This window comes from Phodopus roborovskii, unplaced genomic scaffold (genome assembly GCF_943737965.1).
Source record: "Phodopus roborovskii unplaced genomic scaffold, PHOROB, whole genome shotgun sequence".
Classification (NCBI taxonomy): Eukaryota; Metazoa; Chordata; class Mammalia; order Rodentia; family Cricetidae; genus Phodopus; species Phodopus roborovskii.
In genome coordinates, this window is record NW_026126051.1 from 73,177 (window position 1) to 217,355 (window position 144,179).

At 37.8% G+C, this 144,179-nt stretch overlaps 1 protein-coding gene across 1 annotated transcript; it reads left to right on the forward strand.

Moving 5' to 3' along the window:
• The first annotated feature begins 18,735 nt into the window (after positions 1-18,735).
• Positions 18,736-69,871, forward strand: Ptchd1 (patched domain containing 1). The gene is made up of 3 exons (XM_051179354.1): positions 18,736-19,383; positions 55,194-55,854; positions 68,142-69,871. Exons 1-3 carry the CDS (start codon positions 19,033-19,035, stop codon positions 69,794-69,796), a joined length of 2,667 nt encoding a protein of 888 aa, XP_051035311.1. The 5' UTR covers positions 18,736-19,032; the 3' UTR covers positions 69,797-69,871.
• Positions 69,872-144,179: the final 74,308 nt, after the last annotated feature.

Sequence of the window (144,179 nt, forward strand, 5' to 3'; positions counted from 1 at the left end):
GACTTTAGTCTTTTATCACCTTAAAATCACCAGCTGGTATCCACAGTGAATTTCTAACATTTAATGATTTGTATCAATAATAAAATATTTACTTCAAAAATTCCAACCAGAATTAAGGAGCATGAATTTCATATATATATATATATATATATATATATATATATATGTGTGTGTGTGTGTGTGTGTGTGTGTGTGTGTGTGTGTGTGTGTGTGTGTGTGTGTGTGTGTGTGTGTGAATACCTAAGCATAAATCAAATACCCATGTATAAATGAATCCAATATTAAATCAAGTGGTGTCAAATAAAAGAGTGGCCTGACAAATTTTCTTCATCAAACTTTCAGGTAGGAATTCACCACTCTGATTGTTCCTGAATCATGCAGACATACTTTGAATTGCTTTCCTATGAACATTTTCTAGAAAGAGATGATTGACAATTAAAAGAATATCAAAAGAGATGGTTCAGCAGTTAAAAGCACTTTCTGTTCTTCTAGAAGACCTGGGTTCTATTCCAGCACCCACATGACAAGTTACAGGGTTCTGTATCTCCAGTCCCAGAGTATGTGACTCTCTCTTCTGGCCTCCACAGACACTGCATAGACATGGTATACAGACATGCATACAAATAAAATACCCATGCACATAAAACAAAATAAAGCAATTTTTAAAAACTAAAGAAAAGAAGTCAGGCTGGTGAGATGGCTTAGCATGTAAATGCATTTAACCTGAAAGATAAGTTCAATTTCTGAACCCCCATAAAAGCAAGCGTAGATAACTAGCTAACCAACTCAAAAAGTTGTCCTGTAACTTCGACACACGTGCATGGCACAGACAATTCAACACACACACACACACACACACACACACAGAGAGAGAGAGAGAGAGAGAGAGAGAGAGAGAGAGAGGTGGGGGAGAGAGAGAATAAATGAATATTTTTCAAAGAAGCCACTTCTGAAGACACTATTGGTTTAATCAGAGAACGGTGGAAAGGCCTTATCACAATAATCAGCAAATTGTCTACAAAAATCAGGTGTATTCTGATAAACGGATACTATGATGTTCTGCACAAAAAAGCCTATATCCAAAAAGACACTGCTAGCACTGATGCTTAAGACAGAGATAGGGGGGTTAGAGAGATGGCTCAGTGATTAAGAGCACGGCAGCTCCTGACAAGAATTTGGTTCCAGTTCTCAGCACCTGTATGGTGGCTCAAAATCCGTTGCCCTCTTCTGGCCCTTGTGAGGTCTACAAGAATATTGTATACGTATAGATACATGCAGGCAAAGTACCCATACATATTTATTAAATGATATTTTAAAAAATGGGAATAGGCTTGCAAAGCACAATTCATTATTTACAACAGGATGATGTTACAAGACAAGTATTCAAGACATAATTAAGAGGACATCACTCTTCTTTCTTCCAGATAAAATATGGTAGCTACATATAACTCTTAAACCCAAGGAGGAAGTGATATAATGGGGAAGATAGGGTGGAAATGACTGGAACACATGGGAGAAGATACAGCAAATAAGCCAGACAACTAAAAGACTTCAATCAAGTCAGAAAGGATGACTCTGAAAGGGCTTCTGAAAAGCCTTAGATGTGATTGGCATAGTGCCTTGTGAAACAATAGAGTGAGAAGGAGAAGGAGAGTGAGAGGAAGGAGGAGGAGGAGAAGGAAGAGAAGCTTCATGGACAGACTGAGAACCACAAAAATGAAAAAAGACAATTTTCAAATTATAATCTTCAAGCCAAAAGAGACCCAAAGCATCATATATATATGTGTTCATCCAGGAATGGTGGTACACACTTGAAATTGAAGCCTTCTGGAGGCTGCAAGGATGACAAGGCTGAGGGAATTAGAGGCCAGCTTGGGCTTCATAATGAGACCCTGTACCTCTCCTTCTCAAAAAACAAAACAGTTTTGTTTGTTTTGTTTTTACCACAACTCAAGGTCCCTCTTTAACCCCAAATTGTAAAGCAATTTTTAGTATCTGTCCTCCAAAATGTTAAAGGAAGTGTGAATCAAAATGACATTAACTTTTTAAAAATATGATTATATGTTCCTAGCATCCAGTTGACAATGAATTTATAAAAACTGTCTTATTCTTTTGACTTTAATGTATCTCTGCCCACAAACACCAAGTCCAAAGTGCTTTTTACCCTAGCTTCCAGACTATGGTAGGCCATAAAGATCTCTTTCTAGATTTCATAGGTTGAATTATATCCCCATAACATTCATATATTAAAGACTGAACTTCCTATATTTCATAATGAGATATTTGTAAATAGGATCAAAGTAGACATAATTAGATAAGATGAGGTCATACTATAGTTTTGTATGCTCTAGTCCAGTATGACTTGTGTCCTAAAATGGAAAATTTGGATATGGATATATATGTGCACATGTTTATTCTCATGTAGAAAGAAAACACAATATAAACATCAAAGCTGAGGTCAGCATGGCACACCACTTATCAGCCAAAGAAAGCCAAAGATTGAAGTTAGTTCAAAGTTCAGAAAGATAGACCCTCTCTGAGCCCTTAGAAGAAGCAACTGACCCTATCCATATTCCCCCTCACATCTCAGACTTGTAACCTGTAACCCTGTGGATGGATGCTTCTAAAGCTGCCTAGGTTGGGGCTTTGTTATGGAAAGCCTTAGGTTTTCAGCACACTAGGTGGATACGAAAAACTTGAAGAAGGACTGGTCTCTGACTCTTCTGCTTGTCCTTAGAATCCTCCTCCTATTCGGTTGCCTTGTACAGGTACAATATTAGGGTTGTGCCTAGTCTTATTGTAACATGTTACACAGTGTTGGGTTAATATCCCCGGGAGTCTGCTCTTTTCTGAAGGGAAATGGAAGAGCAGTGGATCTGGGGAAGAGGGCAGTGTGGAGGGACTAGGAGAAGAGGATGGAGAGGAAATTGCATTCTGGATGTAATATATGAGAGAACAATAAATAAAAATTTTAAAACAAAAAACCTCTGATACATATATTTTCAAGTGCTATCTCTTTCACAGGTAGTCTTAACACCAATAATGAATTACCACTGCCTCAGTTTTCAGAGTTTTTTATATAGGTTGCCTTTTGCATTTGGTCCCTTCTTATGTATTTACTTTCCACAGTTAGAAAAAATCTGCGTTTACTAATTTCTAAGATGATATTGATGTAAAGCCATCTGTTCAATGAAAAATATTACTGCTTATATGAGATAATCAGCAAACATGGTTCCAATTAATGACTTTAAATTACTATTTAAATGTTGACTTGGATGCCCATACAATGTGAAAATGACTGATTTGGATGTTAATATTTCAAACAACTCTCTGTTTTGGTGGTATGATGATAAATGTAATATTGTAATCGATTATTGTTCTATGAGGGGACTGACTGGCTTGACCACTAGGTTTTGGCATCATAAAGCATAGCTTGGATTCCTTTATGATTATCAGGAGAGCAAGCCAGAGAAATAAAAAGGTCTTTCCTTTCTTTAAGCTCTCATGGCTTATTAATAATAAAATATTATAGTGCCCGAAATGTTCCATTTAGGCAGTATCACTTAATAATATTAGTTAATAGTCCTTCCTGTGGGAATTTGTGGCCACCTTATTTCATCTTTATTGTTCTTTTTGGAAGTTCATTATTGTGACTTAGGTGATGCTCTTTTAAAGAATTCAAAATACTAGTACTACTATTTGAGGTGAAGCAAACTAACCAATACACTTATGGAGCTAAAAATAAGTAGGGGAGGGTAGGCAAGAAATAGGGGAAGGGGAATGAATACGTATATATGATCTCATTTCTCACTTTTCCCTATACCCTAATTTTGTTTACCACCTACTAGTCAATTTGATGGAAACTGAATGAAGAAATGTAGGGTAGAATAAGATGAAGTAAGATGAAGAGGATAGCTTGAACTGAGGAAAAGGGAAAATGTGAATTTGATATGTTAATTAGCTGCCACTATAATGAAATACTTTAAGTAAGTTACAAGAGACAAAGTTAATCTGGGATCACCACTTTGGAGATTCTCGTCCAAGGTTGGGTAGATATATGCTTTGGACTCTGTTGTGCATGCTAGATTGCAACAGCATAGAATACAGAGCATAGCACAATGCCAACCTTTTGACAAGAAAGGAAAAGATAGTGGGAAAGAGGATAGAGCACCACAATCCACCTCAACAACACACTCCTGTGGTTCCCTAAGGACTTCCCAATAGACCTGGCATCTGGGTTTTTCTTAGTTTGCTTGCTTGTTCATTTTGGGTTTTTTTTTTTTTTTTTTTTTTTTTTTTTTTTTGTTTTTTTTTTTTTTTGTTTTTTGTTTTTTTGAGACAGGGTTTCTCTGTGTGCATTCTTGAATGTATTGGAACTCACTCTTCAGACCAGGCTGGCCTCAAATGCCAAGAAAATCCACTTGCCTTTGCCTTCCAAGTTCTGGGATAAAAAGTGTGTACCAGCACCACCAGGTTTAGACCTAGACTCTCAAAGATCCACCACCTTCTAAAGGCATATTTTGAGGACCAAATTTTTGTTTTTAATTAATTTTATTTTGTGTGCCTGTGGTTTTTGCCTGCATGCATATCTAAATACAATGGACCAAGATTCTGAAAGTGTAAGGAAACCCTAAATTAAATGCTTTCTTGTATAAGATTTGCCTTGGTCATGGTCTGCCTTCACAGAAATAGAACACTGACTAAGACAGAGAGCATCTGATCTCCCTGCAACTGGAGTTACAGATGGTTGTGAGTCACCATGTCTGTGCTGGGAATCAACCCTAGGTCCTGTGGAAGACCAGCCAGTGCTCCTCACTATTGAGCTATCTCTCTAGCCTTAGGAGCAAATAATTAATACATAGGCCTTTTGAGGGCATTTGTCATCCAAACAACAACATTGGACAGGCCTCCAATTGAGTCCAAATCACACCTACTACTGCTTCACAAGCACTGGGTTTCTGATTGATATCAAAACTTATAAATAATGGTTGTCACCTTCTCACAGATTTCTCTGGTTCTTCCCTTTTCTTATGACCATATCCCCCTTCTTGATGTAAAATGAGATAGTGTCATCATGGTCCCTACCTTCCATCATTGATGCTCCATGGCCTAAAATAATATTTCCAAATTGGAGATAATGTAGAAGGTTTGGGCAGCCACAGCAAGATGTGGATACAGCAATCTGAAATTTAGGAATCCTAAGTAAAGTTCTTCATACATCTATATAAGTAATAGATTTTTAAAATTTAGTAGAGTTTCTAGATACGCTCCTTTATTTTATGACATTATGAGATTTTCAACTATATTTTAAGTTATTAAAAATTCCTTTCCATCACTAAAGAGAATTTAGAATACTACATATCAAGAATCAGACTGTAAACCAGGTGTGGTGGCAAAAACCTGAAATCTCAGTATTTGAAAGGCTGAAGGATTATTTCTCTTATGATTTCCAGGCCATCCAGAGCCATAATGTGACCTCATCTCCTAAAATAAAAAAGGAACAAACAACAGACAGGCCTGGTGTCATGTGCCTTTAATGCCAGCACTTAGAAAGTTAAGACAGGATGGCCATGAGTTCCAGAATATCCTAGAGAATATACCATGATTCTTTTAATATAAAATGGTTCAAGCCCTTTATGGAGTTGCTATATGAACCAAAAACTAAAATGAAAACTTACATCTGCTCAAAAATTAGTACAAAAATACTAACAACAATGATGGGACATGTCATTCTGTAAACATGTTTCTCATATTAGTTAATGAATAAAGCACCGTTGGCCATTAGGAAGGCAAGATAGGCGAGATTAAGAGATTAGGTGGAGAGAGGAAGTAGTAGGGAGGCGTCAACATGTATAGACTTGAAAGAGCAGCGGTCTGGGCCCTCTCTCCGGTAAGATGAGACCACGTGGAAATAATTAGATTAATATAAATAGGTTAATATTTAAGACAGAGTAAGCCAATAAGTAACATTAGTAACAGGCCAACAGAATTATATCTAATACAGTGTCTCTGTGTGTTATTTGGGGCTGGTGTGGCTGTGGGACCATACCGGCACGGAAAAAACTACTCATAAAAACAATGGCACCAAACGTGGACCTGAGAACTGCCATTTAAACTTAATGAAAGCTTAAAAAAAGGGTTTTAGAAACAAAAGAACAGAGATAAGCAAGGCTTCTTAGTAACAGCATTTTTTTGTTTTGCTAGAGACAAGCAGAGACTTGCACCGCTCCTTTAAGGGAGGTTTCCTGACTCAGCATAAGTGGCAAAAAAACCGCAGGGATTTTAAAGAGCTCTGCTAACAACTTACTGATGTGTATGAGAGCTTGTAAAGGCAGTGATCACATCTCCAAGCTGGCAACATGCTGCTGGATGGCAGTGTAGACCAAGGCAATGAACAAAGCTCTCAATTCTGGCGGTAAAAGTACCTACCACCATCTTGGATAGACCGCAGCTAAAACAACTGTGGCTTTCATTTTATCAGTGTTGTTGTTTACCAGATAAATGACTCCTGGCTACAAAAAGACAAAGATTTACATTAAAGACAGATTCATATTAAGAAAAACCTCTAAAGGTTTACAGTATGTTTTAAAATATATGTAGGCTTGGGAGAGAAAAAGAAACAGGATAAAATTTTAAACAGTATAATAAAATGAAAGAGAGTAGCTGGGTGTGGTGGCACATGCCTTTATTTCCAGCACTCAGGAGACAGAGGCAAGCAGATCTCTGTGATTTCAAAGTAAACCTGGTATACAGAGTTAATTACAAAGCAGATAAAAGTTACACAGAGAAACACTGTCTCAAAAAATGAAAAAAAAATGGAAGTAGAAGAAGTAGAGTAATAAAAAAGCCAGGTAAAGATGAAAAGCACAGACAGAATCTGGATACTGTACGGTATTATATTGTCTTTGTATTATTTGACTACTGAGGAAATAATAATAACTCTTAAAAGAAATGCTGCTGGATCAATCCAATTTATACATTTTAAAAATGCTTTGACTCCAAAATTTAAGTTTAAAAACAGGTTACTGTGGTAAAGAAATTTTATTTTTTTTTAACAGAAAATAAAAGGCTGTGGATTCCTTCCAGACTAACATGGTTTGATCAAGCCAGACCCCCTGAAACAGTATACCAGGTGATCCAACATTCAAAACAGTTGGGATAAGGCAGCCATGCAGACCACTACAGCCAGGATTTCTGTATCCTATTAGGATCCCCATGACAGTGCCCCCTACCAGCAAGAAGAAGTTTGGAAAGAACAACACCCAACTTCCCAAATATTGTTTATAAATGTATATTTTCATTTAAATAGTGATGGTTATAAATGGTTAATGACCACAACCAATATCTTTTTAAAGGTAAAATGGGGATTATGGTATTAGAAATGAATACTTTGTTTTGGAATAGATTTTCATTTATTAATACAAATTTAAGGTTAATTTTGTGATATGTATATTTCTCGCTTATTTTGGTATGATGTTTATATAGCTCATTTAGAAATATAATTTATCAGAGATTGACCTATGATAGTCAAAACTTAAAGTTAAGTTAATTAGATTTTCAAGATACACAGACATATATTTGAGATGGGTAGGCATTTTTCAAACCTTTCAAAGACCTACGGAATATGGCATTTAAAATGGTTTAGAGTTTTTCTTAACAGTGATACATAACTGCTCCTGGCAACACCACCTACACCAGAAAGGAAGATGGACCTTGAAGAAACGTGTTATGGAGTTTGCTTTCAAAATGGCAAGACTAACCATTTGGACAAGATACTGCTCTTGTCTGGACTGTTCGACTTTATGCTATCTAAACTGGACATGCAGGACCCACAGGAAAGTGACTGCTGATACAAAATGGACATTGCTACAGGGTTCCTGCTTCATGCAAGAGTCTGACAGACAGTCTGTAGGACACAGAAAAAAGTGACTGACAAACTGCCAATGCAGGTGGACAGTTAAAAGTTTCCTGCTTTGCTGAGGAGTCTGCCAGACACACTATGGCCTTTAGGCTGAAGATGGAACATTGCAGAAGAACTTCGGGTGACTGATCAGGCAAGATGTCTCTGTTATTTCCACAGTTTATATGTTATCTTTCTGTAGTCTTTGAAGGAGTTGAAGAAAAATAGTTATGGTTATACTTTTCCTTAGTTAGGATTAAAGAAAAGTTACATAAGGACTTTAGACTCACAAAGATAGGATAGATGATGGAATATTTTCTTTAAATCTTGCTAAATGTTAATGAACTAAATATTATTGACTGTGGTTCTTGTTTGATAACTGTTTTGTTATATATTTTACTATGTTAAAGTTAAAACCCTTCTTTTTATTTTAGGCAGAAAAGAGGAAATTATGTGGGATATCATTCTGTAAACATGTTTCTCGTATTGCTTAATGAATAAAGCACTGTTGGCCATTAAGAAAGAAAGATAGGTGGGACTAAGAGACTAGGTGGAAAGAGGAAGTAGTAGGGAGGAGTCAACATGGAGAGAATTGAAAGAACAGTGGTCTGTGCCCTCTCTCCAGTAAGATGAGATCACATGGAAATACTTAGATTAATAGAAATGGGTTAATACTTAAGACAGAGCTAACCAATAAAAAACTAATAACAGACCAATAGCTTTATATATAATACAGCATCTCTGTGTGTTATTTGGGGCTGGTGAGGCAGTGGGCCAGGCTGCAGGAAAAAAAAAAAACATACTCATAATACAACAGTGCTTTACAATAGGAATAATATTACTTCATTAATATGGTCTTATATTTACAGTGTTCCATACAGGTGTCAACAAACCTGTCTCACACTGTAAAATGTTGCTTTTATTTTCTTTGATTTGATTTCTAGATAAATCTAAGTGTGTGTGTGTGTGTGTGTGTGTGTGTGTGTGTGTGTGTGTGTGTTTCCCAACAGAAATAAAAGCTGCCATTAAGGAATGCAGCTTTATGGGTCTTGTATAGAAAGTATAGTCTTTGTTCACTTTAGGAATATATTGTTTCAAGTGAACAAAATGAACATTATCAGGAATGAAGGAAGTTGAGATGAATCAAAAGTAGGACATATATTCTCCCTCTTTCTCTTCTTTGTTTTATTCATTTGTGATTCCCCACACTATGAATTTGACCTGATAGATGTTAGCACTGAAACATTGTGGGATCCATCAAGCCATTAGCCCCTATGGCTCCTTCTCATGCCCACAACATTCCACTCACATGTGTCAAGCCACTGGTTCATCTTAACACAGGGAATCTTGCTTCCTCATCATAACAAAAAATTCAAGAGAGAAATGTTGTAAGGATAAATTAGTACAATGGGGTTAGCTGTCATATGGTATGTGTACCTAAAACGATAATGTATCTTCAGAAACTACAATGCAGTGGTTTACCTTCTTTTTTGATCATGTAAGTCCTACCAGTTCCACGTACCCCAAAAAATGTATGTATTCATCTTTTTTCTCTACATCCCACTGACTTCTACCTTGCTACAATCCCAAACACTTTTCTCATAATTATTGTATTTTCTATACTTGTTTACTGAGGTGTAACTTACATTGCATTAAGTTCACTAGAGTTGACTAACCACTAACATTTGAAACTCTATTTCGATGCCATTATTTATTTTTAGTTGGGTACCCCCAAGGCAGTTCCCAAACCAAAGAGGACGATGTAGGTAGGTTTCTTTTCTTCTCTTTGTTATTTTAGATGTATAATTCCAAGAAGAGAGAGTGGTAAAGAAAACAGAAAAGCCAATAAAGACAGTGAATGTGATAAATATGTGTCTTAACGATATAGGAAGCTAGAAAGCTAGAGGTTCACTCTGCTGAGAATTATTTAAAGACTTGTAGGAAATACATCTTTAGATAGTTGCATGCTCTCTATGCAACAGGTGATTAACACTGGCTCTTTATTTGATTTTTTTCATCTTTCATTGAGAATTGATCATCAGGGTAATAGGTTTCTGGCATTTCCTGCATGTTCCACAGCTAAAAATATTTCAGACAGAGAGAGGCAGGAATCCACCAGCATATGTGAAAATTATCACAAGTAAACATCTCATGATAGTCCATGAAAATGACAGTGCAAACCAGACAGAATCTTTTCACACCCTCTTTAAGGCCTTCTCAATCCCCTCTCTGGTTTTTCAGGTAGAACTAAAAGAACACTCTTTAAAGTCCCATAGCACACTGAAGCCTAAGCTTTGTATGCCCCAGAGTTTTATTGTTCCACTTGGCCTCACTATACTAGTGAATGGACACCTTGAGAGCAAAGTTATTCTTCATATTTAATAAAGTGACTTGGATCCATCAGATCTAGAAATACAATCATCAATTTAACATCAAAACTCTGAAATATTGTGATGTAGCAGTTAGAAGAACCACATGGGTGGATTATCCAGGCTACTTTATTCCCTGCTGGTTAGCACACTATAGGGTGTAGTGGTATTCACCTAATGATAAACTTTCAATGTATAGGAGGACAATATTTTCCACATCTAGTTTAATCAGGGGATGCCTGAAGATAGAAGCTAAGTAGATCTGGAATGCCAAGTCTTGTACTTTGTCTGGAGAGGAACCTTAGATCTAGTTTTTCTTCCCAAACCTCACCTATCCTGGTAGCTGAATCCTGATGTAGCTTTTCTACAATTCTAATATTTTAATATGCAAATCAGATTTTACCATAATTAATTCAGTGACATAATGCCACTCACTATAAAGAAGTGATCAGCCACTGGGAACAGGATGCTTTGTAACTTTGTCTTTTTTTATATTAAAGCAAGAAGCAGCACAGTTCTGATACAGAAGGGATGAAGTGCTTTGTTCTTAGGTTGTGCTCTAGAGTACAATTTTTGAAAGGATTAAATATATAGACATGAAAGGAAGACCGCCCTGAAGTTAAGAGTTGGACCAAAAAGTCCCCTGCTTTGTTATGTCCCCATGTTCAAATGTAAGACAATGTATCTAGTGATTAGAATAGTCCATGTTTACTGTGTGCAATAAATCAAAGAAAGAAATGAAGAAACTTCCCTTAGCAATATAATGACTACCAGTGAATCACCAAGCAAAGGAAGCATTTCAACATGTATAAGGTCATAGTCTATTTGGCTGCTGTTTCTGTTATGTATTTTAGAACTACTTAACAGTTTTCCATTTTACCATTTTAAGGGATTTTTTTCCTTGGTAGACTACAGACAAGAGCTGCAGAAGTTTTGCCATCTGCAAACACTTTAGGTTCCATAACAATATTTTTGTTGGTCCACAGATCTCCTCTAAGGAATAGCAACAACAGAAATTAATCCAAACACTGAAAAATTAATGGAAATGCGACAATACTTCTACTTTGCAATGCTATTACCTGATTAGTAAATATACAAATAACATTAAATTCTTTATGATGGTCAGAAAATATTATGTTATCCGACTAAGATGTTTTTGACATATGGGTGTTTGCCAATCAAGGCATTTTAAAAAGGTGTCAGAATTTTCTACTTAAAAACAGAATTACAAAACAGAAAAAATGCATGAATTTTAATATCAAGATAGTTCTGGATTCTATTAATACTTCTATTAGTGTATAACCCTGGAAAAGATAGTTAATTTACTTAATCCTCAATTTTCTCATTCCAAAATGTGTTTGACAATTATCAGTAATGCACAGAATAATTTTGCAAATTATATAGGCTGAGAAGATACTTGAAAGCATGTGGGGCTACATTCAGCATATAAGATATCACTTCTCTCCTTTTCTTTCACTCTCATAAATTTTCTGCACATTTATTCCTAAAACACAACAGATTATACTTTAGTCATTTCAAATTTCTTCTTTAACTGTTTTCTTTCTGAGATAAATGCATCCCCAAAGTATGAAGTATGAGAATAATTTGAAATAATATATAGAAAATGAAATAATTTAAATTCACTTACAATTTAGTTGACCTAGCTTACAAAAAGTGATCAACTCCTGGGTTTAAGTAATCTATAGAGAATCTTCAGCTCTAAGGATTCTATGAAAGAAGCTTGGATGTGTTGGAAGGCAAAAAGGGTACAAGATAGCCAGATAAGTAGCTCACTTAGATTCAATGAAAGAAAACAAGGTTGTCATACTAAAAATCCTGAATTATACTTTTTCTGTTATTAAGAAAGTGATATTATTCTGGTACCCCCAAGAATAAGGGATGCTCAAAAATTTACAATTATTACATAAATGAGGGAGACTTCAAATAGTTCAATCCAATGACCAAAAGGTATGTGCACTAAATTCAATTTCTTTCTCACTCACTTGAGTTCAAGAATAGTTTTGAAATGTGTGTACACTTTTCTGTTTTCAATATGCTTAGTGCTTCAGACTGTTCTTTGCAAAACATCTCTAAATTATTGTTCCATTCACTCATTCACTATAGAATATTCACCCTTCAACTATAATTAGGGAAAAGATGCTCATTTGATTGACAACATTTATTTTCATATTAAAATGTGTTCATCCAATTTAAGGTGTGTCTTTTATATCAGTACCCCCCATTCATCTTATTTAAAGCCAAAATTTCTCATGCAGATTAAAATATATTTTGAACACATAAAGTCAGAATTGTTAACTGTCCTTTTAAAAGATCATCTATCACTGGATCTAGTAAAGAAAGTTCAGAAAACATTTGTTTAAATGTGACAATATGCTCAATCTACATGGTCAATTCATGTATTTCTCTGTAATAGGCCACCAACATGTATTTACTCAAACCTCTCTGCCAAGTCCTTCTACTGAGGATATGAAAGTAGAATTTAAATGTTCAAAGTAAGATTCTGGGACGTTAGGAAATTAAAACAATGTTAAGGGGACAGGAATAGTATATAAAAACATTTGTGTCACATTAAATATGCAAGAAATTCAAAATAGCAAGCAAGATGCTAACTCTGGGCTAAAGATATTCTAATGCCAGAAACAAACCAAGTATCATATATACCTACATGTGTGCAACTGTGCTGAGCTATATATTCAGTCCTGCCTATACGTCCACACACATTAGTGGAGTAGAAATTCTTCTCTGGCATTACTTTATGGCAGTTTATATTTTTAATTCTCTGTATTTACTCAACCCAATTAAACTACAAACTCAAGAGAAAAAAGTTCTCTCTGTTCTCCCAATTGCCAATCATAGTAATGACTTTCTTGCTGACATAATTTGCATAAAATTATTCAAGAGTTAAGTTAATCTTGGTATGGTGCTAAGAGAAAGATTATTAGATATATGCGCCTAGATTTTAGGAGAATCTTGAAAAAATAGGTGAGTTTGGAAGGTAGGAAGCATGTAAGACTATATTCTCTATTAGAACATAAAAGCTAAAGGTTTTAGCCTAGCCATCTGAAACAACTAGTTGAAATTTAGGCACAGATATAGAATCAAATATTTTTATCAATGAACCAATACAGGAAAGAGACCCCTCTTAACACTGAGTTCTATGTTTATCCAGGAAAAGTATATGATATGAAAGTTTTCCTTATGTCATAATGGGTCACTCTTAAAGACTCATGGTGACACTGGAGATCCTGCTAAGTTGGCAGAACATCTTTAAAACCTGGATGTATAATCATCAAACCTTTTTACAAGAATCATACACATATAAAAAATGTGTCTCTTTTGTTATACCAATAGACCTCACTCAGCTTGGTGGGGTTGCTATGTATTTCTTAAATTTATTGTTTTTCATTCAGAAAATGGCAATGCATCTGAAGGCTGATAGTAATAGTTCACATGACATGAGTACACCTTTCTTTCTAATTTAACCAAGCCAAGAAACATCTCTTTTAGAAAACCAACTTCACACTATAATCAATTATTCTGGACATCCCTGAACAAGCCTGACTTTAGAGACTGATTTCAACAGATGACAGAATTCTCTGTAATGTTTGATTAATTCAGTATTGTATTAAAGACAATTCTAAACATGTAAAGGAATGTCATTGCCTATAGAAAGGTATCTGTTTGGCAAGATATGGTAGTACAGTCCTTTAATCCCAGCATGCAGGAAGCAGAGTCAGGAGGATCTCTGTGAATTTGACATCAACCTGGTCTACAGAGTGAGTCCCAGAACAGTCAGAACTACACAGTGAGAGCCTGTCTGAGAAAGAAAGGAAAGGAGGAAGGGAGGGAGGAAAAGAGGGAGGGAGATTTAATCCTGAAAAACGAATAGAGGCCAGTCAGAGAGTATAGATTATACACATAAACTTCAGATATTCAGTTCAGTATTATTTATAATATGAGACTATTTTTTAAAAAAAATCTGATAAAGGTTTAGTCACATGAAGGCATACTATAGAGCTGTTAAAATCTTTCTCAATACTAACCGACATGAGAAAATGTTAATGATTTTAATGAAAAAAACATGGGGACTCATACCCTCAATTTTTGAAAAGGAAAATATAAACATATGCATATATGTGAATGCCAAATGTCATCACTAGTACTAGCTACATTTTACCGTGGAGATCTAAGCGACATTTCAATAAAACATTATTGCGTAGAAAATGGATTTGTATTCTGCGGTTTGACAGTTTAAGTCAGTCAGCAAGCAGGGATAGTTTTATGAGTGGATGTCTTAATAAGTCTTTATCTTAAAAGTGTTTTTGTTGTTGTTGTTGTTGTTGTTGGGTTTTTTTTTTGAAAGGTCACAATAGTCAATTTGATTAGCTAGGGTAGTGACATATTTGGTCACTTATTTTGAGTTTGACAAGATTCATGTTTTGTCTTGTGTTCAGAAATGATTATGGAGTTGTCCTCATTTGGTCTTAGTCCATTACAATTACACGATGCTCTTATTTAGCATTAGCGTTTTGGAAAATGGTTTATGTTCTCAAAAAGAACACCACAGCTTAGCTGGTAGGTAGCACCAGGCCAGCTCCTAGCAACCCCAAGGCCAGCTGACAACACTAGAACAGATCCTGGATGTTAGAGACTGACTCTCTTCTCCCTCTCACACAATAGACTATAATTATTATCATTTCTTGGGTGTTTGTTAGACTCTAAATACTATTTTAAGTGTTTTATATCATTCCAAACTATTTAAATTATTGAAGGAACTCCATGGAGAAGATACTATTATTATTCCCATTTCCCAGAAAAACTGAAATAAAAAGTAAATTTATTCACTTGATAAATGATAGGTAGTGAAGCAGGATTCAGCTCCATAGTTATAAATGTTACAGCCTTAGTTCACGACAGTGTTTACACATCCAAGTAATTTTTAACAGAGGTTACATTTATAAGGTAGTGGGCAAAAGGAGATACAGGCATCTTCCCTTCTTTTCTAAATTTTACAGTATTAATATGCATTCATATTTAATCAGATAAGGAAATCATAAATGGACTGACAGAATCTCTGTTTCCAGTATTACTGTCCCAAATCCAAACTAAAGTCTTTGGAGGAATTAGTGCTTCCCTAGAAGTGTAAAAGGAGGAAAATGCTGTATAAAACACACACACACACACACACACACACACACACTTTTCTCTCTCTCCTTTCCTGTTTCCCTTTTGCATCTCTTTTTGCTTGACTTAGGGAATACTAACTCTATTGTATATAATAAAAGGTTGTTGAAGTTTTCATTATCAGGCTTTGATTCTGCATCAAAGTGAGCAAAGGTAGATGTCCGTGTCCCATCCCCTCCCAGAGATACACAAGAATAGAGTTGGAAGAATGGGAATGCAGTGCATTGGTCTCAAAGAAACTGATCTGTGTGGGAGAGCTACACTCCTACCCAGAACAGCTGGGCAATGCAGTGTCTCTTGCTCTAAGTTTCAGTTCAGCCCTGGAACTGGGGAGAGAGAGAGAGAGAGAGAGAGAGAGAGAGAGAGAGAGAGAGAGAGAGAGAGAGAGAGAGAGAGAGAGAGAGAGAGAGAGAGAGAGAGGATATTTAGTCTGCATAAAGGCTGACATAAAAAAGCAAGGAATTCTAGGAAGCTAACCAAGGTTGTGAGGGAACTATTTGGAAAGACAGAGATTTCAGAATGAAAAGAGCTTAGCCCAATATTAAAAGGTTCCCAAGTCGACCTGCTTGTTGATTTCTGTTCTTTTACTTTTGTTCCAGGGTTTGTGAAACCGAGACAGATGTTAGACCTCCTGACAGATGCCCACCCACCACCTGCGAGTAGCTTAGTGGAAATGAGCTGAGTTCGCAATTTACCACTGCCACCCCCACCCAGCGCCCTTCTCTTTTTTGTGGGACTGAGTACTCTAGGCAGCCTCTCTGCCTTCTAGCACCTTGACTGCTCAGTGTATGTGTATGTGTGGGTGGGTGTGTTGGGGGGGGGGTCCCAACCCTGGTGCCCTTGCTGCAACTCGTGCTACCTCAGCGCTTGCAGGAACACAAGTCAATGAGGCTTTTCCCTCCGTGATCATCGTGAATCAGCAAAGCGCTGCAGAGCAGCAGCATCTCAGGGAGCAGAAATTAAGATGCGGGGGAAGGGCACAAAGGGACTGTAGCAGGGGAATTTCTAGCCAGGCTCTGTATGTCCTTCCTAAGAAGGGCAATATAGTATACTGAGGGGGATGTGGGTTGGTTACTGCGGGACTCGGAGGAGCCTTTGAAAAGAGAGCTGCATGGCGAAAAAAACGGAGATCAGCAAAAAAAAAACAAAACAAAACAAAACAAAACAAACAAACAAAAAAAAAAAAAAAAAAAACACCAGCAATAGACAGGTGGAAGGACCTAGGAATCAAGCTCAGGCTGAACTGGACAAGTGTGTCCCCAGCGTGGACAGGTCAGCCTTTGCAGTCATTGGTGAAGGATTGTAGATGTGTTGTAGGGAAAGGAACGGAAAATTTTTAAAAAGGTTTTCAGGTCCACGACTTCCTGTCTTCAACATTCCAAGTTCTCAAGTTCAGTTTGAGAAGTAGAGGGGCCTATTGATGTTGGAGAATCTAGGAGGATGAGAATATTAGGGAAATGCCTTTCAGTCGCATTCTCCCACTCCTGCACAGCTTGCTCCCATGTCTGTCTCAACCTCTCTGTCTCTCTCCCTCTCTCCCTCTCCCTCTCTCTCTCTCTCTCTCTCTCTCTCTCTCTCTCTCTCTCTCTCTCTCTCTCTCTCTTACACACACACACACACCTCCTTCCCTCACCCAAGCTCCCTCCTCCTCCCTCACTATTCCCTCTTCCCTTGGCTTTGATTAATATGCATGCCATGCTTAGTAGTACACGCCATACTCAAGGGACCAACCGTGCCTCCTGCCACCAACACTTCCCATTCGACCCTTGGCACTTAGAGGTCGAATAGACCGACTAGAGGTGTGGAGTGGGCAGACCAAGCAGTGGGAGCTGTGAACCTGAAGACCCCTCTTTGTGCTCTGGTTTGCACCCCCAACCTGGCGGGACAGGGAGCCTCAGTGACCAAGAGTCAGATCCCACTCGGTTTGTACCTACAGACCCGGGGGCTCAGAGCGCGCAAAGAAATGCGCTAATTGTACCTGTGCGTGGCCGCTCCTGCCGCCGCCGCAGGTCTATCCCAGGCCAAAGCTGGCGCCCGCCTTCTCGGGGAAATCTCCCGAGGGGAAGTACGAAGGGAACCACGGTGACTGCCAGCTAGCTCATGGCTGGCGCGCACAAGCACAAGCCCAACTTTGCCAAGCCTTCAGAGCCCCTCAGGCTCCCCCGCGCCCCTTGTGGCTCGACATACTCAGAGACCAGTACATCTCCTAGTCAGAGAAAAGGGTCCCCCTACTCACATGGTTTTTTTGTGGAGGAGGTGGAGTGAGGGAGAGAAGAGGGTTCATTACTGACTCCTGACCAGCTTTTCCTAAACAATCAACACCCCCAGGAGCGCCGGCACCAGCTCTACCACACCAGATCCCCCAGACCTGCCAGTGACAACAGAGAGAGGAGGAGGAGAAATAACAGGCAGATCAGGATAAGGGAGCCTGGCGACAGACTACAGGGACTGACTGAGCTTCATTATCAGCTCTTTTTTTTTTTTAATTGGGGAACGGTATGGGGAGGGTGGTGGAGGGATGTGCAGCAGAACTGTCCAGTTCAATCCACTCTGGAACGACCCAATTTGGGGCTCGGGAGAAAGATTGTCTTCGGCCACATTTGGGGTGGACCGGCTCCAAAGGCAAACCGGTCCCCTGTGGTGTCCTAGGAGCTGCAGTGTTGGGGCGATCTTAAATGGCTCTTACTTGGGAGGAGGCGTGATTTCCATGGTCGAGCGTCTCGGTTCCCCACCCCCTCTGGGCAACAGCCAGTGCGCGCCACCACCTGAGCCTGGTAAGAGCTGGGGCGCACGCAGTCCTCAGCCTGCTTCTTTCCTGGTCTGGAGAGACTTGGCTCGAAGCGGGTCTGTCCGACGCCCCCATCCTACCCCCTAACGGGAGAACTCTTACTTTTTTTGTTTGAAAAATTCGGGCCATCTCTTTATTTATCTCTGAGTCTCCCAGGAGGAGGCGTGGAGGGGGGGTGCGCTTGGCACGCCAAGCCGGGGGAGGGGGAGTGCGCTGAGAGGAGGGGATTGGGTGTAGCCTGGAATTCTCCGTCCTCGTGTTCCAGGCTGGCGCACAGAGTCTACTGGCACTAGCGCCACTGCCAACGCCGCTCCCCGCGCCATCCCATCGTTGGCTTCGGGGATCGGGTGAGTGGGGTCATGACGCGCGGCGGGGGCCGCTCCCAGCCCCGCCTGTGCTGAGCGGGGACACAGCAGTGTCGCGCGTTGCCCCTCGGGCCGGGAGGCGGCGGGGGGTGGGGAGGGCGCCCCGGGTAGGGAGGGGTGGGGGCGGTGCAGAGACCGCCAAGCTGGGGGGCTCTCCGGGCAGGCGCGGCTGCGGGCAGGAGGGCGTGTCTCCAGCTGGAGGGGACCCTCCCGAGGCGAGGCGCGGGACTCCCCGATGGTGGTGCCGTGGCTCCAGGAGAGCTCAGGGTCTTGCCTCCGCCGCCGCCGCCGTCGTCGCCGCCGCCGCGGGCGCCACCACCACCACCGCCGCCGCCGCCGCCGCCGTCGCCCTAGCCCGCGCCGAGCGTGCGCCTCGCCCTCCTCCCGCGCCCGCTCTGCTCTAGGATGCTGCGGCAGGTTCTGCACAGGGGCTTGAGGACGTGTTTCTCCCGGCTTGGCCACTTCATTGCCAGTCACCCGGTCTTCTTCGCTTCGGCGCCGGTGCTCATCTCCATCCTACTCGGCGCCAGCTTCAGCCGCTACCAGGTCGAAGAGAGCGTGGAGCACCTGCTGGCGCCCCAACACAGCCTAGCCAAGATAGAGCGCAACCTAGTCAACAGCCTCTTTCCGGTCAACCGCTCCAAGCACCGGCTCTACTCGGATCTGCAGACCCCTGGACGCTACGGCCGGGTCATCGTCACCTCCTTCCAGAAAGCCAACATGCTGGACCAGCATCACACGGACCTGATCTTAAAGGTGAGAGTAGGGCGGGTGCGGGCAGCCCAGGGCGGCTAGGCTGCTTTGGCCAGGCTGGCTCCGCGCGGGGTCCTGGCTGAGAAAGCTGCCTCTGCTATCCCAGGAGGTGGCTGCCGCAGGGGTTCCCCTGCACTGCGCGCCCCTGAGCGGCAGCCCCGAGTCTCTCAGGCTCCGAAGCAGGGAGCGTCCAGTCAGGGTCCTGGCCGGGCCCTTGCCCTTACTGCCTCTGCTGTCACCCCACAGCTGCTGCAACAGTTGGGGCGGCGGCAGCCACGTTGCTTTAGACTGTGCGCTTGTTTTGGTCGCAGTGGGCTTGGGGGGCAGGGAAGCTTTGGGATAACTGGGCCAAGAAGAAGCGGAACAAGAGAATACATTCAAGAAACTCCCACTACTTGAGAGCAAAATACTATGCAGGAGGAGGGAAGTGAGGTTCAGAGACACCATTCCTCTCTCCCCATTTTTCACATCCCTTCCTCTAAGTCCCCTTCCCAAAGTGTTTTGGGAAAGGTTGGTGTAGGCTGTAGGTAAGGGTCAGAGGACTGTAAGTTGGCATGGTAAGGAAAATAACAGCCACTCACACCCAACCAAAAGAGCAGTCCCTGGGGAGGAACTGGCAGCCCCCAGCCCACTCCTCCCAGAGCAAGGTAGCCATGTCTGTATTTGAGAGTAGAAAATGGTGCTTGCAATTCAGTTATTTCATCTTTCCTAGTACTTTCATTCCACTCAAATACAACTTCTTTGGGGAAAGAGAGAACTGGTGGATATACTTTTATAGGGGTTTATTAGAATGCGTGGGTGAGGGGCAGATCCAGAGACAGATCAGGAGCCAGAATATGGCTCTGAGAATATCACAGGAACACAGAACAGAAACTGGATGTGCCATCAGCCTGAGGTGGGAATTTGATGTGAAAAGTGGGTTTAATGGTGATAACTTTCAAGAAGTTCCTAGCGAAAGCTGAGGAGTGATGATTAGACATGGAAGAGTGGAGAGACCATGAGAGGAAAAAATAAAATAAAACAAAAGTGAGAATGTTCCATCTGAATCTAGGTGGAGGCTATGAGGTTTGTTTACTTCAGCTTCTGCTCTGGGGAGGGCAGACAGGAACCAGTCCTAGCTGAGATGCCAGAGAGATGATGGAAAGAGCTGGTTTGCTGTGGGGTCTCTGGGAACAGTGGAAGGTTAGATTCCTCCTTCTACCAAAGGGAGTCTGCTAGTGAGCTTTAGGGACACTGTCTCTTCCTCTCCAGGTAACCATGTGTCCCTAGAGACAAGCTCATTTTCCTCCATAATTTCCCTCTCTGTTTGTTGACACACTATCCACAAGCAATTAGTAAAGAGGGGAATCTGGCTGGCGACTGACTGGAATTAGAAGATTCTCACATCAAGTGGCTTGTGGTATTGCTAATGGCACACAAATCACCACACATACTATTATTGCAGAACCTTATTAACATTAGTCCTGAGATTTTTTTCCCCCTCTGAGGTTGTTTTTCAACATCAAAGTGGGCTTTCCTTTTCTCAGTACTTCAGAGCATATATTGTGATACAGATAAATACTATTAGGAATGCTTTCTCAAGAATGTAATAGATCTATGACAGGCTTAAGGAAACTAGAATGTAGCAAGCCTTGCCAGTTGGAAATGCTTTGTTTTTTGTAGATGATCTACTTTGTTATGTTTCTCCTTGGATTTTACACACACACACACACACACACACACACACACACACACACACACTCTGAGATATTTCCACTGGCATGTTTCTCCCTCTCTAACAAACCACCAATGCCACTGTGATAGGCAGTCACCAGTTTCATTCACTGTCAAGGTTAATGAGACATCATCAACAGGCACATCAGATATTTTGTAAGTATATTCCTTCTGTTTGCTTTCAATCAATTCAAAACAACAACGACAAAAGCATATTATAAGAAGATTGGGACTGGAGAGAAAAGGCTGGCTTTGCCTACATGTCAAAGGATGGTCTTGAAATCAGTGGACTGTTTCTAAAACTTGGAATGATTTTTCATGTTTTAGGTGTCCCGGTAAAAACAAATCAAAGCCAAATAGTGGTCAGACACTCATTTCCAGATGATGGCTCTCTAGTCAAATCAGTTCAAACAGCATATAGCAATTTGTACTTATGAAACATAGGGAATTGCCTTTGATTTTAAATTGGATATCCATTTTATTTTTTATACACTCAACTCAACCCTTACTTTTGGTAGTTATGGAGCAGGGGGATAGGAAATGGCTCCTCAGTAGTAATGGCAATATAAAAGTGTGGGAGTGAGCACTCCCCCCACCCTCTTTTTCCACTTAGAGATATGATGACTTGTCCTTCCCAAAAGATATTGGGAGTCAAAGTGTTGTTGTTACTGTCACTGCTACTGTAATCCTCATATTTTGTTATTAGCATCAAGGAGAGCACCACAGACATTTAACACTCTTCACTACACATAACAGCTCCTGTACATTTTAGCATCTCATTTGAAATAAAATGAGTGGACAGAGCTTGAGCAGGGCTTGAGTTTTCTGGGTACTGCCAAACTGCAGGAAGCAACTTGTAGGGCTGCGTAAGGCACTCCAGGCATAATGTTTTTCTCACATAATACTATTCCATGAAAGATATTGTTCTTCATGTATTAGAACACCTAGTTGCTGAACAAAAAGTGAGAGAAAAGGAAAGAATGAAAATAAACAGACTGGAGGTAGTTATGACAAAAAAAGTTGACTTTTTAAAATGTAATTAGGAGAATAACAAGGAAAAGCCTGTTTGAAATCTCACTGATCCTGGATCTAAGGTTCTTTCTCAAATTTGTGCAAACTATATGATTATGTTACTCTGACACTGTAGTAAATAATTCGACCCTGCACTGTGTAGGAGGTGACTTTCCCCAGCAATAGTTTCCACTGAAGGCTCCAAGGCAGGGGAATGATTTTAGGTATCAGTGGATAGGGTCCAATGATATACTTTTAACAGAAAAATAATGATGCTAATATCAGCTGCTTTCAAAGTGGGGCCTCACAGGCTTTAGGATAAATGTTTTCATGATTATATAAGAAGAAATTTAAGAATTCCCCACTGTTAATTAATGCATGCTATAATCAAGACAATACTGGATTTATCCTGGAATCATCCATGTAAAGAGATGAATTGGTATACCTGAGTCCTTAGGATGTTCCTATCATCTTTGTCACTCTTACAAAGGTATAAGCATATCCTGTGTTTAGATATATTGAGATAGAGCTGCTACCCTATCTGACAGGCAGACAGGGCACTCTTTAGACATGAAACACACACACACACACACACACACACACACACACACACACACACACACACACACACACACAAAGAAATGGAACACAGATTTGAACATATATCCTAATGTTCTTTTCATGATATTGCCTTCCATTCAACTGTCTTTCATATGATAAATTGCTTAAATGATTTTAAATGAACATTTTAAAATTATCCAAATGAAGTATAATTGACCAAAGTCTTATTTATGTCCTAATTGAATAATAAGGTTATTTTCTTGGCTAATTTTCTATGATAATTATATGTGTGTATATATATATATTGGGTATATATATATATATATATATATATATATATATATATATATATATATTTGGGTATATTGATACCCAAAGCAAAATATTATTTTTAATTATCTATATATTTAAAAGTGAAAGATAAACATGGATATTTTCCTGATAAAGTGTTTGTTCTCTGGTAGAGTCCAAGCACATTCTATCCTAGGTCACCAAAAGCTTCTGGCAAATACTTGATACTAAATAAATACTTGGTGAATAGACCCTTCCTCACTTAGTAAAACAATTATGCAATAGGTAAAGAAGAATCCATAGAGTCTACCTTAAAATGTAATTTCAAAACAATGTTTCAGTATTTTATTTCTTTATAGGCAGTTCACAAGCAAACAGCAAGTTTCCCTTCCTTACTAATCTCTGCAGTCATATCCAAACATATTTTGGCTTTCAAGTTGATAGGAGAATTTCCTTTGTATTACATATTACGTCCACATCTTCAAAGAACCTCATAGGATATTTAATTCCATAGCAGAAAAAAAGATATATTTTCACTAAGGATGTGGTTTTTCATTTACTAGGGAATCTCATTTGGCTCAGATATTGAGTTTCTGTTTTATTTAAGCTGTTCGTGTTTAACTACAGTAGATAGAATTAAATTGCAAACAAGATTAATAGAATTTTACTTAGAGGTATTTGTTTCAGGCATTCTGAGAAAGGCAACACAACTGTTAGCTTAAAGTAATACAAACTCAGTAGCTAGATGAAGAATCCAATTTATAGAAATTGCCAGAAGAAATTATAATAATCTATTTTTAGCTAAACATTTTTTACACTTATAAATGTTTTCAACAAAAGAAAAATAAAATATCCACTAGGGACTGTGTGCAGCCTGTTATGCTTAAAATATTTACCATCTGATTCTTTACATAAAAAGTTTCTACATAGTATTCTAAAAGTCCAACTGCAGATGACTGTGACCCCATTAGTGGACAACAAAATCTAGTGATATTATTATCATCATCATCATCATCATCATTATTGTCATAATGATGGTGAAGACAGTGTGCTACTGATAGTGAGAAGAGACCAGAGACACTGCTGAACATTCTAAAATGTTCCATGTAATAGTCCTCCAAACATGGTATTATCTGGCTCCAAATGACAATCATGCTAAGTTAGAAAAAATCCTCTTTACATCTTTGTTTTTATTGTGACTTTTTTTTCAGCTATTCTGCTTAATGTGGAAAAAAGATCAAAGGGAAGTCCATGTCCAAAAGTCTTACTTAACATTGCAGACCAATGTTTTGATGAGTGAGATGAGCCAGACACCAGATTTTCCTGTGTAATCTTCCTAAGATGTAGCTATCCTGCTCTCTCCTATAACTTTATCCTTTAGAGTCTAACTATATCTGCTGAAGAACAGAGAAACTGAATGTAGTCTAACTTTTTGAATGGCAAAGCAGCTGACTTGATACCAGCCTTTGAGACTTGGCAGATAGTAAAGTACCCATTATCAGTGTGCCCGAAGCTTCAATCTATAGCATTTGCCCACTTAGAACAGGATTTTTCTGACTGTGTATAAGACCCCACTGTGAGTGTTAATCTGTCGAGAAGAAGGCAGCACTTTGCTGCCTATTCCAGCTGTTCTGCAAAAACTACAAAGGCAGAGCTTCATCTACGGAGCACATAATCAAAGAACCTTGAGTTTGGAAAGCACTGTAAAGGTCATCTCAACAGCATGATTCGGGGATCTGCTCTTAGCATCTCTGGGGGTCTTGTTTGTGTGGCAGGTACTGTGACACAGTTCCTACTGTGAGTTATCCAGGTGGCAGACATTCTAAGAAAAATAAATGAGCCAAAGCCTAAAAGAGCAGCATTTTTGCATATTCTAAGGAAAAAACTGAGTCCAAGCCTGAAAGAGCAGCGTTTGTGCATTTGTCCAGTCAGTAAATTGCCTTCTACATGTTATTTTTGTACTAGGTGAAATTAAGAGACAGAAGACACTTGATTCTTATTTCATGGGAGGTACATTCAAAGAGCCTGAGTACATTCTCATTCTGTGTTGTCTGACTTTTTATTAAACTGAATTTGAATAGTGAGTACGTCAAGTACCCACCTTACTTTTTTCATTTAAATTTGAGGAACATAAGAAGACAAGGTGATGCATGCCTACAATTCTAATATGTGGGAGGTGGATGCTGGATGTTAAGGAATTGAAGGTCATTCTCAGCCTTATGGTAAGTTAGTTAAAGGCCAGTCCATTGTACATGAGATCCTGTCTCTAGAAACCAACAGAGATTTTAAGAACAATCATTTGTTCTACTGTTGCAGATAATCATTTTGAACCAACTTCAGTTATTATATGAACATGACATGTCAATATAAATCTCTAACAGAAAACCTAATTTTTTAAATGACTCCTAGAATCTTAGTAAATTCCACAAGGAAGGATGAATATTTTTTTCAATAACTCCCTAAATTGAACCTTTAAGGATTCACAAGGTGACTACAATGTTTACAGAACTATCAAGCACTTAACTTGTGAGCCCTTATGAAAAATAAGAAAGTAGTCAAATGAAAAAATTTATTTTCTTCTTGAGGTTGCAGCATCTCTTGCAACAGAAGCTAGGGAAATCTGAGCTGATAAAGTTTGACTTGGTGGGATTGCCATGTGGTACCTGATTTGGGGGCTCAGTATGAGCCCTGACTGAGAACTGAGATAGGCTTAAAGTAGACCGTTGATGCCACGTTTTTGGTAGTATATCACAGGCAGCAGGCCTGTCTGCAGCATTGCCTGTGTCTCTGCACATATACCCGGAAGGCCACAGAACTACGGCGGTATCCTGCCAGACTGATTTAATGACCAGCAGGGGAGGTGAGTAATTTCTAACCTTTAAAAACCAAAACAAAACAAAACAAAATGGAAACCAACACAATTGTTATTTCATGTGAGATTCCCTGAATAATGTATCATAAATGTTGTGCCTTTGAGTCCACAATTCATATTTTGAACAAAAGGGGACAATGAGGGACTAAGGAAGCTAATTTGTGTATTAGTGTTCTCTACTAAATCATCTAGCAAAGATTGTTTGCTGGTATTATTAAAAATCCAATTGCTCATCCAGGTGTGTTGACCCATGCCTTTAACCCCAACATGCAGAGGCAGCTTCATCCCTGTGAGTTCAAGTACAGCCTGGCCTACATATTGAGTTCCAGGATATCTAAGGCTACATAGAGAAACTCTGTCTCAAACAAAACAAAAACCTAATTTTTCAGTAGTCTACTTTAGATTTAAACTGTGGGCTCTAACAATAGTCAAGATGAAAATTTATTTTAGTTTAAAGCTACTTATCTTGGGAAGCAAATGTAGAAAATATCCTGGGGGGAATAATGCCAAAGTGTAGGGAGTAGCAGGAAGCTAGCCAGGAGGACATTATAAAACAAGTGGCCACTGTGGGTACCCAGATCAAATTCTCACTAGCAAAGTCAGGGAGACACTGGAAAATAAGTGTGTGAGGAACAGGCTCTATATCCTCCAGTTACAACTGATGTACCTGTGTACAGGAATAATAAATTATAGGCATTTCTACATTCAGAATTCATCCCCACTTGTTTTAAAGCCTCAATAAAGCACCACAGGTGATTACACTTATTGACTTTGACAGGTGGAAACACGTATAAACCTAGAGAACATGGCTGGGGCCATAAGAACATCTGCCCTAAGGTCTTATATCTAGCCAGAGTTATGCATTTAGGGATTTAGGGTTCAGTTACTATGTGATATCTGTCCTTTCTCTCAACTAGATGGCTGTGATGTCATCTTCATGAAGCTTATAGTCTTGATACAGCATATCAGTTTATTCTTCAGTTTTCCAAGAACCACTAGATTTTTGAATAGATGATTCCAGACAAGCAGAGACACAACCAGATAATGTGCTTTTAGTGGCTAAGCCTCCACTTCTAAGTGGCTCATCTTCAGCCACTCCTTATGAACTCTAAAGTCTGCAGGCCTCCATCTCATATCCAGCATCTTAACACATCTATTATGCTTCTCCCTAGAATTGTCCATCTCCCTTAAAGATCCAGTTCCCATGCCTTCTACTTATAAGGCTTTCTCAGGTTCATGGCTTCTTCTTCTTTTTTTTTTTTTTTTTTCATTTTTTATTTTATTTTATATAACCAAGTCCATTTAAATGAAAACAAATATTTATAGACAATATTTGGGAATTTGGGCATTGTTCTTTCCAAACTACTTCCTGCTGGTAAGGGGCGCTATCATGGGGGATTCTAAGAAGATGCAGAAATCCTGGCTGTAGTCTGTCAGGCTGCTTTGTCCAGCTGTTTTGAATGTAGGATCACCTGGTACTCTATTTCAGGCAGTCTGACTTGATCAAATCACATTAATTTGGAAGGAATCCACGGCTTTTCATTTTCTGTGGAAACAAAAATAGAAATCCTTTTCCCCAGGAACCTGTCCTTGGACTTAAATTTTGATGTCAAAGCATTTTTTTTATTTAATTTATTATTTTACATGTCGATCCCAGATCCCCCTCCCTCCCTCCCAACCTCCCTCACTCACTCCCTTCCTCCCTCTCTCCTTCCCTCCCTTTTACCCTCTCTACCTTCTCACATGCACTCTAACCACCCTCCCATCACCCCACCCCAATTCCATATGTAGGGGAATGTCATCCAGTAGGGGTCATATAGATCTGACAGGTCATGTGAAGTAGGGACTAGGGATTCTCTCCTGTCTCTAGATTAAGGCAGTTATCCCTCCATGGGGGATGTGTTCACAAAGTCCTTTTGTGCAACAGGGATACATCCTGGCTCCACTATCTGAGGTCCCTTAGACTGCTCAGTCCTTCTGGCTGAGACCCATATTCAGGGGGGCCTGATTCAGTCCCATGCTGGCTTCCCAGCTATCAGTCTGGTGGCCCGTTAGCTCCTCCTTGTTCAGGTAAGCTGTCTCTATGTGTTTCTGCCGCCTGGTCTTGTCCTCTCCCTCTGCATCTGAGTTCTACTTCGACTCAGTGTTTCTGTATGGGTGTTTGCTCCTGTTTCCAACAGGCATTAGTTGAGGGCTCCATGGATAAATTAGTTGTTGATCTCACTCTCCGGGAAAGGCATTTATGATAGCCTTTCCACGGAAGCTCAAATTGTTAGTTGGCAGCAGTCTTGTAGTTCTCTAGACCTTTCTTTGTGTTCAATTTTATCTTCAAACCAATACTGGTTCCCTCTTTTATGTTCTCTCTCTGTCTCTCTCTGTCTCTCTCTCTCTCACTCTCTCTCTCTTTCCTGTCTTCTGTTCATGGCTCCTTCTTGTCCTTAAATCTGCTTGATTTGTACTGGCATCCACATGTCATCAATGCTAAGTAGAGAACATTACATTTTTTTTTGTATTTTCATGATACTTTCTCTAGGATTCTGATATCCTCTAGACCCTAGCAAAATGTGTCATGTCAATCAAGTGTTTAATAATTAAGTTATTGGCAATTGTTGAATTAGAGGATGGAAAATGTACACTTCTTCCCTCTTGATTTGTTAGGTCATGGAGTTTTCTGGGGGTTTTTTGTTTTGTTTTGTTTTTTGTTCTTTTTTTAACCGCATGATTTCTTTACATGCCTCTTCATTTTTCATCTTTGACAGAATTTGATGATAAGCTTCCATTCCACTTCCTGAATGGTGAGGAGAAATTCTTACAAAATCAAACACCATACAAACCTCGTCTGCTTTTGTTCAGTTTAGAAAGGTATTAATTTCAACACTGAACAATTTATTTCCATGGAGGAGATAGAACACTCTGCAGTTCTCATCAAGTATCCTGGAAGTCAACTCTCCACTCTACACATGTCTTTGTTTGTTTGTTTGTTTGGAGTAAGTCTCAAAGTACTGGCCACTCTTGTACTCAAATCCAAACATGAGATACTTTTTCCCCAAAATATATGGGACAAGTGATTTTCCTAGTGGTAGCATTGCTGTTACAGAGATCTGCATTTCTATCTTCCTTCTTCCTACTCCTCTTAAAAGTGAATCAGGACAACAAAAAATATTTGTCACAGAGATGAACTTTAAAGAAATGATACAGTTATAAAAATCAACATGTATTCTGTGAATTGAATAAAATCTGTAGGATTTTAATTTTTCATATTTTGGAAGTAAATACTTTTTGCCTAATCCTTGACGCTGTCTTGCCTTCACTACTGCCAAAGCTTTGTCAATTCTCTCTGGATGTCTCAAGAAAACAAACAAACAAACAAAAACATTCTCTGTTCGATGGCTATCAATTTAAGCATTCAAATGAACTGACATTTATTCCCTTAATTTAGCAAGGTTTGAGCTATTGGCCGTTGGTTTTGCTCTTGTGGTTGTATTGCTTATGGGTAAATTATACACTGAGTAAAGTTTACTTGATTACACTTGAACTTTTTAATGGGTATACAAACATTACCTAGGACTATTGTTAAACTATGGGTTTAAACTATTCTAATTCCGTGATTTCTGAAGTTCAACTTGACAATCTGCATTTCTTTTCTTGTTTTCTTTCTTCTGTGTGGATTTTATTTTTTAGAGAATATCTCTCACTTTATTCTTGGTTACTTCAGACAATAGGCAACGATTCTATCTCAGCCTCATACATGCTGCTATTACAGGACTGAGCCACCATGGCCAGCTAGCTTACTCAACATCTCCATTAAGCTCTCAGGCAATGTTAATGCAGTTGGTCAACAGACCATATTTTGAGGAACAAGGCTTAGATTTAGCTTTTGAATCAAGAAAACCAAGGTCAAGCTCCCAGTCTTCTAACAAATTGTGTGTGTGTATGTGTGTGTGTGTGTGTGTGTGTGTGTGTGTGTGTGTGTGAGTGAGAGAGAGAGAGAGAGAGAGAGAGAGAGAGGGAGAGAGAGAGAGAGAGAGGCAGGCAGGCAGGCAGACAGACAGACAGACAGACTTTGGACAAGTTGCTGAACTTCCTTTCATTTGCACAGGATGCAATGGTATCTTTTTGACCCATTTCAGGTAAGGCTACAATGAAGCAAATATGTGAAAACATTGTGTAACCATATCCCCCTATAGGTTGTGTGACTTTATTACTATTTGCTTTTAAAATGACTGTTATTTCCTCATATGTGCCAGCTCTTTGACCATCATTATTGCCTGTTGAGTAAATACAAATTGCATAGTTTTTCTTTGATCCAACAAACAATAATTGGGGCTCAATCTACATCCTCAATACTCTGACAATGTATTGGTCTTTTATGACTCCCTCTTGGTCATTACCGATGACTGTATTTATACTGTTGCCTAGCTTGCAGCAATTTCTGCCCAGTGTCCTCAAGTAGGCAGGGATATAGATGGGGTTGGGTGTTTGAAATTCCAATTCATCCAGGTAGTTTCTCTGGGCTCAGAATCCCCATCTTAGAATCCACAAAGGAAACCTTCAGTTCCTACCCAGGGAGATAACATTGACTTTACAGTCTCTGGGAGGCAGTGGGTTCTGTTTTCAAGCCTGGCATTCCAATTCTGGGTGACCTGCCAAGAAAAGGGATTTTCCAATAATTTCTATAAGAGAATCCTGAAATTTTCTCTCTTGCTTAATTTACACAACTACAGTGTTTCCCTGGGAAATCTTGCCCACATAACTGGGTCTGCAAACACTTCAAAAGAAAGAGTGTTTTCAGAATTGCCCTAGATCAGGAGAATCAGGCAAATAATGATTGAAAATTCTTTTGAAACTAAACTGTTGGAAAATGTTGCTGACTGGACACTTTAATCATTTAGGTCAATATATTTCTCCACCCACTCCTTTTTAAGATTCATTTTTATAGGTTCTAAAAGAAATAAATAATTAGGTTCAAAAACGAATCCAACAGTGAAGATTCATCTGCTTACCTGATTTTCTCTGCCTAATGCTCTGAAACAAAACCATCTTCATTGTTAAGTGAGGGTTAATGGAGCTTCCCAAGTTTGAATGTGCTTCTCAAGTTCTTGGGAATCTATGGTTGCATAAACTCCCAGGGATGCTAATGCTGATCTACTGGCAACATGGTGAGCCAGAGGCACCTTGCTGTGTCTTTGTGTGTGCTTTTAAATGCTTCTATATGCTAAAGTGTTAGCTCTCTGATTTGTGCCTAGAAGGCTTGTCCACCATGATTTTCTGAGTCTGTATGACTGAAGTAGAACCTAAGACTATATTTCTACCAGTTCTCAAAAGTGGTACTATGTCTCTTAGGCCAAGGAACTTCTGATATAAAGCATCCCAGCTGTTAACAGCCATAATAAATTCCAAAATTATATTTTTCTTATAGAAACTTGGTAATAATACAAGCAGGGTGCAAGTGTTATTGTTCGTTAGTAAATTCTGAATGAATAGCTATTGTACAAAGGGTTTTACCTGAATCTAAATATTTGAGTATTGTAGCATACACCAAGACATTTCCTCATTTGCCTGTCTACAGGTTATATAACTTGAGTGAAGGGGCTGAACAGTATAAATAAAACAACAAGACAGAGACAGAGAATCGTATTACTACCAGCATCACATTTACAGTTATCAAAGCTTCCTTTCTACCAGAGAGAGAGAGAGAGAGAGAGAGAGAGAGAGATAGAATTTTATTACTACCAGAATCACATTTACAGTTACCAAAGCTTCCTATCTACCAGAGACTTTGGATGCTGTATTAGAAGACATTGGCCTTTATAGAAAGTTCCATCACAGCATATCAGTCCACAGTAGGGACAGATAGATGCTATGTTTCTGAGACAGGACCATAGCTATGTAGTTGTGCTGAACAAATATTACTCATAGTATTTGTTAAAGAATATTAAAGCAGATAAAGACAAATGAAATTATTTCATTTGCAGGAAAGTGGATAGAACTTGAAATAATCATGTTATGTGAAACAAATGAACTGGGAATGATAAAATTGCATATTTTCACTCAGAATCTTTATATAAACTACATGAAACTAGACTGGGAACCACCATTTGATGCAAAGAAAGGAGACCATGAGAAGGTGGCAGTAAGATGGGTGTTATACAGGGTATGACAAAAATGCATTTGATATATGAATATATCATGAAACTGATCATTTTGTTTGCAAACAAAGAAACATTTTCTAGTTTAAATAAATGATACAACAGACCTTACTCAGTCAGAACCACTGAAATAGGTATACGGTAAGTATAGTATTCTGTGGCAGATGAGAGAGATCAGGATCAATTATTAATACAAAGAAAAGTTATAATTTATAGTCAAAGAACAGGGTGGGGAATGGTGGATGGAAACTTTTTTTTAATATATAACCAAGTCCATTTAAATGAAAACAAACATTTATAGACAATATTTGGGAATTTGGGCATCATTCTTTCCAAACTACTTCCTGCTGGTAAGGGGTGCTGTCATGGGGGATTCTAAGAAGATGCAGAAATCCTGGCTGTAGTCTGCAAGGCTGCTTTGTCCAGCTGTTTTGAATGTAGGATCACCTTGTACTCTTTTTCAGGCAGTCTGGCTTGATCAAACCACATTAGTCTGGAAGGAATCCACAGCTTTTCATTTTCTGTGGAAGCAGAAATAGAAATCCTTTTCCCCAGTAACTTATCCTTGAACTTAAATTTTGAGTCAAAGCATTTTTTAATTTAATTTATTATTTTCCATGTCGATCCCAGTTCCCTCTCCCTCTCTCCCTCTCTCCCTCCCTCCCTCCTTCCCTTTTACCCTCTCTGCCCTCTCAATGGACCCTAAACACCCTCCCCTCTCATCCCCCCACCCTGATACCATATGTAGGGGAATGCCATCCAGTTGGGGTCATGTAGATCTGACAGGTCATGGGAAGTAGGGACTAGGGTTTCTCTCCTGTCTCTAGATTAAGGCAGTTTTCCCTCCATGGGGTATGTGTTAGCAAGGTCCTTTTGTGCAACAGGGATACATCCTGGCTCCACTGTCTGAGGTCCCTTAGACAGCTCAGTCCTTCATGCTGAGACCCATATTCAGGGGGGCCTGATTCAGTCCCATGCTGGCTTCCCAGCTATCAGTCTGGTGGCCCGTTAGCTCCTCCTTGTTCAGGTAAGCTGTCTCTATGTGTTTCTGCTGCCTGGTCTTGTCCTCTCCCTCTGCATCTGGGTTCTACTTCGACTCAGTGTTTGTGTATAGGTGTTTGCTCCTGTTTCCAACAGGCATTAGTTGAGGGCTCCATGGATAAGTTAGTTGTTGATCTCACTATCATGGAAGTGCATTTATGGTAGCCTTTCCATGGAAGCTCAAATTGTTAGTTGGCGGCAGTCTTGTAATTCTCTAGACCTTTCTTTGTGTTCAATTTTATATTCAAACCAATATTGGCTCCCTCTTTTATGATCTCTCTCTGTCTCTCTCTGTCTCTCTCTCTCTCTCTCTCTCTCTCTTTCTCTCTCTTTCCTGTCTTCTATTCCTAACCAGGCTCAATCTTCCTGGTCACATGTGTTTTCCTTTCCTCTCCCTCATTTTCTCCTACTTCTCTCTCCATTTGCTGCCCCCCCACATCCCCTGTGCTCTGGGGGACTTGTCCCTTCCAGGTTCTGTGAGGGACTTTATATGAATCTCTTAGAATACACTTTGTATCCTAGTTCCTCTGGTGGTGTGAATTATAGGCTGGTGATCTTTTGCTCTAGGTCTAAAATCCATATATGAGTAAGTACATACTATGTTCTTCTTTTTTGTGACTGGGTTACCTCATTCAGGATGGTGGATGGAAACTTAACAAAGAAGTTTCAGGGAAGAAGGGGAGATCCTGGCTACATCAATCTGACCTGATTCACTTGATAGAGGCAGACCAGAATGAATAGACATTACCTGGGACATTCAAACAATGAAGAATTTAGTCAGATGACTAGTGTGACACAGAAGAGGGGAGAGGGCTCTGGTTAGGCAGGACTCTTGCTCAAATTATCTGATGCACATGCAGATGATGTCTCAAAGTCATAGCCTAGTTGGGAAGAAATTTCAAGATCTTGGCTGGAGTTCAGTCTTCATCAGTTTCCAGAAGTAAGTTGTCCACATGGAGAGCCATAACAATGAATGTTCAGTCTTAACTGCTATTGATGTTTGGTGTTATTGGAGACAAATGGGCGGAGTAGAATAAGCAGTGCTTCAAACCCCTATAGGTCTGTGTTTTAAGGCTGTGAAGTGTTGAAGGGTCCTTGATCAAGTTGCTTAAAATCTCTGGGAGTCTCCATTTTGTTCCCTATAAAATTGGATCAAGACATACATTTACTCTTGGCCTTAGCAAAGGACTCTTCTCCAGGGCAAAAATTGAGAAAGCACATTTCCCTTGGAAAGCCTTCCCTTAGGTTACTTAACAGAGTGATGAAAATCAACATGAGTCAGGAATTCATAAAGTCATCTATACCACTGTGACCTGTTATGGTCACAGGCACAATACCACTGGAAGAATGAGATCTCCTTGGAATATTATAAAGCATTTCCCCTTCTCAATATCTTACCAGTATATGACAATGCCACAGTATCATCACAGTATATCATTGTTAAAATAGCAACAAAACACAAACTATCTTGGGTCATGTATGCACAAAAGATGAAAGTCAACAGAGAGACAAAAACAAAGACAGTCAGCAGAGTATTTAAGACTTTAGGGGCCCAATAATGAACATTAAAATGACTCCCTCCTGGCAACTAGGCCTATTATCTCAGATGTTATTAGTTGACAATGTCCAGCATATACATACATACACACACACACACACACACACACACACACACACACACATATATATATATATATATATATATATATATATACATATACATATACATATGGAAAGAATCAGTCAAGCGGGAAACAGTACTATCAGTGAATTATGAAAAAGAAAGAACCAACCAATTCTATGTGGTTTATAGTATGCCTGTCTCAAATATAAAGATTCATAGAGGTTAGAACAGGTGGAAAAAGATACATGATGTCAATACTAATCTAAAGAGAGCTCAAGGAGGTTTATGAATTTCAGACAAAAGTAACTTCAGAACTAGAAAAATTACCAAGGATAAAAAGGGGCATTGCATAGTGAACAAGGGATCAGTTCTAAAGAAAATGCAAAATCCCTACTTATGTATACACCTAACAATAGGGCATCAAAATATATAACACAAGAAATGACAGAACTGAAAATAGTAGATGAATTCATTCTTATACTTAGAAATCACAACTTCATACTGTCAGTGATATATAGAATAAGCAGGTAGAAAATATGGATATAAATGACCTAGACAAAGTAAGGGGCAGTATGTTTACAGGTCTGGGAGTACACGATCAGACTTTTATAAATACAGCTTTTATATAGGGGTATGGGCTAAACTAGATAATCAAAATATTGGACATAAGGAGACCCATTTTCTATCCAGAGAACCATTATAAATCTCTAAACCAAGAGCCTTAGACTAGGGGAGGCATACAAGGAAGAAATAAGATTACAGTAGCATTTTCTAAAATGTGCTCTAGGAAAGTTTCCTTTGGTGTTGTAATAAAATCAATCTCTGCAGCCCAGTAACTTAGGAAAACAACAGGCAGTACCTCCCTAATAAAAACACATGGCCATATTAAAGACTCTGGAATAAAAAGTTCTTCTGTTAAAAAAAACAATAAGAAATACAACAATAACATCAACAACAATAAAACCATTAAATCTGTTCAGCTGAGCATTTCTAAAACTTGTTTCATATGGACACTTTCTGGGTTCTTTTTTTTTTTTTTTGAAGTTTTGTTTTTGCTTTTTTGTGCCCCTTTCTGTGACACTATTGACATCACTGGGAACTAATGACATTCACAATAGACTCTACATTCTACATATACTAGGTACATAATAGGCCGATAGAATTAATGAGTCTTTCAGATCACTGGACCTTGGGGTACATCAAGAGATAGAGATGATTTGAGTTGGCAAGTATCCTGCTACGGTGGAAAGAAAGATGGAAAGAGCCTGTCTATAATGGCAAAATCTTTTAATCCCAGCACTCAGGAGGCAAGATCTGGTGTGCTGGATCTCTGTGAATTGGAGGCCAGCCTGTTCTACAGAGCTAGTTTCAAGACAGCCAGGACCACATAGAGAAACCCTGTCTCAAAGAAAAAAGAAAAGAAAGGAAGACAGAAAGAAAGAAAGAAAGAAAGAAAGAAAGAAAGAAAGGAAGGAAGGAAGGAAGAAAGGAAGGAAAGAGGGAAAGGAAGCTGTGCCACTAATCATAACACAACAACTGTTATGAGGGAAAGATGCAGCTGCTGGGTATGGTCTAGTTAAAACACTGACATAGTCTGTACCTACAAATTTTCAAGAGATTAATGGAAATTTAGGTTGAGATCAGAATGCATACTGTTACTGTTATGAACTGGAGGTTGGTTAGCCTAAATGTGAGAAGTCAAACTGTGGAAATCAAATTTACTGTCATGAAGAAGTGTTTTCAATAAAACCAAATTTGTTATCAACAAATGTGGATTTACTTAAAGGGAAACAAAAAGCTAGGTGGACAGGTAAGAAAAAGGGGAAGTACTGAGTCAGGGAGTTCATTATAGAAGTAAGGGAGTTTCAGCGACATCTAAGAGAAGTCTGCAGAATGCAGTTGTTGGCCTAGAACATAATAGGAAGTATGGCAGTGAATAAACAATGACTAGACCTTGACAGAACCTACAGAAACTCTATGGAGATTTCTATATGCTCAATCATTTTAGATATTTGAAGTCCTTTTTTACTTTGAATTAATAATATTAAACTAGAGATGTATGCTAAGAGTTTAAGAAGATGAAGACTGAAAATTATCCATGAATTTGTGTCTTTAGAAATCATAGTTGAGTTTTAGATAAGTACATGAATAGAGTATACCCTGGAGTGACTTTATAAGGGAGTGGGAAGGGCAAAGGCAATGGTAGCAAGCATCAATTACTTTTTGGGGTCCACCTGATTTCATTTGCTATATAGTCCGAACTGGCGTCAAACTCATAGCCTCCCCCAGGAAACATGAGTTACTTTTACGTGTTTTGCTTGGGGAAAAGAAATATAAAGAACTGTTTATAGATGGAAGATGTGGCTGAAGTTAAAAAGCACATGGAGTTAATGTGGCTTTTTTTATGCATGGGAAAGACATCAGCCTATTTCAAAGCTCATGAGAAGGAATTTGTAGAACTTGAGAATGTAGTAGAGGAGAGAATAAACTACTCTAAGAAAGAAAAAAGAAAAATGTAAACCATTGAAGGAAAATGTCCTTATAGAGAGGGTAGGTCATGACTTTGATTTTCACAAGCGCGAATGCTGGGTGCAAATGCAGCTATCGTTACAGATTTAGTATCAGCATGTTGATAATAATCAAACAATCAAACTACCAGAATGGGAGCTGAAGTGAATCTTGTCAAGTGCCAAAGAAAGAACATTATAGTGCATGTGGTCTTGGCAAACAAATGACAATGGAATGAGAAGAAACTAAATACCAAACAGAAGGAATCTCTTTCAGAGTTTGAGCACAAAAGCAATAGTCTCCTTATTTAGTCTCATAGTGTGCTGTTATATATAGAACAGAAATTGAAGTGGCAGAGGCAAGTTAAGAGAGTTCACACAGGATATGTTTAATTTTCAGGAGAATATGATTTACAGATAGAGAACGGTTTATTTAAGACTTTTTTGTAGTTAAAGCTCATCAGAAAGACTGCAATGATGGAGAACAATTTAAATAGAAGATGCAATGATGACCTTCCAATTCTATCACATGTCTAACTAGTTGTTAACCATGGACTCATGTTAGAATCATCAGAGTAATGGAAATATAGTACATAAGACCTAACACCCACTATTTTCATCCCAGTGCCCTAAAACTAGGGTGACCTACTAGAAATATGGCCCACAGACTGGCAGCATCTCCACCATGTGAAACCTTGTTTGTAATGAAAACTCTCAGATCCAATTTACACTACTAAATCAGAGTAGGCATGTTTTGTTTGTTTGTTTTTTGAGAAAGGGTGTCTATGTATTGCTTTGGAGCCTTTCCTGGCACTTGCTCTGTAGACAAGGTTGGCTTCAAAATAATTATCTGCCTGCCTCTGCTTCCCAAGTGCTGGGATTAAAGGCACGTACCACCAATGCCCCTAGTACACATTGAGTTGTGCATACACTAAAGCCTAAAGTAATGAACTAAAAAAAGCATAGTCTAAATTGGGGCCACACCTGCCCATTTTTTGAAGTACACCTGTAAGATTCTAATGTGCAATCAGAACTGAGAGCATTACTGTTAGGGAGAAAAGATCATTTAAAATTTCCTTAAATTCTTGTCATCACAGTTCATCATTTCACATACATGCCAAAAAAGGTGTATGTAAAAACTGGTAACACCCAAATGATGCCTGGAATTAATACCGTCATAACAAAAAAGTGTCATTGTTTTGATAGTGCACTGTAGTTATAGAAGATATTATCATTACAGAAATCTGTGTGGGCTATATGTAGGAACACTGACCTCTTTTTGTAACTCTTGTTAGTTTCTCCTTGTTTGAAATGAAAAAAGGGTATTTTATGCGAGGGGGGATCACGTCTTGCATGAGACAAACTGTTATCATTATCTAAGATGTGAATATGCTCCATCATTCATTGGAGGGAAGACAATGGAGGACTTCCAGCTCATAGATTTTCTAAGCATCCACCCAGTACAGGAGGATGCAGCAGCAAAGATAAAACCAAGAAAAGTTAGGAGGACTATTCTTGCATATTTATCAAAAGAGTAAAATCATTTTTGGAGGGGGGAATGGGTAGACAAGTGCTCCACCACTGGACTATATCTTCAATTGTATATTCATTTTTATATTTAACCATGGTCTCATTGTGTGGTACCAAGCTGACCTTGAAATTTCTCTGTGGCACATGTTGCCTTGCATTTCTGGTCCTCTTGCTTCAACTTCCCTAGCAGTTGTTATTACAATTCTGCACCACCAGTCTCACAAAAGAAAAATGGTAAAACTTTGAGCTAGAATGGGGAGATGGCTCAGTGGGTAACAGCACTTGCTGTGCAACAATGAATGGCTAAGTTGAAATTACCCAACACTCTTGTGAATAGCTGATTATGACCACATACACATCTATCAGCCCAGAACCATAAGGGTCAGCATCAGCCCAGAATCATAAGGGGCAGCAACAGGAGGGTCACTGGTTCTTTCTGACTGCCAGTCTAGTTTCAAGTTCAGAGAGAAACCCTGTATCAAAGGGATAAGGCAGGGAATGATAGGGCATGACACCTGATATCTTCACTTCTCACTGGGAGTCTTCCTTTCTAAAGTTATTTGCAAAATATGTGAAAATGTTTCCGTTCCAGAATGGTCTGATCTTTAGCATTTCAGTTTTCTTATCTTGTTTCCTAAAAAGAAAAAGTTACAAAGCCTGCTACTACTTACTATAACAATACAGAAGTACCCTGTAATATGTACTAAACACTAGTACTAAACTACGAAACTAAACACTAAAGTACAGAGTTTAGCAGCTGTTGAAGTGGTTAACTTGACATTGAAAACAATTTGTGAGAATACTATGCTGTGTTCTCAGTTCTTCTATTACATGATGTCTCAGCATTAGCAAGAGTAACACCTAAACTCACACACATCTTATATGAACTGAAATCTTATTTGAGGTTTGTAGGCTGTTTTACATTGATTCTGGGACAATTACTTCTACCTGGAAAGAAAAACATTACAATGTTTCAACTTCTTTGTTCTTCATTCTGTGCTATTATATCTAGAAATGCATGTACTAATATTTTCCTGTATAGTCTCTTGAGTTCTGGGCTACAAAAGTAGTAGTATACTTGTTTATTTCTTTTTAAACTACTACAATATCTTGTACAAACATATGAGAACATGTACTCAATTTAATTTATGCTCTGGTTCTTTTTGACTTGTTGCTTGCAATTCTACTCATTTGACCTTTTTTTTTCTCCTTAGCCTTTGAGAACTAGGCAGTGTTTTATACTTAATCACCTCTCAGTATTTAAGTAGATTTTAGGAGAGGATGCTTAATGGATATCTGCTGGTGATGCCAAGGAGACCATATAAGAGTGTGCTAACTTGCCTGGAATGCTTGTCTTAACTATCATATACTTTCTCTTTCACATACTATGATGGGAACAGGAATAAAATAAAGACTGAAACTTGGCTATTTCTTAGAAAGACAAGAGAACATGGCCGTGAAAATATGGCAAGTGATGAAATAGATGTATCTATACACAGGGTATCAAGAAGGACCTAATCTGCATTTGCAATGCAGCCTTCCTGGAGGATATAATATCTAAGGTGAGGCTTCTCACAAAGCCAGACTAGAAAGACAAGGAGAGGATTATAACTTGTCTATTCATTATGACACCCTTCTAGAAACAGTCCCAGATTCTGAATAATGCTGATTCATGGAAGCATCTCCCATTAAATAGAAGATACAAGACTCTTAAAAAATGCTATATGGACACTTTCTAGATTACATCAAATATATTCCTGAAGAATACCATGTTACTTAACTTTGTCACAAAATAGTATTTTTCCTTACAAATAATATAACACTCACACTATGAGAAAAGCAGTTGTTCTATGACAATAACATCAATAGACAGCCAAGAATATGAGATTTCTGGGCATTGAATTAGGTCATCGTCTGCCTCATGAACAGCACTGCTAGGCAAAGGTGCTAGCAGCTCCTTTTATGATTGAGATCAAGGAAGGTTTCTCAGTACACAAAAGAGTAACTGGGCATCTCTAATGAATATTTCTGATGGGTGCTTTATATTGTCTCATCTGGGAGCCAGCTAACACTACATGATACTAATTCTGTTTTGACAATAAGGAAGCTGAAGGCCCAAAGGGATCATTTGCTCAAAGTCATCAAGAAGTTATTTAGTTGGCTATGAACATAAGTCTGTATGAATCCTATGTCAGATCATTGTTTCTAGAATATAATGCTGCCTCTAAAGCTATCCTTTCTTTTACTGTACCTCACAATCCTCATTAATGTTGTACTTTGATTTCTCTCCTACAAATTAATAAAGAAAAGACAAAAACCCAATAACCCAAAGGGAAAAAGACTTGAATTGGCATTTTAGGCAAGAAAATAGTCACATAGATAATGAGCACATAGACATGTGCCAAGTTATCGTCAGTCACCATAGTGATGCAAATTAAAGCCAAATACCAGTGGACACACACAAGAATGGTAAAAGTCATAAATAATGCCAAATATTGCTGAGAATATGGGGCAACCACAACTCTAATGTATTGCTCATAGGCATGTAAATGGACCAAATCACTTTACAAAACAGCAGAAATACATGTTTGCTCTGTGTTCTTAATATTTCACTCCAAAGTCTATATGTCTAGCCATATGCAGGCATTGGCTCCTGAATTCTCATTGGCCACACCTTTTCCTACTTTGCGTAACCTGAATAACTTACAATTGGAAATTGTGGAGATGTTTACAAGTCTCAGAGCTATTTTTATTAGAAAATTATCACCACATCACTATATACATGTAGTCTCCAAAGCCTTTGTCCATGGAATTTTACTTATAAAAACAACAAAACAGAAATCACTTAAAAAGTCCAACATAGAATTTAACAATAAAATACAGAACCTTCTCACAATAAATTACTAATACACTGAATACAAACAAAATGCTACTTAAAAATCATAAGACAGATGGATCAGGAAAGCTGTTTCATGAGTAACAAATGCACTACACATGCATGTGCATACTACATAATTACTACATAATTCTATTTATAGGAAGCCTAAGACAAAACAAATAATAATAGATGTTAGAAGAGTTTTTCTCTGGGATTGGAGGCAGTATTCATTGGGAAAGGACATAAGGGGTCATCTTGGTGCTATAGATATTCTCTCTTGATCTGAACAACACTGTTATGGATATGTGAGAAGATAATCCATAAACTGTATATAAAAGATATGTATACTTTACCTTGTACAAGTTATAGCTCAGTAATGAAGAGTGTATGCACATGACACATGTGCATACCCTCTAGTCAGTGAACCTGTCAGTAAGGTAGAAGAGTACAAATCATCCAACAATGATGAATACCAACAAGAAGAAAGTCAGCACAAATCTTGGCAGACAAATCCAGTCAGTTTTACTAAAGTCCGACACCTTGTCACCATGGGGACTTTTGACACCTGTACTGGCAGCACAACTGATGCATGGAGAATTTGTCTCCACTCCCCAGGAACATCACTGCCTGGGAAAGAATCCAGTAAACACATCAGCTGTCTCTCCCACACACCTACTGCCATAACAGCAGAAATACAGAAATGTAAAGATAGGGACTCTTACCAACTTGGGCAACATGCCAGCATTTCCTGTCAACAGAGAACACTGAAGACCTTACCTACTGAGATGTTCTGGAACAGTGCAAAGAAGCTTCTAACTATATTACCAAGCTTTAGGACTTTTTCTTCAATATAAGTAAAATTCAAAGAGATGGCCACTTCTTTTATCATGAGCAAGAAGAAAATGAGAGCCATGTCATTCTACTGTTTTGTACTCCTTGTAGGATTCAGGCCAAAGGTCTTCCTGAGGAGTTATGGTACAGCCATGTCATCACTATATCTCAGACCAACCATGTTATTTACTTTGATCCTTAGTTAAAGAAATCAGAATATTCCCCAAAGGAGAAAGATGTATAGTTGATAGCATCCTGCTGTATATATCCATGAACTTCTTAATGCTACTTGAAGAAGTATTAATCACATGTGTCTCTATGCAGAGATTGGAGATGAGAAGTTCATGTGATTTTAACTTTACTGTCAGTGTTGATTCTCTTTATTACATAACCATATTTGAATATCCAAGACTTGGGGTAGGGGTTTTGGAATAGTAGTGTTTTAAGGACACTAAGAACCACATTCCAGAGACATTAGGCATTGCTGAACATTGTTTAAGTTTATGTTTCCCTACAAGCTAACCCTGAAACAAGAAATCAGATAAAGACAGTTTATTTGAAGGGTCATTAGAGGAGGAACAGAGCAGTAAGCCAGAAATGGGAGAGAGCCTAAAAGGATGTGCAATTCAGCAGGCAATTGATGCAGGCATCTGGATCATAACATCACTAGGGAAGCTCTGGGAACCCAGTTTAAATCACACCACAGAGTTAGCCCTCCCATGGAAAGAGAGCTAGATTTTAAAACATCAACTCCCACCTGTCATTGGTTGAAGACTGCTCCCAAAGAATGTTAATTTCCCACCACTTTTGACTTGCCAAGCAGATGGCAGAGTGGGATCATTGACAAAGAAGTGTGTATGCTGGCATCAGAAGTTGGGCAGGTGTGCTCTCAAGAGATAAGGGCTAGAGAGGATTTTAACAGGGTACCAAACATATTTGCTAGCAAATAACTTCAAACAACTAGCCAAGAATTTCTGTGCTTGTGTGATCTATGCCTGCTTTTTAGAAGTGTAAAGGCCACACCAAATAAATCTGCACATTTATAAATCTTTAATTACTAGGTGGCCCGTTAACACAAAAAACAGAGAAACGCCATACAAATTGTTCATCAGTACCTTAGGCCTGACAGTTGGTTTCCAGTTTTACTGCCTAATTTACTTCTTGGCATAAGCTGTCCATATCTGTAAAAACACAGATAGATACAACTTCTTCAAGGCACTGGAGTTCTGACCTTTCGAAATTGTAGAAGATACTGCACTGTTGTTTTACGATCTCTGTTTGCCTCAAGGCTCCAGTATTTCCCAATTCATATACCACATTTCAGGCAGAGTGAAACTATTCTGATCAGCTAGTCCTCTGTTTGAGATTGTTCCTTGACTTGCAGTTGCCTTCAGGAAAAAGTTTATTTTCCAGCTTCACCAGAAAAGATCCTGCCCATGATGAACTCTTTAACATTCTGAATCTCTAAAATTTAGAGGTTAACTACTTCAAGAAGTCTTCCCTTAATACCTAAAACTTATGTCTTCTTAGAAATCCAAACATTTTGTAATTGTGTCATTTGCCTTGTTTTCTGAATGCTCTAGGAAAGCAGAACTGTATTGTTTATGTTCACATAACCTGAGTTAAGATTTACTCAAAGTTGCAAACAAGTTTTTACCTTTACTACATACATGCAAAGATCATCCTTCATCTAGCCTGTTTCTTCTCCAATTCTGTATTGCATTTCATCCCACTATCATACACATGTCCACCTGTCTGTCCTTCACTGTCCCCTACACACAAACATAGTAGATCTATTCCCTGTATCACACTGGACTCTTTTACCTCCTCCTGTCACAGCAACATGTTACTTTGCTTTGCGGTTTACCTGTGCCAACCAATACAGAAAATAAAGTCATGCGTTCATGTCCTTTATCTTTCCATGGTTTAAATAATGCACAACATAGCATAGTCACTTAATACATGTTGAACAAGTGGGCCTTTGCTATAACTGATGATGAGATACAAGATAAATTCTCTGCATGACCTCTACTTTTCAACAAAACAAAGAGACACTACTGGACCACTTGTCCAGTATCAGGAACCCATCACAAGCCTCAGATTTGTGGGCCAGAAAATCAGCAAGCAATGCCAGCCTTAAAGATAGAATCACATAGAGTGATATCTTTGGGCATTGAAGACACTTTGCTTGCCTGGCAATGTAAACAACTTCCAAAGTATTTCTGTCAGTTAGATGGCTCATTGGAAGTCATTTATCAATTACAGGAAAGTTGGTGTACTCAGTAAAGGGAGCTTAAATATTTGGAGGGTTCGGGGGATGCCCACCATCTCTGAAGTAGCAAGAAAAACTGACCTTCTGAGTCTTACACATCACAGCATTATGTCAGAACTTGCAATAAAGAAATAGTGGGTTTGGATAGAGATGGAAGTACTTTCTTTCCAAATTTCCTTCCTTACATTGCCTTTACTGTGGTATCGTAGCATTACATGACATATTTTAGGTTCACAACAATACTGGGATATTGAAAGTCACCCTAAGTTAACTCTGATGTGCTCTCTTTAGAGTTGTTGTTCCTATGAGATGTCCCGTGCATTTTTATACTTGCAGTAGTTTTGGTTGTGTACTATACCTCAGATGTGTTTGAAATTCAGAAATTTGATTGTAGAAAAAAGCACAGAAAAGTAAGTAAAATGGTTTGTTCTAATCTTTATCACCCATGTCCAGCTTGGTCATTTTATTATGCAGTATAAGTGAACTATCAGGTTTTTGCTCCTGAGATCTTTTTATCATTAAAATTAACACAAAAATATGAAAACAATGTTAATGTTTATATAATAAATTTCATAACAATATCCATAAAAATACTAATAGTTTAGATCCAATCCTCAAGTATTCATGGCTTTTTAGATAATAGACAGTTTTCTATGAGTATCTAGACTTTCATGTTTTTATTTTTCCTCTAAAACTATCCAATATACACAAGAAAGTTAAACTGCCCTATAAAATTAAGCAAATCTACTTATGTCAAATTTGGTGTGTGTGTGGGCGGGGTAGGCTGTTGACCTAATGAGACCAACTACTTGTCACCAGCATGTAAACAATATGATCAAATTAAATGTCATCTGTTTATTTAAAATGAAAATGTTGTATGTATAGCACAGTAAGAGTCTATGGATACAAATGAGTTATTCACTGTCACCACAAGAAGTGTAAATCAGTAAGAAAAAGTAAACTCTGAAGGTTCAATCAGCGCATCTTTGGGCTCTTATGTGCCAGGCACTATTCTATGTGCCTAGGATATACAGGATTAAATGAACCAAATCCCTACCATAGAAAGCACATATATCCTATTGTTATATCATTATGTGGGAAAGAATGATACTCAAGTACCCTAAAACCTATGACTTCTATCTGATGTTTTGCAGTAAATCTAAAGCTGCTAACAATAAAGGTTTTCTTCTTTGTCTGCCTGCTCCCACCCCCTCTACCAGTTGTTGGTAACATAGTGTTAAACCCACAGATGCAAGGAGAAAGAGCACTGACCAACATCCTGGCCAAATTAAATAAGGTGAGCTTTATTTGTAATGTAAGCATTATATTTATAGGGATGTCTCTCTCTAAGGCAAGGTTCAAGAGATGGACATGGGGAAGATAGGGCTTTTTTATGGCTCAGGTATCCAACTGGGTGGATCTGTTAGACATGTAAGCAGGGGTCAAAGAAGCAGAACATAAGCATAACAAGGTGGTCACAACAACCTTATGAAACAAAGGCATGATTACAAGGTAGTCATAACAAGGTGGTCATAATAACCTTTTGAAACATAAGCATGGCTACAGTTTCCTGGAAAAGGGAGTTTAGAGCTATTTGTAGCTAAGGTTACAGGTGGGTATGTTTAGAAATGGAAGTTTAATCATAAACAGGATTGAACTTAGTTTGGCTTTCAAGTCCAAGGTGGAGGCAGGATGGTTTATCAATAGGAAACAAACATGATGCAAAGGATACATTTTAAACCATGGAAAGTATCCTCTCTTCCCATATGTCTTCTTTTCTCTGGTTGGGTAAATATACTTGTCATTAGTAATGGAATTATGTGGGTTTTTTTAAGTTCCTGTTGGACTACTATCTAATGTTTACAGGGCTTCAGCATTCAATGTAGGAAAGAATGTATTTGCTTCTCTTGGGCTGTTTTGTTATGTTTTACCCTTTGACTTTGCTATGCCAATGTCCTCAATGCTGTGATAAATTTATGCAGAAAAGAAATTAATCAATATCCCAATGTTAAAAGCAGAGGCAGCAGGAGATAAAGTCTTTATTTTGCTAAAGAAAAATTCTTTAGGAATTCCAATATTTATTTTTTTATTTTAAACTTTTTATTGATTTTACAAACCAACCACAGTTCTCCCTCCACCCACATTCTTCCCCACCCCTTACACTCCCCAGAAAGGGTAAGGTCTCCCATGAGGGATCAACAATGCCTGGCCATCAAGTTCAGGCAGGACCAAGTCCTTACTCCCTGCATCAAGGCTAGGCAAGGCATCCCACCATAGGCAATATTGAGCCTAATATTTAAATCTGGGCTGATCTACATGCTAAATTTGAGATCTAAAACAAGCTATTTAAATTCCCTGAGACACAGTTTCCTCACCTGCAAATGGAAATTGTAGTCTCTACTTCCTCTGATGTATTAAATGAGGTAATATATGTAGCATTCTTTACACTATGACAAAAGTAACTTGGTATTCTTTACATTGCTTCCTTTATATCTACTACCATTCCCTGACTAGTCGATATTTCTTTAGTTGATATGCACAACAATCTGACTAGGGAGTTAATATAAAGAACCTGGGATCATTTTTAGAATGGGAGCCTTCCTGAAATCAACAAATGCTAACTTTCTCTTATCTTTAATGTTTTATGCATATGGATGTTTTGCCTGCATACACATTTATGCACTATGTGCATGCCCAGTGCCCATAGAGGCAAGAAGAGAGCATTCGATTCCCTGGGACTAGTGTTACTGATAGTTAAGAGCTGCTATGTGGGTGCTAGGACTAGAACATGGGTCCTCTAGAAGAGTAGCCAGTGCCTTTGCCTGCTGAACCATCTCTCCATACCTGCGTGCCAACTTTCAAACACATGCTGTGCAGATATTCCTTTAAAATATTTATACTGGTACATAAAAACAACTCCACTTGCTCCATAAACTCTGACAGAAATTTGTCACCTTTTCATTGAATATAATTTTCAAAAACAATTGAGAAAAATGCTCATTTAAAGGTAAATGAGAGCAGCAAGGCAAAACAGAAGATACAGATGGGGTACGGTGCTTGTACTCTTTGTGTTTTGGTTTTCAGAAATTTCTGGATTATACTAGAGTGTCAGAAACAGACAAGCTGATATTGGACTTTTAATTTATTCTTTAACAGTCCCAATGAGATAGGAATCATCATCATCATCATCATCATCCCTATGCTACAGACAAAGAACTGAGGCATATATGTACCAATGCCAACACTGAGATTTGAAGCCAGGCAGCAAGTCTCCATCAAGATACACTATGCCCCCAATATTAACACCTTTAAGAAGAGTCAAGGCCTTAGCATTCTCAGTCACAGAAATTATCATAGGCTTAGCCACTTGTTGCCAGATCAGAAAAACAAGAACAGCAGCTGAGACACTCTGAATTTTAGGAGTATTAGCTTTGGATAAGCACGTTGAGATAAAAATCATTTCCAGTGAAAAGTGTATTATCCGGTAAGACTCTCTTATGCTTTACATCAGGTATTCATTCTAAGGCTTATGCTTTGGATCAGGTATTCATTCTAAGGTTCATGGTCCATTATCCAGGAGAGGTGTTAGCATGTCATCAGGTAGAACACTCTGTTTTCATTGTTTCTTCCGTCATCAACCTTAACTTTCATTGTTCTCATGTTTTACACCTACGTTTTGTTTTGTTTTTGCATTTTTGTTTCTTTGTTTGTTTGTTTGAAATGGGGTCTGTCTATGTAGCTCTGCCTCCCGAGTGAGTGCTAGGACTAAATGTGTGCATCAGGACACCCAACAATACTTTGTTTCAAAAGACAAGAGGATCATTAATCTCTGAACTTAGAAGTCAAATGCAGGTGGATTTCTGTGAGTTACAGGATAGTCAGAGATTTACAGTGAGACACTGTCTCAAAAATAGGTAGATGATTGGTGAGGAATGACACCTAAGCTTAACCTCTGGCTTCCACAAAAATGTACATATATGCTGGGTAGTGGTGGCACACATCTGTAATCCAAGCACTTGGGAGGCAGAGACAGGTATATTTCTGTGAATTTGAGACTAGCCTGGTCTACAAGATCTAGATCCAGGACTGGCTCCAAAGCCACAGAGAAACTCTGTCTGGAAAAATCCAAAAAGAAAATGTACATATATGTGTACACACACACACACACACACACACACACACACACACACACACACACACACACATTCATTCTGTCTCCAGATTCTACTATGTGTTTTTCCCACATCTATACAGTATATGCTCCAGACAGAATGTAGTAGTAAACCATATGCACTCCAGCATGGCAGAATTTGTATTCCTGTGGGGACAGCAGAATATGGAAACAAAGAGGCAATGTTATATAATAATCAGTGTTATGACAAAGTTAAAATAAGATGATGGTGATTGTCCTTAATTGAAGATGTTATCAGGGCATATGATTAAAGGGAAGTGAAGGAAGTGAGCACACAGGTTTAGTAGGTGCCAGAAGTAGTACCTGCCAATGAGACTCAAGCCAAAGAAAAGCAGTGTAGTAAGGAGCAAAACAAAATATGAGTCTAGAGAAGTCAGTGTGGACAAAGCTCGGTGTAGTTGTTCACAATCAGAACTTGGGGTGTTACTCTGAACATGATGGGAAACCTTAGGGGGATTTCAAACAACAAAGGTAACATTTTTCATAGGTTCATTTTCTTTAATTTAAATTGTCAGAAAAAATCAGGAATGGCAGCCATCTGACTCCTAATGCAGTGTTCTTCCTACTTGATTCCACATTCTCTAAACCTAAACGTTCTTGACTTCTGTATTTTACTATCCTTTGCATTATTGGCTATGGTCTCCTTCCTTAGTCTTAAAACAACTGTTACCTGTTCTGCATTTGACTCCTTTGCCATTTTGCCAATCCTCTTTAGCAGTCTCCTATTTCTATGAGCATTGCTCCTGTTACAGCTATTAAACAAAATTCATTACCCATGAACTTGCTCAGCAAGCATTTAAGCTTGGCCATGAAAGCAAAGTAGGACATAAGGGAATGAAAAATCGTAGGTCAGAATAGAAAGTTTAACGTCACAGATTTCTAGGTATTTTCAGGTATTAGGATTCTTTTTCTTTTTTTTAATTAACTGACAATTTCTCTCACGTTATTGAAATAATTACATTATATTATCTTCTCATCCTGATCAACATGAAATCAGGCAAAAGCTGCAATGGTATACTGCATCTGCTTTTTCCCTTCACCAAGACTATTTTTGTTTGTTTTGTTTCTCAAACATCAGGTTCAGTACTTTCATATCGGAAGTGGATCTGTTTTCCTAGCTAAGACTTGGAAGACAAACTAAGCTTGTTTGGGAAATTCATGTAATGGAGTTGTTTATGCTGCTTTTCAATACCAACCTCCACAGTCTGAGAATTCACCCCAGTGAAGTAAAGATCAAAACAGGCACAATAGGCTCTCCCAGACATGTACTGCCATTGAAGTATGGCTAAAAGCAACAGTTTGATATGCATGAATCCGGGCATGCATGTGCAAAGGGAAATGTGTGAATAGATAGTCACTTGTTTGGCTTCATCCAGAGCTTAAATTTGGTGTCCTCTGAAAAATGTAATGTTTCAAAGGCAGAATGATTATTTCTGTTCACTTATTAAGGGATGACTAACTTACTTTTGGCTGCTCTACAAATGAATCACAGTAACAGTCCCCAACTTTGGACTTCTGGCATTCTGATGTAATGCATGACTATTAAAAGAAGAGGAAAGAGAGTGGGTGAAAGTGAGCTCATGCAAAGACAGAACGTAACACACAGTGAGCTAGCGTAATTTATGAACTATGGAGACCAGATATATCCACCTCAAGGTGTTTTTATATGACATGGATGAGAATATCTTTCCAGATACTACTCGCTACCTATCATGGCAGAATATAGAATCTAAACAAGACTTGGAATTTGGAGAGAATCACTGCAGAAGCCATCTGATGTAGGGGGGAACAACCTATTCCTTGAAAGTATTTCTAAGCATATTTGATTTAATGTCACTTGTATGGTAATATCTGAGGGTGAGCCATGTAAGTAAGAAAAACAAACCAATGATTTCTTGTGTGTGTGTGTGTGTGTGTGTGTGTGTGTGTGTGTGTGTGTGTGTACTGAAAACATTGCATCAGATCTCATATCCCACAGGTATTTTTCTGCACTAATCAGCAGTTAGACGCAGATACTTCCTTTGTTACATATCCTTTCTGTATCCTCCTCTACAAGGTGTCCCTGCAGTCTTCTGAGGATGGTGTGAGTGTGCCAAGGAAAAACACAAAGACTCTGGCCTATGGTGACCAGCAGCCCATCCTGGCTTTGTCCCAGATTCTGGCAGAAGGGAATTAGAAAGGCCAGTTCTTCCCCAGAATGAGAAGTCACTCAGAGAAGAGAATGTTTTAGTATATTCATTTTCTTTGTACTGTTTTCTTTCTGTGCTCCATCTAGTTTCAGATCTGTCATTACCTTAAAAGGAGCTTCAGTGTGTTGGAAAGTGTGCCTCAAGCAGCTCTAATAAATCTCAATTGTTATTTATGATGTTAACTTTCTTTCACCTAGTATCTGATTGTATAGTTTACAGATGTCATTATCTTAGAATAACATGGCATTACAAATACAGTGGTGGGTTTTCAAGAGAATCTATAACAGGTCCTCTATGCACATGTTATGGCTGTTAGCTTGGTGTTCTTGTGAGACTCCTAACAGTGGGATTGGGTGTGTCCTTGACTCTTCTTCGTGCTCTTGGGCCTCTTTTCCTCCTACTAGGTTACCTTTTCCAGTGTCAGTATGAGGGCTTTGGCCTTTTCTTATTGTGTCTTCTTTTGTTATATTAGCCTGTCCACTCTTGGAACCCTGCTATTTTCTGAAGGAAAAAGTAAAGGCAGTGGAGGAGGTGGGGCTAGCCAGTAGAAGTAAATTATTACTACATTCATGTGGGTTGCTGCTATTTATATTGTAGATGAGCTGAAGAAGAGATTCCATCTTTCTGGTTTTTTCCTTCTACTCTTTTTAAATCTTGCAAATATACATTGTACCACAACTTAGAATGTTAAAATTCTATTTCCCTACATGGGGCTCCTTCAGAAAAGCAAATCAGAGCATTCTAAAAACCATGCATGCATGTAGATACCCATGTATTACATGCAAAATGTCTGACCATGATTATGTGATTGTCCAAAAATGAAATGTGTTTATTCTTGACATGTAGTCATTAGAATCAATGATGAGAGATGAGTTGTTTCGAAAGTCACAAAGAGGAGTCTCAACTTTCAGTTTCTATTCTATCTTCTTACCTCTTATTCCATAGCACAATCCCACAGATTTTCCCTGCCAGGTGGGTGGCCTCAGTCATCATGTCACTGCTTCATCATTCATTCTATGTCACCATACCACTCAGAAACGAGAGTGACACATGTGCTACCCACCACTCCACCAGAAATTCAAGGCAATTGCATCTCACAGCATCTCTATTGCTGAGTTAAGCAATCTTCCAGTCTCAAGCCAGTAATGTTCCCTCCCATTTTCCAAGAATCTCAGCAATTGTCTGATAATACAAGGGTTAATATGGTATCTCCTTCCTTCCTTATGTAATCCCAGAGGTCACAGCAGTAGATCTGCAAAGTTGGCAGAATAGTAAATAGTTTATACCTCCCCAACTATCAGGGCATGTTCATTTCAGGGAATGGATGGAAAAATATCCCCTGCTATAATTGTGTTCAGCCCTGTAGCTAAACACCATCTTATTTGGCAATCTTTTCCTTTGGACATATTTGGTAATCACTCTCAAGGAGATTTATTACACTCCTTATGGGAACAAACAAATACAGGGTATATGTGCTTTCAATATCACTGCTTTGGCCTACTCTGATTCTTTCCTGCAAAGTCTTTGACTCTTATCAAAATTATCTTTACATTTTTCTTTATTTTTTTTCATCTTCCAAAATAGCCTTTTACATTTGGAAACTTTCAGGGATTAGGAATAATTCTAACCAAGACTTTCTGGCCTGCGCTTTGACAAGAGTGGACAGAGATACTTTCTAGCTTAAAACCATCAAAAGATATTTTTTCTAGCCATTATTTCCAAAACACCAATACAAAAATTTAGCATATAGTTTAAACTATAACATTAACCTCTTAGGTGTAACTGGAAGACTGTATGTGTTTGCAAGAGACATGAAAATATTTTACCCAAACATAATACAACAAAGTATTTTCTGAACCTAAGGGTTGGTGCTCATGAAGAGATGTGGGGGAAGGGGACACTGGGAGTTAGGATGAACAACTCCATCTCTGGGCTAAAAAAGGACTTTAACAGCTGGTGCTTCTGAGACATTTTCAAAAAAGCATACTATCCCACTCACTCAGAAACATGCACAGCAAAACATCTTAACCAATAATCCATTTAGAACAAATTGAGAGAAGATATAGCAGGGTCATGTGGATACTCGTGGGAGAGTCCACTCTTTGTTAAGCACAGCCATAGATACACTTGCTTATTTAACACTTCAACATATGTCTATCACAGGCCTCAGTTGTTCAGACCAGCTACATTTATACATATAAGACATCATTACAATAACTGACTGTGGAGTTGAAACAGTTAAATTGGGGGCCTATGTATTGATAGTTGAAAAAAGATGATGCCATTTGAAAATACCAGTTAACCCTATCTGCAAGGTTTACATGAGCCTTTGTATTCTCATGATAAACTGAAATGCTGAGAGAAGGTAAAGTGTAATATCCTGGCACAGGGTAGTAATTCATTTAAATCCTATAATCCCTTCACAAATATACTACCTGTTTTTATTTTGTTTGTTTGTTTGTTTGTTTTTACTTCGGGTATTAGATTCTATAAACACCTACATGTTAATTTTATGAATAGGGTGAAAAAACTAAGCACAAACTCAGAAAACAGCTGCTGGTAGGAATCCTCATTGCATTTCTGGCACCTAGAGGTATATATGATGAAAGCCTAAGAACACGGGCTCTGTTCAGAATGTTAGGAATAACCCAGTTCTGCCTTTTATGCTGCACGTGATCTTGAGCAAGTGATTTAACTTCTCCGTGTCTCAGTTGCCTCACCTAGGAGATAAGGCTGGTGTTCATATCTTCTTTATGATCCTGTATAAGTTCTAAGTCAAGTAATCTGTGCTAATGCCTGGAACTGTCCTTGCCATGGAGTAGCAGATGTTATTTATCTTCTTGTGTACAATTTGATGGCAAGTGTAAAGTAACTTGACACAACCACAATCTGATGATAATCAAGGTGTGTAGAATAATTCTTGGAGTACTGGGGATAGAAACCAGGGTCTTGCACATAATAGACAAGTACTCTACCACTGAGCACACTCCACGCCTTAAAGTGTATAGAAGTAACATTGTGCTCCTTTAGTGTGATTTCAATTTGTTTTAGCTATACTGTTATCATGTAGTGCCTTTCCCATCTATTCAGGCAAGTAACAATGGAGAAGACAAGTGATAATGTCTTAGTTAGTATTACTGTTGCTGTGTTAAAACACCATGACTGTAAACACATTGGAGAGGAAAGGGTTTATTTGGTTTACACTTCCACATCACTGTTCATTATTGAAGGTAATTTGGGCAGGAAGTCAAACAGGACAGGAACCTGGAGGGAAGAGATGATGCAAAGGCTATGGAAGGGTGCTGCTTAGTGGATTGTTCCTTGTGCCTTGCTCAGCCTGCTTTCTTATAGAACCCAGGGCTGCCAGCCGAGGGATAGTACCACCTACAATGGGCTAGGCCCTCCCCTATCAATCACTAATTAAGAAAATGTCCTATAGGCTTGTCTTCCTAGAATCTGCTCTTATGCAGGCTTTTACTCAATTGAGGTTCCCTTCTCTCTGATAACCCTCACTTATGTCAAGTTGACAGAAAACTAACCAGCACAGCTTGTCAAGGTAAACTTTGTAACTTTTATAGTAGAGTAATTGGATAAACTTATTAAGCTGTCCTGTAAATTAGCAGAAAAAGACTAGCCTTCAGGATACCACTGCATTCAGAATTGCACCTTCGTTGACTTTATATTGTATTTCCAAGAAAAAAAAAAGAGACCTTTGTAAAATTTGCAAACATTATAGATAATTTTGGTCACAAATAAAGAAACCTAGAAGTAATATTGGTACTTGAATGTAATGACTTCTCAAATGTTAGCCCCATCAGAGTCCCCTAGAAGGTCAATTTAGGTTGTATTCCACAGAATCTGATTTCTTGGGTCTGGAATGGGACCTAAGGATTTGCATTTCGGACAAGCTGTTGGGTTGACACTGCTAGACTGGGAGCCACACACTGTGAAAACTACTTATCCAATGTATGTCTTACTTCTCTAATACATATTTGTGATCTACGGGCAAAACATTTTATTTAAACTCTCTGTCTTAAAGATGGAACTAATGACTTTATCTACTACCCAAAAAAGAAAATATTTTAATCGGTGGAGCTAATGTTTCTATTTGTTCATTAAAAATAAACTAATTGTTGTTTTTCTCTCCCACAGTTGCATACTGCTGTAACCAAGATCCAGGTTCCAAGGCCTGGCTTTAACTATACGTTTGCCCACATATGTGTCCTGAATAATGATAAGACTTGCATTGTGGATGACATAGTACACGTCCTGGAAGAGCTAAAGAATGCTCGGGCCACCAATCGGACCAATTTTGCTATCACATATCCGATCACTCACTTAAAGGATGGAAGGGCTGTCTATAATGGGCACCAACTTGGAGGTGTTACTGTACACAGCAAGGACCGGGTGAAATCTGCAGAGGCCATTCAGCTCACTTACTATCTGCAGTCAATCAACAGTCTCAATGACATGGTAGCTGAGAGGTGGGAGTCCAGCTTCTGTGACACAGTTAAACTATTCCAGAAATCTAACAGCAAAGTAAAAATATACCCGTACACATCCTCCTCATTGAGAGAAGATTTTCAGAAGACCAGCCGCGTATCAGAACGTTACCTGGTCACCAGCCTGATCTTGGTAGTCACCATGGCCATCCTTTGCTGCTCTATGCAGGACTGTGTCCGCAGCAAACCCTGGTTAGGCCTTCTTGGGTTAGTGACCATAAGCCTAGCCACTCTCACTGCAGCTGGAATCATCAATCTTACTGGTGGGAAATACAATTCCACCTTCCTGGGAGTCCCTTTCGTCATGCTAGGTAATTACTGGCTTTCATTTTTCTTTGTTTTTGTTGTTTATTTCCTGTTGATGGAAGTAACTGGTTTTCTCAAAGAGCCACTTAACAGTTTTTTCAGCTATAATGTTTTCACTTGGCTGAGAAAGCCTGGAAGGAGTTCTGTCAATTAGTAGTCATCACTAAGGAGCAAAGTAATGTACTACAAATGCTGGAAAGTCAAAGCTTAGGCTCTCGCCATGTTTCTATATTTAATAATTCTGTAGTATTTGGAACATATCAGTCTTGTCTGTATTCTAGTTTGTTGGGGTTTGTTTCCTCAAACCAGAACTAAGTAGGGGACACAGATGCAAGTAGTTTATTTTGGAGAAAAACTTTAGTAGCACTAGTATGGGAATTAAAGTGGTGAGCCAGGAAGGTAGACAACCCTGAGTATGTTAGGGTACTGCTGTTGGTAATGGTATATCAGTCCCCTTGAAGACCTTTTAAGGATTAGGTACATTAGTCTTTAGAAATGTCCTCCATAAAGGATGAGGAACCTGGGCTATTTAGACAGAAGCCCTGTATGGGATTAAAGCAGGACTGCTCTCCTGCTTAGGTAACCCCTCTGCAGCTGAAGAAATTTCCAAGGTGATTCTAATGAGAAGCCTTCTGAATTGAAGGGTAAACCAGTTCATCTGCCCCACTTCCTTTCTCCATCTATTAATGAAAAGAGTAGATGTGAGCATCACACAAAAAGATGTGATAAGTAAACAAGAACTTGGAAAGCATCCTGCGAAATATCAGTAGCATGGTATCTTTTTTTATTAATATGAACATTTTAGACTGGTGGTCATGAGGTTCTGCCAGAGTTTTTAACTAGGGAAGTCATCAGGAACTTTTAATAGAATTAATGCTTGAAACAAAGTCATACTGTTCATAGCATTAGCTGTTCTGCCTGACTGCTACTGAAGATATCTCTAATACATTCAGGGGTAAAGTTCCTGTGAGTCAAAGATTCAAGGTTAGCTTCCCTGCCCTCCTTTTCTGTGGCAGCTGCTGCTCATCAATTCCTCTAGCAAACTTAAAATGCCACTTGGGATCAGATACTTAAGACACAAGACAGTTGTGGTTTTCTATTCTTGATGACTGGGAATACACCACAATTTATTTCATTGGTAGGTCTATGCCATATTTTAGAGTAACAGTGAGAACAGAATTTTCTTAAGAAATTGCTGCTGAATTACAGTTAAATGATAAGCAGGGTCGATGGAGCTACATTGTGCCCTCAATGCTTTGTGACTTATGAGAATTGAGACATAGTCAATAAATGTATAGTTCTGTGGAAATCAAGGCACTGTGGAGGGGAAAAGCAGTCAGAAGATCTGGTAGATTAATTTAGTTGTCACTCTTGCTAATAACAGAGAAGGAAGCTACCTTATGACAGTCTGCATCTAATCTGATAAGAAGGTAGGGAGTGCAACCTCCCCATTTAAACTGACTCCAAGAATTCTCAAAGATGGGGAGGACTGAGTATTGGTAACTTCCTCAGGGACTTGAGTCAAGGTTTAAATTAAGATGTGTTGCTCATGATTAGTCACATGCTTGAGTGCTTGGATTCTTCTTTAACTTTTCATTTTAAAAATAGTGGATCTGTTGTTGCTTTTGCAAGACAAAGATAAACAAGAATAAGAAATTGGTTGAGAACTGAAGAGAGATACAAATGTTCTTAAGGTGACAAATAAGGATGTGAATTCTTGGGAAAGGACTGACAGTTTAGCTTTATGGGACTCCAACCTATTACCAATGATCACAAAGAACACTAAAATATCTAAGTTTCTTAGAATTAATTTTAAAGTAACAGTCAAACCTGGTTTTCCTAAGTACAAAGAACTAAAAATATTCAAAACCTTTTAAAACTGTGCAAAATAAAATTAATTAGAATCTTTAATATTTTCCCCAGATTTATCTTGTACTTTTGTGCATACAGCAATGCTACTTTAATAAATGTATTCCAAGAGATAATCTGAAACATGCCCATAATTTATATTTAAGAATATTAATTTGCTATGGTATATGAAGAAAAACATCAAAGCAACAGAAACGACCAACAAGGCCACAAAATGGACAACAATTTATAATTATTCAAGTTGTGGTAAATTTTGATATTGAATGCTCATATGATGGATAAAAACCATTCAAAACATATTGTAGAGAAAAAATCTTAATGTATGTATCAGGGTATAGCTTCAGTTGCTATTAAGATGACCAAGCAACAGTCTGAACGTAGGTAGAGGCTTGCAGAGGCTCTGCCCCATGAAGTCACTTGGAGGCCCAGGCTCCTTCCGCCTTGTTTCTTTGCATTCTGTCTTCTTATTGGTTCATCTATCTTACCACATCAGACTTTGACCTTTTGAGAATCTACCTTGTCTTTGTGTACCAGCCTTTCTTGCCATCAGTCTCCTGGCTTGTTCTCATGCAGAGGATAGGCCAATGTAGACTATACTCATCCTCAATTCTTTAGCTCAATCATGTGACTACATTTTACCGCAAGCAAGGCTGAGAAGTATAATCATAAAAATATAGACAGTAGTTAAAAATGTTGGTAGATTCTGCATATTGTATAGCAATAGTAGTCTTTGATTTTTTCTACAGGAAAACTTTTACAACATATTTAGTGGAAAAAAGCTAGGAACAAATCAGAACCAATTTTACACATCTGTGTGTGTCCATATGGGCAATGTTTTCCTTTCCTTAATACAAATACTAGTTATATTTGAGACTTTGGATTACAAATGATTGAAATTATCTATTTTGTGCTTTTATTGTTTTTTTCCAATTATTGGAAAATTAACATTTTCTTTGTAGACAGAAAACACCACTATATAAAAATAAATAGGAAAGAAAAAAAAAGCCGTGTGTCTTGGTGCCTTCAGGCACCTTTTCCTTATATGTCCTTGTGGGTGCCTTTGTTGGTAGATCTCTAGTGCTCACACCAAAGGTTGGCATTGTCCATTCTGCCTCTCAGATATGAAATGTCTCTTGGAGGGGGGCTAAGCGTGAAATCCAAGACATCTGGAGCAGCAGGACATGTCAAAATCCCAAGTGGTAATGAGGACTAATGTTTCTCATATTCTTTTGTAGAAAACTATAAGCAGCACTATGGGCTGTGTCCTTCTTGAAGTTTGTATATTGAAGTTCTCTCATTTCGAGACAGAGTCTTTGCGGGGATAGTCATGTTAAAAAGAAGTCATAAAGGTCCTACTGTAGTAATATGGGTGACTTTAGAAGAAGGGAAAATCTGAGGGCCAGTGAGATGGCTCAGTGGGTAAAATTGCTTGCTGCTAAGCCCGATGACCTGAGTATGGCTCCTGGGACCACATGGTGGGAGCAGAGAACTGACTACCACAAGTTGCCCTCTGCCCTTCACACAGGCACTGGGACACGAGCATGCCCACACACCTACACACAAACAAATAAATGTAATTTTTAAATGCTATCAAGTAAAAATGGATGAAATCTGGACACAGACATTCCCCAAAGGGAAGCAGACATGAAGACCCATGGAGGGGACTGTGGCTAATAGCCTACAACAGATGCTGCTTAATAGGCCTCAGATTCAGCACAGCAAACACTTTGACCCTAGCATTGTAGCATCCATAACTTTATCTTGTATTTTTAATGACAGTTTAGGTATTTATTCTAAGTAAATATAATATATATTACACACACACAATTACTCACACACAAACACACACACACACACACATATGTACTTATATGTATAAACACCAGAAATATGTCAGACGATGTTGGTCAGTCAGGAATGTGAGCAATGTTAGGACAGAAGGATGCCCTTACAGAAGAGTGTCTTTTAAAAAGTGGTTCCAGAAATGGTTAAGTAGTTCCACAGATCCCCAGAGACTAAGTATCAGTGAACTTTACCTCAGAATTTAATTGACAAAACAAAACAAAACAGGCACCACAAAGGTAAATAAACAATCATTTGCAGTAAAAGAGAAAATGCAAGACAGGTGCCTAATCCTCCCTTGTTTGTTTGGGATTTGTGCAGAATGTTCCCTGAATTAATTTGATGGCTTTTTTCCTGCAATCAGAATGCAACATTTCTGCACATGCCCAGCCCGTGTGGTTTTCAAATTACTTAGTCATAGCATGAAAGGAAACTAGACATTTTAGTGGTTAAGGCCTATTTGCAATAAGGACTATGCACAATATAATGGGTTTTTACTATGCTCATAAAGCTAACAATGCCTTGATTTTGGATGCTTGCCCTTCTGAATTTCTCAGATAAACTCTTCATCCTTAAAGTATGATTGTAAAATGAAATATAAGCAAGAGCAGTCTTGTGAATATATTCAAGAATAATGTTTAGTTCTGTTTATTGATGACTAGCCCTAAGTTAACAGTAAACGATTCAGAAGGCCAAGAAGAAATGCAGTGCTAAGAGCTTTGTACTACATGTAAATTAGCTGTCTAATAATTTCTTGTCTATAAAAATATTTATTTATACTTAACCAAAACAGGTTATAAAAAATTCTCCTTGATTTAGTTTGGCATGTAAAAACTATATCAAATCAATATATGTGTCTTCATAAAAATCTCTAATGTGTCATCAAATATTATGAATTTCACATTCAGCTTTCTCAACATTCTTAATGTGACTGTAGTCATGTAAGGCTAGATCCAACCAAATGCCAAAGTGGCAGTTGATTTACAATGGAAAATTTTAAGACCACATATGTTAAGCAGTAATAACTTGACATGATTCCACAAGAGAAAGGAATTTGAATAAACCCTGAGAGTTCATCATAATGGGATATGATTGTGTATTTCTAGCAAAGATGATACATGATATCTCTGGCAAAAATATATATCTTACACAGATGAATCTGCTTGGCAATGATTTAAGCATAAATACCTCATGATTTAGAATGTTTTTCATCAGTGTCTAATTCTGCCATAACCTCTATCCAGAAGAGTCACAGTAGTTTATCTAGAGCTGAAATTCTTAAAGGTCCACAGTATCATAAAAGTTTATTGTTGTTTTTAGTTGCTAGAATTTAGAGAACCTAGTTGGTTATATTAATGTCAGGTAGTGAGGCATTAATATATGTAAGCATCATTTTAATCTATTATGAAACGTCCTCTAAAGAATGAAGATTTACTACATGGTTGTCCAATTGAGTATAATTTAAGAAATTGTCATTGGTTTTGCAAGTGCAAATTCTCCTTACAGATGTGGTATTTATTTTTGCAGATTCACTTAAATCATACCCAAGTCAGGAAAGGAATATAATTTTGGAGAATATGGAAGGAGCAGTGGAAGATTTTATTACTTATCCAAATGAGAAGTTTGTTTCTCATAAAAGAGATAATTGAAGTCATTGTGGAAGATAGTTTGAATGTCAGTTTCTATATGGCATTTTAACTTGTAAGGGTCACTTTGCCTTTGTTAAATAAAATTCAAGAGCCCTCGAGATTGGATGAGATGAAAAATACTCTTCAATTTTGAAGAGGTCAAATGTCAAGTCCATGCTGCTTACTTCTGAATTATCTAACCAGTGGAACACAAAGCACTTACATAACTTACCTAACCAGACTTCACAGTTTTAAGGGATGTGAATGGGAAACAGAATGTATATTAGGTGCTAGGAAGTGAATAATAACAGAAAAGCTGTCTTCTTACAGTGGTGCATTCTAATATTATCTGAATTTTAAGCAGAACCAAAAATTAACTTTACTTCTTTAAGGGTTTGTCCTCACTGATACCACTTGAAGTGTGATAACAATGTATTTGGCTCATAAAAAGTGTTACACTAAGAAGAACAGTTACAACTTAAAGATTCATTCCTTTATTCTTACTCTCAGTTTAAACAAACTTGAAGTGGTTTTATTCTAATAGATTTCTAAATCATTAGAAACACGATGGAAAAAAATCTTTCAGATACTAAGAAAGGTGTATGTGAAGTTACCAATATCCAGCCATTTTTTTAACCTAGAAAATTGATACCAATACACAATGATATCTGAATGATAAAAATCGTAATTTCATATTGCTCAGCATAACATATTGCAGTAGAAATATGCCATTTTCAGCAATATGACAATCTACATGATCTAGAAATATAGAGTATTATGGAAATACTTAGTTTAGATATAAAATAGTTAATACTTATACTAGTTCCTAAAAAACTGCTTATTAAGATTTTTGTTCCTTATATTTATTTTGTTCATCTTATTTTAAATAAGAGAGTGATTCTAGGCTTGAATAAATGAAATAGCTAAGCTCTCTTGATGTTCTAGCAGAGGACAGAAATTCAGCTCTCAGCACACAAATTGGGTAGCTACAACCACTGATGCTTTCTTCTGACATTTTCACACACACACAAACAAAGATGACAATGAAACATTTTAAATTAAGAGAGTAATTCCATACAACATTTTCAAGGTTCATTTTTTACCTTTTAAATAATGCTCTACATCTGTATAATTTATAGAGACATGAAATCTAATTTTGTGATTAGTTCTTATAAGTTGTATCTTGTGATTAGTTCTTATCAGTTGTATCATTGGAAAGGTGCAAGAAGTAGCTTAAGGTGGAAGTAGAACAAATTTATTGATATACTTTTGCCATAAACTAAAATGTGATCGTGACTAGGAGCACAGATTAGAGAAGGCTGAACTCACTTGAGTAAGGAAGCTGTGCTTTTGATACAAATCTCCTAAGTAACCTTTATGTATTCTTCAGACTTCATCTTATCCCAGGAATGGGAGAGCAGCCAACACTGAGCTTGGAAAAGCAGACCATAAGGAAAAACACCTAGTATCTGTTTGGAGTAGAATATCAGAAAATTGAAAAATGACAGGTTGAGTCACAGTCATTGTGAAAGAACTCTTGCTGTTAACTTAAACTTTACTACATTATTAACTAACAACAAAATGTAGTTAGTTTTCTAGCATGCTCTCTTCATTGATCAATATAGCAGCACTAACATTTTTCTCTCTCTTTGGTAAATAAATTCCTCATCAGCCTACTCTTACCTTATATGGATATGAAGGTGTAATTTATGTGCATAACATAAATAGCAATAGCTCTAGCAGATATCATTGTAGTATGAAATTACTTTATATATTAGAATTAATTAACATGAATGTTATTTAACATTATTTATTTTTGAATATTTAAACACAGTATATTGCTTTGCATATATATGAACATTTCATATACAAACATATAAAATATGCTTGAATACCTGTGTTTATATATTACATATGTCTTCATGTGAAAAATTATTACACATGGCCATAATACATATTATGGACCTTATTTATATATACTGGTTTCAAATAATGTACTTACATATAATATCTAAATACACTAGTATATTTACATATAATATCTAAATACTCTTTTTAAATAAAGATCTATTAGCAAAAGAATTTATTGACATTCATATGTAGTATCTAGCAAAGAAAAACCATTTTTCAAATTAAAACCCTAAGTTGTGATTAGAATAATCAGTAAGTGTCAATTCTATAGTAGAAAGACTAAGATGCATATACCCCTCCCTGATATAAGCATCTGTCTTTACTTAAGTAGAGTACACTTTTACTCTTACTCTTACTCTTAACTGTGAGACAAAACAGGCTGAAATAAGCCAAACAATTCATATTGTAAAGTAAATGTTTATAACTGACAAAGTTTAAATGTAACCCCATTAGTGAACTTCTCCCTGAAAATAGGTGTTACTCAATCCAGAAATATATATGCTTGAAATTTTTTGATACAACAAAAATAATGAATTTATGTAGATACTATTGAAGAAAAGCACTTTATAAACACGACCTACTTAGTGAAATTCATCTAAGAGTTAAAATATGTATACAGTTTCCTCATAAATTGGAATCTATGGATTTTTTTTTAAATGTGAATGTGCTTGTTCTGTTTTCATAAATTAAATTTGGCACTATATGAGAACATTATAAGTGACTTCATTTTCTCCTGATATTATGTTTTCATATTAGAACTTAAAGATGATCTTTCCCATAAGCCACCTCAGGTAAATCATCTCAGTGATTATTCAAGGAATCCAAACTGAAGAAATGCTGCTAGTAGGGAAGGGACAAAACATGAGGAGTATCCAAAGGCACCAGTCTGCACCTCTGCTGTGTCTATGAGTACTGGGGAAAGTAGGGAAATCTGATATTGGGGGGGGAACTAAACTTACTAAATCCAGCAGTAGAAATAAATCAGTCCTTATGGTTGCTTTTTGACAAAGCAAGCAAGCAAAACCAAACCTCCCAGAAGGTCTCTCATAGAAAACCATTAAATAAATTGAAAACAAGATTCAATTTATGAACAAGTTTCTACAAGCATATCTACTGAGTAGAGTTAACTCTCAACTATTTGCTAGTGAATTCCTTCCTTGGTAGATTATAAACAACCTGAAGGCTTTGGCTGTATCCCAGAAAAGAGCTTGGGTGAAAGTGCGATTTAATCTGTGAGTATGCCTGAAAGTCATCCCAAGTGACTGGAGGATTAGCTAGCTGAGTTTCTTTTACCATTAGTGTTATTTATCATCTGTGCTGCTGTTTCTTTTCATTAGTTCCACCCTCTCTCTCTCTCTCTCTCTCTCTCTCTCTCTCTCTCTCTCACACACACACACACACACACACACACACACACACACACACACACACATCTTTTTTTCCAGTCACTAGAGGTGACTTTCAGGCATACTCACAAATTAAATCCCACATTCACACAAGCTCTTTTCTTGGCTCTCTCCAAAGCCTTCAAGGTTGTTTATAATCTCTAAGGCAGCTATAGCAAGCATGTGCAAGTCTGAAGATGACTTGTGTCACTCAATTCTCTATTTCTACCACATGAGTTCTGGAGACTGAACTCTTGTCATCAGGCTTGCTGATGGACACCTTTACTAACTAGCCACCTTGCCAGCCCCAAACACTGCTCCAAATTAAACTCAAAACAAACAACACCACCTTTTACTCTTAAAATATCCTTTTTTTAAAAGAAGAAAATAGTACTCAAACCTCAGAAAAATGTCTATAGGCAGTACATTAGACTACACCCTGTAAGATTTGACCTCCAAGGTTCCTAAGAAAGCTAAAGAAGGGACTCACCCTCTGTGAGAGGAAAATGGAGTGGAAGGGATCTTATGAAAAGCTTTCCCCCACCCCTCCTCATTGCACTACCTCTAACTTGCTCAATATACTGCTAGAGAAGCAGTAAAAGATAAACCCAGAGCTGACGGGCAGTGGAAGGAAAAGATGTTACTGTGCGGTGAAATGCTCCTAATTACTCTTCCGACAGCCCCATTTTCTATCCCAATTTCCCCAATCTAAGGGAAACTGTTTTCATATACCATTGTTGCAAAACACTTTGTAATTAAAATTATACCTTTAGCTGTCAAAACTAAAGGAAATTCAACTATAAATTCTGGACATAGAAGGGATTTGGAGGGGGTGTTTTATGGGCTCTTCCAGTGTGTTTCTCCTTGAGTACAGGTCAGGAAACAGGGTTCCCACAATTTATCTTCCCTTTAAGATAATAGACCAACCTCTTAAGCATAAACATGAAGCTGTAACCTGAGTCTAGTGCCAGCCAGGCACTCCAGGCTGCTAACAAATCCCTAAGAGGTGCCTGTAACTCTCTTGGCACTCATTTCTCCCTTGACTGACTGAGATGTAGAAAAGAGTTATGACATCAGCAACTATTCCATAAATTGAAGAACTCTTTTGTGATATTTTACAATTACAAATTGGAGTTGAGAGTCCAGGAATCTGATTGATAGTTGTAGATGAAGAAACAAGGTTCTAGCCTAACAGGAGAAGTGACAGAAAGGCCATTGATAACTAGCAACAAATGAGTGATCTAATAGAATAGATTATTTCTCAGTGCCTCCTCTAACCTCTATGAGGACCTTCATATACACTAGGAGGGGAGGGGAGATGAAAAAAAAAAAGGAAAAAAAAGGGTTTCCAAGAGCCCTTGAGAATAAAATAAGATCATCTTTGAAAGTGTCACTTGAGCCAAAATCATATGCAAAAAGACTCAGAACTCAATGCAAATGATCAAACTATACACAAAGGGTATTTAAATGATACCAAAGGATCTCATGTATTTTCAACTTCTCTTGAGTGTGATTATTTTTTTCATCCTGGAACCTTACTTATCACCCTTTTTCTCTATTAATTCAAGTGCTTTTCTCATTCAGTTCCTATAATTATTCAACAGTACACTAAGAAACGGATTCCTATTGTATTGTCCAACAAGTATTGGGGCCAGATAATACCATTAAAAAACACCACACTAATTTTATTTTTAGATTTGAATTTAATTTCATATTCAGTTTTATATTTAAATTTCACTAAAATTCTATTATAGGAATAACTAATTTTGCTACATGATTTTTATTTTCCTGACATATTTAAATACTCAGTACTAAAGTCTTATTTGTTTGCCACAAGTAAATACTCTAGGAAAATATTTGAGGTGTGCTTACCTTCCAAAGTTTACTTGTTCTTCATGGTCCCAGATAAAACGGTCAATATTATTTCCCAAGGGCACTTACATTTCCTAGGTATTAGTCTTCTTATTACCCATGGACAAAGATTAGTTTTCTTTAAATCAAAGGTTGGTTAGTCCATCCAGAGAAAACTGGAAACAGATTTAATAACTAGTTTTCTCTCTTGAGACTAGACATTGTTAACTGCCTAAAACATAATTAAAAAGCAAAATTCCAGTCAACAATACACTTTCATTTCATATATGGGGAATTTAGGTGCGCCAATTTAATAGGGACCACGGTACTAGTAATCAAATCGAAAGTCTTGGCCTGACCTCTAAAAGCAGCTGTAAATGATGTCTAATAAATTAAGATGAATGCCAAATCCTTTGGAGGAAACAGGCCTGTATCATTACTATGTAATCTGTGCTCAGTTTTGAGGTCAGGACTTTATAATAAGGATATAAATACCAGCCTGGGTGCAAGGTGAGACATATTCTCAGTTATTTTGCATACAAGATAACGGTGACTCATTTCACTACATTATACATGGCTGTATATTTTAAATTCCCCCCCCTTTTTTTCAGAACAAGTCTATCACACCAGAGTAAAGTATTATCCTCAATAATTGAACTGAATTTGCCAAGGTGTAGAAATAAGCATTTAGGTCTTCTATCCAGTGCCAAGACAGAGATTATAAGAAGCCACGATGGGTCATTTTGGCAAGGTGTTTTAATGTGGCTTGTAAGTTCAGGGAAGTACAAAAAGTTACTATGTCGTTCCAAACAGGAGAGGTGAAGAAGGGATGCTCAAACTTCCAAGAAACAGAATGCAATTACAACATGGGCAGTCACTGTACCTATGCCACCCCAATGCTGCTGGAATCCCTAAACAGGGAGCCAAGATTTCTAAGTAGATAAGGAAGTTGTTAACAGAATGCCACTGCCAACTGGTATCATGAAGTTGACAGAGTCACTATAAACTTGATATGTTATCTGTGAACAACAAGAATTGGTGAAAAATATCCCTAAAGACAAATAGAAGCTGTAAACATTGAATCTGATTATCACTTTCAGCAATCGCAGTGAGGATTCACATGAATCTTGTTTTGTTTTGTCTTTTTCTTCTTTCTTTATTCTTCACTCAAACTTGTTCCTACTTATTTTGCTTTCATCTGTTTCTCAGATTTATTGATTCATGCACTGATATTTAGTAAAGGAATAAAGGGCTGTATATTAGTTTCCTGTCAATACTCAAACTAATTATAGTGTCTTCTTATCACTAAAGTCATCTGCCTAGACAAATTTAAAAGAAGGTATTGATCACTGATTGGGAATACTCTACCCATTGTTTTCCTCTTGAACATATGGGAATATAAAGCAAAATGATCAGTATCTGCAATATTTTCTCGAGCGTTCCACTAGCCAAAGTGTAAGGACAACCATAAGCTATTGATGTATGTAACTCTTAAGACATATAAGCCCAAGTCTAATCAGATTTTTTTGCTGGCAAATGTTCATCCAGCATTCTTAGGCTAGTGGAAACCATGAAGACCTCTGCTCTTCTAGCTATTCTAGAAGAGATTATCAGTGAACACTTACATGATTCTCTAAAACACAGGTCTCCTTCCCACAGGAAAAGTCCCTGGCATTTCAAACCTGTTACCACTAAAGCTGGTTATATTTACTATGATCCATTAATCCCTCATGATCAAATTGATACACCTCTTTACAAAGATTTGTTCCTTAAAACTTTTGCTCTGCTCTTTTTCTGCCTCTTCAGGTCATGGATTATATGGGACTTTTGAAATGTTATCCTCGTGGAGGAAAACTAGAGAGGACCAACACGTAAAAGAGCGAACTGCAGAAGTCTATGCAGACTCCATGCTCTCCTTCTCTCTCACCACTGCCATGTACTTGGTCACCTTTGGCATAGGGGCCAGCCCTTTCACGAACATCGAGGCAGCCAGGATTTTCTGCTGCAATTCCTGTATTGCAATCCTCTTCAACTACCTCTATGTACTCTCATTTTATGGTTCCAGCCTTGTGTTCACTGGCTACATAGAAAACAATTACCAGCATAGTATATTCTGTAGAAAAGTTCCAAAGCCTGAGGTATTGCAGGAGAAGCCAGCATGGTATAGGTTTCTTCTGACAGCTAGATTCAGTGAGGATACAGCTGAAGGTGAGGAAGCAAACACTTATGAGAGTCACCTATTGGTATGTTTCCTCAAGCGCTATTACTGTGACTGGATAACCAACACCTATGTCAAGCCTTTTGTAGTCCTCTTTTATCTTATTTATATTTCCTTTGCCTTAATGGGCTATCTGCAGGTCAGTGAAGGGTCAGACCTTAGTAACATCGTAGCAACTGCAACACAAACCATTGAGTACACTACTGCCCAGCAAAAGTACTTTAGCAACTACAGTCCTGTTATTGGGTTTTACATATATGAGTCCATAGAATATTGGAACTCTAGTGTCCAAGAAGATGTTCTAGAGTATACTAAGGGGTTTGTACGGATATCCTGGTTCGAAAGCTACTTAAATTATCTTCGGAAACTCAATATATCCACTGACTTGCCTAAGAAAAATTTCACAGACATGTTGAGGTATTCCTTCCTTAAAGCTCCTCAGTTTTCACATTTTCAAGAGGACATCATCTTCTCTAAAAAGTACAATGATGAGGTTGATGTAGTAGCCTCTAGAATGTATTTGGTGGCCAAGACCATGGAAACAAACAGAGAAGAACTCTATGATCTCTTGGAGACTCTGAGGCGGCTTTCAGTCACCTCCAAGGTGAAGTTCATTGTCTTTAATCCATCTTTTGTGTATATGGATCGATATGCCTCCTCTCTGGGAGCCCCCCTGCACAACTCCTGCATCAGTGCTTTGTTTCTGCTCTTCTTCTCGGCATTCCTGGTGGCAGATTCGATGATTAATGTCTGGATCACTCTAACAGTTGTGTCAGTGGAGTTTGGAGTGATAGGCTTCATGACTTTATGGAAAGTAGAACTGGACTGCATCTCTGTGCTATGCTTAATCTATGGAATTAATTACACAATTGACAATTGTGCTCCACTGTTATCCACATTTGTCCTGGGAAAGGAATTTACAAGAACTAAATGGGTAAAAAATGCCCTGGAAGTGCATGGGGTAGCTATTTTACAGAGCTACCTCTGTTATATTGTTGGTCTATTTCCTCTTGCAGCTGTGCCTTCAAATCTGACCTGTACACTGTTCAGGTGCTTGTTTTTAATAGCATTTGTCACCTTCTTTCACTGCTTTGCCATTTTACCTGTGATACTGACTTTCCTGCCACCTTCTAAGAAAAAAAGGAAAGAGAAGAAAAATCCTGAAAACCGGGAGGAAATTGAGTGTGTCGAAATGGTGGATATTGACAGTACCCGAGTTGTTGACCAGATTACCACAGTGTGATAATATCTGCTTCATATATATTTTCACCCTAGGTCTTACCAAGAACAGCAAGCTTGTGTTGATGAAACATATTCAAAGTTGCTCTGTTTTCAAAAAGATAAGAAACAGGAACTGAAAAAAAAGTATAAAAGTAAAAGATGAGTATAACAGGAATGGCATCTTTAAACTCATTAAGGGTTGCTGTGAAAAAGAATTTACTTACACACACACACACACACACAGACTCAGTATTTTAAATAAGATTAAACAAAGGAAAGCTTAGTAATAAGCAGGATCCCATTTTACCCACACTGAACAAGTTACTGGTATTATAATGAAATGCAACGGATTGCAAGGTCAGTGGCCATGACAAAAATATCTTTAAGCATTGTTCAAAAGAACAAGGCTACCTATATTTCTGCAGAGCTTTAACTCTATTTAGGTTCTGTGGCTTGAGGTCTTCATTGTCTCATCTAGCACCTCAACACTCAAGGAGATTCTGTAAAAGGTCTCATTGGCAAAAGGAAGCCAGGACCGCTGAAGCAGATATAGTAGACGGAACATCATCCACAAATTAAAATTAGTCACCCTAAATTCACTTAAGTGAGCCAAGGTTTTTTCATGTATGAACTTGTCATATTACTCCACTGATAGATACACTTTTAACACCTGTATGGTTTAGTTAATGCACCCAGGAGTCAACAACAGCCCCAGCATTACAGAATTGGGGCAATTCTGTTTTAGAGTATCTTGTAACTTGTCATCAGATGGGTCTATTTTATAAGTTACAGCTCCTGTAAGGAACATCTAAGGGTGCAAAGCCACAGAATCTAGCCCAAATGGCTGGTATCTTGGAGGAAAAGCAGGTGTCTTTTTGAACCTACAGAACATCTCAATATTAACAAAAAAGAAGAGCCAGCTGGTACAGATGTTTGTGGTTTGGCCCTATGTGCATTTTTTTTTGCATGGATACCAAGAAACACCATCTCCCCATGTATCTGAGGAAAAGAAAATAAACACTAAAATCATTATTGCTCAAAAAGTGCTAGAATGAATTCTACCTGACTTAGTAGAGACGAATAAGGTATTTGTTAAGTCTAAGTCCTGGCAATGAACCATTTTATAAAATTTCTGGGAGTTAAAGGGCTCAAAGGAAAGTAGCTTGGATAACAGTAATCACCACGACAAACCTATCCACAACAGCAGCCAAACTTCCCTGCTAAACTAGCTGTACCTCACCTTCCTGATCCCCTAAAATGCCTTTTTGCTGTCTCTCTACTTCATCATAAGACCCTCTGTACATTAACATGTCCAGATATGTATACAGTCCAACAGTTGTATCTACAAGGACAATGATTCATAGATCCAAACAAAGACAGTGTGATCTGAAGGGGTATGTATGCTACCCTCAGAACCCTGTATTTATTTAAATCCATAAAATAAAGTCAAACCCTGGGTTACATTTAAGGCAAGCAGCTACAATGCCTTTTTTTTTAAGAGATGTACCATCCATGCCATCTATAATGGTAAGCGTTTCCAAAAGGAATGTTACCTTTGATGACCTTAGCAGATATATTGTACCACTTCCCCAACCTCCACAGAGGGGGAAGCAGGCCTCGAAGAATGAAGTAACTTACCCAGGCTGCACTACTAGTGGAGTTCCATCATTTCAGCATGGCTAAGACAGGGGAGGGCAATTGCAGATTTTCTCATAAGGCAGCTACTACCCCTTCCAAATATATATGTAAGGTAGGAATATAAGACTTCATTGGTCTTTGTTATGGAACAAAGATATTTTTAATGTCTAGAATGAACACTCTTTGAATTTAGGTTGGCTACTATCCTTCTAAACAGCAAAGAAAAGCCCAAATGGTTGTGATGTAACTACACCAAGTGAAACTCTATGCTTTTGCTCTCATGTACTTTTGTCTATTTGTAACAAATATGCTGAGAATGGTTGCTTGTACATTACACACATGCTCAGTCTCCCCTACAAACACACTAATCAGTCTTATCAATGTGTTGTTCACTGAACAAGAAGATGGGGAGCTTACATTTAAAGATAAGTATATTCTTCACAAGAGGACAAGTTTGCATATGAGATGTTCTCTCAGTCAATTTTCTCTCTTATGGGCCTGCTACTAGGCTATTATTTATAAAATGCAACCGAAGAAGGGATTGGTTTTATTGTTAAAGTATATGCTGCTAAACCATTTTCTGAACAGTGTGTTCAAAATCTGCCATTGATTTAGTGTCAACCATATGAAACACCTCAGCTTAGTGAATTCACAAAACTGACAAAACACGTGCACCAATTAAATGGATTTTGTTGAGAATTTAATCATCAATTTGATCAAACAGAATGACTTACTGTGGCACTTTGTTTTATGACAGATAGTAGTTTTCCAGCTTGAGTCTCTATGTATGTTGAGATGTTGTATTTTTAAATGAAGGGCATTTTCAAACTTGTCAGCTTCTCTTTTCAGCACTTGAAATCAAGGTTTATGAAATTCTGACTGTGAAATGAACTTTTCCATTGGAGTACTGCATGCCAAGATTTATTTATTATTAGGCAATGATTATGTATTTGTTGATATTTATTATTGATTATGCTCTGACAACATTGGTCTAACCCCACCATGGAGAAGACACTTTAGAAATATCTCAAAATTTTTACATCTTCATAACATTTTGCTTTTTAAATTGTTAAAAGTGAAGGAATTATCTCAGCCAAAAATTATTTTTTTCTTTTTAATTAATTCCAACCAAGACATTAATGTCCACTTTACCAAAGAAACTTATTTGGCTGGTTTTAAGTTGGTGTTTGGTGTCCATTTACCAAAGAAAATGTTCCATTCATCAGAAGTATTTCTCCTGGTCAACTAAAATACTGTGATGTTTGGGAATTCAGAAGGAAAATACAAAAAAATCAAAGTAAGAGGAATGATATTCTCTCATTCAGTGGAGTTTAGCAGAAGATGAGAATTTATAAGGAAAAAATGTTGAAACTGAACATTATTATTCAGAAATACAATAATGTTCCAACAAGTACAGTGAGGGATACACAGGCTGACAGTACAGTTTGTTCCAGAGAAAATGTTAAACAAACCTTCATGAAAATTCTTGTCCATTGTTTCTGCTAATAACTCTTTTCTGTTTGTTTGTTTTGGGTTGGGTTGGTTTGGGTTGTTTCATTAATGGGTTGGATGGGTTTTATTTTCATTGGGAAAGGGATTGTCTTCATTTTGCTTTTGTTTAGTTTGTGGTTTTTGTTCATGTGGCTTCTGCTTCTACTACCACTTTGACCATTTTCAGTTAGAAGTGAGATAATTAGAGGCGTCCTCCATGGCCACAGCTATTCATGCAACCAACTGCTTTAAAAAGACCCCTAAGAAACTGTTTATTTTGAATAACCACTGCCCAATTGTCTGTGGCATTCTAAGACTATGACACTACCTTCCTTCAGACCCAGCAACAGACCTTGGCTGTGTCCCTCATGAGAACAGGTCAAATGGAGAGTCACCTTTTGGCTGTAGTATGGTATGAGGCAAAGCCTCTTGAACACAAATGGTACCCTATTCATAATGGCTTTATTCCTTTGGATCCTATTAAAGTATCCCTGCAGCTTGCAGCAGTGTTTGACCTCTGTGAATCTCTGTCTCTTCATCTGTACAATGGGGATAACAACAGTAAATATCTTTAAATTCAGCAAATTTTGAGTGCCTAATGTTACCCATACATTGCTCTAAAGATTGACCTCACACAGGTAAACAAATCAGAAAAAGTATGATCTTGCCTTGGAAAGCTTAAGTTTGAGTGATGTTGCAAGTTGGCTGTAAAGATTGAGATGGTGTTTGGGAAACACTTGGGGCAAAAAGAAAAAAAAACCCTCAAGTCATTACATTTGACTCACCAACTCCACACAGCAGTAGCACTATGGCTCAGGATATAAACCTCCAAAGTTTATTTTTGCTATGCAATGGGTTACCACAGAAGGATATTAATTATTAATTTTGAGGTCACATTAAAACTAAGCTGGATTGCCATGTGGTAGGTCACATAAAGAAGTTACAAAGCTGGATATTAGGGTAGGACTACAAACCTTAAAATGGGATAAAGATAACTGGGATATAGATAATAGATATGGCTGGCTTGTCTGATGACATTTGAACATTGCTTTGGGTCTATTTGCTTTCAAGTTAGTGCTAAATGAAAAGCACCAGGTATTAGAAAATAAAACTATTTCTTATAAGCATGAATTGTGCAAGGTTGGTAATACACTGGCATAAACAAAAACAAAACAAAAACAGACAATTTTAGAGCCAAGACATGGCAGAGTCCCTCCCTGTGATGGCTACAACTGTTTATTTTTATTTCATGCCAGTCCAGGAGAAAACAAAGAGGGAAGTGAATGAGCTAGAATCCTTTCACCTGAACAGTCAGTGTTAATATGTTCCCCAAGCCTGTTTCTCATCTGTTCTCTCCCTTTCCCAAGTGATCTATTTGAAGTCCCCTTTGATATCTATGAGAGTGCCATGCAAGAAAAAGGAAATGAGACGCTAGAGAGCTATAGCCACCACATAGAAGGGTTTGCATTAGAATTGAATTAGCAACACATGGCTTCAGAAAAGCTACTTAGTAGCGAACAGAGGTTTCCATTCAGAGTACAAATAAAGCATGAGAAAACCAAAATCTAGAGAAATGACATATTCACAAAACTAGTTGGAAGAAGATACAAGACTATAGTTGAAGTATACTTTCTAGCTCTAGTTTATTCCCCATTCTGCCACTTTACTGCTAAGTACTAGGTATCTAAATTATGGGTTCTCAATGCAGGGACTGTGAATGCACTGGAGGAGGAAAGAATTCTTGAATTACATGCAAAAACATGCATATGTTCAATATGTACATTTTACTAAAGAGAGGGTACATAGTTGTAATCAGATTCTAAAAAAAAAAAAAAAATCTCCATGTCCCACTGCACTGTCCTAAATTAATAAAGATATCAGTGGGAGAGAGATCCTGGTGCTAATGAACAGTCAAGAACTCATAAATCATTTTTTATCTAAGGGGTCAAAGATACTTCTAAATACTGATTTCTTTATTCCAAGCTTAGTGCCTACTTCTGTTTACCTATTCTTTATTCATCTTTTCACTCATTAATTTTTATCCTGGAAACATATTTTTAAGAAGAACCAGGAAAGAATCTCTCTGCACTGTGCCCTTGTTGCCAGGAGGAATACCAAAATAGGACAGTACTTTCAATGTCGTGGCAGTCTATCACTGGTTTCCAACCTTCCTGATGCTGTGACCTTTTTTTATGCTGTGACCTTTTAATGAAGCTCCTAAAGTTGTGGTGGCTTCCAAACACAAAATTATTTTCATTGCTACTTCATAACTGTAATCTTGCTATTGATATGAATTGTAATGTACATATATGTGTTTTCTGATGGTCTTAGTCAACCCCTGTGAAAGGTCATTTGATCCCTGAAGGGATGGCAACCCACAGTTTGAGAACCACTGGTCTATATAGCTTCAAAATTAGAGTAAACAGAATTGGCAGATATACACAGAGTGAAAACCTGACAAGTCTACAAGTAGATGTGTGCCATGTCACAAAGGAAAAGAACAGCCTAGATCCAGGCTATTTGGTTAGACGCTCTTTGGCAACAGCATATTATATCCCAGAAGAGCCTGCTCCCAAGTGAGTCATATCTCAAACTGTATAACAAACTTATTTGCACATACTTGCTGTACTGACAGCAAAAATAGACAAGGAGTTATGATCATCTTGAAAATACTGAGAGTGGAAAATCAGAAATGATTACCATGGACAGACAGGTACATTCAAAGATAGGTGCCTAGTACACAAAGCAAATAACAGTCTAAATATCTTGACTACTAAACGGAAGCTAGACATAGTATAAGTTGATTGAGGAAGCCTTTGTTAACTGTCTTTCTAGTATAAACTTAAAGCATATGGAATCCTTCTGTGATTCCCTAAGGTAATGCTCAAAGAAACACAGATTAATCTTCCCTACAAATAAATCACTGAAAACTCATCCATGACACTTACAGCATATTCTGTCAAGCCATGGAAAGTTATGACTTCTGAGATAAAGGAAGACAAGCTCTACTTTATACATATCCTACAAGGTTCAAGGACTATATATGTTTTGGGATCTACAAAGTGCTTTGCCTAATTCCTACAGAGATGGCTCTTGTCAAACCCACTTCTCAAACCCATTCCAGGCTAACTCCTGAGAGAAACTCATAGAAATTTTCTTGGTCAAAAGCAATGTTCTTGATTTTTCTGCTATGACTCCTTAAATGTGTTTCTCTCAGCTTTTTCCAATATTCTCTCAACACAACTTTTTCAAATTTCCTGTGCCTGCTGTACCAGAGTCACCAAGATAATTGCCATGATGCCTCCAAAGAAGTGGGGATGACTAGACAGAACTGTTAATAACCCTTTGTCTCTGCTCCACATACACACAGATAGGCAAGGTACATATACAGATACACATACACAAGTCTATACACAAGTAAACAACACCTTATGGCAAGTATTTAAGTGTACATGAGTGTACTATATATTTGTGTGCACATTTAGTGTATGTATGCACACAAATTTGCATAGCATTTTTATAATATGGTTAGCAAATGTGAGGGCATTAAAATACCTTTGGCAGCCTGGTCCCTTGTGTTTCATGAACATAGGCCAAAAAGCTGTACATTAAATCCCTACAAAATGTTATTTTCACCTTCTGTGTACCCCATATATATTAACACATCTGAGAGCAGCTAAACAATACACTTTAAAGACAAGAAATCCAAATGTGTAATTTACAAATTGCTACTGAACACCTCCATGGTTGAAAACTGCATTTGATGAAATTTTGCAAGTCATGAGTAATAATAGCAGAGACCCAAAATGACAGAAATTTCTTCCAAGTTCTAAAATTGTGAAAATTTATTCGCAATCACTGATTGGTGATCCAGAGAATGGGAAAAGAGGACAGAAATAAAATAAGAACATAGGGAAGGGGCTGGTCACTCCATCTTGCCAACTTATAGTCTTGGAAAAGAGTGAATATTTTTCATTTAACTATAACATTATTGGTGAAAAAAATCAGTGAATGGCATATGCCTCAAGGAAAGGAGATATTATTATAGAAGACTGGTCATTTAAAAAAAATGTCTCTAATACAGTCTCTACACCTAAGGCTCAGGGAGCATCATGGAAGAGGGGTTGGAGAGAGTCTAAGAGCTCTAGCAGAACTGGAGAACTGCTGCAAGATCATGATTTCTGGACATGACTGAGATACTGCACCTATGAAATCTCAATATGGTTGCATGCATAAGACTACAGATTCCATAACAGTTGACATACCAAAATTGGATAAAAGAATATTTATCAAGGTCCTGCCCTAGAAGAAAAGTCATAGGCAGTCAATGGCTGCTGAGGAAGGAGAACCAGTTTTTTTTTCAGGGTCAAACATTCAATCCTAAATGGCCAGCCTTAATATACAAATGGAAAACACTAATTGGACCTGATAGGATGTGTACATACATACACACATATATATTTGAGGAGTTGAGGATGGGAAGAGATGGGGAGAAATTGTGCAAATACAGAGTACTCATGCATAAAATTCTCAAAAATATATAAAATGTAATACATATAAAAATGAAAGGTGAAAAAAATTACATTTAAGAGAAACAGCACACATGCAACACAGATATTTATGACTAGAAAACTCTAACTCACCAAGACAGTTGTGGAAGTGGATATTATGAAGGTCCCTAGTGTAGTCCCTCACAAAACAAATACACAGATATATCTATACAGTGTAGCCTAGGCTAACCCCAAACTAACATCAGATTTCCTACTTCAGCCTCCTGAGTTATAAATTTATAATGTGGGAGGGTGTGTATCACCTTTTTATTTCCATATACCTGGGAAAAAGCATCTATTGGGAAGTTGAAGCCAATCATATTTGTAAGAAATGATAGAGTATGTGACCTAACAGTAGTGAAAATTTTCATGTTCCACTACAAGATAGGTAGAAATACTCAAACTGTCAAGACAGCTAAAGGTGCTTGCTGCAAGACTGAAGGTCTGAGCTTGAACCTCAAGGACCTACATAGTGTAAAGAGACAACCAACTCCATAAAGTTGACTTCTGATCTCCACACATGTACCATGACATGTGTGTGCCTCCCAAACAAGACAAATAAATGACAAACAAAATTGTAAAGATATTAAAGCCTCAATATTTACTTTTTAATTTTTTTTTACTGAAAATGATTTTTTTCATACAGTATATTCTGATTATGGTTTCACCTCCCCCTTCTCTCAATTCCTTCACAATTCTACTACCATCCAGATCCACAACCCTTTTCTCTCTCCATAGAAAACAAACAGACATTTAAGTAATAATAAAATATAATACAATAAGATAAAACAAAATTAAATTAATTAATCTGGACTTTTTAAACTAACTAAAAGGACACTGCATTTTCTTTATTTATTGACCAATAATTCCTCTTCAATAACTTCACACAGAATAAGTCAGACTCTTGTCTTATGGTGTCTGATTCTATATTTTATTTACCCATTATCCTGGATTCGTTTCATAACTTAAAATATATGAACTGACTTACTTAATTGATAGGTTAAACAAGAAAAATGTCACCACTTTCTTAGTTCTCTTTTTTAGTATTAATTAAATTCATTCTTTTATTTTACATCCTGTCCTCAGTTACCCCTCACTTCTCTCCTCCTATTCCCTTTCCCACCCCACAACCAATCTACTCCTCCTCTGTTTCTTGTTCAGAAAGGTAGACCTCCCATGTGTGTCAACCAAGCATGGCTCATCAAGTTGAAGTAGGAATAAGCTCCTCCTCTAACTTAGTAGGAGGAATAGGTTCCCAAGAATCAACAGAAGTGTTAGGTATAGGCCCTGCTTCTGCCACTACAAGTATCACAATTAGACCAAGCTACACAACTGTCAAATATACATCAAATTTCTCTTATTCATTTAAATATACCAGTGCTTCAAAGCTGTAGAAAACTACCTCTACATGGTACATTTATATTTTTAACACTGAAGGTAACATCTGTTGATAAATATAAACAACAAAATAGCCATAATTATTAAATATTTCTTTGGTTGTATAATTTCTTTTATTTTTCATTTTATTATATTTTATTATTTAAAGTAATTTTTAAGCATATTCTTCCCCTCCCCCAAGTTCTTCAGGTTCACTCCCCCTCCTTACACAACCAACTTTAAGGGTTTTTTGTTTTAAACAAGCAAAAGCTTTTTTAAATTTTTTTAAAATTTTAATATGTGAAAAACAAAACAGAAGAAACTATACCAAATATTTTGTTATGTTTAAAAAGATCTCCTCCCCAGACATAAAATTTCTCAAATACCAAAATATGTCTCTTCTTTTACTATCAACCCTTATGAAAGAAGCTCTTGAAATTGCATATTAATTTATAAAGCTGGTGGCTAAAACATGGTTTTCAATTTGTATCCACAACAGTAGATCTTGAGACCATTTGTCTCAGAGTAACTACATATGCACTTCTCAGAAAATTTCTTATCTATTTTTTCTGGAAAGATCACAGTTTTGCCAATTTTCCACTTGTGTTTCTTTATACTAGGTAAATATATGATTATGTTAGCAGTAAATTATTTTTTAACTAGGAAAATATATCCAAACACTAGAAAACATAATTAGTTAAGCTTGGTCATTTCTGAGACAGATAAGCACAAATCCATGCAAGAACAAACAGTGCACCCTCCAACTTGACAATGTGTAAGTCATATCACTTTTATCTATGACAGACAGCACTTGCTCAGATGAGATTTAACAGAAAATTTACCTAGAACAATTTCCCACAAGAAGTCAAAACACTTTCTAGCAATAAACATTAATAAACCCTTTACTAAGGAGCTATTTATTGGCAGGTAATAGCTGCTGAGAAGAAATGGTTATTTATTGAGCATGTGATCAATGACAGGATTAAAAGTGCTCCAATGGATGACCCATGCCCATGTACATATGGGCAGAACTAATTGAACTTAGTGGGTTATCAAAGAAAATTGCAAGATGTTGGGGGAATGGGTATTGCAACAATAGAGAGGATCTGGAAGGGAAAGCAGAGGTGGATATGATACTATTCTATTGAATATAGGTACTAAATTCTCAAGAACAAGAACAAATGTAATAAAAACAGACAGGTAACAATAGTGGTACACACCTATAATCTCACCATTAGGGAGGCTGAGAATTCCTATGAATTCAAAGCCAGTCTGGGCTATATAGATAGTCTATCTTAAAAATCAGAAAAAAAATGAAATAAACTTTATTTTGGTTCAAGGAGTATGTGTGTATGTGTGTGTGTGTGTGTGTGTGTGTGTGTGTGTGTGTGTGTGTGTGTGTCCTGTTGCTCCATGATGGCTAAGGCCTTCTGTACATCAACATGCATAGATGTTTCTGCTACTAATTTGTCTATACACAGATGAAAACCTCCTAGTGTTAAACAAATAATTGGTCTAAAAAAGCCATGCACTTATACTATTGAGGCTAAAAGACATGAGGGAAACTTCAGCATTGTTTTTCTTTTAAGTAAGTTCAATAAAAAATCAATGTATTAAAAATGACCCATTATTTTCAGAAATAATTGTTCCATATTTATACTACTTGAATTTCCTCAGTGCCTAAACACATGTATCTACATTGTTCCACATCTACCAACGCAGAAATAAAATAAATAGTTAAAACCATTGCAGTAATGACTGACAATCTCACAGTTCCTCTTCACCTGACTACCTTTCAGCAAAGAGCCATATTTTGTGTTTGCACATAGAGTTTATAGACTGCAGCAGCCTCCAAACCATTTAGTACACAAACCGTAGGAAATGACTCATGCAGAGGAGAGCAAGAAAAGAGATACCATAATAGAGGGAGACATTATAGGTTGGTTTTATGAGAAATCTGGCTCTAGAGAAATATCCAGAGATCTGAAAGGATGACCCCAACTAACAATCTAAGCAATAGTGGAGAGGCTACCTTAAATGCCCTTCCCCTATAATGAGATTGATGACTACCTTATATCCCATCCTAGAGCCTTCATTCAGTAGCTGATGGAAGCAGAAGCAGACACCCACAGCTAAACACTGAGCTGAACTCCTAGAATCCAGTGGCAGAGAGGGAGGAGTGTTGAGCAGAGGGGTCAAGACTAGGCTAGAGAAACCCACAGATACAGCTGACCTGAACAAGGGGAGCTCATGGACCCCAGTCTGATAGCTGGAAAACGAGCATAGGTCCGACCCAGAACCCCTGAACGAGGGTATTAGTTAGGAAGAATGGGCATTCTATAGGGCCTCTGGTAGTGGATCAGTATTTATCACTAGTATAGGAATGGACTTTGGGAGTCCATTCCACATAGAAGGATACTCTCTGCCTAGACATATGGAGGAGGGCCTAGGCTCTGATCAAAATGTTATGACAGGCTTTGAAGATTCCCTCATGGAAGGCCTCACCTTTCCTGGGTAGCAGAAAGGAGATGGGATGGGGGGGGCACAGTAGGGTGCTTGGGAGGAAGGGAAGGAGAAGAAACTGAGATTAATATGTAAAACAAGGTTGTTTCTAATTTAAATTTAAAAAAACACACAGTGACTCCTTCATTGACAATCTACTCATATTAAAATCTTATCTCCCAATTGACTTTTACATTTTTGATCTAGGTTTCAGATCCCAAGTGTAAGGGCTAGGGAGATGGCTCAGTGGATAAAGTGCTTGCTACACAAGCATATGGCTGTTAGCTTGGAGATTTGGTAGATTCCTATGAGTGGGAGCAAGTGTGTCTCTGACTCTTTTGTCTATTCTCTTCCTCTGTTTAAGTTACTGAAAAGGGAGTGGACCTGTGGGAGAGGGGAGATTAAAGGGAGATTGGAGGAGAAGAAGGAGGAGAAACTGTAGTTGGGATGTTATGAGAGAAGAATCTATTTTCAATAAAAGATAGAAAAAAATATGCTGAGTTCATATCCACAGAATCCAGGCAAAACTGAACAAAGTTTTACTTTTTACTCCTATGGCATGATGGAAGTCAGAGAAAAGAGAATCCTCAGGCTCACTTCTCAGCTAGTCTGTCATATCTGGCAGTATTTAAAAAGAGACTGTCTCCATACCTAAACACTGAGTCGAACTAGAATCCAGATGCAGAGGGAGAGGACAAGACAATGTTGCAGAAAAACATAGAGACAGCTGACCTGAATAAGGAGGAGCTAATGGGCCCCCAGACTGATAGCTGGGAATCAGGCATTGGACTGACTCAAGCCCCCCTGAATATGGGTCTCAGATAGAAGGACTGAGCAGTCTAAGGGAACAGTCTAAGTGGAAACAGGATGTATCCCTGGTGCACAAAAGGACCTTGCAGACACATCCCCCATGGAGGGATACTGCCTTAACCTAGAGACAGGAGAGACACCCTAGTCCCTACTTCAAATGACTTGACAGATATACATGACCCTGCCTAGATGGCATTGCCCTACATGTGGAATTGGGGTCGGGGGGATGGGAGGGGAGTGTGGTCAGGGTGCATGTGAGGGGGCAGAGACTATAAGTGAGAGAGAGGGAGGGAGGAAGGGAGAGGGAACTGGAATGGACATGTAAAATAAAAAATAAATTAATTAATTAAAAAAGAGACTGTCTCAAGCAAGGCAGAAGGTGAGAACAGACACCTTAGGTTGTCTTCCATCCCCTACATGCATGGACATCCAGAATACACCCACTCTGCCTTCTTCAAGCACCAATGTGCATATACATACATACACAAACATAATTTTTAAAATTCCAAAAGTAAAAGATTTTAAACTTTCTGCTTTCATCTATCTTTGTAGCTCTTTTATTGACATTTCACAGTCATATATGTTTGTGAGATGCATTGTGGAATGATGAAATCAAACAAAATTGTATATCCAAAGCCTCAAACACTTATCCTTCTTTATTCCTGTTGCTTTCACATTTTTATGCATGTGTCAAATCTCCTTATAGATTCACACCAAGGGTGAAATAGCAGTAGGCCAAAAAAAAAAAAAATGAGTTGGTATCTTTATTTTCTTTCTCCACATCCAGATATTTAAATGTTCTTTGACAGAAATTTGTATGTATTTTTGCTGCTGTTTTATTTTGTGTTTACCAGATGACCACCAAAAAAAATGTATATAACTCAACATCTACAGACTGCAGTTTGGGGTTTTTGTTTGTTTAACAGCCAATATCTTTTTAAAAAATAAAACTTTCATCTGGTTCCCTCTTTAGTTTAATGGCCACAATAGTCTTCCTCTATCTCTAAAGAAAGAGAATCCCTTTTACTGAGTTTATTTTAATGCACTAAAGCAAGTGAACCAATAAAATTAGAATATCAAGCATACAAACTCACAGACCATTTATATAGTCAATAACAGTCTAGCAAAAGTTTCACCTCTCTTTTTTGTAAAATTTTCATGACATTTAAATGGCAGGAGAGAGGAAATTCTGAGTGTATTTGTTTATAGGTAAAAGATTACATAAAGTGGGGGTAAAACATCCTACAAAAGTAATAACAAAGCAATGCATGGAGTAAAAGAAGCAATTGTGCTGGGTGAGTTTTGTGTTTGAGTTCTTTTCACAAGGCTAACTGAATGGATGAGTGATTGTAACTGTCACACACACACACACACACACACACAAAAAAAAAAAACTTTTATTCAAAGTAAGATGTTCCAGGTACCAAATTATAATGTTGATCTTGTAATAGAAAGGATTGGGATGCATTCAGATTTTGTCTTGATAGTACTGTGCTAAAACTCAGCAGCTGGGAACTGCCATACTCCTGTCTGTTAAAGTCCTTATTTAGCCTATTTCCATGGAAACTAAAATCCCCTCTCTTTCCCTTTTTTATCCCATCCTCTCCTTCCCCCTCCCCACACATGAGGGAAACTGTTTAGAGTCTGAGGTTGAACTTACATGTGTAAGAATCTACACGATCATTTCTGCATAGACATTTACTTACTAGTCGTAACTCTCCAGCAAATGGAAAAATGTACACCCAGCTGATTTCTTTTTAAAGAGCAAAACTTGTAACAGGATTTTTTAAATCTAGTTGGAAAGCTAATTCGCACTAGGCCTCGACTACCAATTGCTAGGGACATTTCACAGTTGTATATTCAATGAGTTGACTAATTTAGGAATATTCTATGGTGGGAAGACATTCAAAAGAACTAAATTTAACCTCTTGGATTTTTGCCTATTTTGTTTTACTCTGAAGGATTGACATTTCTCTAAATAGTCTGGAAAATAAAGGATAAATAAAAACAGAAAATGAATAAATTCACCTTAAACTTTCATCATATACTTGGTTGGATTTCTACTCTAAATGGAAAAAATAATTTATATGACCCAGATTTATGGACTGGACAGTAATTAGGTTGATACCTTAAAAGGGGACACATTGAAAACAAAATAATGTTGGGATGAATACCAGCTTTTGGCATGTATTGACAATGAGGTCATCAGGCAAACTGAATGCCATTTGTATATGGACAGTTCTTGGTAATGGGTAATATTTTATTTCTCATTTCTACACCCCCTTTATCCCTGACTAAAGAGTAAAAGCAATATTTCTTTTAAAATAATCTTTTGCCTCAAAATGGATTATAGATGATTTCAGTATTGAATGAGGTTCTTTTTAATCACACTCCTTTATATAATTGTGACTGTTGCATCTCTAGCTGGAAGACAACCCAGAATGAAGGGCTACAAATAATGGGCACTAATAAACAAAACAAAACAAAACAAGGGCTTGAGCTTAAGTGTAGAACACTTTTTCAGTTTAATTCTAGGGTATATTTTCATTTGGCCTTAACACATAAGTGGTTAGTATTATAAAGGGATGACAATGCTAACAGTATATATTCAATCAGAATATTTAGTAAGGATACAATCTGTATTCAAAGTCCTCAGAGATGGTAAGTCAATGATCTTTGTAAACATTTAAAAGTCACTTCTTAGGATTAAAACTTAATAAATAGCTCCAGAGATGTTGGTCAAGAGTCCATGAGTTTCCACATGCTTGGTTCAGCTGTCACTGAAGATTTCTCCATCATGATCTTGACCTCCCTTGCTCATGTATTCCCTCCTCCCTCTATTCAACTGGATTCTCAGAGCTCTGCCTGGTCCTTGGTTGTGGATCTCTGCATCTGGTTTCAATAATTACCAGATGACTGCTTTATAATGATAGTTGGGGAATTCAGCAATCTGCTTACAGGAGAAGGCCGGTTCAGATATCCTCTCCACTATCACTTGTAGTTTCAGCAGGGGTCATCCTTGTGGATTCTTGTGAATTTCCCTAGCATCAGGTTTCTCCCTAACCCCATAGTGGCTCTATCAAGATATCTTTGTTCTCCCTCTCCGTCCCCCCTCCCTCCACCATCCAGTTCCCTCATGTTCTCATCCCCCTTCCCCTCCCCTTTACTGACCCCCTTGACCCCAGTTTACCTAGCAGATCTCATCTAATTCCTGTGGTGACATCTTTCTTAAACAAATAAAGCCTGTCAGGTGTCAGAGAATAGAGCTTGCCACTAGCTAATGATAGAGGTTTGGAGGTCTGTGCAGATAGACAGTGATGTAGTATGGCAGTAACAGCATATAAGCAGGGACAAATAGGAAATCACTCGCTTCTCTTTAGAGATGCTTAGGAGGTAAGGTGTACTGTAGCTTTTGCTTCTTTTCACTGGTCTCTCAGCACAGCATTTCCCTCATATCTGACTCTGGCCTTTAAATATGTAGAACCATTAAGAACTCCTTTTACAAATTCCCTTTCATGGGACCGAACTAGGCCCTACATAAGTGAGAGAGTTGTGAATAGGACCAGAATCTATCCCTGGTGCATGAGCTAGCTTGTTGGAGCCCATTTCCTATCAAGAGGTGCCATGTGTAGCCTTAATGTGTGTGTTTGGGGCGGTTAGTCCTGCCCAAACTTAATGCACCAGACTTTGTCAACTCCCCATGAGGTGTAGTTTGTAGGTGAGACAGAGGGGAGGGATGTGGAAGGAGGTTTGGGAGGGAGAACTTTGATTGGAATTTAAAATGAAATTTAAAAAATAAATTTAATTAAAAAAGAAAATAATAATAAATAGCAATGAGTGAAGGACAAGAAAACTAAAATTTCTCAAACTAATTTATGAGCCAAGATGCCAGAAGAAGATATCAACACAGACCCTAGCTACGGCTAGAGCATGAATCCAGACATAATCCTAGGCATGCTTAGGCCTGGGTGACATCCTGGCTCAGGATGGAAGGAGTTGCCACTCAGGTGGGTATGGTTCTGGAAGCCATGTGCCCTCTAGACACCACCACCCTGGGCCTCTGTGTGACCACTGGTGGCAATGCAGGACCCAGGCTTTAGCTTAAATCCTGGATTTCTTTGTTGGGAAGGCCCCACCAGGCTGAACCCCATCTGCACAAACCTGCATTTGTAAACATTCCTGAGCCACAGTAAATGGAGGTTGATGCATCTTCCAGATGAATTCTTTTCCAAAAATTCTAGATGTATGTATCTACAACTATAGACTGCAAGTGACATTATCAAGTGTACTGTCATTTTGTGTTTATTGAGCGATTTCCAGCACAAATAAAGTACATGTCACTTATAGCTTTCTATTACATGGCAAAGAGAAAACATAAGAACCACCACTGCAAGATGTTTGACCACCATACAGCATTAAAATTAAAGCAGCCAGTGAGTTGAACAATTACAAATGTGTGATATTCTAGCTAAGAATCTTCATACCTGGATTTATAACTCAAGTGACTTTCAGAATTTAGTTCATTATGCTTTACAGTCTGTTACTGACAAACTAACAAGAGAATGAGTGTCTCACATTGAGTCCTTCCCAGATTCAGACTCAGAAGCAAGACTCATACTCCAGTGGTTTATTTAGGAGGGGATTTCCAGAAGTACTTGCAGAAAAAACAAAAAGTGGCGGGGCTGAAAACAGTCAAATACTATGTTCTATGTACTTCTATGAAACAAAATCCCACTTGTAACTTTCTGTAAGTGTTTGTAGAAGAACCTTCAGAGTTGTTATATCTGAGAACAAAAAGATATGTAGAGTATTTAACCTCAGCTGCTATTATATACTATATAAAACCATTCCTTATTGCCTCATCAGCATGCAATCATTAAATCACCTCCTGCTTGCTGTACCCATGGCCTGAAAGAGAATTGTCAGAAGAATTCAGGTGATGGCAGGAGATGCATACTAAAATAACACATTATTCAAGGCATTGAGAGAATACCAATGGTGTCTGATAGAATTAGAAATATCCTTGGAGATCTATACAGACACTGAACAAATCCCACAAGTATTTTTTGTTGTACCTAGCAAGAGTCTGTAATAAAAGTAGACAAATTAAACCTAGTTAAGGTCTCCATCAGAATAAGACCACCAAAAGAAGAAATCATCAAAGATATCAAGTAATTAAAGGTTGCATATATGGTCAACACAAAGAAAGATTTTGGTTCATCTGGCACTCAGTAATATAGGTAATTTTGAAATAAGAACAAGATTAAGTAATCAGATGACTGAAGAAAAATCAGAATCTGTGTCAGGATGAAGAACTATAATTGTAAGTTTAGCTTTGCACGTCCAAGGAACTTCATGCCCAAGGGTATGGTGACAATGTTTACCAAGTAGCTCTCTGGAAGCAGAGAGGCACATGTCTATTCCAAATTACTCCAAGTTCAATGACAGACTTTGAAATTTTCGAAAATGAAGCTACTAGCTTTCACAAATGTGAGTTGGCTATATGTCTAGCCACTATTTAGGTTTAAAGGACTAATAACAAAGCACTAAAATATATCAAATCCCTGAATTTTTAGGTTATGCCTATAAATAAGTCAGATTATGGATGGATGAAGAACGTGCTGATGTAGATCTCAGGATCCAGTTCAGTGGAGGCTGGTCATTTCATACCCTCTGTCCCACTCCACTCCTCACAGCCATTTATGTGCCTTGACTATGGAATTATTAATTGAACAGAAGTTCCTCTGGGTCAGGTTTTAGCAGTCATTTACCTCAGTTTCACTCTGGCATCTATAATGTGTGAATTCCAATGACTTATCCACTAATATTTTTTCAAGGTGTTTATAAGGAAAAACAAACTACATTCATATCCACAATAAAGAAACTCACAGCTGTCCTGAATATATCAGCTAACATACTCATTATGGAGTAGCCTATACTAAACCTTCTTTCTAATATCATATTTAATTAAGAATGTCTGTCCTGAACTATGAATAAAAATCACATGCAATTCAGCAAACAGTTATGTTCAGTTCACACATCTGTTCCCCACCCAGAGTTCAGAAATGCCTGTAATTCCCCTATAGAATCTAAAGGGAGGCCCCTGTTGACCTACTTGCAATAAACCAATCTGTGACACTAATAAGCAGGCCATAATAGACAGAGAAATTTCCACAAGGCCTCAACTCTACCCTAAGAACTATAGGCAACTGATGAAAGGCAGGAACAGGAGAAGAAGCCTTCACTAAGGAGAACTGAGCCAATTAATTGTCAAATGCCAAGCAGTCAGCCCTCAAAACATACACACTGGTGGCATTATATGGACTTATCAGGTTATATTTAGAAATATATGTGTAAACATATAAACAATTTTTACATATATATTAACAATTTGTTATTTTTTAAAAGAGGATATAAATTTGGTGGAGAGTGGAGAAGAGGTATGTGGGAAAACTTGGAAGGAAGAAAAGGGAGAAATGTTACAATCAAATTATAATCTCAAAAGTTAAAACATGAGGATAAAAAGGAAGCTACCCTATTTCCATAAGCATGAGCTCAAACAATTAATTTTTTATTTATTTTATATAACCAAGTCCATTTAAATAAAAACAAACATTTATAGACAATATTTGGGAATTTGGGCGTCGTTCTTTCCAAACTACTTCCTGCTGGTAAGGGGCGCTGTCATGGGGGATTCAAACCATTAATTGATATTTGCTATGACCTTCATATTTAAAAATTATTATCGCTTCCCAATAAGGGGAACTTGAATCAACTAAAAATTGTGATGTTTTAATCATTGAGTGCTACATTTGTATGAACTGCCTGACAGCCACACACAAGTTTACCTCATCTTTCTTTAGCCTTGCATAAATTTAAAGTTACCAAGGCACTGGTATTCTCAGTTAGTTAACAGATTTGCTGCTAAGTCTGGCATCCTGAGTTCCATGCCTGGGATGTACATGGTAAAATGAGAGAACCAACTCCTACCATTTGTCCTCTGACCTTCACGTGTGTGTTGTAGCGTGAGTCTCTCTCTCTTTCCATCTTTCTCTCTCTTCCTCTCTCTCTCTCTCTCTCTCTCTCTCTCTCTCTCTCTGTGTGTGTGTGTGTGTGTGTGTGTGTGTGTGTTTGTACTTAGACACAATAAATACAATAATTTCAAAGACATACTTCATGTAATCATCAGATTTTATTTCATATACACTTTGCTGCCTTCTTTGCTACTAAGGTGGCATATTTCAATTTAGTTTTTCTGTACCCATATTTTATGACAAAAAAATTCTTAAAGATGTTGATTGGAGAATGCAAGGGAAAATAATACAAGTTTCTAATTATTAGTCCATGTACAAAAGTTCTCATATTCAGAAAGCATTTCAAGGATGGTTTGACAAAAGAAACTACCAAGTAGCTTGGAATCCACTGCCTTTTTAGAGCTTCTTTTCATAATAACCAGCCTTTTGCTTTGATAAAGGCCATAATTTCAAACTCCTTTGTATAACTTCATGCTCTCATCTGAAAACTAATAGCAGAAAATAACGGCATGGCTAACAAGAACTTTTCAATGCATTTCCAAGGTTTCTCCAAGAGCTATTGAAATGGAAGAATTTCTTTGCAATTTCCTGACAGATTTTCCTATAGAGAAATTATAATCTATACAGTATTTGGATTTATACTTTTCTACTCACAGTAGCCAAACAGTACTTTTACTAAATGAAGAAATAATCAGACAGTTAAAACTAACTAGCTGAGCAACAATTTACAATTACCTCCTGATGCATTTTCCCTGAGAACACACTCTTTTCTGGGTAGCACGAATGTGTCACATTTGACATATCCCAGGATCTTAAGTCCTAAGGGATTATTTATATGCCCCATTATTAAACCAAAAATAATCTTAGCTCCATGGATAGTGATAAGATTCAAGATGGTAGCCTACATTTAATCATCATTATGGGATTTGGGTACCACTAAGATAAGATAGGGGTTGGGAAAGAAAGCAAAAATTGGAATTCCTAATATATCTCCCAATCCAAGTATTAACAAGGCCTAACTCTGTTTAGCTTACAAGATCAGAAGAGATCAAGCACATTCAGGACAGTATAATCATAGACTAGAATTCTGAATCTCTATTTAATTAAACATCATTTCTTTAACATGATATTTTTTTCTTAGAAGAAATTTGGCAGCTGGGATTTGGGATTTATTATTTATAGCTACAGTAGAATTTGCAAATGCTGAAATATACCACTTTCTAAAAATATCAGAATTATTTTTCTGTTAAAATTTTACTGATTTATGTTGTCGTCACAGAAAATATTTCTTGGTTTCTAATCAACTTCCACTTAAGTTACACTTCAGCTTCAATTGTTTTGACCACAAATATTTTAACTAATAATTGCCAAATAAATTCCTTAATGTACAAAGAAAACAACAACAAATTCAAAATACCTCTTGGATAAATGGTATCTCAACATATATCACCAAAAATAAAGGTTAAATTGCAAAATTAATTCTTTACTGGGAAGAAAATGAAGAGCAAGAACTTAATCAGACATGTGAAGAAAGGAATGAGACATTGGGTAGTGTTTTTTCGTTTTTTGTTTGTTTTTGTTTTGTTTTTTGTTTTTGCTTTTTGCTTGCATGTATGCCTGCTGGCCAGAAGAGAGCAGCAGATCTCATTACAGATGATTGTGAGCCACCAGTCAGTTGTGGGGAATTGAACTCCGGACCTCTGGAAGAGCAATCAGTGCTCTCAACCTCTGAGCCATCCCTCTAGCCCATGGGCTGGGTTTTAATAGTTCTTCTGCCCATAGTGGCTTCTACATTAGTACCAAGATAATGTATTCCTTCTGATGATGAAAAATGAGAAACAATTCCTGAACCTGAAGAAATTTTGATACTTGCAGAAAAGGATAGTTTCAAACTATGGCTACTATTTGAAAATGTCTCTTGACTTTTAGTTTGATTGTTATCATTTCTTATACCTATATATGTAACTACTGAGTTTAAATGAAAACAAATAAAACATTCAACTTTTCATTTAAATATTGTTAATAATTTATTTATTTGTTGTGGACAGAAAAATTTTACAAATATTTGAGATACACAGATTTTATGAATTCTCTATATATTAAAACTCATCTCAGACTTAATGAAATAGTTTATGTTCACTGCAGCATTCACTGAGATGTCTACTGTAGAATATGTTCTAAAACCAGATACTACATTCTGTTGTGGGAAGCATGAATTATGGCCAGACACATTGTAGGGCCAATAAGGTATAAAGGTTAATACAGGACTACATTCCCCAAGAGAAATAAATCCCAGTCAATACACATCAACAAGTATGTATGCTTCCAACTTCTTATTTTTAGTTTCTCAACCAGTCTGGTAGCTTTTCCTTGACTATATAATAAAAATGACAATGAAAATACATCGTTCACTGCATCTTGGAAATAAACTAAGGAGGATAAGAGAGTGCCACAACATTGCAGAGGAAACTGCATCAAAAATGAGTCTTATCGGTTCCCATCAAGAGCACCCTTGGAGCTCTGATAAACCCCCACCCATCCAAACCGTGAGCCTGCCCCCCACACCCTATGCCCTACCCTGCCCACTGTCCTGCCACTCTGGTTGAGCTCTTGGACAGAGGGAGGAGACAACAGTCCACATTAATTCGGAGACTCCTGGGAGCAACTCTGAACAAAGGAGACCTGCATATCCACGCGGGACCACCTGTAATTTCTACCTGCTTGGTCTCTGACCACAACTCCAGTCCTCTGCTGGAGTCACGGGCAGCACTCCCAGAGATCCAACTATCTCTGCTGGTCCACTCTGAGTTCTTACCAGCAAGATCCTTGACCCCCAAACAGGGCCTCTGCTAAAGAAAGAGGCCTCAGCTGGAAGGTTCCAGTTTCCAATGAGATCGGACTATCCTGCAAAACCTTCCCAAGTTTCAGCTCAGCCTTTGTCCTCTTCAGCCAGCTATTGGCCAGAGGTGAGTCTGGGCCCAATTGGGGCTGCCTCCCCCCTACAACCTCCCCCCCCAAACTCCCTGGGTTGGCCCCTGATCCTGCTGATCCTGTGTCCTGTCCCCATGGAGAGGACCCTTGGAGCTCTGATACACCCCCACCCATCTCCACCGCGAGCCTGCCCCCCCCACCTTGTGCCCTACCCTGCCCACTGTCCTGCCCCTCTGGTTGAGCACTGGGACAGAGGGTGTTGCCAACAGTCCACCCTACTTCGGAGACTCCTTGGAGCAACTCTGAACAAAGGAGACCTGCCTAACCACGCGGGACCACCCGTAATTTCCACCTGCTTGATCTCTGACCCCACATCCAGTCCTCTTCTGGAGCCCTGGGCCCCTCCCAGAGATCCTCCTATCTCTGCGGGTCCACTCTGAGTTCTTACCCACAAGAACCTTGACCCCCAAATCAGGGCCTCTGCTAAAGAAAGAGGCCTCAGCTAGAGAGTCCTAGTTACCAGAGACATCTGATTATCCTGCAAAACCTTTCAAAGTTTCAGATCAGCCTTTGTCTTCTTCTGTCGGCCATTGGCTAGAGCCTTTGGCTAGTGTCATTTTATTGGATTCTCAGCCCTGACCCCATCCCTGGGTCCCTGTCTGCGGAGAGACCTCCTATAGAGCTTGGAACACCCAGAGATACAGGTATTGAATCTCTGACACACATAAGCACACTGGGGAAGTACCATAGAGAGAAGGGGAGACCCCACCAACACCTACTGGAAGAAGATATGGGGAGAAGGCAATACAAGAAAATACCTAACAACAGAAAGAAAAGCATGACACAACCAGAATCTAGGGAATCTACACCAACTAGAACGGAACACAACAACAAAGCAGAGGAAGCAGAAGGGTATGACTTAAAAATTACCATAATAAAAATGATAGAGGCCCTCAAAGAAGATGTGAGAAAATCCCTTAAAGAAATGGAGGAAAAAACAAACAAAAAAGTGGAAGAAATGAACAAATTACTTAAGGAAAGTACAGAAAGCCAAGAAAAAACAATTAAGCAGGTGAAGGAAACTGTTCAAGACTTGAAAACTGAAATACAAAAAATAGAGGCAACACAAATTGAAGGAATGCTGGACATAGAAATACTGGGCAAAAAATCTGGAACTACAGACACAAGCACAACCAACAGAATTTAAGAGATGGAAGAGAGAATCTCAGGCACAGAAGATAAACTAGAAGAAATAGATTTATCGACCAAAGAAAATCATACGCCAACAAATCCTTAACACAAAACATCCAGGAAATGTGGGACACCATGAAAAGGCCAAACCTAAGAATAATAGGCATAGAGGAAGGTGAGGAAGGCCAGCTTAAAGGTGCCGAAATCATATTCAACAAAATCATTGAGGAATGCTTTCCAAATATGAAGAAGTAAGTGCTCATGAAAGTACAAGAAGCATACCGAACCCCAAATAGGCTGGACCAAAGAAAAAATACCCCTTGACATATAATAATCAAAACACCTAGCATAGAGAATAAAGAAAGAATATTATGAGCAGGGAAGCAAAAAGGATAGGTACCATATAAAGGCAGACCTATCAAAATTATACCTGACTTCTCCATGGAAACCCTCAAGGTCAGAAGGTCCTGGATAAATGTTCTAAAAGTATTAAGAGAACACAGATGCCAGCCTAGGCTACTATATCCAACAAAACTCTCAATCACTATAGATAGAAAAAACAAGATATTTAATGACAAAACAAGATTTTCCAAGTACGTATCTACAAATCCAGCCCTACAGAAAGTATTGGAAGGAAAACTCCAACCCAAGGAAGGTAACTAAGCCCACAAAAATGTAGGTAACACATAATCCAACTACACCAGAAACCAAGGGTAAAGCAGAACTAATATATTCACAATACCACTGCCAACAACAAACCTAAATCAAACAAGCATTAACAATCAATGGTCCTTACTCACCCTCAGCATTAATGGTCTTAACTCACCTATAAAAAGACACAGGCTAACAGAATGGATATGAATACAGAATCTATCCTTCTGCTGCATACAAGAAACACATCTAAGCTACAAAGATAGACATTACCTCAGGGTAAAGGGTTGGGAAAAGATTTTCCAATCAAATGGAAATAAGAAGCAAGAAGGCATAGCTATCCTAATATCTAACAAGTTAGATTTCAAACCAAAATTAATCAAAAGAAATGAAGATGGTCATTTCATACTCATCGCAGGAGAAATCCATCAGCACAAAGTCTCAGTTCTGAACTTCTATGCCCCTAATACAAAGTCACCCACATTCGTAAAAGAAACACTACTAAAACTCAAAGCTCATATAAAACCTCACATACTGTAGGAGTTCCCTGGTAGAGTTTATTGGGTCGCTTATGTAAACTATCATATCATCTGCAAATAAAGACAGTTTGACTTTTTCCTTTCCAATTTGGATCCCCTTGATCTCCTCAGGAAAATGGCAATTAGTTTACCTCCGGACCCAGCAATCCCCCTCTTAGGCATATACCCAAAGGATTCACATCCATGCAACAAAGACATCTGTTCAACTATGTTCATAGCAGCACTATTTGTAATAGCAAGAACCTGGAAGCAACCTAGATGCCCTCTATTGAAGAATGGTTAATGAAGATGTGGCACACCTACACAATGGAATACTACTCTGCAGAAAAAAATAATGGTATCTTGAAATTCGCAGGCAAGTGGATGGCATTTGAAGAAACCATCCTGAATGAGGTAAGCCAGTCACAAAAAGAGGAACACAGTATGTACTCACTCATATATGGATATTAGACCTAGATGGAAGCATCGCCAGCCTATAATTCACACCACCAGAGGAACTAGGATACAAGGTGTATTCTAAGAGAGTCATATAAAGTCCCTCACAGATCTGGGAAGGGACAAATCCCCCACAGCTCAGGGGAAGTGGAGGGGGCAGCGAATGGAGAGAGATTAGAAGAAAACGAGGGGAAGGAAAGGAAACATGTGCGAACAGGAAGATTGAGCCTGGTTAGGAATAGAAGACAGGAAAGAGAGAGAAAAAGAGAAAGAGAGATAACATAAAAGAGGGAGCCAATATTGGTTTGAAGATAAAATTGAACACAAAGAAATGTCCAGATATCTACAAGACTGCTGCCAACTAACAATTTGAGCTTCCATGGAAATGCTACCATAAATGCCCTTCCCGGAGAGTGAGATCAACAACTAACTTATCCATGGAGCCCTCAACTAATACCTGTTGGAAACAAGAGCAAACACCCATACATAAACACTGAGTCGAAGTAGAAGCCAGATACAGATGGAGAGGACAAGACCAAGTGGCAGAAACACATACAGACAGCTTACCTGAACATGGAGGAGCTAACGGGCCACCAGATTGATAGCTGGGAAGCCAACATGGGACTTACTCCCATCCCCCTGGATATGGGTCTCAGCCAGAAGGACTGAGCAGTCTAAGAGACCTCAGACAGTGGAGCCAGGATGTATCCCTGGTACACAAAAGGACTTTGTGAACACATCACCCATGGAGGGAATACTGCCTTAATCTAGAGACAGGAGAGAAGCCCTAGTCCCTACTTCACATGACCTGTCAGATCTATATGACCCCAACTGGATGGCATTCCCCTACATATGGAATTGGGTTTGGGGGATGGGGAGGAGGGTTGTTAGAGTGCATGTGAGAGGGCAGAGAGGGTAAAAGGGAGGGAAGGAGGGAGGGAGGAATGGACGGAGGGAGGCAGGAAGGGAAGTAGGGAGGGAGAGGGAACTGGGATCAACATGTAAAATAATAAGTTAAATTTAAAAAAAAATGCTTTGACTCCAAAATTTAAGTTCAAGGACAAGTTACTGGGGAAAAGGATTTCTATTTTTCTTTCTACAGAAAATTAAAAGATGTGGATTCCTTCCAGACTAATGTGGTTTGATCAAGCCAGACCGCCTGAAACAGAGTACCAGGTGATCCTACATTCAAAACAGCTGGACAAAGCAGTCTTACAGACTACAGCCTGGATTTCTGAATTGTCTTCGAATCTCCCATGATAGCGGCCCTTACCAGCAGGAAGTAGTTTGGAAAGAACTACACCCATATTCTCAAATATTGTCTATAAAAGTTTGTTTTCATTTAAATGGACTTGGCTATATAAAATAAATAAAAAATATGTAAAAACTCACAGATTCAGTCAGGCTTTGGTGGTGCACACCTTGATTCCCAGCACTGAGGAGGCAGAGGCAGGTAGATCTTTGTGAGTTAGAGGTCAGCGTGGTCTACAGAGCTAGTTCCAGGACAGGCTCCAAGGCAATACAGAGAAACCCTGTCAAAAAAAATTAAAAAATTAAAAAAAACAAAGAACCAAAAACAACAACAAAAACAAACAACAACAACAACAAAAACAACAAAAAAACCTCACAGATTAACCAGAACAGACACACATATAAATTTAGTGTCAAGAAAGCATAGTTAATACAGACTAGCATTAATTAAAAGAAACTAAAGCATTTTGCATTGCATTGCTGTAATAAGAAAAATGCTTTTGTTCTGTGTGATGGCATACACATCTAATACCAGTACTTGAGAAATAGGCAGAGGCATATCTGTGACTCTGAGGACAGTCTGGTCTACATAGTGAGACCAGGCCAGCATAGGCTACATAGTGAGATACTCTCTCAAGAACAAAAAAGAAAGAAATGAAACAAAAATGCTTTAAAAGCACTTCAGGAACTGCTGAGCCTCAATCCATTGCAGGGTCAAAAACATACAAGTATCAATTTATGTTTTTCTCTTGAGATTGAGTGTCATTAGAAACCCTGCTCGTACAAGTTTACTCTGGGAATGTTTCCCTGTATTTAGATTCCCAGCACTCAGATACCACTTCAGTGTAGTCTAAAGTGGCCCAGCTATTGCTATAATTAGTAATAAAACTCAGCATTTACTGTCCAGGTTGTGCTAGTTTTGCAGGTATGAAAAATTCAAGTTGAGTCATTCCAACCAAATTTTAAAAAAAAAGCCTGGAAAGCTGGGAAATGTACAACAAGATCATATTCCTTTTAGGGAATCTTCTGAAAGACTGGTACATGAAGCTCTGAGGGTGAAGTCTAAGCTTTAGAGACGATCCAAAGAAGTTAGAGATTATAGAAATGTGGAATGATTGCTGAGGAAAGACACAAATGGTGAGCTGATGTAGTTCAAGGATAAAGCTATGTAGACCACACCTAGAAATATCATAGGGGCAGGGCTTCCAAGCCCATTGGAGCTCACACTATTTCACTATGCACCACAGATAATGGTGCATAGAGTTATAGCATTTAAGGTTTGTCTTGATGGGTTTAAGTATTGCTTTGGTTCAATTTCTCATTTTTATTTCTCATTCCTTGTCCGGTGCTACCATCCCTTGCTACCGTCTCACCAGCAAGAACAATGTGCACACTCAGGATCCTTCTGCAGTAAAGCTTTAATGCATCTTGAGAGGGAGAGCATAAGCTTACAGAGCAGAGACGCCCAAACATCCAAAACCCAACCCTTATATAGGTTTACAACCTTCGCCTGGGACGTGCCTCCTCCTGATTGGCTGCAGCCCATCGGTCCATATGACGCCACAGGAGAGGCAGAGGCCAAGGGAGGGAAAATCACCCTGCACCTGCGCACTGACTTGTTTACTCTCAATGCCAGCCGGGTGCAGGCGCCATCTTGTAATGGAAAATGCAGGGACGGCTCCCTACAATTCCTCATGTTTGGAATGGGAGTATGCTGTACCCAGCATGACTTTGTCGTAGGAACCTGATAGAGGTTTTTGTGGCATGAAGAAAGGACAGACACATGAATATAAATATAGAATAGGGAGTCAGGTAGACAATGGATAATTCTGATGGAATGGCATTAACTATAAAACAACCAGATACCTCAGTGTGTTTATTATTTATAGCATGAGAAAGAAGGTTTAGCTAGTCACCATGGGAGGGAGGTCTCTGTTTCAGCATCAGGCACGTGGGGAAATCATTTTTTTATGCTGAACACTAAGCTGTAGTTGTAGAACTTATACTTCAGTAGCTGCAAGTAAAAAAAAAACAGGCTATAAAGGAAAACATTTGTCTAGGGTTCATGAGCACCCACTTGTTCAGGTCACCTGTCTCTGTGGGTTTCTGTAGCCTTGTCTTAACCACTTTGCTTATCACTCCTCCCTCTCTGCAACTGGATTCCAGGAGTTCGTCTCACTGTTTAGCTGTGGGTGTCTGCTTCTGCTTCCATCAGCTAGTAGATGAAGGCTCTAGGGCAGCATATAAGTTAGTTATCAATATCATTATCAGGGAAGGGCATTTAAGATAGCCTCTCCATTATTGCTCAAATTGTTAGTAGGGGTCATCCTTGTAGGTCTCTGTACATTTCTCTAGTATCAGTTTTCTCTTAAAACCTATAATGGTTCCCTCTATTATGGTATCTCTTTTCTTGCTTTCATCTATTTGTCCCCTGACTCAATCTTACTGGTCCCACATGTTCTCCTCTACTTCTTTTTCTCCTAGCTCCCTCTTCACTCACAGCCCTCCCCAACTCCCAATATGCTCAGGAGATCTCGTCCCTTTTCCCTTCTGTGGGAGACATTGTATGATATGAATCTCTTAGGTTCCTCCATATATCCTAATTTCTCTGGCATTGTGAATTGTAGGCTCATGACCCTTTGCTCTATGGGAGACCAGCATTGGATCGACCCAGTTCCCCTGAACATGGAACTCAATTAGAAGGCCTGGGAAGTCTACAGGACCTCTGACAGTGGAACCAGGATGTATCCCTGGTGCACGAAAGGACTTTGGGAGCACATTCATTCCCCATGGAGGGATATTCCTTTAACCTAGAGACAGGAGGGAGGTCTGTCAAATTACTTGACAGATTTTGATGATCCCTCCTTGAAGGCCTCCCTGTGGAATGGGTGGGGAATGGGATATGAGGGGTGTGGGGGCATAGGGTAATGGGAGGGAGAGAGAATTTGGATCAATATGTAAAATAAGAAAAAATAATAATGATGAAAAAGAAAAACAGAAAATTAAAGAAAATACTTATAAAAGTTGGTGAGAATTTGATGTCTGGAGTTGATGTAACAACATCCGGCATGTTCTATATTCAGGAAAATACATCACATCTGTAAAAGCAGAAGAACATAGCACTTATTCCCAAGGAAAAGTAAAATAATAGGAATTTTCATTGGCATAGTCAAGAGACTATTTTTTTTCTATTTGGAAACTTTAAATAAACTGCCTTAAACATGACTAAAGTGTTAAAGGAAACCCCAGATAAAGAACTGAAGCTAAACAAACAACAATACTTTGCAAAAGAGAGTATACAAACTAGTAGAGAAATCACCCCCCCCAGCAAAAAACAAATGAAAATTCCATGTCTGCCCCCCAGAACCATCTTGCCCTTACCTGGAGGGACTGGAAGAATATTAAGTGTTTAAGTTGCCTTCCTACCTGAGGCAGCCATCTTGTCAGTAGCTGTTTCACGGTAGAAGGCAAAGGGTGAAGAAGAGAATGCTTGCCTTGGCAGGGGAAACTTAGACTTGGACACTTGGACACTTAGGAACATGTTCATCTAGAGAATGGAAAACATGCTATAATTTTTTATGTATGGGACAAGTACAAGGAAAATTAAGAATTGTTCTTTAAAAACTATTATGAATATATAGAGAATCCTGAGCTGTTCATCCATAAAACTGTAGCAAAACCCCATCACTATCATCATCATTATCATCATTATCACTATCATCATCACCGTTATCACTACCATCATTCTCATCATCAGGACTATCAGTCATAATCATCACTATCATTGTCATCATCATCACCATCATCATTATCATCACTATCACCATTTTTACCACTATCGTCATCATCATCACTATCATTATCACTATCATTATAATTATCATCATCACTATCATCATCATCACTATCATCATTACCATCTTCAATATCATCATCATCACTATTATCATCACTATCATCCTCATTATCACTATCATGATCAACACTGTGATCATCATTATCATCACTATCATCATCATTACTGTCATCAAAATCACTATCATCATCAACTTCATCATCATCACTGTAATCATCACCACTATCATCACCACTACCATCATTATCATCACTATTATCATCATCACCATATCACTATCATCGTCATTCTCATCATCACTCTCATCCTCATAATCACTATCATCATCAAGATTATCACTATTTTCATCATCTCTGTCATCACCGTCACTATCATCATCATCACTATATTCATCAACATCATCACCAACATAATCACTATCATCAGCAGCATCATGATAGTTATGATAATGATGGTGATGATGAGGAAGAGGAGAAGAAGAATGATGATGATGAGGATGATGATGAGGATTAGGATGATGATAATGACGAAGAGGTGGATGAGGAGGATGATGAACATGAGTATGATGATGATGAGGAGGAGGATGAGGAGGAGGATGATGAAAGATATTTTCTCATATATGTATATATATATATGATAAAATGGTAAGAAAATTATTTGAAGAAATAATGACAAAATGTTAATAAAATTGATAAAATACAGATTAAAATCATCCAAGAAGCATAATAAATTCCAATAAAGATAACTAAGAAAGCCACACTGAGACTGGTCATCATTAAACTGCAATAAAACAAAATAAAAAAGCAAGGGGGAATCTTGAAAGAAGCAATGGATAATCAACTAGTCTGATAAAAAAAAAAAAAAAGAAAAAAAACTTTTAGTAGGACAGTGGTAGTACATGCCTTAAATCCCAGCATTCTAGAGGCAGAGGCAGGCAGATCTCTGAGTTTGAAGTCAGCCTGGTCTACAGAGTGATTGCCTGGCTGGTTTATAGAATGAATGCCAGAACAGCAAGAGTAACACAGAGGAACCTTATCTTGAAAAAAAAATCAACTTGCTTTGTTCATGTTGTTGACATAAGATTAACAGCTATTTTTTTAATCTGTATTGTAGAGACCTGAAAATAATGAGCTAATGAGAGAATCAAGACCCACACACACACACACACACACACTTGACATGTCTAAAGAAAAAAAAAAGCTAACCAATAATTCTCTATCTGGTAAAACCAGAATTTTGCAAAGAAGTGGAATTCAAGAAATTTCTAGATAAACAAAAATGGATGAAGTTTATCGCAGAGATAGCCTAAAATGAATGCCAATTTAAAAGTTAAAAAAAAAATAGACAGAAACAAGGATATAAAAAACATTAAAAAATAAGTTGATAAATAGTTTGGGTTTGAGGTTATAACTGTCTTTTATTGCTCCTACCAGGATTGAAAAATGAGTGTACCAAACAGTAATTATAGATTTATGCTAGTGAATACACAATGTGTAAAGATGAAATCATTCTAATAGTTAAAGTAATGACTTATAATAGATCATTTTTGAATGCTGTTGAAATCAAGTTATCAATTCAAATTTGAATATAATAGTTCACAGGGGAATACATAACAAAAACATCAAGAACATATAAAATGAATAAATAAAATTAATGAAAATCAAAACAGTATATTAATTAAACAAAGAAGTGGAGCATTCTAGGGACTGAAGAACAAATTAGTTATATGATAGATAAATCAAATTAAAAATGTCAGAGATACTACCCTAGTTACTGTCAATATAGATAGACTGGGCTTATTCATTAAAAGATAGAAAGTTGTAGAATGGATTAAATGCAGATCTATTTCATACTGTCTTCAAAATAATCATTTCATAGCCTAGGACAAAAAAAGATTGTGAGAAAGTGGGAAAAAGCCATTGTCTGACAAGTGTACAAGAACAAATGGCATCTGTGGTAACTATACTAGTATAGACCCAATAAACTGTATTATATAAAGTATTACAAGTGACAGAAAAAGACATTCTATATTTTTAAAGTGTCAACCATCAAGGATACTGTGTTGTTAAGCATTCTTTCAATATAACACATACCTGAGATAAAAGATAATTATAAAGATTTATTTGGGATTGTTGTTTTAGGGGTTTCAATTGATGGTTACTCGCCTTTGCTGCTCTTGTACTTTTCTCAGTCCAGCACATCATTTTGGGGCACATACAATAGAAATAAACCTCTTACCTCGTACCTGGAAAGAAAAAAGAATAAGGCAAGAGTCCTATAGTTGCTTTCAAGAAAATCAAAATAACTGTTCCAGGTTTCATCTCAGAATTTCCATCATGAGACATTCAAGATACAAATAAACATCAGTGAATATATATATATATATATATATATATATATATATATATATATATGCATATATATCACAGTTACAACTATCCAAAACATATGAACCAAAATTGACATAAACTAAGGACAAGAGGGGGTGGAAGGTATTAAGAAAGCAAGGCCTTCTATATATAACAGGGCTGGTGGATATACAATCTCAGAGACCATGGCTGCATGCACAAGGCCTGCACAGGCTTGATATAGATGTGGTCCTAGAATTGAGAGGTGAAGTGAACCACATGCTGCATCCCTAAACTAGAGGCTAGATCTAATAGCTAATCCCTTGCAAATTAAAAATTAACCAAGGGAATTTCACTGGGGAAAATCCAAATTTACGCCCCATGCCCAACAATAGGTCAACATGAAACTAACTCAATGACATCATTGGAGGTTCCTTGTCTCATATTGTTGAATCAGGACATTTTTAAAGGTCCTTTGCATAGCATCACAGCTTTTGGTTTTGAGTTTTTGTGGGCTTCTCGTATGTGTCAATGTCTCTCCCTTCCTTCCTTCCTCCCTTCCTCCCTTCCTCCCTATCTCCCTCACTCCCTCCCTTTCTACCCCTCCCTCTTTTTCTCTCTCTCTCTCTCTGTCTGCCTTTTGTGATTTTTTTCTTTGGCCCATTTTTGTCTGATTGTTTTGTCTATTCTGATTGGTTTGATTTTTTATGTATCGTATATCTGTTTCTTAGCTGCCTCTTTGTTTTCATGGAAAAGACAGAAAGGGTATGGATCTGGATGGAAAGAAATGTGGGAAGGAAATGGGAGGAGTAGGGGGGAGGGAAACTATAATCAGAGTATATTTATGAAAAAAACTATTTTTAATAAATGAAAAACACAAAATTCATACATATCAAAAAAGAAAAAACCAACACAAGGCAGTAAAAATAAGTCTATGTTAATATCCCAATTTTATGAATGAGTTGTTTGAGAATTCCATTCAGGATGTTTTCCTCATATCAAACCCCCATTCCAACTCTTTCCAGACCCACTCTCCCTTTCCTACCCACCCAGTTTCATGTCTTTTTTCACATATAATATCTAATTTGTGTTGCATATATATTATTGCATTGTGGCCATCCAATGGAGGGTGGTGAAATTACCAGGGGCTTTTCATTCTTAAAGAAAACTACCTCTCCCTCTCTATTGGTTGCCAATAGTTCATCAGGTAGGTGTGGACTTAGCAAGCAGGTTTTAGAGGGAGGTGAGGAAACTCCAAAAAAAGAGAGAAATATGGTTAAGTGTCTTAGAGAGCTGTCCCAGCATGGTGGGACCCCAAAGGGTGCAGGATCCTTGAGATACACATGTTTTGGGTGCCCCAGCATAGGAGACTCCAAGAGCCAGAAAGAGGACACTTACCAAGTAGATGAGGAAAGACATATGGTCAGAGCAGGTTGTAGGAAGAAGTGACTGAAGAATCAGACTCTATAATTTGGAGTCAAATATGATGGGTGCCAAAAGCCAACAGGAACAAATGAGACACACATATCTTAGAAGAGCCAAATCCACAGCTTGGTTCAGGTAGGCCAAAATCCTTAGAAGAGAACTCATATGTGCCACACCAGGTTTTCAGCACCAGATGAATGGAAAAAAAAATGAGGACATACTTCCAGGTTTAGTTGAGTACAAGGTTTATTATATATATGAAGGAAAAACAGCTAGAGGCTTCTGGAAATGTACAGACTGAACAGGGCCATGAGAAGAAGGAGGAACAAGTGATGAAGGCGGTAGAATGTAGACCAAGAGAGATCCAAAAGCAAAGCCAGCCAGAAGCCAAGAGAACACAATGAAAATGGCTGTGGTTATAGAGGGTCAGAGACTACAGAAAGCATAAGCCCAGCTCCTGGGAGGGAGAGGTAGGGATCTGGTGAGAAGTGCTGGAAGGAGCCACAATTACTTAGTGATGCTGGTAAAGAAGGAAGAAGCCACAAGTACCACATGCTGCTGGAAGATCTGGCCAGTTTCTGCTTTGATGTTTTAATAGGCACCTCAGTTAACAATTTGTCCTAGAGATCTTTGAGAACTAACAACAATGAATTCCCAAAAATATCTTTCAAATTACACTTACAATACCATGAAAGTTACTTAGGAATAAGTTTTAGATATGAAAGACTGAAAGTTTTAAAGTGTTATTAAGAGGAAATTAAAGAACAATAAAATAAATGAAAAGGTATTCTGTGTTCATGAATTAGAAGAGTTAAAAATGTGAGGCTGGAAAAACTTATCAAAACAGTTTATAGAGTTAGTGAATTCTCTATTGAAATCCAAATGTAGTATTTTCTTCCAAAACTAAAAGCAAGAATATCTAGAAATTATGTGGAATTGCAAGACACCTTCAAGTAATTAAATCAATTTTGAAAATAAAAAGTTGGAAAACTCTTCCTGATTTCAGAACTTCTAAATTGCAGTAATGAAAATAGAGTGGAACTGGCATATGGATAAATGTAATAGTAAAGATCAGTGGATAAACTCATATATTTTGAGTTAATTTGGTTAGTATGTGAAGACCAATGTGAAAAGAATAGATTTTTCAACTTATTATTCTGGGATAAGTGTCTTTTTTGTTTGTTTATTTGTTTTGAGCAAAGGGCTCATTCAGTAACCTATGCTAGCCTGTAGTCATAAATAAATATATACAACCTGAACTCTTTGTATAATTTCACTTGTCGGTGCAGGTTTTCAGGATTGACCATTTAGAAATGGATTGCCAATTTATGCCCTGTTGTTGAGGGAAGACTCTTTCTCCCACTCTTAGCACACCTAACTTGTCTTTAGTTATTTATCTAGGACTGTGGCCTTGTAAATTTTCCTCATTTTATGTTTACTTGTTTATTGGTGTAGTCCTTGGTCAGGTCATGTATAGGCAGTCATGATGGTGATACTTCATGAGTGCAGTTTCTGGCATTTATGGGAGACACAAATTATAAGCAATACCTGTGTTCATCTTGCCCTAACAATCTTTCTGCTCCCCTCTTCTGCCATGAATCCCAAGGTTTAGATGAAGGATTTGTGGTAGGTTTATCAGTTGGGACTGGGCTTCAAAACACTGTATTTTGATTGCTTGTGTTTTTCTGCAGTGGTTCCCATCCTTTGTAAAGAGAGTAGAAGGCATCATATAAGTTTCCAAAGGATGAAGACAATCAGCAGTCCTATGCAGCTTTGATGCTTGTGGACCATAATAATGACCAGCACAGCACCATAACCTTAACAGTAGTGGTAAGCATACCTCAGCATTAAGCAACGGCTCTCTAATTGGAATTAAGACCTGCTTAATGAGGGAGAAATTGTGTCTGGTTCGGGAAAACTAGACAATTGCACATCACTAGTGAAGTATTGGATCTTGGAGGAGAACCAACAACCACTTCACTAAATCAGCAAAATAATAATCCCCAACTACACTCTAATTATTTGTCCTCCTACCCACAGTTAAGTGTAGCTCTTGCATTTCTTTGGTGAAAATTTGGTTTTGGAGAAGTTTTTGGAGTTAATCTCAATCTAACCACTGGACAGGTCACACTGTTCATTGTCTTAACCAATGCACATTTTGTCACATGTCACAATCTGTTTGAGAACTGGTTTATTATTGCTGTGTAACACAGGATGACAATTCAAATATGTTTTTTGTTTATGTTTTGTTTTGAAATTTTCAGTCATCTCATAAGGTACTCACTTATTAAGCTGTTTATAATTTTAATCAAAAGCCAAATAATCCATGGTGAGTTCTTAGGCAAGTTCTCATGTAGTGTGAAGGAACAGCTTTGATGATTTCTTTCCATCCTTTGGCATCAGCGTCCTAATGACAAGCCACTATCATTCTCATCTCCAAGGCTCTCATTTACTTTGCAAAGCTTGTTGAACCCCCATAGTACTATACATTTTTAACAGTTCCAAATGTTTTATTGATGATATAATTTATTTCCACTACAGTATTACTCATTTTTAATATGAAAAAGTAAATTGCTTGAATTTTCATTTTGTCTTACATCATTTCCATACTATACACTAAACAAAGTATATAACAAGTAATAAGTCATTAGAAAAACATAAAGTGAGATGTTCAAATCAAATGATGTGTAATATTATCAGTTTTAATTTAAGAATGTATTCCAATATAAGACAACTAACTTGAACAATGCCAAAATAAAAATAACTTTTAGACTATCCTTCTTCCAAAACTTGTCCATAAAATATATATATCTTAATTACTTTAATCAATCTTTAATCAATCTACTATTTCCTGCCCTCATAACCCTGTTACCTAGACAAACAATAGAACTTGGGTGAAAAAATTAATGAATTTATAAATTCAGTATAGTTGATTGATATTCTCATTTTCCAACTTGGATTTTCCATTGTTTGTACTATTGTGTAGGCTTGTATTTTTCTTCCTAGTGACCATTTGCTTTCCCAGATAACATTGTTTTAAATTATGTTTTTAAATTTTTGAGATTAAAATATAACCTATCATTTTCCCCCTTCCTCCAAATATTCCCATAACCCCTCCTTGCTCTCTTTCAAGTTCATGGTCTGTTTTTAAAAATTATTCATCTACAGCATTCTCTGCATTAAATAGTGAATGAGTATTTGTGATCTAGGTCTAATCCAAAATTTAACCCACAGCCAATATTCCGTTGCTCCCTGGTGCTATTGCATTAAATTAAATGGCCAATTTTGATCCTAATTTTTTCAATGTTTCCACATTCTAAGTGTATGCAGATATTTTCTCTAGGTGTACTTCTGTAGGTCTCTGCACAGTGATAAGATCAAATTTGAGACTGATTTTATTTCAGTAGTCCAGAAAGATATTATAAAATTCTAAACAAATTTCCCCAAACAAAATACATTTTCATACATTTAAAAAGTAAAGGTCCTAAAAATGTGCGGTGAAACATCCTGTCATTATAGCCCAGAATATAAAGCTATTTTTTGTCTTTGACATTGGAAAGAGGAATTTTATTATCTCCTCACTAATTATTCACATAAACATGACTCCTACTGTTGCTGTCATCTCTTTAAACCCATATTCAATTTAAAGAAATATAGTTCTTAATATAAAATACTTCTTCATATATCAGAAGTGACAGTAAGTCTAAGAAAGACAACATAAACACAACACTCCAAATTTCCATAGTGCAGATCTTTCTCAAATGAACTTCCACTATATTGGTAAAATATACAATCTTAGAACAACCCACTGCAATACAGAAAAACAAAACAAACAAACAAAAAAACAAGCACTTCTTTCTTGTTGAGGTGACTGATTTAATGAAGCCTGTTTTCTATAAATGAAAATGTTTTTTTTAATTTATTATAATCAAGTCCATTTAAATGAAACCAAACATTTATAGACAATATTTGGGAACGTGGGCATCGTTCTTTCAAAACTACTTCCTGCTGGTAAAGGGCCCTATCATGGGGAATTCGAAGACAATTCAGAAATCCTGGCTGTAGTCTGCAAGGCTGCTTTGTCCAGCTGTTTTGAATGTAGAATCACTTGGTAATCTGTTTGAGGCGGTCTGGCTTGATCAAACCACATTAGTCTGGAAGGAATCCACAGCTTTTCATTTTCTGTGGAAACAAAAAAAGAAATCCTTTTCCCCAGTAACTTGTCCTTGAACTTAAATTTTTGAGTCAGAGCATTTTTTTTTAATTTATCCCAGTTCCCTCTCCCTCCCTCCATCTCTTCCTCCCTTCCTCCCTCCCTCCCTTTTACCCTCTCTGCCCTCCCCCATGCACACTAACCATACTCCCCTCCCATCTGCCCAACCCAATTCCATATGTAGGGGAATAGTATGTACTCACTCATATATGGATTTTAGACCTAGATCAAAGGATCACCAGCCTATAATTCACATCACCAGAGGAATTAGAATACAAGGTGTATTCTAATAGATTCATATAAAGTTCCTCACAGAATCTGGAAGGGAAAAGTCCCCCAGAGCACAGGGGAAGTGGGGGGGGCAGCAAATGGAGAGAGAAGTAGGAGAAAATGAGGGAGAGGAAAGAAAAACCCGTGCGACCAGGAAGATTGAGCCCCGTTAGGAATAGAAGACAGGGGAGAGAGAGAGAGAGAGAGAGAGAGAGAGAGAGAGAGAGAGAGAGAGAGAGAGAGAGCATAAAAGAGGGAGCCAATATTGGTTTGAAGATAAAATTGAACACAAAGAAAGGTCTAGAGAACTACAAGACTGCCACCAACTAACAATTTGAGCTTCCATGGAAAGGCTACCATAAATGCCCTTCCCAGAGAGTGAGATCAACAACTAACTTATCCATGGAGTCCTCGTCTAATGCCTGTTGGAAACAGGAGCAAACACCCATACAGAAACACTGAGTTGAACTAGAACCCAGATGCAGATGGAAAGGACAAGATCAGGCAGCAGAAACACATAGAGACAGCTTACCTGAGCAAGGAAGAGCTAACGGGCCACCAGACTGATAGCTGGGAAGCCAGCATGGGACTGACTCAGCCCCCCCCCCCGAATATAGGTCTCAGCCAGAAGGACCTAGCAGTCTAAGGGACCTCAGACAGTGGAGCCAGGATGTATCCCTGGTGCACAAAAGGACCTTGCTAACACATCCCACATGGAGGGATAACTGCCTTAACCTAGAGACAGGAGAGAAGCCCTAGTCCCTACTTCACATAACCTGTCAGATCTACATGACACCAAATGAAAATGTTTTTAAATTTTTCTAAGGACAAATAACTATTTTGTTCATGAGCCATTTCATTTATCAAGCTGCTACAGCCAGGCCATACAGACCTGAATGACATATACTACTACCCAGTACCATGGTGACATCTGAGTGAGGGCTGCAACTGTGAGCCACATCGGTTCCATGGGCCTGCTGCAGCCAGTGTCTGTGTACATGTCTGTGGCTTCTGTTGCCAGTGAGGGCCATGGCTGTTTCCCAGAGTCTGGAACACCACCTAGAGCTGTGTTGGTGACCAAAGGTCATGCTGCTCTGGGTGACCTTCCACACTACTTGGTACCATGGTGACATCCAGACCTGGGCTGCTGCTTAGTACCTTGTATGGATTCATGGTCCTAACTTAGCCAGGGTCTGTGTTGGAGTTCATGGCCCATGTTGCCACCATGACTCACGAGGAGGTACAGGGTCTGTACAGTAACGTGTGGCCTTGTTAGAGTCTGGGAGTTATGCTGCAGCCTCTGCCATATAGATCTGAATGGCCTGCACTACTACTCGATGCCATGATCATTTCCGGACCAGAGATGTAGCCAAAGCCTGTGTCTGGGTCTGTGGCCCTACCGCAGTAAGGGTCTGTGTTGATGTCTGGGGCTCATGTGGATGGGAACATGTGGATGCCTGAAATCTTGGGCCATGTTAGTGTCCAAAGGCCATGCTGCCACTGGGGTCTAGCCAATCTGAGCAGCTTACATTGCCACCTGCAGCAATGGTGACATACAGAACAAGCTGCTTCTGAGGACCATGTCTGGGGCTGTGGTTCTACCTTGGTTATGGTCTGTGTTGAAGTCCAAGTCCTGTGTTGCCACAAAAGTTCAAACAGAACCCCAGGGTTTGATTTGCAACCTGCAAACTTGTTGGTGACCTGATGTCATTCCTCTGCCAGAGCCATTCCAATCCAAGTGGACAGTGCTTCTACCTGGAGCCAGGACATCATCTGGGCCTAAGCTGCTGACATGGGTCATGGCTGGGTCCTTGTCCAGCTGCAGTTGAGTTTTGTGTTAATTTAGTCTGTGGCTTGTGTCACCTCAAGTGGCCACAGGAACCATGTGTCATGAAATCAGAGGGCCATACTAAGCAACAGCTGTACTTTGCTCACCCTGGGAAAACTTGACCTGCATATCACTGGACATTGTACCAAGAGAACTTGTATGGACCCTCACAGGAGATCAGGCTCCCCATCCCCCATACTCAGGAGAGATGGTTCCACCCCTCACCACAGTGGAGGGAGAACTAAGCCTGATATCATGGGCATAGCAGAGATTACTCCACATTTTGCCTGATTGGGAGGCCTCACTAGACCAGAATAACCAGCTCAGCTACCACTCAGGCCTACAGTCAGTCTTGGGTTGGCCCACCCTAACATATACACCATGTATGACTTGCTGGATTTCATGAAGGTACTGATCCTATGGAATGCTACAGGCAGAATCTCCATGACTCGGGACAAATCTTGGATTTTGTCAGAGGAATTTTGGTGAGAATCTAATGATGATGGTATACCAGAAATCAGTGAAACACATCAATGACACATTATAATGAACATTTGCTACTGAGGCTGATTGGGCAAAAAGGTATACTATGTGGCACACCATTCCCAATGCCACCAGGACAGATTAGCAAGAATGGACCCAGCAGAAATTGTGATACCTTTTACTAATGCTGAAATTTCCTCATTATAGACAGAAAATGAAGACTGGCAAAGATTTCAATATTTTGGAGGAGGAGATTAGTAAAAAATATCCCAAAAGAATGGGACTTCAGTTTGTTAACATAAATAATTGGATCCTTCTTTACATTGTATGTGGAACATCAATTCCTGGAGACTACATATTAGCACTGAATTGAATTTTTCTCTACTTCTTAGAGCATGTGGCCCTAGGAATTACTAGAGCTACCACAGTACTAGAAAGAACAAACAACTGAAGAAAAGGTTATTAGATACAGAAAAGTATTTGGGAAGGTAGCAGACTGCTAGACTGAATTTCATCTACCCTAAAACCTGCATGCCTGAACACTGGACTTTGACTGCATAAGCCCTTCTTTAAAACTATTTTTGTTACTTGCAATTTAATTGATCCTACTAATACAATGAATTAAATATGATTTGAATTGGTGGTTAACTAGAGACCTTTTTTCCATCATACATCCAAACTAGTTTAGGAGAACTTTCAGTAGTGGTGAAAGTTCAAAGGTTGTAGAAGAGCTTTCAGGCAAAATGGAGTCTTTTGAATAACAATAACTCTGCCCTTAGAGTCTTTTTCTGACTGTCCACAGAGGCCCCAGTAAGCTAGCTTTCGATCATAGTTGGTTAAAATCACATAGATATGAAATAGCTATCATGTATATGAAACCAATTATATACTACTGAGAAAGCAGGTGTACTGTTGCTGTTTGCATTCTGGTTGATTTATTAGTGTCACAGAGAAGTCCTATTTCCATTCTGAGCCATTAGACTTTTTGATGGAGAGTGGATCTTGGGGATAATGATGGGTGATGACCTGATATTGGAAACAGTGCGGGATATTGGAAACAGTGCAGAAGAAAGGCAGAAATCATAAAATAAGACTAATTTTTTTTATTTATTTTATATAACAAAGTCCATTTAAATGAAAACAAACATTTATAGACAATATTTGGGAATTTGGGCATCATTCTTTCCAAACTACTTCCTGCTGGTAAGGGGCGCTGTCATGGGGGATTCGAAGAAGATTCAGAAATCCTGGCTGTAGTCTGTAAGGCTGCTTTGTCCAGCTGTTTTGAATATAGAATCACCTGGTACTCTGTTTCAGGCGGTCTGGCTTGATCAAACCGCATTAGTCTGAAAGGAATCCACATCTTTTCATTTTCTGTAGAAACAAAAAAAGAAATCCTTTTCCCCAGTAACTTGTCCTTGACCTTTAATATTGGAGTCAAAGCATTTTTTTAATTTAATTTATTTTTTACATGTCGATCCTAGTTCCCTCTCCCTCTCTCCCTTCTTCCCTCCCTCCTTCCCTCCTTCCCTCCCTTTTACACTATCTGCCCTCCCCAATGCACTCTAACCACCCTACCCTACCCTCCCCGCAACCCAATTCCATATGTAGGAGAATGCGATTCAGTTGGGGTCATATAGATCTGACAGGTCATGTGAAGTAGGGACCAGGGCTTCTCTCCTGTCTCTAGATTAAGGCAGTTTTCCCTCCATGGGTAATGTGTTCGCAATGTCCTTTTGTGCACCAGGGATACATCTTGGCTCCACTGTCTGAGGTCCCTTAGACTGCTCAGTCCTGGCTGAGACCCATATTCAGGGGGGCCTGAGTCAGTCCCTTGCTGGCTTCCAAGCTATCAGTCTGGTGGCCCGTTAGCTCCTCCTGGTTCAGGTAAGCTGTCTCTATGTGTTTCTCCCGCCTGGTCTTGTCATCTCCATCTGCATCTGGGTTCTACTTCGACTCGGTGTTTATGTATGGGTCTTTGCTCCTGCTTCCAACAGGTATTAGATGAGGACTCCATGGATAAGTTAGTTGTTGATCTCACAATCCGGAAAGGGCATTTATGGTAGCCTTTCCAAGGAAGCTCAAATTGTTAGTAGGTGGCAGTCTTGTAGTTCTCTAGACTTTTCTTTGTGTTCAATTTTATCTTCAAACCAATATTGGCTCCCTCTTTCTTGTTCTCTCTCTCTCTCTCTCTCTCTCTCTCTCTCTCTCTCTCTCTCTCTCTCTCTCTCTCTCTCTCTCCCTCTCTCTCTCTTTCATTTCTTCTATTCCTAACCAGACTCAATCTTCCTGGTCGCTCATGTTTTCCTTTCCTTCCCCTCATTTTCTCCTACTTCTTAATCCATTCAATGCCCCCCACTTCCCCTGAGCTCTGGGGAACTTGTCCCTTCCCAGTTCTGTGAGGGACTTTATATGAATCTCGTAGAATACACCTTGTATCCTAATTCCTCTGGTGGTGTGAATTATACGCTGGTGATCCTTTCATCAGGTCTAAAATCCATATATGTGTGAGTACATACTGTGTTCCTCTTTTTGTGACTGGCTTACCTCATTCAGGATGGTTTCTTCAAATGCCATCCACTTGCCTGCGAAATTCAAGATACCATTATTTTTTTTTCTGCAGAGTAGTATTCCTTTTGTAGATGTGCCATATATTCATTAACCCTTCTTCAATAAAGGGGCATCTAGGTTGCTTCCAGGTTCTTGCTATTCCAAATAGTGCTGCTATGAACATAGTTGAGCAGATATCTTTGTTGCATGGATGTGAATCCTTTGGGTATATGCCTAACAGGGGGATTGCCGGGTCCTGTGGTAAACTAAGTCCCATTATCCTGAAGAACCAACATACTGATCTCCAAAATGGCTATATGAGTTTGCACTCCCACCAGCAGTGGAGAAGTATTCCCCTTTTTACTCATCTTCTCTAACATGAGACATCATTGGTGTTTGTAATTTTAGCCATTTTGGCAGGAGTAAGGTAGTATCTCAAAGTTGTTTTGATTTGCATTTCCCTGATAGCTAAGGATGTGGAGCATTTTCTTAAGTGTCATTCAGCCTTTTTGATTTCCTCTATTTAGAATCTTTCTTCAGTTTTGTACCCCATTTTTTAAAAGGGTTATTTGGTGCTTTGTTGACTAGTTTCTTGAATTCTGTGTACATTTTGGAAATCAGCCCTTTGTTGTATACAGGATTGGTGAAAATCTTTTCCCAGTCTGTGGGATTGTCGACTGTGTCCTTTGCCTTACAGAAGCTTCTAAGTTTGAAGAGGTCCCATTTATTAACTGTTTCTCTCAATGTCTGTGACCCTGGAGTTATGTTCAGGAAGCAGTCTCCTATACCAATTTGTTCAAGGGTACCTCCTACTTTCTCTTCTAAGAGGTTCAATGTGGCTGGATTGATGTTGAGGTCTTTGATCCATTTGGACTTGAGTTTTGTGCATGGCGACAGACATGGGTCTATCTGCAGTCTTCTACACACCCTCATCCAATTGTGTAAGCACCATTTGTTGAAGATGCTGTCCTTGCCCCATTGTATAATTTTAGCTGTTTTGTTGAAAATAAGGTGTTCATATGTGTGTGGGTTAATATCAGGATTTTCAATTCGATTCCATTGGTCTGCCTGTCTATTTTTATGCCAATACCAGCCTGTTTTCAGAACTATAGCTCTGTAGTAGAGCTTAAAGTCAGGAATGGTGATGTCTCCTGAAGTTCTTTTGTTGTACAGGGTTGTTTTGGCTATCCTGGGTCTTTGTTTTTCCATATAAAGTTGATTATTATCCTTTCAAGGTCGGTGAAGAATTGTGATGGGATTTTAATGGGGATTGCATTGAATCTGTATATTCCTTTTGGCAAGATTGCCATTTTTACTATGTTTATCCTACCTATCCAAGAGCATGGGAGATCTTTCCATTTTCTGGTATCTTCTTTAATTTCTTTCTTTAGAGCCACAAAGTTCTTATTATATAGGTCTTTTACTTGTTTGGTAAGCGTTACACCCAGATACTTTATGTTGCTTGTGGCTATTGTAAAGGGTGATGTTTCTCTGATTTATTTCTCTGTCTCTTTGTCGTCTGTAAAAAGTAGGGCTACTGATTTTTTTGAGTTTATCTTGTATCCTGCTAGTTTGCTGAAGGTGTTTATCAGCTGTAGGAGTTTCCTGGTAGAGTTTATTTGGTCGCTTATGTAAACTATCATATCATCTGCAAATAGAGACAGTTTGACTTCTTCCTTTCCAATTTGGATCCCCTTGATCTCCTTTTGTTGTCTTATAGCATTAGTTAGAACTTCTAGTACTATATTGAAAAGATATGGAGAGGGCAGCCTTGTCTTGTCTTTAGAGGAATTGGCTTAAGTTTCTCTCCATTCTATTGATGTTGGCAGTTGGTTTGCTGTATATTGCTCTTATTATGTTTAGGTATGGTCCTGTTAACCCTGACCTCTCCAAGACCTTTATCATGAAAGGGTGTTGAATTTTGTCAAAGGCTTTTTCTGCATCTAGGGAGATAATCATATGGTTTTTTTTTTTTTTTTTTTTTTTTTTTTTTTTTTTTTTTGTTTATATGGTGGAACACGTTGATAGATTTTGTATATTAAACCTTCCCTGCATTCCAGGGATGAAGCCTACTTGGTCAGGGTGGGTGATTTCTCTGATATATTCTTGACTTCGGTTTGCAATTATTTTATTGAGTATTTTTGCATCGATGTTCATCAGGGATATTGGTCTGTAGTATTCTTTCTTAGTTGTGTCTTTGTGAGGCTTGGGTACCAAGGTTATTGTGGCCTCCTAAAAAGTGTTTGGCAATGAACCTTCTGTTTCTATCTTGTGGAACAGTTTGAGGAGTAGTGGTATTAGTTCTTCCTTGAATGTCTGGTAGAATTCTGCACTGAATCCATCTGGCCCTGGACTTTTTTTGGTTGTAAGGTTTTCGATGACTGCTTCTATTTCATTGCGGGTTATAGGTCTATTAGTCTGTTCTGGATTTAATTGTAGTAGGTAATAATTTTCCAGAAATTTGTCCATTTCCTTTGAATTTTAAATTTTTGTGGAATACAGATTTTTCAAAGTATGACCTTAAAATTGTCTGGATTTCCTCTGTGTCCATTGTTATGTTACCCTTTTCATTTCTGATTTTGTTAATGTGCATGTTCTCTCTCTGCTTTTTCGTTAATTTGGATAAAGGTTTGTCTATCTTGTTGATTTTCTCAAAAAACCAACTCTTTGTTGCATTGATTTTTTTGTATTGTTTTCCTGGTTTCTATTTTGTTGATTTCAGCCCTCAAGTTGATTATTTCCTGGCGTCTACTCCTACGGGGTGAATTCGCTTCTCTCTGTTCTAAGACTTTCATTTGTGCCATTAATTCTCTTATGTGACTATCCTCTGTTTTCTTCATATGGGCACTTAGTGCAATGAACTTCCCTCGTAGCACTGCTTTCAAGGTGTCCCATAAGTTTGGGTATGTTATGTCCTCATTGTCGTTGAATATAAAAAGTAATTAATTTCTTTCTTTATTTCTTCTATGACCCAGGAGTGGTGCAATTGCACATTGTTCATTTTCCATGATTTTGCAGGTTTTCTGCTATTTGTGTTGTTACTGAAGTCCAATTTTAAAGCATGGCGGTCCAATAAGATACAGGGTACTATTCCTTTCTCTTGTATCTGTTGAGGTTTGTTATGCCACCTAGTATGTGGTCGATTTTAGAGAAGGTTCCATGTGGAGCAGAGAAGAAGGTATATTCTTTTGTCTTTGGATGGAATGTTCTATAGATGTCTGTTAACCCCAGTTGAGACATAACTTCTGTTAGTTCTTTTGTTTCTTTGTTGAGTTTCTGATTGGTGTTCCTGTCTCATGTTCAGAGTGGTGTATTGAAGACTCCCACTATAAGTGTGTGAGGATTTATATGAGTTTTGAGTTTTAATAGTGTTTCTTTTACGAATGTGGGTGACTTTGTATTAGGGGCATAGATTTTCAGAACTGAGAGTTTGTATTGATGGATTTCTCCTGTGATGAATATGAAATGACCGTCTTCATCTCTTTTGATTAATTTTAGTTTGAAGTCTAACTTTTTAGATATTAGGATAGCTACGCCTGCTTGCTTCTTATTTCCATTTGATTGGAAAATCTTTTCCCAACCCTTTACCCTGAGGTAATGTCTATCTTTGTAGCTTAGATGTGTTTCTTGTATGCAGCAGAAGGATGGATTCTGTCTTCGTATCCATTCTTTTAGCCTGTGTCTTTTTATAGGTGAGTTAAGACCATTAATGTTGAGGGTGAGTAAGGACCATTGACTGTGGATGCTTGTTTGATTTAAGTTTGGTGTTGGCAATGGTATTGTGAATATATTAGTTCTGCTTTACCCTTGGTTTCTGGTGTAGTTGGATTATCTGTTACCTACATTTTTGTCGGCTTAGTTACCTTCCTTGGGTTGGAGTTTTCCTTCCAATACTTTCTGTAGGTCTGGATTTGTAGATACGTACTTGGAAAATCTGGCTTTGTCATTAAATATCTTGTTTTCTCCATCTATAGTGATTGAGAGTTTTGCTGGATATAGTAGCCTAGGCTGGATTCTGTGTTTTCTTAATACTTTTAGAACATTTATCCAGGACCTTCTGGTCTTGAGGGTTTCCATGGGAAGACAGGTTTAATTTTGATAGGTCTGCCTTTATATGGTACCTGTCCTTGTTGCTTCGCAGCTCATAATATTCTTTCTTTATTCTCTATGCTAGGTGTTTTGATTATTATATGTCAAGGGGTCTTTTTTCTTTGGTCCAGCCTATTCGGTATGCTTCTTTTACTTTCGTGAGCACGTCCTTCTTCAGATTTGGCACCTTTGAGCTGGGCTTCCTCACCTTCCTCTATGCCTATTATTCTTAGGTTTGGCCTTTTCATGGTGTCCCACATTTCCTGGATGTTTTGTGTTAAGGATTTGTTGGTTTATGATTTTCTTTGGTCGATAAATCTATTTCTTCTAGTTCATCTTCTGCGCCTGAGATTCTCTCTTCCATCTCTTAAATTCTGTTGGTTGTGCTTGTGTCTGTAGTTCCAGATTTTTTGCCCAGTTTTTCTATGTCCAGCATTCCTTCAATTTGTGTTGCCTCTATTTTTTGTATTTCAGTTTTCAAGTCTTGAACAGTTTCCTTCACCTGCTTAATTGTTTTTTCTTGGCTTTCTGTACTTTCTTTAAGTAATTTGTTCATTTCTTCCACTTTTTGTTTGTTTTTTCCTCCATTTCTTTAAGGGATTTTCTCACATCTTCTTTGAGGGCCTCTATCATTTTTATGATGGTAATTTTTAAGTCATACCCTTCTGCTTCCTCTGCTTTTTTGTTGTGTTCCGTTCTAGTTGGTGTAGATTCCCTAGATTCTGGTTGTGTCATGCTTTTCTTTCTGTTGTTAGGTATTTTCTTGTATTGCCTTCTTCCCATATCTTCTTCCAGTAGGTGTTGGTGGGGTCTCCCCTTCTCTCTATGGTACTTCCCCAGTGGGCTTATGTGTGTCAGAGATTCAATACCTGTATCTCTGGGTGTTCCAAGCTCTATAGGAGGTCTCTCCGCAGACAGGGACCCAGGGATGGGGTCAGGGCTGAGGATACAGTAGAAGATGCCTCTAGCCAACCAGAAGAGGACTTGAGGTGGGGTCAGAGACCAAGCTGGTAGAAATTACTGGTTGTCCTGTGTGGATATGCAGGTCTCCTTTGTTCAGATTTGGTCCGAGATGTCTCCGAAGTAGGGTAGACTTTTGACTCCACCCTCTGTCCCAGTGTTCAACCAGTGAGGCACGACCATGTGCAGGGTAGGGCACAGGGTGGGGCGGGGACCGGCTCGCGGTGGGGATGGGTGGGGGTGTATCAGTGCTCCAAGGGTGCTCTTGATGGGGACAAGACACAGGATCAGCAGGATCAGGGGCCAACCCAGGGAGTTTGGGGGGGGGGTTAGAGGTTGTAGGGGAGAGGCATCCCCAATTGTTCCCAGACTAACCTCTGGCCAATAGCTGGCAGATGAGCACAAAGGCTGAGCTGAAATTTGGGAAGGTTTTGCAGGATAGTCAGATCTCGCTGGAAACTGGAACTCTCCAGCTGAGGCCTCTTTCTTTAGCAGAGCCCCCCCCCCGATTTGCGGGTCAAGGATCTTGTATGCAGGAACTCAGAGTGGACCACCAGAGATTGGCAGATCTCTGGGAGGTGCCAGGGACTCCAGCAAAGGACTGGAGGTGGGGTCAGAGACCAAGTAGGGTGAAATTACGGGCGGTCCTACATGGAGAGGCAGTTCTCCTTTGTTCAGAGTTGCTCTGAGAAGTCTCCAAAGTAGGGTGGACTGTTGGCTCCACCCTCTGTCCCAGTGCTCCTACATATTTTTTCTGTAATGCTTTTGAGTCACAAGCCTCAATGTGATCTGACTAAAAGCCATGCCACAGCCTGAATGCTGGATTTCTTGAAATTTCCTCCACCAAATTAACGAATTTATTACTTTTGTGGTGGTATGAAGGAAAATGGCCCCCTTAGGCTCATTAGGCCCTATTAGGAAGTGTGACCATGTTGGAGTAGGTGTGACCTTATTAGAGGAATGGTTTCACTGGGGGCTTGGAGGTATCAAATACTCAAGCCTGGAGCACTTTGGCTCACTTTCTCTTCCTGCCCCTTGTGGATCCAGGTGTAGAACTCTGAGCTACCTCTCTAGCACCATTTATTCCTGTATACCACCATGCTTCCCAACATGAAAATAATGAACTTAATTTCTGAACTGTAAGCCAGTTCCAATTAAATGGCTTCCTTTATATAGGTGATGTGATCATGTTATCTCTTTAGAGCAACTGAGGCAACCTTTAAAACTCAATCTCCCACAAAGTCTCATGGACAATACATGGGCAAATTCTTTGCCAGAATATAGCATGCAAGCAACAAATATCAAATAATGTCCTTATTTCCATGTAACACCTTATGAAGAAAGTCTATTTACTATATTCTTGTTGGAATTCTTGTCTTCTGGGGTCATACTAAAATTGTCCAATAAGCTTCTGATTTTCTCAAAATTCCTCCCATAAACAAATTCCAATGGCATCTAAATCACATGGTCAGATTCTGTCACATAATGAAACTAATGCTTATTACTGTTTTTTTCTAGTCATATATTCATAGCTATGGTAAAAGATATACTATGAACAACTTAACAGATGACTATTATATGTTTTACTCAGTTTAAGAGGTTTAGTCTATGGTCACTTGGAACCACATTTCTAGTCTTATGATGAAGTACAATATCATGAAAGAAATATATGTACTAGGACATACCTGCTCAACTTAGAGAGGCAAGAAGGAGACAGATATATAAAGGGCCTAAATTCAAATATTATCTTTTTATGGCATGCCCCCTGTGACATATTTCTTTTATCTAGATCAATCTCCCAATAAGTCATCATATTACACATCAACTGTTGTAAACTGTGAAGATGTATCACTCAGCTTGTTTTAATAAAAAGCTGAACAGCCAATAGCTTTGCAGGATTTTCAGAGCACAGAGAAGGCTTGAAAGAACACTATAAATAGAATCTTAAAAAACTGAAATTTATAAATCTTTGGCTACTTTAGGTGATTTTGAGTAAGACAATATATAAATTCATGTTATAGAGTATGTAAAATATTGAGTCACATCTTGAAAGGTAATTAAGAGTACATAAGGAAATGGTTTTCATAGAAGGTCTAGTATCAGCAAAGACCTGATGGTTTAGAAAGGTATGTATAGTTTACCTTCCATATCTATGGATGTGTTCTGTATCCATGAACTCAACCAACAGTAGGTTAAAACCTACTAAACACTTACACATTGTTTTTCTTGATGCTATCCCATAAGTAATATAGTATATTTCCATAGAATTTATACTTTATTTAGGTTTTATAATGTTGAGATAATTTAAAATATATTATAAGAGACTAAAAAAGAAGATTCAGTGGTTAAGTGTGCATACTGCTCTTTCAGGGGACACAAACTCAACTCCGAGAACACAGCATCAGGATATCCAATACATTTGGCTTCCATAAGCACCTGTTCTCAAGTGCCCTCTCATATCCTCCTGTATACATATTTAAAATAATATAAATCTATTGTATGTGTGTGGGTGCATTGTGGGTGTGCACACACACATGCATGAGTGTGTATGTGCATGCGTGTGTGTGTGTGTGTGTGTGTGTAGAGGGGGGTGAAAGAAGAGGAGGAGAAAATAAAGTGATTGTTGTGCATTGTATTACACAAATACTTCATTTTGTATATATGTGAATGAATCTGATATATATGTGTATAGTGTATTCACATTTGTAGGAATGTAAATGTATGTTCATGTGTGGAAAGGCCAGAGGATGATACTTAAAAGTGTTTTTCTATTATACTGCATCATAATTCTTTTGAGGTATGGTGTCTCAATGAATCTGAAGTAAGTTTTCCCACCTAGAATAACAGTAAGTTAAACACATCAATCCTCTTATTTCTGCCTCCCCACATTGCTATGATGATAGACACATGTGAAGCCACATGCAGCTTGGTGAGTAGTGCTGGGATTCAAACTCAGACCCTCATAGTTGTACAGTAAGCAACTTTAATCAGGAAACCATCTTTCAGGCCTGTGTATCTTTTTATGTAGGGCATTTGAGCATCTGCAGATTTGGTTATCTGTAGGGAGTCCTGAAGCCTATCTCTTATTTCAAAGATAGCTTTTACTACATAGACAAGCAACCTATGAGACTATACTGTAAAAATCACACTAGGGCCATAAACTATAGACTTACTTGCCACATCAAGGAATATATTTTATCTTGCTGATATTGAGGAACACAATAAAAATTAGTATTACAAGTATAAGACCTTGGCTATCTTTCACTGTTCCTAATACAATCAATGACATGCTCTACACAAGAACTGGTGTGGAAAAAATTAACTCTGTGGAGAAGTAGGACTAGAAATGGGACAAGAACTAGAGCAATGGAAAATCCCAACACTGATGATTTAATGATTTGGTCTGCAGCCAAAATCACATTGAAAGCAACTGAGTAGAAAGAAAACATCTAAAGGGTCCTTTGTTCTTATACTCATAGAAACACTCTAAATGGAAAAAGGCTAATAAAGGATGTACCCACAGAATAATGGATGATGAAACAGAACCCAAACAGACTTGTGGACACTTGACTCCGTTCAAAACAGAACAATATTCTGTGGCCAGTGCTCTACTATTTCCAGGAAAAAGAACCTCAGGGCACATGGTGATCTTTTGAAACACCCAAAACATGGCTCTGGATGCAGAAGCAGTGAATCAAATAAAAACAGACCGGGTCATGAAGAAGGATGTGTTTGTAATCTATATGTCCATCTGTCATCTATCTGTCTGTCTGTCTGTCTATCTCTCTACCTATCATGAGAAGAGTCTGATGTCTCAGTGAGACAAAAACTACAATCCATTTTAGAAGAAACATTGCATAGGTTGCTTATATAAAAAGCACCACATGAATTAAAAAAGCTACACAACTTCAATTAACAGCACTTAATGGAGAGCAACCACAGACTAATTACCATGTCTCTAGAGATTTTTCCCATCTTGGAGATCATCTCATTGTGCGTCAACTTTCTAGTCAGTTTCTTCACATTCTTTAAAATAAACTGACTGACTGGTCTTTGGTCTACCCCCAATAATTAGTCCCCTTTTATGAATTTTAAGAATTACTGACACTTAAAACAGAGCATGATAGAGTAACAAAAAAAGACTCCCGATGTCAACTTTAGGCTTCCACATGTGTGCACACACACATTCAGTAACAACAGCATACACACATGAGAACATACACGTATTTCATATATTATGCTAAAATTTTAAAAAGGGCATTATAGTACAGTTTTGAAAGCTTAATACTAGTATTAAAAACAACTCAGATCTTCAGAGTCATGGCATTCTCTGTAATTTATTATTATTAACATATATAATTATATTGTACTCACGCATATATGAATTTTAGACGTAGAACAAAGGACCACCTGCCTACAAATCATACAGCCAGGAAAGCTAGGAAACAAGGACAACCCCGAGAGCGACATGCATGGTCCTTCTGAGAAGGGGAAAGTGACAAAATCTCCTGAGCAAATTGGGAGCATGGGGAGAGGCAAGAGGGAGTTAGGAGGAAGAGTAAGGAAGAAGAGGAGGGGAAATGAGACCATGAGAGAGCAGGAAGACATGAGTCTAAGGAAGAAAAAGGAGAGCAAGAAAAGAGTTTCCATAATAGAGAGAGCCATTGTAGGTTTAAAGAGGAATCCGGCACTAGGGAAATGTCCAGAGACATACAAGAATGACCCACAGTTACAATCTAAGCAATAGTGGAGAGGCTACCTTAAATGACCCTCCAACATAATGAGATTGATAACTACTTTATATGTCATCCTAGAGTCTTCATCTAGTAACTGATGGAAGCAGAAGCAGACACAGCTAAACACTGAGCTGAAATTCCTGAGTCCAGTTGTAGAGAAGGGGTCAAGACCAGGCTGGAGAAACCCACAGAAATGGCTGACCTGGAAGAGCGGAGCTCAAGGCCCCCAAACTGATAGCTGGGAAACCAGCATAAGACCCACCCAAACACCCTGAATGTAGGTCTCAGTTAGTTGCCCTGGGCTGTCTATGTGACTTCTGGCAATGCAACCAGGATATATCCCTCATGCACAAACGGACTTTGGGAGCACATTCCCCATGGAAGGATACTCACTTATCCTAGAGACATGGGGGAGGGCCTAGGCCCTACCTTAAATGACTTGACAGACTTTGATGATCCCTCATGGAAGGCCTCACCTCCCTGGGAAGTGCATGGAGAATAGGATGTGGGGGTCAGTGGGGGGCATTGGGGTATGGGAGAGAGAAGGAACTGGGATTGATATATAAAATATGAAAAATAATAAATAATAAAACAATTAAGAAAAGAAACTTCAATATTTTGTCAGGTTATATTGCACTTGAGTATATTTAAAAACATAACATATGTACATTGATTTCTTTACACTTAAATCATGTCATGGAAACAGATCATACAACACTAGCTAGCCTGGTTGCCACAAAATAAAAGGAATTATAAAACAGAAAGATGAATAAAAGGACTCCTATTGATATTCTGCTATATGCATAGATCTGTTCATTGAACCATCATTAGAGAAGCTTCCTGCAGCAGATCGGAACAAATACAGAAACACATAGCAAGACATTACTCAGAGAAAAAGACCTTGGAACATACCTCTAAATGAGAAATCTCCATCAAACCCTTCCCCTGAGAGCACAGTAAGCCCTGCAGCAGAGGGAACAGAAGGTGTGGGAGGAGACAGGATATGCAAGACACCAAAAGAACAAAACCCTCTAAATGAACATGATCAATGATCATATACACTCACTGAGACTGAGGCAGCATCAAAAAAAGCCTACATAGGTCTGCACCAGGTCTTTTGCCTATATACTGTCTTTCAGTTAATTCTTTCATGGGACTCTTAAGTGTCTAAGCAAGTGGGTCTCTAATTCTTGTACTTTCTCTTGGGGCTCTTTTAATTTTCTGTCTGATAACCTTGTCCAACTTTGATTTGACAGTTCCCATTTTATATTTTATATTTTATTTTGATGTTTTAAGAAATAAAGTAATACTCCAGCACAATTTAAAAGGCAAGTGGGTAGAAGAAATGAAATTTAGCTTGGCAAAGTTCTGTTAATTATCAATATTCAATAAAATCCATGTGAGGAGCCAGCAATGTGACTCAGTCTGTAAAGGTACTTGTCTCCAAACCTATTGATTTGAGTTCAATGCTGAGGACCTATATAATGGAGAAAGGAGAAAACTGACTCCCAAAATTTATCCTCTGGTATCTACACAGACAGACATTGACACACAGGATAAATATATACTTATGTTAATTTAACTCTATAAAAATTTATGATACTACATAAATTGCTTTGGTAGAATGTCAATAAACTTTTATATGCCATTTTACAGTGTTTTACCTTAAAATTTCATCAGTCATAAAATAATAGTTACAAATACATAATATTTTCTCTATTTTGTTGATTGACATTTTACTTAATTTTATAAATGAAAAGGGGATTTATTAGCAATCTTAGACATTCTTCATGTGTTCCTTACCAGTTTCTCTCCAGTAACTTTGGAATACTGTTCATTAAATGCTCAACAGAGGACTATGTGTTCTAATAACTAGACATTTGTTTTTAGAAAGGACATTTATTTTACAAATAAATCATATGTTCCAGATAAAATGACCTCAGAATTCATTTCCAAACTCAAATGTACAAGATGCAGGAGACCCCTAAGCCTGTTTCCCACCTTTGTATTTCCAACGAGCTGTTTTGCCCTTTTACTACAATGTTTTCTTTATCCCCCAAAGAATTGCCGCTGCTTAACATCTTCAGGGAATCTTTTGTGCTGTGAACTATGGAAAATAAAATATGTTCTCCTTGAGGGAAAAAAAACACTGTTTGTCCAAGGAAGTAATTTACCTCTTTGAGCCAAAACATGCAATTTCACACCAGAAAACTGTTATGTTCTTGTCTCACAATATTGTAAGTCTGTGTATGGGGGTATTAGGAATGTAATTTGCAAAGTTGATGGAACAGGAAACATAGCAAAATAGTAAAAACCCAAGGCCTACAGTCAGCCCCACCATGACATTCAGGATAGATACACTTAGTTCATATCTGTGGTTTTCAACCCTAACTCTGTTTTTGAATTCCTGGAAAGTTTGGTTAAATTTCCAATATGTGGGCCCCACCCATGTCTCTATAAAATATCTTAAGTAAGCAACACTTCTCTGAAAATTCTCAAGTAATTCTTATGTGCTAGGGAGATAATACCTCCTTGGTTTAGCACCACCTTACCTTTTCTAGCTTATACAAACTTTGGAAATCTACAGGGACCTGTCATACATGCAGTTCTTGCATTTCCTGCATATTATCCCCATTCTTTCTCCCAATAATAAACACCTGCATGGTAGAATATTTTCTCTGTGGTTCTGAAGTGTTAATTCTTTTTTCACCTTAAACTAAAATTTTCTGACTAGAGTTACATTAAATATCATGTATTCCATTAAATACAATCAAGCAATGATTATTGCTATGTTTAATAAACAAAAAGACTAAAACTTTTAAGAATGCATAGGCTCAATTATCCTAATAAAGTACCCAATGGTTATACTTTATTTGATTTTGTTGGGATTAAGCAAGGGACATACAAAGATTAATGTATAAATAGCATTTTCACAGCGGACATTGAATTTAGGCAATCGGAATCCAGTGCTTATGCCCTTAACTATAATTGTGTATGATCTGAGAATTAATAGTGGAATGTGCTATTTGTCTTAAGATTAATATGTAGTGAATAGCCCCTTCAAAAGTGACAATGGTGTTACAAAGTAATTTAGTTATGCTCCTGAATAGAACATGCCCCATTTTAATATATATTAGTCATTTAAAATATGTTGTCAGTTGGATATTCTTTACAAGAAAGAAAATTTCATGTTTAAGGACTAAAATTAATTTTGCAGTCCATTTTGCCTTGAAGGCCTAATCTATCTGCTGCTAATTTATGCTCCATTTTGAAACAACTTACTGAGTATGACTGTGACTTTTTTCCTCTATAACTAGCATAAGTGCTTGAGACAAGGAGAGAAGAACTACTACTGATATTGCATTTAGCTTAAGTTGCTTAAGTCAGTTTCAGAAGGAAATGCTGAGAAGCATGAGGGCTTTTTGTTTATTTGTTTTACTTAAAAATTAATTTATCCAGAATGGCAGTAGGTCAAGTAGCTTTAGTAAATGGCCACGGCCCCTGTCTTCCTGCCCACCACAACCCATTTCTCTCTCTTTCTCTCTTTCTCCTTTTCTTTAAAGGCGGAGTCTCACTGAGTAACCCAGGCTGGCCTGGAACTTCTAACCCTCCGATCTCGGCCCCCTGATACTGAGATTGGAGTCGTTTCCCGCTACAGCCAGCTGTAATCTATTTTCTAAAGCAGATTTTATTAACTGAGTGCAGACCATCCCATCCCAACTTTTGTCACAGGTGGTCTATAGGAATGTTTTAAAAGTACATTGATGTTGTGCTTCTCAGTCATTGCAATATTGGAGGCTGGAGGCATCAGGTCCACCGTTTTAAAGTTCGATCTGGTGGCAAGTTTGTGGAGTTCTTGAAACCCGTAACAGGAACATTTAAAGAAAATTCTCAGGCATGATGGCAAGTGTGCAAGATGTATACATGTTGATAATCCTTAGTTTCCTTTTTAATGCGTGCATAATGACAGACATTCCACTAATACATGATGCTCAGCTTTTCCCAAAAAAAATTATTGTGTTCTGTGTTTCTACAGGATCTCATCCTTTTTTCTTCAATGCAACCACTGTAACTTGAGAAGACACTGCACTATTTAAACATTTAAACATCTTGACAATATCATGAATTTAATTTGCTTAAGGTTTAGTACGTTTTATAACTTGAGTTCTTAATAAGTTGAGATGAAAAAAGAAGCCTACATGATGATCAGGGAATGCAACTCCTTTGGTTGAATGCTTGCTCCAACTTGCATGAAGCCCTGAGCTCCATCCCCAGTACCATAAAAATTGGGTGTGGTGGTGTGCACTTGTAATCCCAGCACTTGAGAGGTGGAGGCAGGAGAATCAGAAGTTCAAGGCCATCCTAAACTATGTAGTGAGGTTAAGGCCAGCCTGGAATAGGTGAGACACTGTCTCAAAAAGAAAAGTCTCTGTTGGTAGTTATTTAAATCCTAGCAAAGCACTGTTGTTTTCATTTGGAATATATAATGTTTTATGATGTATTCTCAATAAGGTTCAGAAGCTGTATCTCAGTTCAATAAAATCTGTTGAGCTTTAAAATTTCTTTGAAGTAATATTTAATTAGGCATTCAAAGTTATGAATTAGATGTTTTTAGATTTCTGCATAATAATTTTGCACTGTAAAATATATACCTTCTCCCATTTCCTTCTGCCGTTCTGATATGCTCACTAAAATATTTTTGTAAACATAAAAATAGACTTTAGCTATATTTTTAGTTTTAAAATGAAAGTTGTCTGAGAGGTACATAAAACTGTGTGCAAGCACACCTGTTTTTATTGACTATTCACATCAGAAGAGACTTGAGAGAACTGTTACTGCAGAATTGGTCTATAGCAGAATACTCTCTAGACATTTCTTCTCAATTGTTTCCTCTTTTGTTTCAATGTCACCTAATACCTCCTATGTGCATATTAAAACTTTAGATAAGGAAAGGAAACATTAACGAAATACTACATAGACACCATGATCAAAGCAAAGCAAAAATGTCACAAAAGGACTGGAAAAAAGTAGGAGGATAATGAAGACTAAAAAGCCATAGTACTTAGTCTCTATGGCAAGGAAGAAAAACTGTGGTATCCCCAGTCCCTCCTACTCCTACTTGCCCACAATTATGTTCTCCCCTTTTTGCAGTTCTTCTGTAACTTTCTAGCTAAGCCCAATGTGACAAATAATTCCCATTCCTATTAACTTCTAGGAAAATGGAGTCCCTCAGCAACAATAACAGCACATTTCCATATATCACCATAATTATTTAAAAAACTAATATCACCATAATTATTTAAAAACTATATGTGAGATTTTCCAGTTTGGAATCGGAATCTTCTAAACAAAACGTTCTGTCTCTTTACAAAAACTACATGTAGTTACAAATATTAACAATGATTTTGACCTTGAAACAGAGATTATAACATAAATAAAATAACTATGTAGTCAAGCCTAAAATTAAATAAAAGTGATATTGTTTTGAAATAATCTCAAATTACGGTTTCATTTTTTATTTTATATGTTTACATTGTTATTTTTCTGAGAGAATAGTAATGACATACCTCACATGTTTCTAGCTGCCATATAACACTGATTAAGATGCTAAGTGTAAACACCTAGAAGAATATAACCACCATATGTCAGCACACCTATACCTACTGTGACACAACTCAATATAGCAAATTATAGAATCAGCCTAGGTGTTCATCAGTGGACTATGAAGAAAATGTGACACATACACAGGGAAGTTTTATTTGATCACAAAGAATATAGAAATAATGTCATTTACAATAAAATAGATAGAACTTGGAATCATCATGTTAATAGAAATAAAAAAGAAACATAAGCATAAGCAAAATCTAGACTATAAACACATGAATGTAAAATGAGTAAGAGGTAATGAAACAAGAGAGTTACATGGATGAGTTTGGTCAAATAACATTGTACACATTCATGAACATGTCATAATAAATCCTATACAATTCATATAAGATATTTTTAAAAATGAAGGATAAAATGCAATGCCCATCAAAATTTCAATATAATTCTTTCTCCACAGGACTTTAAAGGACAATATACACCTTCATATTGAAACACAAACTCTCTCTCTCTCCATATATATATATATATATATATATATAATGCTGAATAATAAAAACACTCCTGGAGGTATCGCCTTCCCTGATCTCAAATTATACTACAGAGCTATAGTAATAAAAATAGCATGGTACTGTCATAAAAGAGGACATGTTGATCAATGGAATGTAATTGAAGAACTAGACATAATCTTTTATGCATCTATGGACACCCCCTTTTCGTATATATAAAGATGCCAGAAACACACTAGAATTAAGGCAGTATCTTCAATAAATAGAGATGGTCAAATTGGATGGCTGCATGTAGAAAAATTCAAATAAAGCCATCCTGCACAAAATTCAACTCCAAGTAGATCACAGACCTCAACCTAAGGCCATATCCACTTAATCTGATATAGGAGAAAGTGGAGTTTAGTCTTGAGCACATTGGCAGAGCAGAATACTTTTTGAACAGAACCCTGATGGCTCAGGCACTAAGAATAATTAATGAATAGGATCTCATGAAACTGAAAAAGTTTTGTATGGCAAAGAACACACCATCTTTTGGAAGCAGTGTCAAACTACAGAATAGGAAATATCTTTTCCAACTACACAACCAATTAGAGGACTAGTATCTGAAATAAATAAAGACCTAAAAATGTGAACATAAAGAAAACAACCCACTTAAAAATGGGATACAGTTCTGATCAAAAAATTCTCAAAGGAGAGCACTCAAGTGGCCGAGAAGCACTTGAAACGTTCAACATCCTTAGTCTTCAGTGCCAAGTAATCCAACATCCATGACAGCTGGAACAATGCGGCCTCAGACAACTGTAGCCAAGAGTTGGCCATGACTTTGGGTTTTTCTGAGGATAACCAAGGTTTTGACAGTGCCTCCAAGCAGGAGGAAACAGTTTGGAGATAAAGACGCCCAAATTCCCAAATATTCTTTATAAATGTTTGTATTCATTTAAAGGTGGTTGGATGTAAATGGTTAATGGTCACAGCCAATCTCTTTATAAAGGAAAAAAAAAGGTGAACATGATATATAAAGGAATATTTTGCATTGGTCTGGCTTTTGATTCATTGATACAAATTTATGGTTAATTTTTGTATGTATATTTTTCCTATTGTTTAGGTATTGTATTTATATAGCTCATTTAAACTGTAATGTATAATTAAATACAGATTATATGGAGTCACCTATAATAGTCAAAACTTATAGGTAGGTTAATCAGGTTTTCTAGATATAAACAGATATTTAAAATGGGTAGTCTTCAAATCTTTCAAAGATCTATAGAATATGACATTTAAAATGGATTAGGGTTTTTCATGGAAAAAATACACAACTGTTCCTGACACCAATTTTCAGAAAGGGAAATGGGCATCAAAGAAATTCATTATGAAGTTTGCTTACAATATGGTGAGAGTAACCATTTAGGCATAATTTGCTCTTGCCTGGACTGACTATATTCTGTATAAAATAGACATGAAAGACACACAGGAAAATGACTGCTGTACTTGCACAGCAGTCCTGCAGGGTTCCTGCTTCATGGAAGACTCTGACAAACATTATGCAGGACACAGAGAAAAATGCCTGACAAACTGCCAATACATTCAAACAATTTAAAACTTCCTGCTTCACCGTGAAGTCTGCCAGACACACTGTGACCTATGGGCTGAGGATGACTGCTCCAATGTTACAGAGGAACTCTGGATGACTGTCCAGGCAGCAAGATGTCTCTGGCAATTCTAAAGTTTATGTATTATCCTTCTGAGGTCTTTCATGGAGTTGAGCACAGATAGTTATGATTATGGTTTTCCTGAGCTATAATAAAAGATAAGTTACATATAAGACCTTAGAGTCACAAAGATAGGATAGATGATAGAATATTTTCTTTAAATGTTACCAAATGTTAATGGGCTAAATATTGTAACTATATTTCTTTCTTGATAACTGTTTTGTTATATATAATTTTACTATGTTAGAGTTTAAACTCTTCTTTTTATTTACACAGAAAAGAGGAGATGATGGGAGTTGTCTTTCTGTATATGTTTTTCTCATTGGTTGAGGAATAAAACACTGTTTGGCCAATGGCCAATGAGGCAGGAAGAGAGGCAGAAATAGGAGAGGAGGAGAATTCTGAGAAAGGTAGGCAGAAGAGCCCATCAGAGTCAGTTGCCACGTAGCAGGCAAAGAAGTTTCAGGTTCAGCATTCTCCGTTAAGCCAATAGACAGAAATGCATAGATTCGTATTTATGGGTTAATAGTCAAGACAGAGCTAGCCAATAAAAGACCTTAGTCACTGGCCAACAATTTTATAACTAATATAGTGTCCATGTGTTTATTTGGGGCTAAGAATGGCAGTAGAACCTGACAGGCTAGAAACTTTCCTTCAACACCAGCATTTCTTGGTTTGATTATTGTCAGGAAGGCCTATCTATTGGCAAGATTTGGGATATTAAAATTACCCATCATCATTGTGTGAGAGTCATTATAAGGTTTTACTTGTAAGAGCATTTCTTTTATTAATCTGGTGCCTTTGTGCATTCTTTGGTGCATAAATGTTTAGAATTGTATCATCTTTCTGGAATTTTCCTTTGATTAGTATGCAGTGTCCTGCCCTGTAGGTTCAGATTGATTTTGATCTGAAGTCTTTCTAATTTTTTTCATACTTAAAATAGCCACAATTAGTTGCTTCATGGGTCTATTTTCTTGGAAAACAATTTTCCATACTTTTACCCTAAGATGATTAATGTTTATCATTGATGGTGAGGTGTTTCTTGGATGCAGCAGAAGGATGGATGCTCTTTCCTAATCTAATCTGTTACTCTGTGTTCTTTTATTGGGAGAATTAAGGTTGTTAATTTTGAGCATTATCAATGAAGAGCTCTTTATTGATTCCTGCCATTTTATTGTCATGGTGTGGGTTTCCCCCTCATTTTTTTGATTCGATGGTCTAGGATTATTTATTCATTATATTTTTGTGGGTGTGATTTACTTCTCATACTGAAGTTTTCTTTCTAGTGCCTTTTGTAGGGATGTATTTATACTGAAATCCTGCTCAATTGTTATTACTTTGGAATGTTTTTCTTTCTCCATTGACTGTGATTGACAATTCACAATTCTTTGCCTGTCCAACTATGCAGTTAGATAGAAAAGGCATTACTAACTACTAATTGTGTATACAACATAATTTCAGAGAATTATAATGGGTAAAATCATCAGAAAATTCTGGCCTAACTATCAGGAAGTTCACAGCTCACAATTGCATTAGTAATACAGATATCCAATGTACAAAATAATTTTTGGATACATTTTGCTTGAATATTTGTTAACTGTATAAATTTACAAATTTTATTTGTGCATGTTTGCAAATTTAGGTGTGTATCTTCATAATATTGCCCATTAAAACATTTAAATGAAAATGACACACAACAATAAATATTAGTCACGATTTGGAGCAACTGTAAGTCTCATATATTACTAATGGGAGAATAGATTGGTAAAACTACTTTAGAAAACCTTTCGCAGTATCTACTAAGACTGAACATATTTGTACTCTATGATTCAGGAACTCCAGTTCTAGATATGTACCGAATACTGATGCATTCCTTCATTCACCAAAAGTTACTTATGGGAGTGTAAACAGAAATACTCTTCATAATAGTACCCATAAATTCTCATATGGTTGCCTACAAAGACTTGCACAATGACAACAATTAGCATACCCATGAGGAAGGGGAAATTTTCAGAAAAATTTAATTCTAAATGCAAAGCTATAGGTAATCAATGGCTGCTCAGGTAGGGAGAGTCAATTTTCTCAGGGATGTACTCTCTAATAGGTTATCCAATCCCAAATTGTCAGCTCTAAATAAATAACATACAAACAACACTAAAAGGACACAGAAGTGTGTGTGTGTGTGTGTGTGTGTGTGTGTGTGTGTGTGTGTTTGTCAATAATAACTATAGAAAATATTATCAATAATAACAATAGAAAAATAGGTCATGAATTTGAAGGTAGTAGGGCAAAATGAGGATTTTGAGGGTTAGAGGTCATGACAGAAATAATGTAAATACAGGACTCATGTATAAAATTTCTTAGTTTTTTTAATTTTTTGAAGTAAAATGTGATTTAAAATCTATGGGAGGGAGAAAGAATTCTATATGGGTATTGAGGGAGATCTTTCAGTTAGTAAATTATCTGCAAGACATGTATTAAGACCCAAGTTCAGAATTATAGTACCCAATTAAAAGCCAGGCATGTGGGTACACATGTGTAAACCAAGCAAGAAATGGGGTGGTTTATAGGGACAGGCAGATCTATGGAGCTTATTGGCAAGATAATCAAGCCAATCAGTTAGCTCCAGGTTCACTGAGAGACTCTGTCTCAAATAATAAAGCAAATAGTGATCAACGACGATATGATAACTAGCATCAACTTCTGGCATCCACAAACATGAACATATACAGATAATGCACACTCCCAAAATGAATTCTTATATGTACTAATAAAACACCTATATGTAGGGAGTCATAGTAAGTTAGCATGTAACTAAAAAAATACTTTGGGAGTCAGAGGCAGACAGATCTCTAGGTGGCCAATCTGGTCTACATAATGAGTTCCATCCAGGCCAGCTAAGCCAAGGTTACAAAATGAGAACGTATCTCAAAAAAGAAGGTATCTCAGTGTAACTTAAATTTGAGTCAAGCTGCTGGAATGCACTTCAGTGGGGTGTTTGAGATAATAAATACATGCTCTCCAATAGAGAAATAGCTTATAGATAGATTACTAACCATGTTATTGACTTAGTTATGACCCTTAAATTATTTTTGAAACTGCAAAACTAATTTGGAATTTTAACTTCCCTTTCCTCTTATTTTGGATTTCTGTGGTATGTACTGATGTAAATTATTATTGCATCATATGGTATTTCCCCAAGAAAAAGTAAATTTTACTAATCTTTATATTTCTAGCACCTGATACAATAGGTAATACATGATAAACCCCCAGAAAAATATGCTTCTTTTATTTGTTAATAATGAATGGAATCACAAATGGGATAATCAAATATATAGAGGTTATCTGGCTCTATTTTTCCTCTGCATTATTGAAGTTAAATTTATAAATTTATAAATTTAAGTGTGTATGAAATTTCGGAGCAAACGAGTCTTCAGCAGTAACCCACTAGGCAAGAGGAAGCCAGAGTTTCTACTTTTGACAGAAATTAGTACAAATGTCAGGTGAATGGGAACCAATGGGACAGGTGGCGACGATTCAAATAACAGCCCATCTCTAGGCAAGCAGCAGCTGCTATGTGTTCCTGCTGGCCTGAGTTAAGTCTTCCAGACACAAGCAGCCAAGAGCAGCCTTAGTCAAAGCCTGCCAATGGTTTTCCCATCTGTTTGCCTAATGCTATTTGTAGCACTCTGCACAATTCATGACCAAGTACACTGGGACTATTGCTTTGTGATCCAGAGTGTGGTCTTGATCAGATATTCTGTATGTTGACCCTGTGAGGCCAGACTTAGTGACTGACATCATGATAATTAACTATTGTCTTACATTAATGCAAATCATTAGGATAAAAGAGAAGAAAATCTCTCTTTTTTTTCTATCTCCTGGTCACTCCCAATATTTATATATACATGGTTTTGTTTGATGGTTTCTTGGTTTTCTGAGACAGGGCCTCAATATACCAATATTGTTTCTTCTATCTCCCCACTTCCCCCAACATTTATATTTGCTTGTTTGTTTGTTTTTTGAGACAGTGCTTTTTCTGTTTAATGGGCTTGGCTGTACTGGAATTCACTATTTAGACCAGGCTGACCTCAAACTCAGAGATCCACCTGCCTCTGCCTCCCAAGTGCTGAGATAAATGTGTGCACTACCACCACCTGGCTAACTTTTAGATTTTTTTTTCATTGAGACAGGGTCTCAATAAATAACCTAACATATACTCAAACTTGCCAATTAGACGAGACTGGCCTTCAACTTGTAATCCACCTGTCTCATCGTCCCAAATACTGATTACAGGCCTGTCCCGTAACCATACCAAGACAATATTTAGATTTAGAGAGTTGTCTCTGTTATAGGCAGCATATAGTGCAGAGGAATCAAAGACAAGAAGAGCTACAAAAATATTTAGACTCTTTGGATCTAGAAGCCCTGTTTCAGAAAAAAATATAGATAAGAGAAAGTATCTCTGCTCAGTCCTCATAACTCATTCCTGTGATTCTAGCACTTAGAAGGCTAAGACAGCAGGGAATTTATTAGAGTAAGTTCTGTCTAAAATATAAAAGAGAACTTGTCTCAACAAAAAAAGAAAGAGCTGGAGAAATGGCTTAGTGGTAATAGCACTGACTTTTCTTCCAGAGGACCCAAGTTCCATTCCTAACACCTATATGACAATTCAGAACTGTCTACATTTCAGTTATGGTCAGCCCATGCACTCTTATGGCCTGCATTGGCATAGCATGCATGTAGTGCACAGGCATACATTCAGGCAAAATTTCCATACACATAAAATAAATAAATAAAACATTCAAAAGGTACTAGGAAAGAAGAAATAGGCTTATCCCCAAAAGACACATGAATTAGTTATCCAATACCAAGTAGGCATCCTGAAAATATACATACAAGTAACATTATAAAAACTGAGCAAGTTATACTTCAGAATACACACACACACACACACACACATACATATATATATATGTATATATATATATATGTGCATGTGTATATAACAACAATAAATTTTATGAGACCTTGAACTTGAAGGAGATCAAGGTGAAATATATGGGAACATTTTGAGTAAGGTAATGGAAGAATAAAATTATGCACTTGTAATATAATCTCAAAAAAGAAGAATTTTTAATAATATTAATATAAATTATTTATAATACAAACACTATTTTGAAATTTCTGACATATTATCCCATTACAACACTCTGACCTGACAATAATTATGAAGATTGTTTTTAAATTGGAAATATATATGTGTTTATATATGTATATATATATATATATATGTATATATAAATAAAAATTGATAAGATTTTTAAAGTAGAACTTAAAATTGTATCTATGCTGTGATTGCTATCTGTTACAATATGTATGGATATAAATAGAATTGGCAAAGAAATTGAGATATCTTACATTTGATACATGAGTCCTGTGGGATTATAAGTATATTTTTATTCAGAAGACAACCAAATATTCCTAAAACTTAAGCACCAATGATATGTCATCTCTGAATCTGAGTTGCAGTAAAACCATTTCTTATATTTCTTTAGGTATAGCAATTGAAAAATACAATGGAAAGGAATTGTAAGGGAACTTGGAGACTTCTGTTTTAAAATCCATCTTCACAGCAGAATTTCTCAAGGTCAAAAACTATGTCATTTAATGTTTTTCATTTTTTTTTGCTTGAGAATTTCATAATGCATATAATGTATTTTGATCAAATTCACCGCTGACTTTATCCCCTCTAACTCCGCTCATACCCACCACCACTTTTCAATCTCAACTTTGTACATGCCTTCTTAAACTGACCAAGTCCACTTAGGGCTACATGTACATGCATGAGTGTAGAAACATCCACTGGAACATTGGTTGCCTCTCAGGCATCTCTAATGAAAACTGACATTCTCCCTCCTCCAGAAATCTTCACCAAGGGTGGGACATGTGAGCTCCTCTCATATCCAAGCTAGGATATGCACAGAAGAGTGCAGCTCTCAACCCTCATCAGAGCTTATTTTTGCAGTAAATGGCAATTATCAGAGACTCATAACTGCTCACTCTGCAGGGAATAAGGGAGCATGCAGCTCTAAACGGGACATTTGTGTCATACTCTTCCCACGCCAAGGTTTAGGGATGATCAACGAAGGGACGGAGGAAAGAGTGCAAGGACCAAAGTAGTGGAAGACTCATACTACTGCTACAAAATAGTGTTGACCGGATACAACAGGAGTGTTGAATACATGAATGCACAATGTCTGTGAGTGCCTGGTTATGGCCTGCAAAGAATCAAGACATTCTATTCTTAATTCTGTGCTGTGTCTCACATAGAGCAAATGCTCCACAAATATTGTTGAATCTGATAAGGAACTTATTCCCCTGTGACTCTACCAAAAATAGCAAAAAGATGATGGAAAATAATCCAATCTAAAACTACTTAATATAAAAGGTGTCTTGTATTAGATTCTTGCATAATCAGGCCTTCATACAAGAATCTGATTCCAAGTCTTCAGTAAAGAAATGATCTCAGGAGGCTCTGCCAGGAGAGATAGAATTAAGTTAGGGAAGGAAAGGAGGCTGACTTCATTGCATTATTAAGCAGGTTACTATTGTGAGTAACTGAGGTTTACACCTCTGGCACACCTTTAGAATGTGTTTCACAGACATTCTACTTAAAGGTAAGAAAGCCATGAGTTTTTGTTCAATTTCTCAATCTGTCATTAGCTGAGCACTGCTTTGGAGGCATTGACTTGCCCATCCACACATTCACATTACAACCTACAGTTAGAAGGGGTTTGGCATGCAGCAGTAAATCCATTTTCTTCAGGTCTTGGATAACCCAACATCTTGAATATTAGCTCTACAAGAGACAACAGGTGAAAATTCTAGATGTGGGGGAGTACATGGGGTGAGAGAGGACATATCATATAGCAGTGGTTCTATATTTTAAGGGAAGACACTGAATGAGGAAGATATGAAGGCCTACTTATCTTGTTTACTGAGCCACCTCTGGAAACCAGAACCCTGGTGTTACAAGTACTGGGATTTGTATATTCCAGAGAACAGTTGTATGATGTTTTTCGTTCCCTCTGAGAGACTACACAAACATTTAAGGTACTCATAAGGTTATACTATGTCCCCTGTAAATAGCTCTGGGTTTAGCATCTGACTGGGCTCAAAATCTGTTGCAGCTCTGCTTCTCCATGCCTTCTAGTCCACTGCAGGCCAGATGGGTAATTTCCTCAGCTGATTAAATAGTATCTTCACAGAGGTCCATGATGAACACTAATTCCACCAATCAAATATCAAGCAGAACTTTTTGGATTATACCACAATAACCCTGCTAAGTAGGTTTGAATAAATTATGTAAATGAATAAATAAATAAATACTTTAAAAATGAATCACTGCCAGGGCATTCTGAACTCCCAGTATGCCACAGCTAAGAAGTAGTCAATGTGAACTTTGAAGTGACAGTCATTCCCCCAGGCCTGAGCATGCACTAGTACTTTTCAGTAGTTAAAAGTAAAGTACCCATTGGAGGTGGAACTTAATATTCTATTTAATTTCTTTTAAAAGTCAACAATGGTTAACTGAAGAAAATTTAGTATGCACATAATCCATTTTAATTGATGTATGGCTCTTGTAAAACTTCATTATATCACTAAGCCTCAGTTTCTTGTAATGAAATGAAAATGGGAAGCCCTGTGAACTAGCATTTAATGTTGAGTGAGGCACTCATCCTTGCAACAAATGACAGTACATAAGACAATCTGTGCAGGCAGGGCATCTTGTTAATGTAATCAGTTGGTAATCTGCCAAATTCTTTCTCTGGCTAAACCTACAGCAAAGCTTACTTAACCTCTGAGACTCTGTGAAATGCTGTACTATGATAGAGCATTTACAAATGTTTCATTCAAATCTCTAATGTTTTAAGACAAATCTATTTCTTTCTTTCATCTTAGGGTAATAAGGTCATTCAATCCTCAGAAAGGCATGTGTTTTAACTCTTTGACCCAGGCCTCTACTAACACACTTCATAATTAATGTTTACTGTAAATAGTGGACCTATTGTAGCAGTGCATTAAGAAAACAAAACTGTTTTCTTAAGAGTGCAGTATCTTGCCATAAAGGAAACAACATCAAAGATCTTTTCTAAAGAATATCTCTGTTAGAATATGCTGGTGACGATATGATCAGAAGAGAACCTAAATTCATTCCTACTGGTGTGAATGTAAAATAATCCAGCTACTATGGAAATTAGCATTGGAGGTACCTCAGAATACTAGCATATGACCCAATTGTACTACTACTATTGACACACAAAGGATGCCAAGTCCGACAATTACAGAGATGCTTGCAAACCCATGCTTACTGCAGAGTTATTCACAATAGCTAAGTATAGACCAAACATAGATGTCAAACAGCAGAGGAATGGACAAAGAAAACCTGCTATATAAATATAAAGAACAGACTTTTCAAGCCTTAGATAATGAAATGCTATCACTTGCAGGAAAATGTATATAACTGAAGATAATCATATTAAGTAAATTAAGCCAGTCACACAAAGATGAATATTATATGTTTTTTGTCACATAAGCTTCCTAGATTTTATATAGATACATAAAATTATATATATGTATATATAATGATAAAGTGGAAATGAAACAATCTAGGAAGCAAAGGGGAATAATATGAGGAGGGGGAAAAGAATATGTAGTCTGGAGGGTAATATGATCAGTATATAAAAATATCCTTACTTAACATAATATCATTCACAATAAATATATACAATAAAATATATTTTAAAATCATGTTATTTGGATTATAAATGGTCACATAAAATTTTACACTTTATGATCCTGCATTTATGTATTTTTTGACTTTGGACATGGATTTTCACACAAAAAAATTATAAAAATGAAAATCACAACAGCAAATATGCAGTGGTACAAATATCATGCAGGTTACATTGCTTACTCTAAACTAGGAATTACCCTAAAACCCTGATTAAAATTGTCAAATTTGGCGTAGAATTCTAAGATCTAAAATAAATTAACATGCATATCTTCAAACTCTCCCTGCAACTCACTAAGCTCTATCTGAAGCAACTACAAAATATATTTAATTTAACCTTTAAACTCAAACCAACTGTATAAAATATATAAAAGTAATTAATTTAATAAATTTCAAAGTCATCTCTATTTGCCTCCCAACAGACACAGGGAACCAACTTGGGAAACAGTTCGATTTCCCAACTGAACTAAACTCTAATAAAGTGTGTTTTGTAGCTATTTCCCCCTAAATGGGACATTTTTCCCTGAAGAAAGAAGGGAGATTCATAGGGCCCAGGAAGCTACTGAAACTTACAAGACTTAGAAAGCTAAGAAAGTTACAAGACTCTTGAGGTCTAGGGAAGCAGCTTTAATGAGTCATCACCCATTCTAGAGTAAGTTTTCCAATGGTATAACTAGATGGGCTGAATCATTTCTTTGATCTGTTGTCCATACCTTATCTGAAATAAATAGGTATTTTTTTATGTCTTCCCAAGACAATCATACAACTGGGAGTGATAATGCTGACCTAAACATGCTGTATATTAATGCACACAATTACAAACCTGTCTTTGCATGTTCTCCTGCCTGATGTACATTTACTAGGCTCTGCCTTGAAATGTTTCATCTTTTAAAATGTTGACATTACTGACATTACTCCAGACATCTTCACTTAGTTCTATTTCCAACAAGTATTTCAAGGACACTAGCCAGGGTTAAAAGAGCAGTCTACGGACAAGAAAAATAACAAAGCTAACTGTTTTATCAAATCAAACCTATGACGTTCATAAGCATTTGAAACACTTATAGTGAATTACACAGGAATGGGTCACATGAAACACTACAGATTGAGAATTACTAATATGAAAATACAAAATCTGAGGCAACAAGTACAAAGATTCTACATATTTTCATGGTATATGCCATAGTTAAAATGTTAGTGATATATGTATGTATGTATGTATGCATGTACTTATGTATGTATGTACTCTACATTACATATAATTACTTTAAGGCTAAGTAATAGTGGATATGAAACAAAAATTAGTTTTTGTTTATAATTTGTTTGTATACCTAGCATGCTTCATTCTCTCTACATAAATATTTCAAAACCTGAAAGATCCAATGGTATGAATAAGTGATATTGAAGCTAAATAGAATTCCTCTAGTATACTTTTCAGGTGCTTTACCTGGATGAAGGCTGCACTGTTGCCATTTTTTAGCTGGGATAATGTACTGAACCATTGGATATTAAAATCAAAGGGTAATAGATGAGCTCTGAATTTACTGATGGATTTCAATATATGGATTATAAAATAAAAATTATATATCTCCCTTAGGAAATAAAGTACTTGTGTATCCTGAGGAAGGAAAGGAAATCATATTTTATTCAATTCTGATTAGATCAAACTTCAGTATAGCTTAATACACTATATGTATATTGGTATCTCTAGGCTACTCTAACAAATTACCACAAACTTGCTTCCTTAAATCCACCAAGATTTATTCTCACTACTCATAGGTCCAGAATACTAAAACCAACCATGTTTCACATGACACCTGGACATCTACTTCTTTGCCTCTTCTAGAAGCTTCTTGTAATCCTTCTTGGTCTTTTCCTAATGTCTAGAGACTTCTGAAAATAGTTAAGAAACTTAAGACTTTAGTTGCATCTTTCCATTCTTGGTATGTATTGTCATATGCCCTGCCCCTGCTATGGGTGTTTTCACTCTGATCTTGAAGGTATCTATCATTGAATTTAATATAAACTCCACCCTTACTTAACTTAGTATACATTTATCTTCATCAGCCATTTGGGCCAAGGTCTTCATTGGTCATATTCTTAGCTTTAGGTGAGCATGATTTCATTTTATTGTTTGATGAACACTATTCAACCCACTTTAGTAACCATTCCTATTTTACCATGGTGCCAAGCCTTATGATTCTTAACAGACTGATACCCTATAAAAGATTTCTTGGTTTCATGTAAGTCTAGAAGACACAAACTGTTTTCCTTCCAGGAATCCAAACTCCAGTGTAGATTTCTTCAGTTGTCTACAGTTCTTTGTGTAGGGTTGAGGTCTGCAATTACAATTAGTTTAAAAAAAAAAAGGCCATGAACTTGAAGGAGACAGTGAAGGGGTATACGGAAGGGCTTAAAGAGAAGAAAGGGAAGGGGAAAATATTGTAATTAAATTATGATTTCAAAAATAAGCAAAAACAAAAGAAACAAAAAAAATCATTGTCAAATTCAATATTGAATTAAACATTCATATAGTCTTTACCTTCTTTTATATACCTTTCCTCCAGACTTGAAATTGACATAGAAAACAGCAAATTTTTCCCTCTTGGCCAAATATTAATTCACATAAGCCAAAGACAAAGGTGATTTGAATTTTCAACCAAATTAATAGCTCCAGAGCAGTAGTTTCTGAGGATAATCCCTGAACAATGGCATCAGTATCTGAGAACTCCTCTGAAATGCTAAATCTCATGGAACTGTGCTCTTTGCTTGCACATTATTCTCCAGATGATTCATAAGCTCTGTTCTAAAAATCTGGTGCCAAAAGTAAAAAAGAAGTCTAACCCTCCCCTATAATTCCATACTTTCTGGCAGAAATGGGTATTTCTTTTGCTAAGGGTTGATAGGGAATGTTAAACACATACACACTCGTACATACTGGTCCTCTGCCTTTCCAAGTGAACAGCTGTTTCCATGACACCAAACCTGTCATGTGAAGCAGATAGAACAAGCTCCTAGGAGCACGCTAGAACCATGCACTGTTTCATGTTTATTTTATTTAGGTTCTTGGTCTCAAAAATATCGTGTTTGAAAATAAAATCCTTGTAGGAAAATTAATATTTAAATCAACACTTTAATTGGTAAATCTGTCCCTCATTATCTTACTCCTGTAAGTAGGGTACTCTTTATGATTCTGGGATATGTTTTTTGTTATAGTTAATCAACTAGAATAATAATATGAAAGGCTAGTAAATTAATTGTATAAGGACATAAACTGGCCTCCTAGCGAATGTCTTTCTTTTCTCCACCATGATCTAAGGCTATTTTAGTCTTAGTATATTTCACTATTCAGTTTATTCTTTGCTATAAGCAAGCATTCTTTTCTCACTGACTTTGGAGCAACGATGCTAAACACTGTAATGACACAAAAGAGACAAACTCAGGAATGTGATTACAAGAAAATCATTTGCTTTAACAGAAATCTATAAAAGTAGTTACTAAGTCTTAGCTCTCCCCACAAAAGAAGAATATCTTAAAATGTTTACCTCAATAGCTTTTCTAAAATAATTACTCAACCAACAAACTTAAAGGGAAACAACAGTGTGTTTGGTGCCAACTAGTTAAAAATGCCCAAACCTATTCTGTAGGGAAGAGAACAAATTCAAAGCCAGAAATGAACCAGGTGTAAAGGGTGAAAGAAATAATCGCATACTTAATGCTTCAAACATCCACAAGACTATGGGTTCAGTTACAAAGCTACATCACTATGAGAAGGCTCAGGCAGGAGCTGCTAGCAAATCTTCATGGCATTTTCTAGCCCATGACACCTACCAGTCTTTCTCCCACCTTCTCACACACCAAGTAAGATGTGAGAAAAAGGCAGAGCTATTTGAATGTATAATTCCCAAATGCTTAAAGCAACTAAAGGTCTGAATCTAAGGGAATCAGGACATTCCTTGCTGTTATGCTCCTTAGGTTCAGCCATTCAATCCCAGGACTGCAGGGTATGAATCATTGTTGTAAATCACATTGGGTTTCTAAATATATAAGAATTTAAGGGGGAAAAAACAAGGTGACATTCTCTCCACAACCTTCAAGAACTGGCTATGTGACAAGAGCTAGCACCAGGGGAACCTAGCCTTTAGAAGTAAGAGGCAGTCCGGCAAATCCTTTCCAGACAGATGGAGGGAAGACAGAAAACAGAATAAAGGAGTGGGGATGGAAGTAGGAACTGACAAAATAGGCGTGTAGCTCAATCAGCTGTATCTTTGTCATTTAAATTCCTCATAGAGACACATGGGCTGCATCTGCAGGCAGTCCATCCCCAACCCACTTCTCCAAGAGAATATAGCTCATGCATATTTACTCATAGCACAGTCAAGTGTTGTTGAGCACATAGACAGGCAGGTAGTAGGAGTTCTATGTGTCTTTGTTGTTAGAATGAATTTGAAAATCAATCAAGTAATGAATTAAAAAAAAATAATCCTGGAAGATTTCACTGATGGTGTGCATGGAGAATAAGCATTATAGTTATTATAAAATGATACCTGTGTTCCTCTGGGGAGGTGTGGGGAAGACTTTTTGTTCATACAAACACACTCAAAGCACTTTTTAAAAAATGTAATAAA

What these genes read in the sequence shown, in the direction of transcription:
- Ptchd1 (XM_051179354.1), top strand. Translation starts at nt 19,033, where the DNA reads ATGCTGCGGCAGGTTCTGCACAGGGGCTTGAGGACGTGTTTCTCCCGG. An exon ending in ACACGGACCTGATCTTAAAG is followed by an intron (nt 19,384 to 55,193) that starts GTGAGAGTAGGG and finishes TCTCTCCCACAG; the next exon opens with TTGCATACTGCTGTAACCAA. An exon ending in AGTCCCTTTCGTCATGCTAG is followed by an intron (nt 55,855 to 68,141) that starts GTAATTACTGGC and finishes CTGCCTCTTCAG; the next exon opens with GTCATGGATTATATGGGACT.